The sequence below is a fragment of the Eucyclogobius newberryi genome, unplaced genomic scaffold (assembly GCF_026437365.1).
Source record: "Eucyclogobius newberryi isolate DKJ021-1_F unplaced genomic scaffold, fEucNew1.0.hap1 SCAF_22, whole genome shotgun sequence".
Taxonomy (NCBI): domain Eukaryota; kingdom Metazoa; phylum Chordata; class Actinopteri; order Gobiiformes; family Gobiidae; genus Eucyclogobius; species Eucyclogobius newberryi.
The window spans coordinates 23,313,478-23,456,151 of record NW_027315857.1 but is presented as its reverse complement, the minus strand read 5'-3'; the positions used below and the strand labels follow the sequence as shown (position 1 = coordinate 23,456,151).

General features: G+C 43.9%; 8 protein-coding genes across 10 annotated transcripts in view; 5 read left to right on the top strand and 3 right to left on the bottom strand.

Annotated features, from left to right (window-relative positions):
- The window catches only part of ndrg2 (NDRG family member 2), a 48,156-nt gene extending 16,670 nt beyond the window's left edge, over positions 1–31,486 (bottom strand). The window contains exons 1-5 of one of the 2 annotated variants that reach the window (XM_072458646.1): positions 31,291–31,486; positions 7,533–7,618; positions 4,273–4,314; positions 2,709–2,814; positions 750–870 (exon numbers count right to left, since the gene is read on the bottom strand). In XM_072458646.1, the coding sequence (XP_072314747.1) occupies positions 750–870; positions 2,709–2,814; positions 4,273–4,314; positions 7,533–7,607 (344 nt within the window). In that variant the 5' untranslated portion in view covers positions 7,608–7,618; positions 31,291–31,486. Of the gene's footprint in view, positions 1–749; positions 871–2,708; positions 2,815–4,272; positions 4,315–7,532; positions 7,641–31,290 lie in introns of those variants that run through there. The other variant, XM_072458645.1, reaches the window with a different exon arrangement.
- A 15,238-nt stretch (positions 31,487–46,724) lies between these two features.
- LOC140372115 (uncharacterized) lies at positions 46,725–57,242 on the top strand. Its single transcript, XM_072459400.1, has 6 exons — positions 46,725–46,928; positions 53,158–53,161; positions 55,368–55,766; positions 56,111–56,431; positions 56,657–56,742; positions 57,147–57,242. Exons 1-6 carry the CDS (start codon positions 46,725–46,727, stop codon positions 57,240–57,242), a joined length of 1,110 nt encoding a protein of 369 aa, XP_072315501.1.
- A 3,376-nt stretch (positions 57,243–60,618) lies between these two features.
- LOC140372114 (macrophage mannose receptor 1-like) lies at positions 60,619–64,568 on the top strand. Its single transcript, XM_072459399.1, has 5 exons — positions 60,619–60,655; positions 61,552–61,930; positions 62,169–62,545; positions 63,983–64,068; positions 64,473–64,568. The coding sequence occupies exons 1-5, from the start codon at positions 60,619–60,621 to the stop codon at positions 64,566–64,568; spliced, it is 975 nt and encodes a 324-aa protein (XP_072315500.1).
- A 2,326-nt stretch (positions 64,569–66,894) lies between these two features.
- LOC140371955 (heterogeneous nuclear ribonucleoprotein C) lies at positions 66,895–77,327 on the bottom strand. Of its 2 annotated transcripts, XM_072459196.1 has the most exons (10): positions 77,197–77,282; positions 75,995–76,028; positions 73,527–73,586; positions 72,956–73,221; positions 71,697–71,769; positions 71,030–71,080; positions 69,777–69,937; positions 68,287–68,394; positions 68,055–68,182; positions 66,895–67,386 (listed from the first exon to the last, which is right to left on the bottom strand). In XM_072459196.1, exons 3-10 carry the CDS (start codon positions 73,529–73,531, stop codon positions 67,303–67,305), a joined length of 876 nt encoding a protein of 291 aa, XP_072315297.1. In that variant the 5' UTR covers positions 73,532–73,586; positions 75,995–76,028; positions 77,197–77,282; the 3' UTR covers positions 66,895–67,302. The 2 variants fall into 2 exon arrangements, with proteins under 2 accessions (XP_072315297.1, XP_072315296.1); XM_072459195.1 differs by lacking the exon at positions 75,995–76,028 and having other exon boundaries at positions 77,197–77,327.
- Positions 77,328–84,531: 7,204 nt separating this feature from the next.
- LOC140371551 (GTPase IMAP family member 7-like) lies at positions 84,532–87,187 on the top strand. Its single transcript, XM_072458722.1, has 2 exons — positions 84,532–84,562; positions 86,361–87,187. The coding sequence occupies exons 1-2, from the start codon at positions 84,532–84,534 to the stop codon at positions 87,185–87,187; spliced, it is 858 nt and encodes a 285-aa protein (XP_072314823.1).
- A 2,195-nt stretch (positions 87,188–89,382) lies between these two features.
- LOC140371550 (GTPase IMAP family member 8-like) lies at positions 89,383–107,377 on the top strand. The gene is made up of 4 exons (XM_072458721.1): positions 89,383–90,270; positions 99,940–100,837; positions 106,348–106,391; positions 106,489–107,377. Exons 1-4 carry the CDS (start codon positions 89,502–89,504, stop codon positions 107,250–107,252), a joined length of 2,475 nt encoding a protein of 824 aa, XP_072314822.1. The 5' UTR covers positions 89,383–89,501; the 3' UTR covers positions 107,253–107,377.
- A 1,645-nt stretch (positions 107,378–109,022) lies between these two features.
- LOC140371549 (FH1/FH2 domain-containing protein 3) lies at positions 109,023–124,342 on the bottom strand. The gene is made up of 10 exons (XM_072458720.1): positions 124,334–124,342; positions 123,606–123,881; positions 119,745–119,885; positions 118,174–118,356; positions 117,296–117,415; positions 114,465–114,626; positions 112,916–113,163; positions 110,423–110,654; positions 109,257–109,365; positions 109,023–109,173 (listed from the first exon to the last, which is right to left on the bottom strand). Exons 1-10 carry the CDS (start codon positions 124,340–124,342, stop codon positions 109,145–109,147), a joined length of 1,509 nt encoding a protein of 502 aa, XP_072314821.1. The 3' UTR covers positions 109,023–109,144.
- An 8,489-nt stretch (positions 124,343–132,831) lies between these two features.
- The window catches only part of LOC140371923 (uncharacterized), a 19,055-nt gene continuing 9,212 nt past the window's right edge, over positions 132,832–142,674 (top strand). Inside the window, exons 1-6 of the mRNA XM_072459161.1 lie at positions 132,832–132,972; positions 134,169–134,284; positions 136,094–136,213; positions 137,898–137,972; positions 140,860–140,930; positions 142,549–142,674. The exon at positions 142,549–142,674 is cut by the window's right edge and continues 40 nt beyond it. Of these exons, the coding sequence (XP_072315262.1) occupies positions 134,216–134,284; positions 136,094–136,213; positions 137,898–137,972; positions 140,860–140,930; positions 142,549–142,674 (461 nt within the window). The 5' untranslated portion in view covers positions 132,832–132,972; positions 134,169–134,215. The remainder of the gene's footprint in view (positions 132,973–134,168; positions 134,285–136,093; positions 136,214–137,897; positions 137,973–140,859; positions 140,931–142,548) is intronic.

Below are 142,674 nucleotides of genomic sequence, written 5' to 3'. Positions count from 1 at the left end.
TATCAACCAGGAAGTACAATTACAAACTTTACAAAAATGGTACAAACTGGGGAAAAAATGGGCAAAACGTTTAGTCAAATCTGAAATATAATCGTGTTCACTGCGTTTTAGTCAAACGTTAATCTAAAATATAAACATATAGACTTTAAGCCGGAAGGGACCGCAAAACTCAGATAAAAATTGATTTATGTCATAAATATTGGTCGAATCCGTCTGAGGCACACATTTATGGACTAATAATCCCCACACAAGTCACTGATCTCACATGAAACAACAAACAGACTGGATTATTGCCTGTGACGGCGACTCAAGCTATGGTTAGCGGCTAATGCTAGCGACTTTGCGGAGTAACGGTTTATTCCAGAGTGCTTTTTATTCACATTCTCGAGTCGCGGAGCTTTGTTTTGACGACTCTACTGCTTCGTTTAGTCGAGTTGTGTCCAGCTTAAAACCCCGACGCTGTTCGCGCTCTCGTTTTGTCTCGTTTTGAAACGTGGTCTAGTCCGAGTTGTTCGTCAGACTCAAAATCCTTTTCAAAACTCACTGAAAACGTTCTTTTTTTTTGCCGTGACCTTTGTTATGAGTCGCATCTCCAGACGGACTTTCATTTAAGAGGAAATGAAGGCCCCGGGGGAGACGTGGCAGCGATGCCAGGCATTTCCGTCGAGGATTAGCGTTAGCTCGCGGTTATTGCGCGGCGTCTGGAGCTTGCGGGGGGGTGGGGGGTTGGACGCGGGCGGGGACCGTACCTGGCGGGGAGGACAGTGGCCCCGTCCTCTTGCCCCGGGACGTCCACGTGGATCAGCGTGAAGCTCTTGACGATCTCCTGCATCTCCTCGAACTGGAACAGGGTCGAGAAGCAGCTCTTGCCTGGAGAAAGAACCACACGTCAGAGGCTTTATCTGTGGGCGTGTACTGTGGGCTTGTACTGTGGGCGTGTACTGTGGGCGTGTACTGTGGGTGTGTACTGTGGGCGTGTACTGTTAGCGTGTACTGTTAGCGTGTACTGTGGGCGTGTACTGTAGGTGTGTACTGTGGGCGTGTACTGTGGGCGTGTACTGTGGGCGTGTACTGTAGGCGTGTACTGTGGGCGTGTACTGTGGGCGTGTACTGTGGGCGTGTACTGTGGGCGTGTACTGTGGGCGTGTACTGTTCGCGTGTACTGTGGGTTTGTACTGTGGGCGTGTACTGTGGGCGTGTACTGTGGGCGTGTACTGTTCGCGTGTACTGTTGGTTTGTACTGTGGGCGTGTACTGTTCGCGTGTACTGTTGGTTTGTACTGTGGGCGTGTACTGTGAGCGTGTACTGTTAGCGTGTACTGTGGGCGTGTACTGTTAGCATGTAATGTGGGCGTGTACTGTGGGCGTGTACTGTGGGCGTGTACTGTGGGCGTGTACTGTGAGCGTGTACTGTTAGCGTGTACTGTGGGCGTGTACTGTGGGCGTGTACTGTGGGCGTGTGCTGTGGGCGTGTACTGTGGGCGTGTACTGTGGGCGTGTGCTGTGGGCGTGTACTGTGGGCGTGTACTGTGGGCGTGTGCTGTGGGCGTGTGCTGTGGGCGTGTATTGTGGGCGTGTACTGTGGGCATGTACTGTGGGCGTGTACTGTGAGCGTGTACTGTTAGCGTGTACTGTGGGCGTGTACTGTGGGCGTGTACTGTGGGCGTGTACTGTGGGCGTGTACTGTGGGCGTGTGCTGTGGGCGTGTACTGTGGGCGTGTACTGTGGGCGTGTACTGTGGGCGTGTACTGTGGGCGTGTACTGTGGGCGTGTACTGTGGGCGTGTACTGTTAGCGTGTACTGTGGGCGTGTACTGTGGGCGTGTACTGTGGGCGTGTACTGTATATTCACGGTTTTATTCATCAAAAACCACGAGAAAACGCTGTATTTTTGAGACTGTAACAGGGTCAAACTGCTCATAATGATGAGGCTATTGTTGGACTAAACCAAGACTAAAAATGAAACTAAAGCAGGACTAAAAATTGACAAAAAATTTGACTAAATCAAGACTAAAATTAGACTAAACAAGGACTAAATTAGTATTAAAGGACTAAGGACTAAAAATAGTACTAAGTACCAAGTACCAAGTAAGTACCAAGACAACTTGGTACTAGTATTTGGTACCAAGTTGTCTTGGTACCAAATAGTGCCAAGACAAAAGTTTTTACTAAATCAGGACTAAAAAAATAGGACTAAATCAAGACTTAAATTGGACTAAACAAGGACTAAAAATAGGACTAAACAAATACTAAGTAAAGACTAGAAATACTAAATCAAGACTAAAAATACTAAATCAAGACTAAATTTAGACTCAACAGGGACTAAATTTGTATTAAATCAAGATTAAAATTAGAATAAACAAGGACTAAATTAGGATTAAATCAAGACTAAAAAGTAAATCAATAAAGAAAAAAATAGGACTGAATTAAAACTAAAAAGGGACTAAATAAGGACTAAAAATAGGACTAAACCAAGACTTAAAAGGGGACCGAATCAGGACAAATTTTTTTACTAAATAAGGACTAAAAATGGGACTAAATAAGGACTAAAAACGGCTGCATTCACTCTTGCATAAACTCCACATTACAATTAGGACTAAACTAAGACCAAACCCAGAGGTTCTCCTGTTTTTCTAATGACTTTGATGAGCCCAGTTCTAAACCTAAACCAGGACTAAAGTCTGGGCTAAATGCTCATGCTGGCGCTCACTGTCCAGTCCCACGTCGTGGCAGGTGAGAATGGCCGGTCGGCGAGAGCTTCGGGCTCCGTGAACCGTCACGTGAAGAACGCCGTGTGGAGTCTCCACGTTGTGCTCCTGAAACGACAGACCGACAACAGCGGGTTCAGAGTCAGTGGCATTTCACACCGGAAAACAAGACTAAAACAGGACTAAAACAAGACTAAAACAGGACTAAAGCAGGACTAAAACAGGACTAAAGCAGGTCTAAAGCAGGACTAAAACAAGACTAAAACAGGACTAAAACAGGACTAAAACAGGTCTAAAGCAGGTCTAAAACAGGACTAAAGCAGGTCTAAAGCAGGACTAAAACAGGTCTAAAGCAGGTCTAAAATAAGGCCTAAAACAAGACTAAAGAAGGACTAAAATAAGGCCTAAAACAGGACTAAAACAGGTCTAAAACAGGTCTAAAGCGGTTCTAAAGCAGGTCTAAAATAAGGCCTAAAACAAGACTAAAGCAGGATTACAACTAGAGCAGCACAACGTGATCGCAAAGGTATCGATCGGTCAAAAGTCTTCCATCCGACCGAAATGTACTGTATTCATACGAAAACGCCCGATTGTCCTTGCTATTTTTTCCTAGCCTTCTAATTTAGCTTTGATTTAATCTGTTTTTTGTCAACTTTAGGCTTCTGTTTGCAAACGTGTCACATTTCTGTCTAAATTCCCAGTCGCTCGGGGACGTCAGAGCGGCGCGTCAGCGGAGGCGGTCCTTAACGGGTAAAGATCCCGCAAAGTTATAATAAACCTGTGCCCTCGATCCCGAGAACAAAAAGGTGTCAGACAAAGACGTGTGATTGTATCGTGAGCGACGAGAGCGTCCGGGGCGGATGTCGCTGCGCATCGAACTGATCCGAACGCCTGAAAACGCTTTAGTGCACGCAGTCAAAAGGGGACGTATTGTGCGTAATGTGCGACAAAGTAATGATTGTGTTCGAGGGAAACTGTGAAACTCGCGTCTGCCTCGTCCTCGTCATCACGGAGACGTTATTGCTTTGCCTGGAATGTGAATGAAAAAAAACGCAATACTAAGGAATGCTTTGTATATATTGAAGTTTACCAGGAAATCAGTCTGACAGAAGCGTGATTATTGTTCAAATACTTGTGTTATAAAGGGTGTGGTCAGTAAGGGTTCTTCCCTCAGTGTTCTCTGCTAGGACTTGGGCGAGAACTTGGACAAGAACTAGAACTTGGACGAGAACTAGAACTTGGACTAGAACTTGAGGCAAGAACTTGAGGCGATAACTTGGGCGAGAACTTGGGTGAGAACTTGTACTAGAACTAGTACTAGAACTAGAACTTGAGGCGAGAACTTGAGGCGAGAACTTGAGGCGAGAACTTGGACTAGAACTTGGGCAACAAATGACTGCAAAATGAGCAAGAACTTGGACTAGAACGTGGGCCAGAACTTGAGACGTCGTCAACGGGCAAATGAAGCTCGCCGCGCTCTCGACGCTGGCAGAACTTCTTCAGAGCGGATCGATAAACCGTGTGGAACGGTTTTAAACCGTGTGGAACGGTTGCGGTGGCGTTTACCTGTCCTTGGTCCAGCAGGATCCTCGCGGCCAGTTCAGCGTCCTGTCAAAACACAAAGAACATTCATTTTTCTGGACTTATTTCCCGTGCGATTGGACGACGATGAAACACGAACGGAAGACCTGACTAACGGCTTTAATGTGGGGTCTCGTCACTATCATTACCACGGCGACTGTAAGGACGAGCGAGAGAGAGAGAGAGAGAGAGAGGGGGGGGGGGGGACAGCGTTTCTTTCACTGGCAGATGTTGTGTGGCTCTCGAGGAAAGGGAAGTAAAAAAAGGAAGGAGAGAAGTGGGGGAGCGACTTCATAAACGAGCGCAAAAGATAACGAGCTAAGAAGGGAAGGAAACGACCGGTCTGAAAAGGAGGAGGAGAGAAAGGGAAGAGGCGGCGAGAGGAGGGTCGAGCGGGGGGAGGAAAGAGGGCGAGGTGAGGAAGGAGAGGAGGAAGAGAGAGGAAGAGAGAGAAAAGAAATGGGTGGAAAGATGAAAAGTAAAGAAGTTGAAGAGAAAAGAGAGAAAGAAATGGGAGGAAAGAGGGAAAGGAAAGAAGTCAAGGAAAAAGAGGGTGAGAGGATGAGAGAGTGAGAGGAGAACTAGGCCGAGAAGATGAGGGGATGAGAGGATGAGCGAGTGAGAGGAGAAAGAGGATGAGAGGATGAGAGGGTGAGAGGATGAGAGGAGAAAGAGGATGAGAGGGTGAGGGTGAGAGGAGAAAGAGGATGAGAGGGTGAGAGGGTGAGAGGGTGAGAGGATGAGAGGAGAAAGAGGATGAGAGGGTGAGGGTGAGAGGAGAAAGAGGATGAGAGGGTGAGAGGGTGAGAGGATGAGAGGAGAAAGAGGATGAGAGGGTGAGAGGATGAGAGGATGAGATGGCGGGACAAGCACGGTTGTCAAAAGTATAAAAACTCCTAAACTAATCGATACTAAAACTAGTATTGAAACTAGTGTGAGTTTGGCTGCTGTCGCCCCTCGTGTCCAGCAGGTGTCAGTGTGAGTTTGGCTGCTGTCGCCCCTCGTGTCCAGCAGGTGTCAGTGTGAGTTTGGCTGCTGTCGTCCCTCGTGTCCAGCAGGTGTCAGTGTGAGTTTGGCTGCTGTCGTCCCTCGTGTCCAGCAGGTGTCAGTGTGAGTTTGGCTGCTGTCGCCCCTCGTGTCCAGCAGGTGTCAGTGTGAGTTTGGCTGCTGTCGCCCCTCGTGTCCAGCAGGTGTCAGTGTGAGTTTGGCTGCTGTCGCCCCTCGTGTCCAGCAGGTGTCAGTGTGAGTTTGGCTGCTGTCGCCCCTCGTGTCCAGCAGGTGTCAGTGTGAGTTTGGCTGCTGTCGCCCCTCGTGTCCAGCAGGTGTCAGTGTGAGTTTGGCTGCTGTCGCCCCTCGTGTCCAGCAGGTGTCAGTGTGAGTTTGGCTGCTGTCGCCCCTCGTGTCCAGCAGGTGTCAGTGTGAGTTTGGCTGCTGTCGCCCCTCGTGTCCAGCAGGTGTCAGTGTGAGTTTGGCTGCTGTCGCCCCTCGTGTCCAGCAGGTGTCAGTGTGAGTTTGGCTGCTGTCGCCCCTCGTGTCCAGCAGGTGTCAGTGTGAGTTTGGCTGCTGTCGCCCCTCGTGTCCAGCAGGTGTCAGTGTGAGTTTGGCTGCTGTCGCCCCTCGTGTCCAGCAGGTGTCAGTGTGAGTTTGGCTGCTGTCGCCCCTCGTGTCCAGCAGGTGTCAGTGTGAGTTTGGCTGCTGTCGCCCCTCGTGTCCAGCAGGTGTCAGTGTGAGTTTGGCTGCTGTCGCCCCTCGTGTCCAGCAGGTGTCAGTGTGAGTTTGGCTGCTGTCGCCTCTCGTGTCCAGCAGGTGTCAGTGTGAGTTTGGCTGCTGTCGCCCCTCGTGTCCAGCAGGTGTCAGGCGCGAGAGCCTCGGAGCTCAGACCTGGGATGACCTGCAGCCGCGGTTACGTAAAGATCTCACACGTCGGTCTGGCTCTTCTCACACGTTTACGACGCTGACGGGACGAGGTCTGGACGAGCTTCAGAAGCACAACTGCATTTCCTCTGTTTGTTTGGGACTAACGAGGGACTAAAGCAGGTCTAAAGCAGGACTAAAGCAGGACTAAAGCAGGTCTAAAGCAGGTCTAAAGCAGGACAAAAAGCAGGTCTAAAGCAGGACTAAAGCAGGACTAAAGCAGGACTAAAGCAGGTCTAAAGCAGGTCTAAAGCAGGTCTAAAGCAGGTCTAAAGCAGGTCTAAAGCAGGTCTAAAGCAGGTCTAAAGCAGGACTAAAGCAGGACTAAAGCAGGTCTAAAGCAGGTCTAAAGCAGGACAAAAAGCAGGTCTAAAGCAGGACTAAAGCAGGACTAAAGCAGGACTAAAGCACTAAAGCACTAAAGCAGGTCTAAAGCAGGTCCAAAGCAGGTCTAAAGCAGGACTAAAGCAGGTCTAAAGCAGGTCTAAAGCAGGTCTAAAGCAGGTCTAAAGCAGGTCTAAAGCAGGTCTAAAGCAGGTCTAAAGCAGGTCTAAAGCAGGACTAAAGCAGGACTAAAGCAGGTCTAAAGCAGGTCTAAAGCAGGACAAAAAGCAGGTCTAAAGCAGGACTAAAGCAGGACTAAAGCAGGACTAAAGCACTAAAGCACTAAAGCAGGTCTAAAGCAGGTCTAAAGCAGGACTAAAGCAGGACCAAAGCAGGTCTAAAGCAGGTCTAAAGCAGGTCTAAAGCAGGACTAAAGCAGGACCAAAGCAGGTCTAAAGCAGGTCTAAAGCAGGTCTAAAGCAGGACTAAAGCAGGTCTAAAGCAGGTCTAAAGCAGGTCTAAAGCAGGACTAAACCAGGTCTAAACCAGGACTAAAGCAGGACTAAAGCAGGTCTAAAGCAGGTCTAAAGCAGGACTAAAGCAGGTCTAAAGCAGGACTAAAGCAGGTCTAAAGCAGGACTAAAGCAGGTCTAAAGCAGGACTAAAGCAGGTCTAAAGCAGGACTAAAGCAGGTCTAAAGCAGGACTAAAGCAGGTCTAAAGCAGGACTAAAGCAGGACTAAAGCAGGTCTAAAGCAGGTCTAAAGCAGGTCTAAAGCAGGACTAAAGCAGGTCTAAAGCAGGTCTAAAGCAGGACTAAAGCAGGTAATATGTATGAGTAAATATTGTCCGAATATCTTAATGGGATTCATTTAGTTAATATGATCGTGAGCCGTGTATTGTCTATGTTTATTGTTTGTTTATTGTTTATTATTTATCGTGTATCGTACGGCGAGGAGCCCTGTGTTGTGTGGTTTGTGTCCAGAACCCGGCCAAAAGCGTTCTGACCTTGCTGCTGTCGGCTTGACCCGTGAGCAAAGGCTTGTCCTCCGTGATGGCAACTTCCTGCATCTCTGTCGCCATGGCGTCACTTCCTGTTTGAGAGAAAAACAACAACAACAACACTTTTAGCCCGAGGCAGTGGTGCGAAACAAACTGCATTAACTACAGCGCCGTGTCTCCTCTGGGCCCCTGAGCTCCGGGACCTCGCTGAAGTTAATTAACAAATCGAGCAGAGATAAAAGCCGCACGAAAGCGATGTTTGAAAAAATAATGTTTCAAAATGACTTTCTTTGCAGAAGCATTTAAGCTCCATCACAACAACTGCAAAATGTGTATTTTTCATCCAAATTATGACAACACGGAAGAAACTCTCAATAAAGCTGCTACTAATGAATATTTTCATACTAGTCAGCAATTATTTTTTTCAATTATTTCTATTGCACATTTATTTTTTGGATTATTTCTATTGCACATTTATTTTTGGGATTATTTTCTATTGCACATTGAGACTTTTAAAATTTAAAACCAAATAAATGTTGAAAATGTTAACTGAACGCGTCAGTTAAATTCAGCAGATTAATGATGAAAGTCAGAAATAGTTTATTCTTTGACATTTCGATTTAATAATGCTTAAGTCTTTGTATAAAATATATTTTCGGGTGTGTCTTAGTTCTTTTGGTCCAGAAAACGATTATTTCTTAAAGTACATATCGACTATATCACAGTGACAGCTAAAAAACAGAGGGAACAGCTAAACCGTGATCTGCTGCGCCGTTTCAGTGCAATATAAAGACCGTTATTACCGTTATGACCGCGTGTTTCGGAACGAGCGATAAACAATGACGATTAGCGTATTTCTGCATCGATCGTTCGCTATTATTCAGATTAGCCGGGGCAGCTCAAATTTCACGTTTACCCGAGCCAAGCACTGGTGTAGTTTAGAAAGTGCGATTCATTTGCTTTTCTTCGTTCATTCCCACGCCGTCCATCTCGAGTCCGTGTGCGAATGGCCCGGGCAGATATCGAGTCAATTACGCTGATGCATGAACTCCCCGAATCGTACGTTTTCCAGCGTCAGAGCTTCGCGGCCCGATTTGAGTTTCTTCGCCGAATTGATGCGTTCCGCTCTTTGTCAACGTTGGATGCAAAGTTAACCGGCTTTTTACATATTCAAACTTCACCCTGTGGTCGGCCCGAGGTGGATTTGCACAGTTTGCCGAATCTTTTGCATAAAACAGGTCACCCTAGTTTTTTCCGGAGCAATGCTAAAATAATGAATAACTAAAAAGTACACAACAGACAACAGGTCACGGGTGGATTATCACAGAAATAAGTCTGATTTACGACGTAACCACTTCACCAGAGAAAATGTCTGTTTACTAAGGTTGGTGTTTTTGCCGCCATGCTAATGCTAACCTAAAATTAATTGATTCATCAAATTCAAAATAGCTTGCTTGGCTTATTTTGTGTATAAAAACAGTCAACTGTCCTAAATTGTATCTTTATCAATTATTTAATGTCGTATTCAAGTTTTAAGTAAGGTTAGTGTTAACATTGAGGCACAAACAGCTACTTACTAGTATTGCTACTTGTTACTAATTACATCTGCTTCTACTTCTGCTTGGTGCGTGCTTGACCGCGGTCAGCGGCTTCATGGCCCCTCAGTGTTATTCTGCCCTCGGCCTCTGTCATGTTTGCGCGGACAACCAGCTAACGGCGCTAAAGCACGCTAGCCAATGCAGTGATGTGTCACTTCACTGTCCAGTCACACTCTCACGCCGACGACTCAAGCAAACAGCTCCTAGCAACAATAATAATACTAGTAATAATAATAATAATAATAATGGTAGGACAAGGCACATAACTCTGTGCAACTCTGCTATTGTTTTAATTATTTTTTCGTATATCTAAAAGAAGAAAATAAAAAAATTTATACCGAGAGCTGAGGACTGGACTTGTTTTATTCTTAAAATAATATCAACAAAGAAAAAAGAAAATGAAATGAATGAATAAAGAAATAAATGTGTATTTTTCTTTAGAAGACACAAGAGTTAATTGAATCACAAACAAAAAAGCAAATTCAAGAAAAATGCCAATTCTTTTTTTTAAAGGAAAATGTTTAAAAATACAAATCCAACTTCCCTCAACTTTGGCTAAATACAGTATGTACAGTAAGTGTGCAGCACTAATTTATTCCAACACGACCGCCCTTGTTAATTTACCCCTCAACAATGTTAAGCCGCACGCACTTTAGCCATTCCCCCTCACCTGCCCCGCCCTATTCACGTCATTTTCTGGCGGTGCCACGTTTTAATCGGCCCCCGCGCCATCGCTTTTCCACGTCTGAGCAGTTCCCTGTGTTTCGGCGGTCAGAGCGTGCGCACACCAACAAAGTGCAAGTGAATAAAAATGTCGAGCTTTGTTGACAAGTACACAGTCAGGTTCAGTAGAGGTGGCGTGGCTAGTTTAAAAGGTGCATTAGTTTTAAAACCTCAGAAAGAAACTGAAATGTCCAGTGGAATCTTCCAAACAAGGGTGTAAAACAGGGGTCAGTTTATATTGTAATTTTAGAGAAGCTCATGCATTCACAAAGACTCTCACCAATTTGTACCAAGGGGTTTTGGGGCGAGATTCCGCCAAGAAAATTTGAAGCAAACCTTAAAATCTCTGCATTCTGGTGCTTTTTGGTGCTATTTTTGCTGTTTTTTAATGTTCTTAGCTGCAGGCTTACTCCTAATACAGGCTCTTCCACATAAATGAGTATCTTTGATTAATAAGTAGAGGTTGCATGGCAAGTTTAAATGGGGCACCAGCCTTTTTTCCATTAGTTTGCTATGGGTCCGTTTTGCTTGCCTTTTCACAATAAGAAACTACAGCTACAACACAGAATTATACATTTTGTAACGGCCCTATGAAGCGTTTGGCTAATGTTAGCGGTACTCTGACTGAGCTGTAGCGTGATTCCGTTTCACTGCATGTTTGGTCTTGGATAAAATCATAACTACTGCCACATTTTGCCTACGCAGCCCATGATTACAGGACATAAAAGTGAGGTGAGTGATATTAACGCATTGGTGGTTAATTTTATGGTCCGTTCACGTTTTGTGTGATACTTGACATTTACAGTCACATTCCAGCGCATTCCTGGTGCATCGTACGGTTATTGCTTATGAAATAACGCTAAAAAACATTGAGCTAATGCTTTTTGTCAATATTACGTACCACAAGTATTACTATATAGCTCCAATTGCAAATTATGTTCAGATATATCTACCAATCCAGACTCGTACGGTCATATTTCACTCCAGACTTTACCGTCACTGTTACTACTCTGTGTGTACTTTGTGTTCAGCTACAACTCAGCGCCGCTCGTTTGTTTCCCCTTGCTTCAGCTGCCAGACGACAGTTGTTCTCTTCATCTGTCGCGCCGAACAGGCGTCCCATCTCCAACAACAAAACGCATTCCGCAATCGCTCCAAGAAACGCTCAGTCCAAAGCGTGAAAGAGTCAAACGCAAACGAGGGACGTGCGGCTGGAGCGGCGGCGAGTACAGGCGCAAAACTGCCTCCAAATCGGTTATTTAGCGCATTTTAGAAACAGAACGGTTTCCAAAGTGCGGCACAGACACAGAACAATAAAATGTGCTCGATCTTACTAGCTTTAAAACAGTAAAAAAGCAAAGCAAAACCATAAAACCGTATCAATATAGTCAGACAACTTTAAAATGACTCAATAGTTCCTTTTTTCCAACCGCGAAAAGGTAGAAGAGCTCCAACCAAAAACCTACGTCCACAGAACCGCACGGCCGGGCATAAACGTGGTGACAATAACACCATATAAAAAAAATGCATTTCCTTTGAGATTCACACCACGTCCAGGGCAACGTAGCTGTTAAAAGTGCGACATCAGCTGTGAAAAAGCATGAAGGTATTTCCCAAATGGCCCGAGAAGCCACTATTTCCATAACGGCTTAGAGTAATGAACCGTAGCTTGTTTCCTACGTCTCAGATGCCGTAAAACAAATAGAGCACTTTTTACAATCAGCTGCATATTATTAGACTATTTATCTAACATGACTAAATATATCTGCAGTTATATCGGCGATCGACACCACCAACCTGCTTTTGTATTGGCCTAATTTTTTATTTCTTTAATTTTTCATGCTTTGTTAAGGCTGTTACAAGTGTAGTTACAAAGTGCTGCACAATTTAGCTTTGTTTAATCGACCAGTTTATTTATTTATTTCATACTAACCAAGAATTGTCTTCAAAACTCTCGCAACGTTTTCCGCTCAAATCGCAGCGACAAACCCAAAAGCACAATCCGCCGTGTTTAATTGGCTCCCGCAACGAGACGACCTTCATTTAAAAAGAGCTACGTTTTTTGGCGTGGACTCTCTAAATGTTGTGTCTGTGGTTTCCAGAGCTACGGGGATGAATATGTGGTCCCGGAGCCAGCAGGCGAGACGCTGAGGGAGAAATAAGGAGTATATTGTTACCGCAAATGTCATAAATCTAACCAAGATTTAGGCACTTTGAGAGACAAAAATCAGACTTATTTTCAAGGACATTTTTGCCTAAAACAAGTGTATTTTTTTTAGATTTAAGAAGGTGTAATTTTGCAGAAAAATTATACAAAAAGAGCTGATTAAAAATGAAAAGGGTAAAAGTAGGGCTTGCGATACTAACAAAAATGTATATCTGGCTCTTTTTTCTAATATATTTTCAGACTATATTAAGTCGAGCCAACGGAAATGTGTTAAAACGTGTCTTTAAACGTGTTGGTCAAGGTTTAATTATCAGACAAATGTGAAATGTTTGTCAAATTAATCACAAAGGTGCAAGACATTTCACATTTGCCTGATAGTTAAACCTCAATATATACGTTTGAAGACATGTTTTACCTCATTTCTGTTGGATTGACATAATATTGTCTGAATATTGTTAACCGAATACTCCAAACATGTTTAAATGTTATCAATATCTCATACTAAAAGTTTGATTGCCATTGTCAGTGGTGAATGTGCCTTTAAAACAGGCCTTTTCAAGTTAGCTTTAAGGTTGGTTGAGGTGTAGCCTTTTTTTTTTTTTTCATGTTTGCCATTATAATTTTTTTATAATTATTTGTATTTCTTTTATTTAGTCAGTCATTATCATTATTATCATTATCATCATCAGGCAAATATAAAGAACAACATTATTACCTTTGGCTCGTCGGTTTGTGTCGGCCCAATAGACTGGAAACAACATAAATATTCTTACTTTTTCATAATTATATCCTGCAGATTGTCGGTTGAATCCTGGACTCCGTGACAGTCACATATGAGTTTAGTTTTACGTGTGCGCAGATGCTTCCCCCGCTTCCTCGCTGAGCTAAAACGGTGCGACGGTGGAACCTATGGAAATGGAACGTATGGAATAGACCCCTGTCGCCTGCTTCATAACGACCACGTTCGGCTCGGTCACGACGCGCCACAAAGTCTCTGCCGCCTTAAGGTCGAGTCGAAGCACGGATTTTGCATCGAGGTAACGAGCGAAAGGTTCATGCTAATGCTGTCAAATAAGTCACACGCAGCGAAACAGAGCTCGACGACGAAGTCACTCACACATTTAAAACACGCGTAGAGTCAAAGAGGCCACAACTGTTTAATCTATAAGAAAAACAACTCATATTTTATATTCTGTCGATGCTTTTTTTTTTTACTTTGTAACAACTTGATCAATGTTTAAAAAAATGTTTACAGATCGAAAATACACAAAACTCGCACTAAAACCAGGGCTGCAGCGATTAATTGGCACAATTGTTCACAAATTCGTTATCTGGACTATACAGACTCTAAAACACATACAAAAATGATCAATAATGCACTTTATTCATAAATATTCTCTCTCTGGAAGCCTTCAGTCGCCATATTTCAACCTTTATTTGGTCAATAATGTATTTAAAAAGTCTAAAGGTTCAATAGAAACAATTGCCTGTTTAGTCGACTATTAGAGTAATCGCTAAACCAGGACTTAAACTAGGACGAAAGACAAGTCTAAAGAATAAACTGCTCAAACCAGGGCCGAAAGGGTGCGAACGGGCGCTAACAAGTGCTAACAGGTGCGAGCGGGCGCTAACAGGTGCTGACGGGTCGTAAACTTTTCCGTACATGTTTCGCCCTCGACTTTTGGCATGCGCTTGAGAGAAAACCAACCCCTCGTCAGACCTCTGCAGACGTCACTCAAAGCCACTCGACCTTTCCGTGTTCGGGACAAACTGCGAGGCGACCGCTCTCGAAATACACTCGGAGACGGGTTTTACGGGACGAAAATGCCAATGCGGCTGGAGCAGAAATGGACGAGGAGAAGAGAAAGTACAGGACATTACCGAAGGCCATATTTAGCCTGAATTTGCATGTTTTTGGGCCTAAACTGGGCCTAAACTGGGTCTAAACTTTGGCCAGAGAGCGTTTTCATCAAATACGCTGATTTGATACACGTTCCACGTCATTTTCACAAAATTGCGGCTCAACTTCAGTCACAAGACTTCTTTTCTCAGCTCGTTTCGGCAATCGATTAATTGCGATTAACCGAGTCCCTTGTTGCAGCCTTGCCTGAAACTAAACCTGAAACTAAACCTGAAACTAGAAGAGAACCCAACCAGGTCCATCACAACCCAACCAGGTCAAACCCGGAACAAATCGAGAAGATCAAAGGCTCAGCCCACAATCCAGCCTCGTGCTTTCCAGTTTCTGTGCTTTCGCTAACGACATTAACCGTAACGCCGTCCTCTTTTGTCCTTTACAACGGTTCATGGTCGATCGTTCTTGGCGTGCGGCGATACGCGACTTCCATCGACTTCCAAGTGTCAGGAGTTCAGCGGAGCGAATGTCTTGGGTTCGCGCTAAAGTCCGACACGTTGGCGCTTTAGCCGACCTTCAAAGAGGGAAACTTTACCGACGCTAGAGCCGCACGATTTGGGAAAAAGTAAGTTCACATTTCAAATGTGTCGAGGAGAAAGACTGACACAGGCCTACCAGCTGCTAAACACGTTCATTTCAGATTTCAGGGCTTTAATCTGGCTGTTAATCGACCAATCGTGGCTCGTCGACCGTTAAAAGTCATATTTTGATCGCCGTAAATGTTAAACGACTTTTTCCCAACAAAGACCGTGACATTATCCAATCAAAATGTCCAAAAAGAATGCGATTCAAAATCCTTTGCCATTTGCCGATTGCGTCTGCTTTAGATTTAGAAGACATTTAGCACTAAACACACACATTATGCAATTAACGCTGACCCTTTAATTCGTGCGTCGGCGGTGGCTTTTCAGTGGCTTTTCAGTGGCTCATCAGTGGTTTTAGCCGTTGAAAGTAAATAAGCCGTAAGTCCATAAAGGATTCACGGATCGTCGGTTACACGGGCCCGTCACGGGAATCACTATGGCGACGCATCGGCCACTGAATAAAAGCTGGAGCTGTAAGTTTGGCGCCCAATAATGAGTTTATTCTTTTTTGTCTATATTTTCTTTCATTTTTCTTCTCTTTTTTTGTCTTTTCGACGCAGTGACAGGAAATGTTTGTATGACTTTTTGTTGATGTATTAAAAGGACAAATATGATGCATTATTTGTATCGTTATTAGCCTCTAAACGTGCCCTTGAGCAACTTAAGTTTGGCATTTTGAACAAAAATAAATGAATACAAAAATTAATCACATTTGGATCGCTGCTGTTTCGCCCGCGGCTATCTGAGCTTTGGCGACGATTAATCGGTTTCATCGATATCCGTGATTATTCAGGTCACGAAAACGAGAAAAAATGTATCTTTTGTTTTGTTGCGCGCCGATGATTGCGTGATGCTTTTTTGTCGCGACTTCCCAGGTCCTTCAATTAAATCGACAATTGAAATAACAGATTACGAGTCTATACGTTTGCTTACGATTGCGTTAATCGCTCTCTCCCGCTCTCCATCTCATCTCCCTCTCTCTGTGCACCTCTTTCTCCTCTCCCCCTCCTCTCTTTCCCTCATTAATCTCCTCATCACATTCTCTCCACTCTCTTTTTCTTCTCTCCCTCTTTCTCCTCTTTTTCACTTTCTCTCGCTCTCTTCTTCTCATTCTCTCCTCTTTCTCCTTCTCATTTCTCCTTTTCTCTCTCTCTCTCTCTCTCTCTCTCTCTCTCTCTCCTTCTCTCTCGCTCTCTCTCTCTCTCTCTCTCCACTGTGTCTCTCCAGTTTCCACCTCCCTCCCTCCCTCCCCCCAGTCTTCCTCCCTCTCCCGTTCCATTTTTATCTCCGTGCATCTCCCTCTCTTCCGTTACGGCCTGTTGCTAGGCGATACTGTGCCAGCGCCTCCAGAATGTACAGTACCGATCGCGTCTCGCTCGTACGTTCCAGGTCCAAACCCGACACTTCTTTCCTCTCGACTCGTCGCGGCCTGAAACCACGTGGACGCGTCGCCGTCGGTTACGCTTACATAACTCGGGAATGCTCCGCTCGTGTATCAAATGCGCCGCACAAAACTTGGAACGGCCTAGCGCATATTTCGACATCTCCGCTGAGGAAAACAAGCAGCGAAAGGGAAACGTGCACTTTCGTGTGGGAGGAAAACAAACGAATATAAAAGCTTCACTCGCAGCATAACGTGGACACAGTGGATGGAGTAGTAGTAGTAGTAGTAGTAGTAGTAGTAGTATTGTTGTTTCTCTGTTTTTGTTTTATATTCTAAAAAAATATAAAAAAAATTAAAGAATCATAACTTGATGTACATTTTGTCATTGAAAGTGGCAATAAATCCTGAAAACCATCACAAAATCTTTCATTAAAACAGTATTTAAATTGAGGGGTTTTGGTTGGGAAATAAATGCATCTTTCTAAAAATGTTTTGGATCAGCAAAATAGCAGAGCAGAGCGGCCCAGAGGCCCAGAGAAGCAGAGCGGCACAGAGAGGCACAGAGAGGCCCGGAGAGGCACAAAGCGGCACAGAGAGGCCCAGAGAGGCCCAGAGAGGCCCAGAGAGGCACAAAGCGGCACAGAGCGGCACAGAGAGGCCCAGAGCGGCACAGAGAGGCCCAGAGAGGCACAGAGAGGCCCAGAGAGGCACAAAGCGGCACAGAGCGGCACAGAGAGGCCCAGAGCGGCACAGAGCGGCACAGAGAGGCCCAGAGCAGCACAGAGAGGCCCAGAGCGGCCCAGAGCGGCACAGAGCGGCACAGAGAGGCCCAGAGCGGCACAGAGAGGCCCAGAGCGGCACAGAGAGGCCCGAGTGACCGACAGAAGGGCCATGACTTATTCATCGTTATGCTAAAGGCACAAAAATCTACAACAAAAAAACACACCACAACAAAAGAAGCAGGAAGTGAGAGTATTGTCTCGGATTAAAGCAGCACAAAGTAGGATTCCCAACGACGTGCATCACTCCACGGAGACGGGAAGTTAAAACCAAACCAGACAGTCAGTTTTTGCCAGAGGTGTTCATGGTTAAAACCCATCAACCGTCACTAAATGCCTGACCGAGCGAGGACGTTTTGCTGGTTAACAGGCGCGTCTCATTTGTCCCACGTCCCCTCAAATGTCTCTGAGTGAACGTTACCAACACGGACAACCTGAGTGACACTACAGCATTTATGGTTTAATAGACTAAAACGGCCTGGATTATGAAACCTTTACCCAGGAGCAGAATCTATTGATCTTTAACCTGTTCAAGCTAAGGTTAGCGGCTAACGTTAGCGGCTAACGTTAACATTAATTATTGAACATCAGTGGCCTCGGTGGGCGTCCCACAGTTGTTGATCAAACCGACTGAAAGTTAAAGAATCAAACAATAAAACAGTAATAATAGCAGAGAAGCAGATTAAACGATGTTCACAGGGATTAAGCCAATGGGGAACTGTCCCAGAGCGCCCCCCTGTGTCGGTGCTAGAAAGAGTACCCTGTCCTTAGACCCTGCTTCGGTTGCTCCAGAGTGCCCCCTGGGTTATTGACACCGGCTTATAGACAAGCCGGTGGTCAGCCATTGCCTGGAATGTCACAAGACAGGTCTGCGGAGAAGCAAGGCCCTTCACAGCAACAGGAAGTGTATGTTTTTCATGTATTTTAAGTTTAAAAACACCTGTAATATAGAGATTAATGTATTGAAGTTTATTTTATTGGTTGAGATCTTAAACAATGGGCCTTTAAGGGTGCCTTTAAGGGTGCCTTTGTGACTTCAGATGTAGGGTCCATCAACTAATTCTAATGGAGACGTTTTTGTTTTGCCGGGAATTTTTTTAATTGCTAACAAAACGGTCTGAAAAACATCAGTTCTTACTCTTGTGTGGACTCGCCTTCCCACAGATCTGACCTTATTCCACAGGCTTTAGCAGCGTCACCCGCTCGCCTCCGTCCACATAGATACATTTAAGGCCACAGCGTCAAACATCGGCGTCAAACAAGCGGCAATCCGTTCACCCGTAAAGTTACACGGTGCAGCTTTATGGGCTTTAGAGCGTCAAAAGCCGTGACACTTCGCCCGCCCGTATCATCGTACATTCTGTATTCCCGCCACGTCTTGAGCTCTCTAAACGCCGAGTCGCAGGCGTTTTCGGAACATCGGCGTAAACAAACTCGACCGCCAAAGTCGAGTTTGGATCGGGGGCGTTTCAGTTCGCCGTCCCATCGCGGCTCGCATTTCGAATGCCTGGACACTCGTGACGCCGCGGCCGGCCGAAAATAGCCCGAGTCCGGTCGAATTGAATGACACGTCTTGAGTCACACACACACGAGTCTTGGATATTTTAATGGCCTATTTTAAATTCGGGAGTTCTGTCCAATGTAACGTGGGCAGGGATTTCTCCACTGGCGGTAGACGAGTCGATCTGTCGCGTTTATTTGGACTCTCTTTCATTCAGAGCGGTGTTTCTCTGATTACACTGTGGAGGATTCGGATCGTAAAATTAGACACACTTACAACTCCTGAACTAAAAGGGAATGCGTTGTGTAAAAAGTGACTCGTGAGAGCGTTTTAAGTCCTAAACGCCGTTCCCTCGTCACTTCACGCAACGTCTGATCGATCGAGTCCAGCGCATCCGAGAAATCCTGTGCCGTCCTGCGTTCCAGTCATTTTCGGGTTTTCACCTACCCCCTATCCCCGCCCACTGCGCTGTACTTACTGCCGTTTATTCAAAAAGAATTCCGGCTCTTGTCCAGCCGCAGTGAATCTGTTCAGTTTTGTAACGTTTAGATTAATTGGTCGATGGGGTTTTTGTCGACCAAAATTTCAATTAACTATTTTGTTTGGATTGTAAATCATAAGGATTTCTACGGGACAACAGCAGAACGTAGACGTGTAGAATGAGCTGGCGGAAGATTTTGTGGTGACTCATGAATTTAGTCTGCCGTTTACATACAAATACACGGTTTCCTTGTGCGTATTTTGTATAAACAGTTGTTTTTGCATGAACTCCAGCGCGTTTGTGGCGTTGCGAGTGCGATTACGGTCAGATTGTCACGATACTCAAACGGTTTGGGAGCTTTTTCTAAAGAATCAGAATTGGAAAAAAGGTTTATTGTCATTGTCTGCAAAACAAAATTCACAAACAGGAACTTGCTTCGGTCTTAAGCTGCAACACACGACAATGAATAACAATTATAGCTAAATATATCAAATAAGGCATGCATAAAATTGACAAATAAAATGCAAATACAAACTTTCAAAGAAATTAGTCAACAAATCGATCACCGTATATCTTAAGTTCACTACAGCGCAAATTATTGAGCATTTTAAGCCATTTTGCATCAATAGTGTGGTTTACAATGAACAAAATATAAAATAATATTCTTATTGTTATAGTTTGACATGGCATGACTTTTCAAAAATAGCCAATTGGAGAATACAAACATACAAAAATGAGGATACACTTTGAAAATAGTCATTAGTCTTTGCATAATTGCTCTTTATATATTAATGAAGTGAGTGCATTTATAAATAACTAAAATAAATAAGAGGCAAGCTGCTTTGAATGTGTCAATTGCATTCATAAACATGGATATGGAAATGTAACAATAGGTGGATTAAGAGTTCGCCAAAAAGGAAAACCTGAATATTTTGGAGTTATTTTGACAAACCAAAGCTTTGAATTTGCTTCATTTGTCTTGTTTACCACCTTCTGCTCCACGTGTTGTCATTGTGCTCATGGGGAACACGTTTATTTCAACACGACCCATTTCCAGAGCTGGAAAACATTGGTAAATCTGATAAAAGCCCCTGTAAACCTCTCCATCTGCCTGGGCCGGCCTCTGTATTAGCGCTGAGCTGTGAAAACACACATCCGCGCTTGTTTTTAGCGCTTCCAAATCGACCTTGTGCGTCTCTTTTGTTTGCTCGTAAAACACGCGGAGCAAATACATGGTCGAACAGAGCGGAGATCCGTGCCGGCAGCTGATAGCGTATTGCATTAGCAGCTGTTAGCGTGTAGCATTAGCCGGCGCTACGTCACAGACCGCGCGCTCGGTTTTGAGCCGGGCACAGCTGCGGCGCCGTGAAGCTAATCCAAAAGAAGCTACGCTGGAGGAGGGATTCGACGTGACAGTTTATTACAAGAACCGGACATGAGTGATGACAACCAAGTCGGAAGAAATAAGCAACGAACGAAGCGACTGAAGCGACTGCAAAATCTCAGATAAAAACAAAAACAAAACTGTGGGCTGCCTATTTTTATATCATTTTGGAATATTTGAGAGCAGGGCTTGACAAATGCTGCATTATTGCGACTTTAGTTGGCTTTTGAACATGCTTTTTGTCCCCTTTAGGCCGTAGTTATTTTATTACTTGGTTTACGGATTTTTAAATGAAATATATTGAACAGGCGGGCGAAATATAAATATAAATATAATTTCAAAAGATTTTTTCTTCCGGGTTTGCCCAAAACAGACCACGGCGCGCAGGAGCGTGTAACAGTAGATTTATCGTGTTTTGGAGAAAATGTGGTAAACAAGTTTAAAATGTGTATTTGCGATATAAAGGCGGAGGAAACGGGCGGGCGGTACATTTTTTTTTTTTTTATAATAATCAATTTTATTTATATTGTATAAATCAATAATCCAAGTGCGGCGGATCCGTAAACCAAGTAATAAAATAACTACGGCCTTAGTATGAATATTTTCTAACTAACCCAAAATGAAGCTTTTAGGCAACGCGATTGCTATGCTAAGCTAATAGAGCCTTGAGTTTGTCATGAACACAGATTGATCGCAGAACTAGTCCAGCGATGGTTTATGGACGTAAAAACTGAGTGAACACTTGAAACTGAGTGATTTGTGAGGCTCAGAGAGTAAACGGGATCGATGAAACAAGCGTGACTGAAGCTAAATGCTATGCCAGGTATGTTTTTGACGCGGGAACAATGTTAACGATGGGTTAAAAGTAGGACAAAATCATGAATAAACCCTCGAAACAATGTGCGTCTCAGTTTGTGGAGGGGTTCTGAGGAAAGATGTTAGGAAATCAAAGCAAGTTTAAAGCTCGAATCGAACAAACAACTGATCCCACACACTGCACCGTCAAACCAGAATTGTAATATCGTATTGTAGATGATTTAAATGTCTGGAGTAAAGCGTTTTCCCCCGGATGCTTTTCAAAACAAACGGCGTCCCCGCGGCTTAATCTGCACCGTCCCCTTGATCGTCCTCGAGCTCGCCTCTTATAATTGCGATTATCTAATTATAGTTGTTTACTGGCCCAGTTGGCAGCACAAAAAGGCGTTTGTCAGCGCTTCATCGAGGACTATTTTAAACTATAGGCTACAAAGACTTAGAGACAGCAATTGCACAAGAATGTCTCGGACAAGCCACTTCTGAAGACTGAACGTGTGCGTTTGAATGTGTCCATAAACGATTAGCCATTTCAAGGTCGGCGTTTGAAAGGATGTGTCCTCTAGAGGCCGCATTGATTAGCACATGCAAAGGGACTAAATGCTAATGGAAGGCAAAGTCAAAAGGTTAAAAGGAAGAGGGACTGAAAAAGGAAGAGAAAAAAAACTATGGAAAGTTTTCTAAGCTAAATTCTGCACCGAAAATTTCAGCTTTTTCCTTATTTTTGTGCCAAGAGCCAAAGCTGAGCAATGAATTGGTATTGAAATTATACAGTATTTGTTGCTTGTTGTATTATCATAAAAAAGTAACTTTATTGAATCTTTAACCAGTCCTTTTGTTTAGTAGACGCAATAACTGCCATAGTCACTCCAGAAAAGCAGGTCGTGGCACCAGAATACCCAATTACAGTAAGAATAAATGTTTTTAAAGACATTTTTGAGCAACAGGTGTAATTGATTAAATGCAAGAGGAATTGGTTAAACGCCAAACCGTCAAACATCTCTATGGAGACGAGCAGGTAGCTGATTCTCCACCAGAAATGTTTCTTAAGCCATGTTTCAACTAGTTGGTTTTGTACCTGAAGAGGATGTTCCAAAAATGTACTCAAGGTCCTAAACCAGGGGTGGGCAAACTACTTGAACAACTTTCAATCCAGCCCGCCAAGCTTGTCCAAGTAGTAAATAGTAGTGAAAAAAATAAAAAAAAGTTGTTGTTTTTTTTTTTTCCTTTTTTGCCCTCAGGCATCTGTCTGCATGTGTATCCTTAATACATATGACGTGAACTCAATTAAATAATAGATTCAATAGCCTATATTTGACAGAAAACTTATATTTTATTTGATATTTCATTTTTGGGAATTTTTTTTTTCACACCAATGATGGCGGGCCGGCCCTCCGCTACTTGCCTGGATTCGAATATGGCCCTCGGAGGAAAATAATTGCCCACCCCTGTCCTAAACTCTTATTCCCTCTGATTGTCCCTTAAAGCTCGGACTATAATGCGCCCGATTCAAACTGAAGCTGTTTCTGAACCTTCGGCACAAACAAATACAGTACAAACTGGACTCTTTGTGAAGCTGAGACTCTGATGTCTGATCAAAGGCCAATTCATACTTCATAAGAAGCAAGACGTTTCTTTGTGCGCCTTTGTTGGGCAGTTCTCGCAGCTGGTTCTTGACACATAAACTGAGCAGAACTTTGTTCCACAGGGCTGTCCGTCAACTGGTCTCTGATTGGCTAAATGACATCAAGTGAGCTGTCTGTCATAATAATCTCCATAGTAACAGCATGGAAACAGTTGATGGGGATAACAGGGGCGGGGCTGCAGTGCTTCTTCTGAAGTATGAATGCCCGAGGGGCACAAACACATTTCTTGCTTTCTATGTTACAAGTACAAATATTACTCTAAATGCAAAAGAAAATCACATTTCAAATCCCACCAAGATTGTCTTTGGTAAATCTAAGTGAAGCTGGTGTTGGAGGCATTTTTGAGTTTTGACCAGTGACGGCTGGTGATGCAAAACATATTTGACATTACAGTGTTTTATTATTTGTTTTTATGTCCAAATGTGAATATTTTACATTGACTGTATAAATACACATTTACAATTGAATTAATGAAATAAACCCTAACCCTGGCATTAGTTACCCTGAACTAATATGAACTAATACTTAATCATCACAGACATTATTGCTTTATGGAAAGTTGTTCTTAAAGACATGTCATTTATAGCATTCTTTTATGGGTTTAACCGAAGCATCTATTTATGAGTAGAAGTTCAGCGATGCTTTCAGCGTTAGCATTATCCAGGTAATAAACTAAAAAAACACTCACACCTGGTGTGTTTGTAGTCACGGTAACGGAGCACACATGCTACACTGACACATCAGATTCTCATCGGCTCAGACTGATAAGAAACCACTTCATCACGAATACAGTTTTTATTCACAGCCAGCAAACATCGAGGAGCTCATTCTGTTTAGGACGAACCGTTGAACACAGACGTCACTGTCCCTGACGTCGCCATGATCACGTGTGAGGTGCGCCTGCAACTCTGTGTCTCCAGCGGCAACAGCAAAGCTCCTAAACATTAACGCTTGAATGTGCGAAGAACCAAATCGCCCCTTCTCTCGAAATTTGATCGGCCAAAGATTCCCATTGCTTTTCTATCCGGCTCAGGGGCCATTTTCAAGTGGACCATACTGGACCATTTAAGTGATCCAAAGCAGACCTGAGAGTTGTAGCTCTGGATTGCTTTGGGCTCCCGCTTGCGAAACAATTCTATATATATTAGATGTAAACAGAAAAGATTATAATTTCTCATCAAACACAGACTTCTGGATGAACCGCCATGACTCCAGTGACGCCATCTTTACATGTCGAGTCGCGAAGCTTAGCAGAACAAAGCTAGCACACGTCAACAACAGCTGTTTCTTGTTTATTACAACTGAAAGTATCATATTTCCAGTTCATGATGCATCGCTGTCCAAACCAAATGCATTATAATAAAGACGTTAAAATGAGGTGTAAAGACAAAAACATGACGATAAAAGTCATTTCTAGCTTTCGCCTCGTCTCAAACGTGCAATTACTAAATGTCTTTTTATGAATAGCTGAGATTGGCGTAATGTTTAAAAGGTATAACTCTAGTATTAAAATAGCCTGGCATTTCGTAAAATTGCCCCACCAATTATCACGCACGAGGATGGATGTCATTGACGTTTTGTGCATTAGCGTCGGAGGCTAGCGTGAATGTTCCGGGTGGATTCGGAGCAGAAGGTCAAACTGTCAGAGGTGATGTGACTGAGCGGGCCGATAATGGCGGCGAGCGTCAATAGCCTCCACCGCAGCGCTGCGCGGACGTTTAGGCCGGAAAAACACTTCACCGCAGCTCTGCACGTTAAAGAGGCGCTTGGATGACAACGGCAGCGCTGACTGTGCAGAGAGTCACAAGCGAACAGTCGAGAACAAGTGAAAAATGTAGTTAAGTTGAATTAATGGTAGAATTTTCTGTTTAAAGTCGTCTGCAGGAATATTCTCTTGTTTTGTCTAATTCTGACTTACTTTGGTGGTATAAAGCATGTGGTTAATATTTATCATAGTTTTACTTCCGTTAAGTTGCAGTTTGGTATATATGATATTTTGAAAAATAAAAGTGTAAAATGACAGGAAGTAGAGCTGAATCCCTCTGTGATGTCATCAGTGTGCGACACAGACACAGTTGACACACTTTTCTGACAGTTTGAACAATGGTTGGACTAAATAAAGGTGTTTTATGGTATTATTGTGTGTCGGATCAGAACTGTTGTGTCGTGTACGTGGAGTTTGGTTCTTGTTTACAGTCTGGTTGCTATGGTAACAGCCGTGGAATCACCTATGTCATATTTGTGCTCATGTCCAACCAGGGAGTACAATTATAAACTTTACAAACAGGGTCAAACTGGGGACAAACGGGCAAAATGTTTAGTCAAATCTGAAATATAACTGTGTCCACTGCGCTTTAGTGAAACGTGTACTCCAACCTGTCAAATAGACTTTAACTGCCGGATTGCAAAATGGCCGTAGGCGGTGTAGTTATAACGAACAGGCTCGAAACAGTCGGCTCCAGATGCTTTGGGCTTGGCTCGTCTCCCATGTGGTCTCTCCGTACATTCTCCATATGTTGTCACTTAATTATCTCCGCAGATTACTAGTTTGGCCCCAGCACAAAGAAAACAGGTTATTTTTGACGGTGTGACAAAGCATTCGAAAACCTCCCGGAGAGTTCCACGATCGCGTCACATTTAAAAATATGCCGCCGTCCCGCTGCGGCCGCGAAACGCCACCCGCGTAATAACCTGCTTCTACGGCCCAACTGCAACTGTCCGACCGCAAAAGGTTTAAATAAGTGGTTTGGCAAAAGCGCAGCCATTTTGACACTGACTTTTCTGCTGGAGGGTGCTAGACGATGCTAGATGCTGGCACCATCTCGCAACGATTAAACGTGTCGCATTGACTTGGAATTGAGGCAGAGATGGAGATAATTGAGATAGTCCATGTGTAAATGCAAAAACAAAAGCAAAAAAAGCTCTCGCCTCCCAATAAGGAGATCGTGGGTTCGATTCCCGGGCCAGACCAACATCACATGATCTCTCTGGGTGGAGTCTACATGTCCTGCCCCGCCTAAGGCCCAAAGTCACTGGGATGGAGTGACTGGAACAGGAACAAGCTGCAGAATATGAATGTAAATTGTTTTAAATAGCCCTCTTTCCTCTTGTTGTAGAACTGTTATTCTTTTTAAATATATTTTGTTTCTATTTTACTTACTCCACAGAAAAAAGCAAGTGCCCTTTACTTTGTGGCCAGATTTGGTAATTTTAGAAATAAAACGACATGAAAATTCTTGACCTTTACCCAGCTGTGTCTAACAACAAACGTACGACTACAAAACAAAAAGTATCGTTTACTATGTCAATGCGATGTAGGTGTTACGACATATTTGGTCGCGCGAGTCCAAATCTGCTGCAAGAGCTCGTGGGTGAAAACAGACGAAGCCAGAGAGAGGAACGACACTGCTGTAAATCGTAAATCGCCGGTACAGATGGCAGACCAATCAGAGGGCGCAAAAAATTAATCCACCAAAAATACAACAAAGCGGCGGCAGAAACTGCGCGCACTAAAACCATCTGACCCTGGTACACGGGCATTAAGGAAAATGAGAGAATTTAGCATTTGTCCTCAACAATAACCATCTGTGTTCTCGGATATGAAGTAAGCCTGTTCAAATACGATCATTCCTTCTACTAGAACCATAACCCAGCCCTAGCTACGCACTTTGGACTGCCACATTCAAGGACTAATAAAGTTTGTGATAATCCAAAAACAGTCCTCTATGACTACGAGTCCTCAGTATAGATGATTACTACTTATACTTTTCCTCCATCTTTGTAAACGTGTCAAAACATTCATACTCAAGATGCATATCGATGCTACGGGTGCGTTCAAAACAACAAAATCGAGTATAACTGCATTTATCCAGTTCTTTTCAGTTCCAATACCAACACTTGGGCTTTGAGCACCTGCTTTAAGTCTTTAACATTTGTATTTTACGTCTTTGTATTTTGCTGTGATTGTAGCACTCTTTTATGAAACCACAGCTTCTAGAGAAACATTTAGATTTACTAAATATTGACTGCAAACATTACATGCCAATGATGAAATGTGTCAATCGCATCACCAGAAAAAGGATAAAACATTCACGTAAAAGTAAGCATATAGATAGATAGGATAGATAGGATAGAAAGGATAGATAGGATAGAAAGGATAGATTTGATAGAAAGGATAGAGAGGATAAATAGAATGGATAGGATAGATAGGAGAGATAGAATGGATAGGTATTTACAAAAATATTAACATTAAAATTCAGACACTAAGAATAAAACAATCAAAACTCTTGAGGTAAAAAAGACATTTAGAAGAGGTGTGAATCCTCCGTGTTTTAACCTTTTCTTTTTGTCCAATGTGGTTTAATAAAAGGTGTAAACAAACCCGAGCGAGGTGTTCTCCGGAGACTTGACCGCTCGACTTTATCTGAACAGTGCGAGCGGCAGAATGTGACCAAAGATAATCTCAACAAGGTCAGTTCACGCAAGTCTATTTTTAATTTGTTTTTGTCCGATCATTTCAATCTCACAACGGTAATGTAACAGTGACCAAAAAAAGGGGCGTCGTATCATCACAAGTCTCACAATAATACAGCCAATTACAAGCTTTAAAGGGCCGTATGACAGGTTTTTATGTTTTACAAGTTTTACTTTATTTGGTGTATTTGTGCATTTTGTGTGTTATTATATTAGTCAACTTAAAACAAATTGTGATATTAGATGAGTTTTTGCCCAAATTCCCTATTGTGATGTCATTAATTACAACCAGGAAGGAAAACGTTAAACCTTAAAAATTTGCTATTTTGAGATTTTTGGTTTTCAACAAAATTTACTTTTTTGGAATAACATTTTTTAAAAATGTGTAAAATTGAATAAATATATTTATCTTGACTGCGTTTTAGTTCAATGAGCGGCCCGACCTGTCAGAGGCACTTTAAGACGCTGTAGGTGATTTTTACTGTTTTTAAAAAATGTGAAAAAACAGATCTAGTTCATTTTAAACTGTCAATATTCAATAATACAGTTAATTTGTAAAAAGTCTCAGTCTAGGAGCATTTAGTCATCATATTTCAACATTTACTTGGTCAAAAATGCGGTTTGGACGTCTGAATTTACAACAGAAATAAGTGTTTTGAGTCCAGTGGTTCCCAAAGTAGAAATGAGGTCCGATAACAAAACAAATGACTCAAGAATAAACACATAAAGCTCATTTTGAAAGACGGAAAACTTGAAATTATTCTCGAGTATTAACTCGAGTCGGTTGTATTGTTGTTTAGGGGGTCCTGAGACGGCTGTGCGGTTATTTTGGGGGTCCCGAGTCGGTCTTGTGGTTATTTTGGGGGTCCAAAAGGGAATCTTATTTACATCGTTTCACAGCTGGGATCGTGATGGGAAAATGCTAAACCAAAGTGATTTTTTCATTTTAGTATTAAACTGCACATACTTTGCTGTAGTTACCGTATTTTTACGAAATATAAGCCACACTGGAGTATAAGTCGCACCAGCCAAAAAATGCATAATAGAGACTAAAAAACATATATAGGTTGCACTGGAGAATGAAATGCAGTTGCAAGTGTGAAAATAACAAATAATGTCACATATAAGTCGCTCCAGAGTATAAGTATAAGTATAAATATATGTATAAGTCGCACCCGGCCAAAACTAAAAACAAAGGTGCAACTTATAGTCCGGAAAATACGGTATTTCAGCTGCGGTGCGGAGGTTTGATGAAAGTACTTCAATAAAACCACTTAGGACTCTCCAGAAGAAGACTACACAAGTCAAACGGGGGCGAGATCAGGAAAATACACATCCTTTTATTTGTTTTAAGCTTTTAAAAACGTACGGATGCATTAAACTATTATAAGCACGGGCCGAAGGGGGAGGCATCCTTTAAGGGGCAACACGGGCCGAAGGGGGAGGCATCCTTTAAGGGGCAACACGGGCCGAAGGGGGAGGCGTCCTTTAAGGGGCAACACGGGCCGAAGGGGGAGGCGTCCTTTAAGGGGGCAACACGGGCCGAAGGGGGAGGCGTCCTTTAAGGGGCAACACGGGCCGAAGGGGGCGGCGTCCTTTAAGGGGGCAACACAGGCCGAAGGGGGCGGCGTCCTTTAAGGGGGCAACACAGGCCGAAGGGGGCGGCGTCCTTTAAGGGGGCAACGTGACTTTAAAATGAGTAAGACCGGAAGAGACTACTAAGATTATGGAATACTGTAACCAAGGAAACGCAACATATGAACCCAAGACAGTTGAAATATAAATATAACATGAGCCTTTTCAATAGACGCATGGATGAAATGAGAGAGTTATTGATCATGTTTGTGCTGCAGACTTTAGTGACGCATCGAATCATAAAGAACCTGTTCTGCAGACATGACGCTGGGACGCAATAAACTGTCTAACTTCATCCCAGGGAGAGGAGGAAGAGGAGGAAGAGGGAGACGAGAGAGAGAGAGAGACGAGAGAGGGAGACGAGGGAGAGAGGAAGAAGAGGGAGAGAGAGACGAGGAAGAGGGAGACGAGAGAGAGAGGAAGAAGAGGGAGAGAGGAAGAAGAGGGAGAGAGAGACGAGGAAGAGGGAGACAAGAGAGAGAAAGATAAGAAAGAGGAAGATGAGGGAGACGAGGGAGAGGAAGAAGAGGAAGAGGAAGGAGAGAGAGAGACGAGGGAGAGAGAGACGAGAGGGAAACAAGAGGGAAACGACGGAGAGGAAGATGAGGGAGAGGAAGACGAGGGAAGACGAGGCTTTACAAAAATCAACTTTCTGAAATAAGTTCAATTTGATAAAAAACAGTCAGATAAAATAAAGTTCTTTGCATTTATGTTGATTTTTCGGGCAGTTTATAGAACAAAAAATCCTTAACGTTGCTTCTAAAACCCTCTGACTGAGACGCTTATCAAGGGGAATTATATCTAAATTATATCAATGCATTTCTAATCTGGACAAATACTCTGCTGCTCTTGTTTTGACGGAGGAAGAGTGGGAAAGTGTGTGTACGACTCAGTGGAGGAGCTCCAAATCACGTGTTTGGAGAGACTTTTGCTGGACGAATGTGTCACGTTTGTTCAGTGTCAAAATGCCCGTTACTCACAGGGAAATACAAACAGTTTTTGACATCGTCGTTCCATTGGAGTTTTGGAACTTTGCACTTGGGCCTACGAAACTCCTGCCATGGACACAGGGAGTGGATACCTTTGGAATGTGCTTATGTCCAGGAAAAAAGGCCATAAAAGAAATGGAAGACGCAAAATCCCTCTACAAAAACAATTAAAATAAATAACATTCGATCTTAATTTGGGAAAAGGACAAATTTGACCCACTCTGGACTCAAAGGGACTGTTTACATGTGTTTTAATGTGTTTTAATGTGTTTTAATGTGTTTTATTGTGTTTTAATGTGTTTTAATGTGTTTACATGTGTTTTAATGTGTTTTATTGTGTTTTAATGTGTTTTATTGTGTTTTATTGTGTTTTAATGTGTTTAAATGTGTTTTATTGTGTTTTAATGTGTTTAAATGTGTTGTTTATGTCTGTTCTTATTTTTTTTATTGGTGTTTCGTGCTCCGTTTGTTTTTGTGTTTGTTTATTTTGAAAAACATTTATTTTTTAAGTTTAAAAAATGTTTTAAAAAAATTTGTCACGCTTATTATTTTTCCGTTTTTGGGCTTATATCGTGACCTGAATAATCCCAGTTATTGATAAACCCGATGACCGCGACGTCCCTTGGTCCGCCTCAGACTGTAAACAGGACGCTGGACCAAAGTGAACCGGTGGAAACGCGGCGAGGGCGGTCAGCGATGTCGTGGGGGGTCCCGGCCACAAAGTCAAGTAGTACCCAAAGAGCACGAGATCCATCCAGGGCGTAATGGCATTTCTACTAATCAACTCGACCGACGAGAAAGTTCGGCGTAAACACTCGTGTCCTTGATCCTCGCCCCCAAAAACACCCCCCCCCCCCCCACGACCCCCGCTCATCCATCCTGGGACATCCATCCTCAACCCCAAAAACACTGCCTCTCCACCGCTTTTCCTTCCATTCTGTCGCGCGCGCGTTTTTGACCAAACCAATCGCGGGCCAGAGGGCGCGCGCCCCGGGGACACACCTCCATTTGACATTGACACACATTTTAAAACCCAGCCGCCCCCCCCCTCCTCCTCTCCACGCCACACGGGCCAATCCAAGCTACGACCTCAAAAATGCGCACCGCAATTATTTAGGGGGGGGTCCCTTTGCACAGGGGGGGTCCTTTGCACGCGACAAAGGAAGCGCTGCCCCCCTTCCCTTTCTTTTTTTTTTTTTTGCTGAAACATAAGATGCGCGGAGGGGAGGGGATGGGAGGAGGGGGGAAACGACGCAACCTCACAATATTCGGTGTCAATAAGTGGACCTATTTGTGGCACGAGCGCGCCGGGGTCACGCCGATGGTCACCCGCGCGCGCCGGGTCCGGGCAGAGACTGGAACAAAGAGCCGCTGGCGGTGGCACACGTGCGCGTCAATAACACACGCGCTCTCCCCGGGAACGGCGCGGATTCTGGGGGACGTGTCTGCTCTGGCGCGGCCGTCGGTGCGAAACGTCCCAAAAAAAAAATTAAATAATCAAAAATAAATAAATCCACAGCCAGTTTGCATTGTGCAGTTTCAAAAAAAAAAGAGAAAAGTAAAAAAAAAATAATAATAAAAAATACTTTGCGTGATTTATTCAAACGCAAACAACGTGCAGCAAATACGAATACAAACACACGTGACAGACAGAACTAGACGGTCTGTTCGGGATCAAAACATCAAACTTACCGTCGCGCGTGCTCGAAAAACCGTCTAAAAATGAAGTCCTTTTAACGTCCACGCAACAAAAAACAAACGGTCCTTTCCACGCAACGTTGCAACAGAAAATAAAAGAGAGAGAGAGAGATTGTGCACACGAGACGTTTCCTCGGTTCCGTTCCTCCTCCGCCTCCTTTCTCCGCGGTGTTCGGACGCGTTTCTCGTGGCTCGGTTCCTTCCTTCCTTTCTTTCTTTCCTTCTCCTCTCCTCCTCCCAGTCCTGCTCCGAAGAAGAGCTGCGCTTCCTCCTCTCGCCGCCAGGAGGACACGAAAGGGGGACAAACTATGGAGCGAAAATGGACCAAAATATTCACTTGTTGGTTCATAAACAAGATTTTTGTTTTTGCCGTTATCTAATTCTAAAAAAGCAAGATATTTAAACTTACATATATTTACGCCGACTACAGAAGAAGTTCCAAATGTATATCGCTTATTAGTACATACTGTTTTCCTACTCATCTGTAGTGTCTTACTCATCATCCCAACATTGATATATTCTCGTCAGTCAGTCGTGTTTTCCACTCTCATGACACGTGTTTACCTCGTCGTGCTGTTTGTCCCGCCTCTCGGACGTCCCTCGGAACCCTCTGACCGAGAGGACGGAGGGACGAGCGCGTCGTCCCGGGAAACGGCAGCTGCAGCAGCATCTGGTCCGGACTTACCCAAAGACCAGCAGATGGGCTCCGCTCCGGGATTAAGGGCTTTCCTCTGACGCAAGACGGCCCCGGAACCAAACCCGGACGAGGCTCGGTGCGTTTCGAGCCCTTTGCTTGTTAAATAAAGGCTAAATACAAAAAGTGGATATTTTTTGAAAGATTTTTTTGTTTGCAAGATTAATCCTGAATAAATAAATAAAAACATTGTGAATGCCGAGTAGAAAAGAGTGCAGACAAACCCAAGACAACGTTACACACAATGAATCATATACAAAAAAACATTTTAAAAAAGCTGTAATAATTAGCTTAGACTCTGAGAAAGATTTGATTGTTAGCTGGCCCTATTTACATAAAGTGCGAAACAAATTTCAAATAGGTGGATCAAAGTATTCACATATAACAGTCATTGGGAGTGAGGAGCGAGGCAGGGTTGTGCTTGGTCTCTTCTTTTCTTCGCTTTGTTAGCGACTGTTTGTTAGACAGTGAAAAACAAGTCGTGGTGTTGCAGTTGAAAGATCCATCCATCCATGCATCTTCTGCCGCTTTATCCGGGGCCGGGTCGCGGGGGCAGCAGTCTGAGCAGGGACTCCCAGACTTCCTTCTCCCCAGACACTTCCTCTAACTCCTCTGGGATCCCGAGGCGTTCCCAGGCCAGCCGAGAGACATAGTCTCTCCAGCGTGTCCTGGGTCTTCCCCGGGGCCTCTTCCCGGTGGGACATGCCTGAAACACCTCCCGAGGGAGGCGCCCAGGAGGCATCCGGAACAGATGCCCGAGCCACCTCAGCTGGCTCCTCTCGACGTGGAGGAGCAGCGGCTCTACTCCGAGATCCCCCCGTGTGGCCGAGCTCCTCACCTTATCTCTAAGGGAGCGCCCAGCCACACGGCGGAGGAAACTCATTTCGACCGCTTGTATCCGCGATCTTGTTCTTTCGGTCACTACCCAAAGCTCATGACCATAGGTGAGGTCAGAACGTAGACCGACCGGTAAATAGAGAGCTTTGCCTTTCGGCTCAGCTCCTTCTTCACCACAACGGTCTGATGCAGCGACTGCATCACTGCAGCCGCTGCACCGATCCGCCTGTCGATCTCACGCTCCATCCTTCCCTCACTCGTGAACAAGACCCCGAGATACTTGAACTCCTCCACTTGGGGCAAGGACACCCCACCCACCTGGAGAGGGCAAGCCACCTTTTTCCGGTCGAGAACCATGGCCTCGGATTTGGAGGTGCTGATTCTCATCCCAGCCGCTTCACACTCGGCTGCAAACCGTCCCAGTGCATGTTGCAGGTCCGGGTTTGATGGAGCCATCAGGACAACATCGTCTGCAAACAGCAGAGATGAGATCCTGTGGTCCCCAAACTGGACACCCTCCGACCCCCGACTGCGCCTAGAAATTCTGTCCATAAAAATTATGAACAGAACCGGTGAAAAAGGGCAGCCCTGGCGGAGTCCAACATGCACTGGGAACAGGTCTGACTTACTGCCGGCAATGCGAACACAGCTCCTGCTCCGGTCATACAGGGACCGGACAGCCCTGAGCAAAGGGCCCCGGACCCCGTACTCCCGGAGCACCCCCCAAAGGACACCCCGAGGGACACGGTCGAAAGCCTTCTCCAGATCCACAAAGCACATGTGGACTGGTTGGGCAAACTCCCATGAACCCTCGAGCACCCGATGGAGGGTATAGAGCTGGTCCAGTGTTCCACGACCGGGACGAAAACCACTCTGCTCCTCCTGAATCCGAGGTTTGACTATCGGTCGGATTCTCCTCTCCAGTACCTTGGAATAGACCTTACCTGGGAGGCTGAGGAGTGTGATCCCTCTGTAGTTGGAACACACCCTCCGGTCCCCCTTCTTGAACAGAGGGACCACCACCCCGGTCTGCCAGTCCAGAGGCACGGTCCCCGAACGCCACGCGATGTTGCAGAGACGTGTCAACCAAGACAGTCCTACAACATCCAGATACTTTAGGTACTCAGGGCGGATCTCATCCACCCCCGGAGCCCTGCCACCGAGGAGTTTGCGAACAACCTCAGTGACTTCAGCTTGGGTGATGGATGAGCCAGCCTCCGAGTCCCTGGTCTCTACTTCCTCTTCGGAAGACGTGACTGAGGGATTAAGGAGATCCTCAAAGTATTCCTTCCACCGTCCGACGACATCCCCAGTCGAGGTCAGCAGGCCTCCACCCGCACCGTAAACGGTGTTGGTGAGACACTGCTTCCCCCTCTTGAGGCGCCGGACGGTTTGCCAGAATTTCTTTGGTGCCGTCCTCCTCCATGGCCTCCCCGAACTCCTCCCAGGCCCGGGTTTTTGCCTCTGCGACAGCACGAGCCGCGGCTCGCTTGGCCTGCCGATACCCGTCGATGACCTCCGGAGACCTACAAGCCAGAGTGGCCTGATAGGCCTCCTTCTTCAGTCTGACGGCATCCCTTACTTCCGGTGTCCACCACCGGGTTCGGGGTTGCCGCCACGACAGGCACCGGAGACCTTGCAACCACAGCTCCGAGCAGCTGCATCAACAATGGAGGCGGAGAACATGGTCCACTCGGACTCAATGTCCCCAGCCTCCCCCGGGACATGGGAGAAGCTCTCCCGGAGGTGCGAGTTGAATACTGACAGAGGGCTCCACTAGACGTTCCCAACAGACCCTCACAATGCGCTTGGGTCTGCCAAGTCTGTCCGGCTTCCTCCTCCGCCAGCGGATCCAACTCACCACCAGGTGGTGATCGGTTGACAACTCTGCCCCTCTCTTCACCCGAGTGTCCAAGACACGCGGCCGGAGGTCTGATGACACGACAACAAAGTCGATCATTGACCTCCGGCCTAGGGTGTCCTGGTGCCATGTGCACTGATGGACACCCTTGTGCTTGAACATGGTGTTCGTTATGGACAATCCGTGGCTAGCACAGAAGTCCAATAACTGAACACCGCTCGGGTTCAGATCGGGGAAGCCGTTCTTCCCGATCACCCCTCTCCAGGTGTCACTGTCATTGCCCACGTGGGCGTTGAAGTCCCCCAGTAGAACAACGGAGTCCCCGGTCGGTGCACTGTCCAGTACCCCTCCCAAGGACTCCAAGAAGGCCGGGTACTCTGCACTGCTGTTCGGCCCGTAGGCCGCCACAACAGTGAGAGACCTGTCCCCCACCCGAAGGCGGAGGGACGCGACCCTCTCGTTCACCGGGGTAAACTCCAACACCTGGCGGCTGAGCTGAGGGGCTATAAGCAAGCCCTCACCAGCCCGCCGCCTCTCCCCGCGGGCAACACCAGAGAAGTGGAGCGTCCAGCCCCTCTCGAGGAGATGGGTTCCAGAGCCCAAACTGTGCGTGGAGGTGAGGCCGACTATATCTAGTCGGTATCGCTCAACCTCCCACACAAGCTCAGGCTCTTTCCCCCCCAGCGAGGTGACATTCCATGTCCCCAGAGTTAGTTTCTGTGTCTGGAGATCTGGTTGCCGAGGCCCCTGCCGTCGACTGCCGCCCAGATCTCTCTGCACCAGTTGAAAGATAAGATAAGATATTCCTTTATTGTCCCACATGGGGAAATTTCATTGTTGCAACGCAGTTAGATACAGAGGTAGATAGATAGATCACTTTTGTTTTTTAACTAAAGGTGTAGAAAGGCTATGTTTACATTTGCTATCATCTCATAATTCTGACCCTTGTATGTTTCTTTTATCTTGCATTTTTTACATTTCTCGCCACCACAAAAACCACTCGAGATAATGCTGTACTCTGCCCTTCACGTGACCTCTGCACCTGACCACCGGGTTCTTTCGGCAGACTTTACCATAATATTGACTTTCTTTGGTTTGATACGTTATAATGCTTCTCCCTCGTTATTTTAATCTCACTCGAAGTTGTGGTTTTGATTGATTCGTGCCGTGTGCTACTTTTGATTCTTTGAAAAATGAAGACTATAGCAATATTTCCCGAACTTTTTTCCCGACCCCTATTTTACCCAACGATACGTAGGCAACTTAAACAACCTTTTCCTAGCTGAGTAGCCACGGTTTTGTCAGGACGAATACAATGATTGGCTGGTTAGGGAAAGATATTAGACGCAGTTCGTGGAATATCTTCATGAAAAATCCACACAAATCCCCGAGGATGACACGCAGCAGGTTTAAAGACTGTTGCTGCCAGAGGTCCCGAGTCGGATTGACTATTTTGAAACGCGAGAAATACTTGGGACTCGACTTGGACAGTGACCTTGATATCAAATGTTAGTGTTACAATATTGTGGGGGGAAAACAGCAACAATTTAACAATACTTTACTGAGATAATGACAGCAAAACGACTTATTTTCTCGTTCTCATCGTCAAACGTGTCGCTATTCTTCAAGTTTGGGACCAGCTTTACGAAATGGAACTTTCTGAAGTGACTGTGACCTAAGGTTCTTTGGACTATGGATACAACTAAAAGGTTAAATAAATACGTTCTTCTCTGGTCTTCCTGCGATGAGGTCCTCCCACGCCGTTGCTTCGTTTTGCTTCTGATCTTTGTTTCTTTACTTGACCCGAACAATCGCCATTATCGATTCGCATCTGTACTCGGAACTTGACTTGATGCTTCTCCTTAAAAAAAAACAAAAAACACTTGGACCTTGACAGGAACAAACTGGAAGGACTTTTTAATCCTCCTTCACACACAAAAAAAGAGGTGTTTTTGGGAAGGATCCAAGCCCGATGCTCACGATTGTCCTTATTGGGTCTCAAACGGAGCTTCATCTTAAATCTGATGTGGACTTGCTTTGGTCCCGGTCTAGTTCTTGTTCATCCCTGATCTAGTCCAGGTTTAGTTTCGGGTTCGTCTGGTTTAGTCCCAATTTTGACGGAGTGACGTGCTAACGCAAAAAAGCACAATACCGTATTTTCCGGACTATAAGTCGCACTGGAGTATAAGTCGCGTTTTGGGGGAAATGTATTTGATAAAATCCAAGACCAAGAACAGACATTTCCTCTTGAAATGCAGTTTAAAATAATAACAGATGAGAGAACATGGTGAATAGGTGTACGTATGCTAATGCAAACACCTTCAGCTACATGACGTATGCTAACGCTAACACCTTCAGCTACATGAGGCACAGACAGAACTGTGGTAAGTGTCTGGTATGTTAGCGTAACATATGAACAGTTATTCAGATAACTATAGCATAAAGAACATGCTAACAAGTTTAGCAAAGCATCAGTTTTACCCCAAATCACTAAATCCACTGAATTCTTCTTCCTCTGTGTCACTTCTAAACAACTCCACAAACTCCAGAGGAAGAGGAAGTGCAGATTCTTCTTCTGCGTCGCTTAGAGCCTAGAGCGCCCTCTTGTGGTTGCCAGTGTGAAAATAAATAATATCACATATAAGTCGCTCTGGAGTATAAGTCGCACCCCGGACAAAACTATGAAAAACGTATAGTCCGGAAAATACGGTATATCTCAGTTGTACATTTAACATAAAAATCGGCACAATAGCATATGATTGGTGCTGATCTTGCATCCCCCTGTAATATCGAGTGTCCTTACCTGACATTTTCTGTTTTTCCGTCCTGCACTATGACACTTCTGCTCACGTAATCGAGTAGACTTTGTTTTGTAGCGCTGCCAAAAACTCAACAATGCCCACACACTCGAGGAAACAAAACCTTAGAGAAACACGAGGCACAGTCGACCTGGAAACCTTTATTTATTCTGTGTTTTAGGAAAATCTGGATCCAGGTTCTACAAAAGCAAAAATACGTCCGACAAAAACGCAGTGACATTTTAAACTGTCCATAGGGAAGGTCAGAATTTGCCTTGAAACGGTCAAAATGCAGATGTTTTGACCTGGTTTATGGGTCATATCTCTGAAATGCCCGGGCCCGTCCACATGAAACAAAACCTGGCACAAAGTGAAACGTCAATCTCAATGAACTAATGTTCCAAAGTACGATATTAAACCTATCGATCTCCGTGAAGACGAGAAGCGTGTTAGCGATAGTGAAGATATGTACGTTTAATGCTGCGAGATTGCAAAATTACTGCAAAATTTCACAAACTTGAAACTAGAAAAATACACTTGTTTTAGGCAAAAATGTCCTTTAAATACCGGCTTTTCTGGACAATAAGTCACACCTTTTTTCATAGTTTTGGCCGGGATGCAACTTATACTTATATTTATACTTATATACTTATACTCCGGAGAGACTTATATGTGATATTATTTGTTATTTTCACACTTGCAACCGCATTTCATACTCCAGTGCAACCTTTATATGTTTTTTCTTCTCTATTATGCATTTTTTGGCTGGTGCGACTTATACTCCGGAAAATACGGTAAGTGAAATGATCCGCCAGTGCAGTACCTGAATTTTACTTAAATTCACGTACCTCATATAGAATTCTTGAAATATGCTTGATAATCTTTCCCATTTAGCGGGTATTTAGTAGAAATGGCTTAAAATAAGAAAAGTTCGATTTTCTTTGTTTGTATGGATATAAGTGATTACATCTGGATTAGCGTGATGAAATTTGCAGAACTGTCACTCTAATGCGACAGTTCTGCAGGGTCCCGACAGTTCTGCAGGGTCCTGACAGTTCTGCAGGGTCCCGACCGTTCTGCAGGGGAGTAGTCCGAACGGAGTCTGGAGAGTCTTAAAAGTACTGCACTTTTTATAGTTTACACAAGTGAAAGTCTTACCTTTAGTCACCTACACGTGCCATGTGTTTTAGGAGTCCCGACTGATACTCGACACTGCTACACAATACATTCACCGCATACATACTTTAACAATGTTGAAATGTCAGTGTAAGTTTTGTCGAACCATAACAGTGATTTAATTAAGGATTACTTAAGATAAGATAAGATAAGATATTCCTTTATTGTCCCACATGGGGAAATTTCATTGGTGCAACGCAGGTAGATACAGAGGTAGATACAGAAGAACAGATCACTTATAGGAAGTCTGAAAAACACTTTCAGTAGAAGATCTCCTATAAATAAATAAAATAAAAACTCCCATAGACAAATAAATAAATAAATAAATACATAAATACCATTGCATGTGATCACGACAGTAATTGCACATGAATATGTTTCACGACAGCACATGGATTGCACATGAATTTCACAGTAATTGCACATGAATTCCAACAGCAATTGCACATATGACAGAATTGCACATCAGTATTAGGTTAGGTCAGTATTGCGAGTGTTCAGTACTAACAGTTTTTGTTATAAAGTCTGACAGCAACAGGAAGGAAAGACCTACGGAACCTTTCCTTCACACAGCGAGGGTGGATCAGTCTCTCACTGAAGCTGCTCTCCAGAGCAGAGAGAGTGTCCTGCAGGGGGTGACACTCATGGTCCAGCATAGATGTGAATCTAGCCAGGACCCTTCTGTCCCCCACCTCCTGCACCGAGTCCAGAGCACAGCCCAGGACGGAGCTGGACTTCTTGATGACTTTGTCCAGCCTCTTCCTCTCCCTCTCTGTGATGCTGCTGTTCCAGCAGGCCACACCGTACAGGAGGGCTGATGCCACCACAGAGTCGTAGAAGGTCTTCAGGAGTGGCCCTGTCACTCCAAAAGACCTGAGTCTCCTCAGGAGGTAGAGCCGACTCTGGCTCTTCCTGTACAGTGCGTCTGTGTTATGAGTCCAGTTCAGTTTGTGGTTCAGATGAACACCCAGGTACTTGTATGAGTTCACTCTCTCAATGTCCCGTCCCTGGATGTTCACTGGCGAGGGGGCAGTGGGGTGGCGTCTGCGGAAATCCACCACCATCTCCTTGGTCTTCCCCGCGTTGATGAGGAGGTGGTTCCGCTGACACCAGTCCACAAAGTCCTGCGCCAGTCCTCTGTACTCCACATCATCGTCGTCCGTGATGAGTCCGATGATGGCAGAGTCGTCAGAGAACTTCTGCAGGACACAGCTGTCCGTGTCATGTCTGAAGTCTGCAGTGTAAAGGGTGAAGAGAAAGGGCGCGAGGACAGTGCCCTGGGGCGCCCCCACACTGCAGGTCCGAGTGTCAGACACACAGTTCCGGGCTCTCACAAACTGGGGTCGGTCTGTGAGGTAGTCCAGGATCCACTCTGCCAGGTCATACTCCACACCAGCCGTCTCCAGCTTGTCCCTCAGGAGCAGCGGCTGGATGGTGTTGAAGGCGCTGGAGAGATCGAAGAACAGAATCCTCACAGAGCTGCCAGGCTTTTCCAGGTGAGAGAGAGAGCGGTGCAGCAGGGAGATGACGGCGTCCTCCACTCCGATGCCAGGCCGATATGCATACTGCAGCGGGTCCATGGCTGAGCTCACGGTGGAGCGGAGGTGGTCCAGGACCAGCCGCTCCAGTGTCTTCATCAGGTGGGACGTGAGAGCCACTGGCCTGAAGCTGTTGAGGTCTTTGGGGCGCGGTGTCTTAGGCACAGGTACCAGACAGGAGGTCTTCCAGACCTGTGGTACCACCCTCAGCTTCAGGCTCATGTTGAAGACATGCTCCACAACTCCACACAGTTCATCTGCGCAGGACTTAAGGAGCCTGGGGCTGATGCCATCAGGTCCTGCTGCCTTCCTCACTTTAATCCTCTTCAGCTCACTCCTCACCTGTGCTGCTGTGACAGTCAGTGGTTGGCAGGGGGACCGTGTGCTGGGGGGATGGGTGAGTCCAGGCGAAGTGGGGAGCTGATGGTCCGGGGCAGAGAAGTGAAGAGGAACAGATGCAGGGCATTGTCCAGCTGTGGAAGAGGGAGCATGCAGCTGTGCAGGGGGAGGGGCGGGTGACCGATCAAACCTCAAGAAGTGAGCATTTAAATCATTCACCCACTGTAGATCCACCTCTGTCTGGGCAGGGGGGATTTTGAAGCCCGAGATGGTTTTCAGGCTCCTCCACACTCCCTGAATGTTCTTTTGCTGCAGCTGCTCCTCCATCCTCCTCTTGTAGCCGGCCTCAGCCTGCCTGATCTTCCTCCTCAGCTCCTTCTGCACAGTCCTCAGCTCCTCCTTGTTCCCTGACCTGAAGGCTCTCTTCTTCTCCTTCAACAGAGCCTTCAGTTCACGGTTAATCCATGGCTTGTTGTTTGGAAAACACTGCACCGTCTGGGAGGGAACAATGTTCTCAAAACAGAAGTTGATGTAGTCCGTGATGCACTCTGTGATGGTGTTGATGTCCTCCCCATGTGGGTCATAAAGCTCAGTCCAGACAGTGGTGCTGAAGCAGTCCCTCAGAGCCTCCTCGCTCTCAGCAGACCACATCCTCACCTCACGGGACACCACAGGCTGCCTGCGCACGATGGGTTCATACACAGGCCTCAGATGTACAAGGTTGTGGTCCGAGCTGCCCAGGGGAGGGAGGGGGGAAGAGGAATAAGCCTCCTTGGTGTTGGCAAAAAACAAGTCCAATGTTCTATTCTCTCTGGTGGGGCAGGTAACATACTGGGTGTATGTTGGTAGAACAGAAGAGGGAGAAGCGTGGTTAAAGTCACCAGAGATGAGGAAGAGAGCCTGTGGATGCTGTGTTTGCAGCCTACAAGTGCAGGAGAGCAGTGCTTCACAAGCATCTTCAGCATTGGCAGACGGGGCCACATAGACTGCGATCAAAATCACATGTGAGAACTCCCGGGGCAGATAATATGGCCTCATGCCAATAGCCAATAGTTCAATATCCTTGTTACATAGCTGCTCCCTCACTGTGCAGTGTTCGGGTTTGGACCAGCTCGTGTTCACATACACCGCCAGACCTCCACCTCTTTTCTTCCCGGATTCTCTCGTTCTGTCCGCCCGCAGCAGATGAAAATTGTCCAATCCTACAATAGAGTCTGGCATTTCTGCTGTTAACCAGGTCTCTGTGAAAATCAAGACGCTGCTGTCCCTATAAATCCTCTGGGACCGCATGAGGCTCGCTATTTCCGTCATTTTATTTTGAAGGGACCTCACGTTACCCATGACTACGGCGGGAACCGACTTCCTGTTTTCTCCTCTCTTCTCTCGGAGTTTACGTCCAGCCCGTCTGCTTCGTTGCGTTTTCCTTAGGATGTCCGCCGGGATAACGTGACGATCTCCGGGTAAGACGACTGTTCTCCGCAGTTTCATGAGTTCCTCCTTTGTGTAAACGCGGTACGGCGCCGGCCGGGGGGCGGGGCCGAAGCCGGGGGGCTCAGAGCTCAGAGCCAAGACACATCGCGACGACACAACGAAAACACTCAATCCAGCCGAATAAAGTCAAAACAAGTTAATTTAAAGCGATTCCAGTGCGTGTCCCGATCGTTCGTGAAGTTCCTCTTTCATATAAACGTGTATGTAAACGTGTATATAAACGTGTACCGACGACACGCCGTACTTTAGCGCGGCCGGAGGGCGCGGGGGGGCTGGTGGGCTCGCTCGGAGCTAGCTCACGTCACAACAACACAACGAACGCAACGAAAAATGCTCAAATCCAGCCGAAAAAAGTCAAAAACAGTTGAATTAAAAAACTATTCCAGCGCGTGTCCCTATCGTACAGTAAAATAGAAAAAATATATTAACTATATTTACAAAATATAGGAGATAAAGCACAATAAGTGTGAGAAAGAAGAAAGAGCGTTTACACCGGGCTGCCAGCTGTACCAGCGCCTTATGACTTCAGTCTGTATGGATACTCTACATCAGGGGTGGGCAATTAAATATTCAAATCCAGGCAAGTTGCGGAGGGCCGGCTCATTGGTGTGAAAAAAAATAAATAAATAAAAAATATATATATATATATATATATATATATATATATATAAAATATCAAGTAAAATATCACTTTTCTCTAAAATATAGGCTATTTAATTCATTATTTTAATTAATTTCATGTCATCTTTATTAAGGATACAGACATAAAATAGAAACTAAAATCTTTCTAGGGGCCGGATTAAAACAGGTCGAGGGCCACAAATACCCAGGCAAATGGGCAAATATATATATATATATATATATATATATATATAAATATAAAATATTACTTGGCATCTTTGGCGGGCCGGATTATAAAGACAAATGTGGCCCACGGCCCGTAGTTTGCCCAGGTTTGCTTTACATGGTTGTCAGGTCGTGTTCACGTTTCTTTACTTCTCGTTTTCCGTGCAGATAAGCAGCCACTTCCAAATTCTTTCTATTCCAATAGTTGTGGTCGTCGTAGTCTCATCACCTCATCTGTGTCTGCTGCTTCAAATCCTGTATCTGTTTGTTTGTCATGGAGGGGGTGACCTCAGTCTGCTCTCTCTCTTCCTCTGTGCTGCAGCCCTGGTCGTTGTGTCTGTTATTCACTTTGTAGGATGCACCTTTTTCGTCCTCTCGGCCCGGTCGCAATTGTAGAAATTCTGTCAAATATCAGCTCGGTGTACTTGTTCTTACGCGATTCCGAGCTGATTTTGTCACAGAGGGGACTCTTTCAGAGCGCTTCCTCCACCAAAACCTTCTGAAAGCAGGCCGAGGCGCGGGGGCCCCTCTGAAAAGTCATTTATTGTGAGCTGCAGCACATCGAGAGATCACAAGGGTGGTCCGAGCGGAGTCTGGAGAGCCTTACACAAGCCCGCTGCCTTCTTATCAGGAAGTGAGAATCGTGAGCCAACCGTTCACTTGAGGGAGCGACAGTTCACGTCTGGGATGAGTTGATAACGCAACTGAAAGTCGTGAGCAAGCGAACGGAAGCAAGAACTTTCAGCGAGAACACGTCGTATGTTTGAATGTAGCGAGTAAAAGCTGTGATGGTTTCTCTGAGTCTCTGTGTTCGATTGTCAACTCGTACAAACAATGACACAGTAACCACTCAATCAAGTGCTAAAAACCTCAAATGAGCCAAAATGTGGCAAGGCAAGTTTATTCGTAGAGCACGATTCATACACAAGGTGATTCAAAGTGCTTCACACGACAGGAACCAAATGCATTCAAGTCAAATGTGGATACAATTAACCATTTCACTTCTAAATCAAGTCAAACAGTGAATTGTTGCTTTTGTCGACATTAGCTTCGTGTAGACGTTAAGTCACGTAAGTCATAAAACCTGTCTCTCCTTTTCTTCACGGAACCTTTGTATAGACCAGTTAACGATATTCCGATTATTCAATTAGTTGGCGATTATTTACATCATCGATTTGTCTCGATCATTGGATAAACTTGTCGCAGCCTTAGTTTGTAGATTCTCCCTTTCCAGTTAGACTCGACGTGAAGCTTTCCTGAACTGGCGAGATAATAACTAATGCTCGTCCGGTTACTTGAAGCCGCGTCGCCCCCCAGTGTCAGTCACGCGGCGGTGCAACCCGACAAAGCGCCCGCGAACGCCAAGGCGATCGAAAGTTCCGGTGCGGCTGTAGATCGTGGCGAAGGTCGTCGGTGATTACGCGAGTTCATCCGCGGCCGAATCGATTACATTCGATTCTGGCTCAGTTTGAGTTCCCCGATATGATTACACCTCAGTCAAGAAACGTTTTAAGGTCAAGGGGTCAAAACAATCTCCAACACTCGTTCAGATGGCCGTGATTGACGGGTGCGCTACAATCATACGACGCCGTAGAAAAAAGAATGCCATTGGGATTGTCGACGTGCTGATTATTACGCCCCGACAAATCAAACGGACTAAAACGACAGGCGCTGGTTTAAATCACGCAAACGCAGCTCGGACCAACGCCAAAGAAAGGTATTATACTATTAGAAGGATTGGGAATGGTCCAGGTAATAATTTAAATTAAATCATTAAAGGAATTCAAAAAATGGTGCAAAATCAGTTGCAGAACATTAGAGTGACAGTTCTGTAAATTTCAGAACGCCAACTAAGATTTAATCACTTAAATCTAGACCATTTCTACGAAATAGACGCTAAATAAGAAAGATTATCAAATAAAATTCACACACTGCAGTGGCAGATCATTTCACTTATTTCAATCTTAGACATTTTTGCCTAAAACAAGTGTATTTTTCTAGTTTTAAGAATGTGTAATTTTGCCATCAGTGTTTAAGAGCAATGGCATCTAAAGAGTTGTCAGGCATTCATGCAATTTGTAAATCTATTTGGAAGATTTTTTTGAGTTTTGGGTCTATGACAAACAGAAAAGTCCTGCTTAAGTGAAAAATAAAAATGCTATACAAAAAGAAACTGCTACAAAATGAATTAGGTAAGTTTATTTGTATCGCACACGACAGGAAAAGACGCTTTAAAATCGCAAATACAAACAGATACAAAAACATGTGTCGTCCTTGTACACGATTGGATGAGCCAATCAGGGGCGCGCGTGGTGTTGATTTGGTTCAGGATGACGGATGAGCTCATCAGTTTCCCGTGCGTCACTGAAATACTCGAACCTGATTGGACGGTTTGGCGTGAGTTCGACCCGGGACGCAGCAGATGGAGATGGTTCAGTAACGCTTTCTGTAAATACAATCTTTATTCAACCAGGATTAAAAAAAAGATTGCTGAGGTCCGGAGTCTCTACATGTCATTAAAATAAGGTATGAACTAAATAATGAGAAAAAATACATTAAAGATGAAAAGAAAACTCAAAAATACGTACATTTTAAGGGAAAGGGTATGTTTTTCAGTGAGGCCTGGCACCTGGGTCACAATTAAAACGGTTCCTCGCTGTTGCCGGGGTCACCGGTTTTGACCCTCATTTTGTCAAACAAGGCTGGTTTTAATGACCGCGTTTGACCCTGCGACCTTCTGCCCCCTGCAGGCGGCCTCCTGCTGCTGCGTCCAGCTCACGTCCTCAGGAGAGACGAGGCAGAAGACGATGTCCTTAAAGGCGATTGGGAGACGTGAAAGCTTATGAATTGTTGCTTTGTAATAAATAAATAGATAAATGAATGAATTAATAAACAAAACGCGCCGGTCTCACACACAGGCTGGACGGGATTCGAACCAAACCATCTCTTTCCATTCCCTTCCTTTCATTTAATCTAATTTCATTCCATTTATTTTAATACCCTTCAATTCAATACCATTTAATTCAATACCATTTAATTCAATACCATTTAATTCTATTTGTGACATTTTACTTTTTCTTTTCTTTTATACAGGGAACTCGCCCGGGATTGCTCTTCAGCTGGTCTACAGTCTGCAGCGCCCCTTGTGGTGACACCCGGGGATTGCACTTCGGGATGACGTCACAATGAAAGTCATAATTTCGAGAAACGAGCACTAAATAAAGCTGTGCAATAAGTGGTGACATCTGCTTTTGTCCATGAGAGGGCGCACTACCCACACAGAGATGCTGCCTGAGCACATGGACACATCAGCGAGACTGAACACTCTGCACGCCCTGAACACTCTGAACGCCCTGAACGCTCTGAACGCCCTGAACGCCCTGAACACTCTGAACCCCATGAACGCTCTGAACGCCCTGAACGCCCTGAACGCTCTGAACGCCCTGAACGCCCTGAACACTCTGAACCCCATGAACGCTCTGAACGCTCTGAACGCCCTGAACGCCCTGAACGCCCTGAACACTCTGAACCCCATGAACGCCCTGAACGCCCTGAACACCCTGAACGCCCTGAACACTCTGAACGCCCTGAACGCTCTGAACGCCCTGAACGCCCTGAACACTCTGAACCCCATGAACGCCCTGAACGCCCTGAACACCCTGAACGCCCTGAACACTCTGAACGCCCTGAACGCTCTGAACGCCCTGAACGCCCTGAACACTCTGAACCCCATGAACGCTCTGAACGCCCTGAACGCCCTGAACACTCTGAACCCCATGAACGCTCTGAACGCCCTGAACGCCCTGAACGCCCTGAACACTCTGAACCCCCTGAACTCTCTGAACCCCATGAACGCTCCGAACCCCATGAACGCTCTGAACCCCATGAACGCCCTGAACGCCCTGAACACTCTGAACCCCATGAACACTCTGAACCCCATGAACACTCTGAACCCCATGAACACTCTGAACCCCATGAACACTCCGAACCCCATGAACGCTCCGAACCCCATGAACTCTCTGAACCCCATGAACACTCGGAACCCCTTGACTGTTTTTTTTAACGGTTTCTATGTCAATTTCTATGTTTTTTTATAAATTGTTCTAATTATAAAAAAAATAAGCCCTAGTTCCAAATAAAGAGGACGTGAGGACAATGTTCGAGTTTGTTCCTGCAAATAAACACTGAAAGTCTCCATCAACTATTTTTTTAGTCTTGAAAATACAAGCCCATGAACTCTGAAGGACAACTGTTTTTACACGTTTTTCACTGAAATAAAAACATACAAAATGAAACAACAAAAACAACAACAACATCATTGCATCAATGGAATTTCCCCATGTGGGACAATAAAGGATTATCTTTACTTATCTTATACTTTCAGCACAGCCTATTTTGTGCCTAAAAGTTACATAATGGGGCTTTAAATACAGAAACCGTTCTGCCCGTGGGCAAAAGCATGTTTTGGTGCAGCGTCACCGTCGATAGCATCTGAACCCCGAGATGCGTGTTGTAGTGGTGCGCACAAGGCGGCTTGGTGCAGATTTGCGTCGCACCGGAGGGGGTCGTCCAGGGGGCGGGGCCCGGGCCGGTGACGTCACAGCCCTGACCTAGTTTAAAATGGCTTTGACGTCAGCTCTCTCACCTCCGTCTCTCCTCGTCCGCCCGGCCCCTCACACCACACTTCCCCTTTCTATTTCCATCTGCTAATCCTCATTTTGAATTATCCGTTTGCGTTTTTTTCCGCGACACGCGACACACAAACACGCACGCACACACACACACACACACACACACACGCACACGCACACGCACAAACACACGCACGCACATACACGTGCACACGCACACACACGCATACGCGCGCACACACACACAAACACGCGCACACATACACGCACGCACGCACACACACACACACGGACACACACGCGCGTACGCACACATTTCTATAGGATGTTGATGCCAAGCAGAAAACAGAGGGATGAGAGCAAGCGCTGACCCTGATTCGGTGGATTAAATGAATATTGGCAAGGAGGAAGCGGCCTCTATCTTTAGTGACATACAGTAACGATGACAGACGGTGCAGGTGAATCGGAAAGAATATCGAAATTTAGAGACATCAATTGAATACATTTTCAAATCGTAATACAGTCTTTCATCATGTGTCATGGATTCATATAAAATTGCACATATGTGAGACATAAATCTCCGCCAGGTTTAAGTTCCTTCATTTTGTCCATGTTCGATACAGAGAAAAAATGCACACAGAGGATTTTAGATTTTTTGGGAGTAAACTAGAGGTTGTACGAACTGAACTTTACATCTCTGTGGGAGAAAAAACACATTTGAAGTTCCACAAAAAGCTATGGATGCAACAATAATAAAAAAAAGTGAGTTCTTCTGTAAGTACAGTTTTTGAGGACTTTACTTCAGTCGTATTTTAGTGGAGGATGGGTGAGTATCACTGAGCACTTTTAATTTGACTTAATATTTGCAAAACAAATAGGAATGCTTTCTACTGCAGGTCATTCCTTACACCAGTGCAGATACAGGGGCAGAAGTAAAGTATCACAGTAAAAGTATGACATGCCCATTGAAAATTGTAAAAAAGTACTTCACACTGACATTGAGAACTATCAAAATGTCAAATGTTGTGACTTTTGGTCAAAGGAGGTAGATGAATCTAGACCTTAAATCAAACTATTTGAGTTGTCGTTTGATTAAGTTTGACCTCGTAAATAAATTGAGAGATTATTGATTTCACCAAAAGCAATTCCACAAAATGTTAACGTTCAGACCTCCAGGAGCACAGGCCGAGGTGGTATATATATATATATATATATATATATATATATATATATATATATATATATATATTTTGTTATGATCCCGGAGGCAAAAACCCAAAAGCAGTCCGGATAAGGCAAATGGGAATTTATTCAACAAAAGTTCAAAATCCAAAGGTAGGCAGAAAGGCTCCAAAAGTAAAAAAAAAAACAAAATTAAATCCAAATATCCAAAAAGCCAGAACTGAAAAGTACAAACTTCCTCAGGTAGGCCGATAAAGAGGGCCGGCGCAGGACAGAACAGGGCAGGGCAGGGCAGGGCAGGGCAGGAGTAGACGCAGGACAGACATCAAGTGACGAACAGACACAGAACAAAGGGGAGAGAGAACTTAAATACACTCAGAGAAGCAGGTGATTGGTGGGAAACAAACAAGTGGCAGGAGGAGACTGGGAAATCCAGGAAGTAACAGACAGCAGGTGAGGGGCGGAGACACAGAAACAACCATGGGAGCGCAAGACAGACACAAGGGGCACATGGGAAATAGAGTCTGCAGAGCGGATACTAACATATATAGCGAGGAAGAAGGACAAAAAAACAAAAAAACCTCTGCCCTATGATAAAAGCTGGAAAACCAGACCCAGAGACAGAACGCCCACTCTTAGTTTATAGTTGTGATGGGCGATACCATATTTTTTAGATTCGATACGATACCGATACTTTTTAGACCAATTGAATCATCGATATCGATACCAATACTTATATTTTCAAATTTGCATTAAACAAAAAATGTATGTAAAAACGAAATGTATCAAATACTTGAGCACAGCGTCTCAGATTAACTTTTAAATCATTTGGACCAGTTTACATTTCAGATGAGCTTTAGACATCTCAGATGAGCTTTGAAACATGAAACAATATCAACTGAAAAAATACTTTCAAACTAAATCAGAAAGAGAAAACATTGGAAAGTAAGAAAGAGATTGCTTGTGTTACTGATGTGAGACATTGTCTTGTCACAAATGCTGCAGCGTGCTGTTTGCCACTATTATTAGTTTGTCTTACGTTATCTTATTTTAATTTTATTTGTTTATTATTTTTTTATTTTACCCCCTCTATTCCTTATTAAGAATATGAGAGGTTCTGTCAATAGGAGTTTTGTTTAAGAGTTTTTCTATTAAGATTGTTTTTTTAAAGCTTCCTATAAGTTATCTGTTCTTTTACATCTGTATCTACTTGTGTTGCAACATGGAAAGGTCTCCATTGTGTGGACATTAAAAGGCTTATCTCATCTTATCTTATCTTCCTTGTCAATGGTTGAAAAATATGCCCATACCACGGCCCTTTTTCTTTCAGACATTTGAAGACGCAGCACATGCTCCTCTGTCTTGTGTTTATGATGGGTAGATAAAGTCCCGCTGGCCACTGGAGGGAGACACGTGCGTGCACCATGACCACAATCCATGGATTGGATGGAAGAGTCCATTCTGCTGTGTTTTCTGGCATAAACATGGGTGGTGTTGGTTTAATAACTTTGATTGTTGAGTTGTGGTTTTAAGTTTTAAAGCTATTAAATAATATCGATATTTTTGTCATGAGATTGATACCCAAAAAGTGACGACTGAATATCGATGTATCGATACCATAGGATCATTCCGCCCATCACTAGTTTATAGGGCTTGGGCTACAAAAGATGTGGAGGTTGTACTATTTAAATGGGGTACAGCAAGCTCACATTGCTGTGTTGAAACGTAGGTGGGATCAGGTTAGGGAAGATAATAGGCCAATGACAGCCGCAGGAAAGGGAGACACATTTTATGCAAGAGATGGAACAGGAGCGGAAGTAATCTATGTAGGAGGAAACACAGGAAGAGGTCATGGCAGAGGAGGAGACCTGAGATAAATCGGCGACGGGCTAGAGTCCTTGAATACCTGAGATACACCAAAATATTGAAAACTGTTCCAATTGTGTATGTGTGAATTTAAGAATGATTGAACACTTTTGAAGCGTTGGGTGGAAACCTAACGGTGTTAACACAAACTCATCGATTGTTGAAGTAGATTGAGAAACCATCTCATTAAGGCCTTAGGTGGAAGGAATTAGGACTCTAAAACCTTCTGCATTTCTAGGATAGAACCCTCAGTACATGGCCAGATCAGACAATATGTTTGACCTAGAAGCTTGCCACGTAGGAAATACACTACGGTTCATGAATTTTCTTCTTTAATTCCAACCACACTCTGTGATTAAACTCCTTTTTGGTTTCTCCAATTCGGACACATGATTGATAGCATGAGGCTTTAAAATTAGCAAAATGCATTGTTGTTTTAAGACTTGTGAGTAGACTTGAGCGTGAGACCACTGCTAAACCACCACCTCGGCCTGTGCTCCTGGAGGTCTGAACGTTAACATGGGTGGGTGGGGTTAACATGGGTGGGTGTGGTGGATACATTTAGTCTGACATAATCATTTTGTAATTATTTGTTTATTTGTATAATTTCTGAGTGTTATTTTCCTCAAGTTATTTGGTCTGACGCCGTAAATTACTTTTCTGAGATGTGACTTTTTGGCATTATTTGTACGAGGGACACACACAGTCTCTATCTGTTTTGAATCTGAACACTTCATTTGCGACAGAGCGGGCAAGAGCTCAGCGACGCAAGAGCATCTTACACTGGTGATCTACGCCCGGGGCTCATCCCCGGGTGATCACTTTAGGCGACTAAGGCTATCTGTCAAATTCCTAACTAATAGGGATATACCCTCCGAAGTCGAATGGATTCCATCCCTGCGTCTGAGCCCGGGCTTTCTGTACAGTTTCCTTCGATGCCACCCATTCTGGCCCCTGAAAAACACATGATGCTAGCAGCAGCTGGTTGCTTCACGTCTCTGACTACAGAACTTCCAATTACCAGAGGGTCACAGGTCCATTCAGTGGGCGTGTGATCGCTGACTGGAGCTCATGGTGCACTACAGGCTGGCGTTTAGCGCGTCTTTCCCTCCGAACTGTCACAATGACAACTTATGACATATGACAACTTGAGCAGGTAAAGGCGGAGGAAGTTTCAGCCATGACGCTAGCGGCTAGGCAAGCTCAAGCTGAGGCTAGAGAGCGAGGGGGGTTTAATCCACAAAAAAATTAAGAAAAATGAGCTGCTTCCGGATTGCTTGTGGAGCAATCAAACTTTCAATAGTGTATAGGAATCTAAAATAGTGTATATCATTTGTGGGTTAACGGTAAAAAGAAAGAGCAGCTCTCAAAACACGATACACTTACCAGGAAGTGACGTGGATTGAATCAATTAAATGGATTAATTTAAATACTCTGTAAGTATTCTTCAAAACAATAATAGTCAAGTGCAAAGTCCTAGAACTAGAAATAACTCATGTAAGAGTAAAAAGTATTAAGTAAGTATCCGTCTGATTATTTAAAGTTAATGAGCCTCATTCATGAATGTTTTATCATTTAATCTTCCACTTTAAGAAAATGCAGAGAGAACTCTGCTCCAGAGTTATTTACATAAACATGATGTAAACTTCCCTGGTTGGGCTCAGAAGAACATGTGACACTGCAGGAGCGAGTGAACCAGGAAGTAACACTTCTGTCAATCTTTTACAGCTTCAGCGGCGATTACAAACGTCCAAACACACACGAATACACAGGTCACCAACTTCTGGAAGTAAAGCTTTTATTCTGTTTGACTGGTCGTCGGGGGTGACAGGAGGGTGTTGAGTCGTGTGGGGTTTATAACAGTGACCACACACAGGCACTCGGGCTGGGACTGCTGACAAGTCTACTGTTCACTCTGCTCTTTAGAACCAGATTATATTATATCTAAGTGTATTATGTTGTAAAACAGGAGGATTTTTGATTTGGAGCAGGATTAAAGCTGACGTGTATTCTTTTTTAGAACTCAGCTTTACTTTCTCTTTTTATTGCGCAAACTGCAACTTGTCTAATATTTACCACAGGTGCTCTCCCTCCAAACATGGGCTAATATCTAGAAAAACGCCTGTCGAGTGTTCTGTAAGTACAGTTTTTAAGGACTTTACTTTGAGTCGTATTTTAGTGGAGGATGGGTGTGTATCAGTGAGCACATTTAATTTGTCTCAACAACATTTGCAAAACAAATAGAAAGCTTTCTACTGCACGTCATTCCTTACACTAGTGCAGATACAGGGGCAGAAATAAAGTATCACAGTAAAAGTATGACATGCCCATTGAAAATTGTAAAAAAGTACTTCACACAGATATTGAGAACTATTAAAATGTCAAATGTTGTGACTTTTGGTCAAAGGAGGAAGGAAAACTATTTTTACAGTCATCGTTTTGATTAAGTTTCATCTCATGAATAAATTGAGGAAATTATTGATTTCACCCAAAGCAATTAAAGTAATTCCACAAAATGTCAAAAAAATGAAAATATATATATATATTATTTTCTAAATGAGAGGCCACATATAACATATAACGTTGTTTATTTGTGCTGTAGACAAGTAAATCTAGAAACCTGTTAGTTCTTCAGCTGCTTGAATAAGAGGCAGATATTAATAAAAAAGTGGCTAGAAGCTTATGGGTTGTTGAGCTTCTCTCTCTTAACGTCCGGCACATTCAAATCCGACACAGAGCGGAGGCTGGTGCCCCGCCCATCACTGTGCAGCCTTAGCATTTGCCTGTTCAGACGGCCAATGGGCCACATGGGACTCACTTGAAAAACAAGATTAAACACATTTGAATGAATAAATAATGGTTCATATCTCTCTTGACTGGGTTTATCCACAAAGGTCAACGTTTTCACCCTCAGTAAACTTTACATGAGCCTCAAAAACCAAAGACCTGATTGTTGTGAAAGTGACCATGACCTATTTGACTGACTTTGTGGACTGGCCAGGACATCACTGGAGATGAACATATTGAAATACGCAAATGTAAAGAGCTAAATCAAAGACTTCGCGTGACTCCCTTGGAAACGAGACGTGGCTGTTCTTGCCTCTGGCGCCGTGAGGCTTATAAGTATTCAAAACCAGAATAAGAGCCGAGTGGATAAACCAGAGATCAGAGGCAGAAGCAGAGAGAGACCAGCTCCAGCCAGCTGCAACTCACAGGTACTTTAGTCCTGGTTTAGACCTGGTTTAGTCCTGGTTTAGACCTGGTTTAGACCTGGTTTAGACCTGGTTTAGTCCTGGTTTAGACCTGGTTTAGACCTGGTTTAGTCCTGGTTTAGACCTGGTTTAGTCCTGGTTTAGACCTGGTTTAGACCTGGTTTAGACCTGGTTTAGTCCTGGTTTAGACCTGGTTTAGTCCTGGTTTAGACCTGGTTTAGACCTGGTTTAGTCCTGGTTTAGTCCTGGTTTAGACCTGGTTTAGTCCTGGTTTAGACCTGGTTTAGTCCTGGTTTAGACCTGGTTTAGTCCTGGTTTAGACCTGGTTTAGTCCTGGTTTAGACCTGGTTTAGACCTGGTTTAGTCCTGGTTTAGTCCTGGTTTAGTCCTGGTTTAGACCTGGTTTAGTCCTGGTTTAGACCTGGTTTAGACCTGGTTTAGTCCTGGTTTAGTCCTGGTTTAGTCCTGGTTTAGACCTGGTTTAGTCCTGGTTTAGACCTGGTTTAGACCTGGTTTAGTCCTGGTTTAGTCCTGGTTTAGACCTGGTTTAGTCCTGGTTTAGACCTGGTTTAGTCCTGGTTTAGTCCTGGTTTAGTCCTGGTTTAGACCTGGTTTAGTCCTGGTTTAGTCCTGGTTTAGTCCTGGTTTAGTCCTGGTTTAGACCTGGTTTAGACCTGGTTTAGACCTGGTTTAGACCTGGTTGGTTTAGACCATGTTTTTTCTCTTTCAAAAGTTGCAAAAGTCAAAGTGTAAATAGATGATTCATGTCATTGTTCATTGTCATCATGTAAGAATAACAAGGTGTTTTATGAGCAAAAATGACCAAATTACACCTTTTCAGGATTTACATATGTGAGAAGAGCAAGATTTGAATTATGAATTTAGTTATATTTAAAACAGCATCAGAGGAGGAGGGAGAAGATAAGATAAGATAAGATATTCCTTTATTGTCCCACATGGGGAAATTTCATTGGTGCAACGCAGGTAGATACAGAGGTAGATCCAGAAGAACAGATCACTTATAGGAAGAGGAGTGTTGAGATCATTATATTGTTTGATGAATTTGTATTACACACACACACACACACACACACACACACACACTAAAACAGATCGGTCCGGCAAGTGTCGGATTACAGACACAGACTGATTGATAATTTTTTTTATTAAATGCAGAAAAAGATCTGAGTTCAGTTTTCATTTAAGAACAGCCACCACAGGAACCAAAAGAATCGGGAAGAGAGGAGAGCAAGAGAGGAGGGAGAGGAGGAGAGAGAGGTGGGGAGAAGAGGAGGTAGAGGAGGAGGAGAGCGAAGAGGAGGTAGAGGAGGAAGGTGTGGAGGGGGTAGAAGAGGAGGAGGAGAGAGGGTGAAGAGGAGAGAGAGGAAGAGGGGGAAGAGGAGGAGGGAGGAGAAAAGTCCTTTGTTCAAACGTCTTTAAATCTCTGGATGTGATTAAAATAAATGACGAAACCTTCAGGTTCAGAGTGTGACACTGTGTTTGTTTCCATGGTAACGAGAGCAAAGTGACCACACAATAAAAAGCATCGCACCTTTAATGTTTAATGCTCGTAATGCGTCATATTTTTTCTTCTTTGCAGCTCAAATCGCTCTCTCTGCGTCTGAAGACCTCGAGTACCACTTTATAAACGAGAACAAGACGTGGGATGAAGCTCAGACGTTCTGCAGAAAGTTCTACACAGACCTGGCAACAGTGAAGAACATGAAGGAGCTGAAGAGACTGACAGAACCAGACGGAGGAACAGACGGAGGAACAGACGGAGGAACAGACGGAGGAACAGACGGAGGAACAGACGGAGGAACAGACGGAGGAACAGAAGGAGGAACAGACGGAGGAACAGACGGAGGAACAGACGTGTGGATCGGACTTCATCAAACCAGCGACAACCCCAAAGATATAAACAAGAAATGGCACTGGTCTCAGCCTGAGGTCCAGTTCAATGAAGGAGAAGCTGAAGCTGAGTGGCACACAGAGTCAGGTGAACCTGATGATAAAGGAGGACATCAAAACTGTGTGGCAATTTGTAGCAGTAACAAATGGCATGATAAAACATGTGATGAGACATATCGTTTCATCTGCTACGACGGTGAGGAAACTGTTTTTGCTTTTGTTACAGTGTAAAATCAAATAAATCTTATTGTAAATCCTTTATTCCTTTGATGTGTCACTATTGTGTGGTCTGTTTGTACATGTCTATATTATACGTACATCGACTGTAGAGATGGGACACACGGATGTGTCTCACATCAGGAAATGAGAGTTAGGACAATATTTGCAGTAAAATCCACTGTATTATTTCTAAACAAATCTCTTGTTCTACAGAATCCTCCAACTCCACTGTCATGATCCAGGAGAGAAGAACCTGGTTAAAGGCTCAGCAGTTCTGCAGAGAACACCACACTGACCTGATGAGTGGACTGGACCAGCAAAGACAGTTCCATGACAAATATCCAACCCGTTCTGGCTCATATTGGATTGGTCTGTCCCGGGACACGTGGGCGTGGTCAGACAGAAGTAACTCCTCCTTCAGAAACTGGAACTCAGATGTAAATCCACTGAACAATAAATGTTCTGCTCTGAGAGCTCAGGGCCGATGGGAGAGCGACGACTGTGACCTGAAGAAACCCTTCATCTGTCATGGAGGTGAGTGTACAAGGAACAACCAACCCTCCCACACAGACTGAAGACCCTCCCACACAGACTGAAGACCCTCCCACACAGACTGAAGACCCTCCCACACAGACTGAAGACCCTCCCACACAGACTGAAGACCCTCCCACACAGACTGAAGACCCTCCCACACGGACTGACAACTGTATTGAACGGCTGATGAAGTTTTACCTCTGAAATTATTATTTTTTATTGCAGTTCTGAAGATTCATAAGACTTTGGTGAAAATAAGTCTGTCCTCAGCTGTAGATCTCAACTCACACAACGCTTCAGTCCTCAGACAGGTACGTGTAGTTATTTGTAGTTCTGTATTATTATATTTATGCAGAGCAATGGAATGGAACACATCCAGGAGCTTTAACGTTTGAGAGACTGAAACATGAAGTGTTAAACTAACACAAGAATCACATGTTTCAGAACATGTTTGTAGCTCTAAATGACACATTTACAATGCTTTAGGTGGTGATTTTGATCTGATTTTGATTTACTGCAGCGTCGTTCAAGTCGTTCTTAGAATCCTTTTTAGGGTTTTCTTTCTGTGCATCACAAAAGCCACTGGTTTAAAATTGTGCACAAATGAATAAATCTGTGTGTTTTCCTTTATTGGATCGTCTTTAGTTCCAGTGTCTGTGTTTATTGTTCTCATTTCTCAGTCTCAGAAAAATGAACTTCTCTCCTTTTTCTTCAGCTGGAAGACCACTTCAGAGCAAACAACCTCCACGTCAAACTGAGCTGGAAAAGAGGAAAAGACGGAAAGGTTTTCCAAAAACAAGACCAGGTGTGATTATATATCTATGATTTTGATCGAAAATACTAATAAGAGTAAAAGTACTATCATAGTACTGTCTACAAACTGAGTAATGTAGTATATATGTAGTACACATGTAATGTACCATAGTTTCAATAACGTGTTTTTAAGTTGTTTATGTTAGAATAGGTTTAATGTTTGAGTTTGTGTGCATCAACATAAAGAAGATGCTGCTGGTTTCACTGTATAATCTATAATATTTAGCTGGATAAAGTGACTTTGCAGGAAGCAAAAGAAATGTGACAGTGGAAGTCAATATTTTATCTGCAGTTGAGAGAACTAGTGGTTAATAAGTTATCTGTTCTTTGCTGGTGCTGGTTTAGTCCTGGTTTAGTCCTGGTTTAGACCTGGTTTAGACCTGGTTTAGTCCTGGTTTAGTCCTGGTTTAGTCCTGGTTTAGTCCTGGTTTAGTCCTGGTTTAGTCCTGGTTTAGACCTGGTTTAGACCTGGTTTAGACCTGGTTTAGTCCTGGTTTAGTCCTGGTTTAGTCCTGGTTTAGACCTGGTTTAGTCCTGGTTTAGTCCTGGTTTAGTCCTGGTTTAGTCCTGGTTTAATAATAATAATAATAATAATAACTTTTATTTATATAGCGCTTTTCAGTGACCCAAAGACGCTGAACATAATAAAAAAGGGGGGGTATTTACAGACAGGGGGGACAACACGTACAGAACACATTAATATACAGATAAAATGAACAAGACAGAAGAAGTAGAGAGAAAAAGATGGGGATGTAACAGGGGGTAGAAGTGTAGGCAATGGGGTAGAGGAGGCTAGGGGTAGGGGAGGTCATAGGCTTGGGTGAAGAGGTGTGTTTTTAGGCGGGATTTGAATGTTGTGAGTGAGGGAGAGTGGCGGACAGGTCGGGGGAGGGAGTTCCAGAGTCGGGGTGCTGTTCGGGAGAATGCTCTGTCGCCAAAAGTTTTGAGTCGGGATGTTGGTGCAGTCAGGGTGAGAGAGGAGGAGGATCGGAGAGCTCGGGTGGGGCGGTGGGGGATGAGGAGGTCAGACAGGTAGGGGGGGGCAAGGTGGTGAAGAGCTTTGAAGGTGAGGAGGAGTATTTTAAAGTTTATGCGCTGCTTGATGGGGAGCCAGTGGAGAGAGCGGAGAACGGGAGTGATGTGATCACGGGACCGGGTGTGGGTGAGGAGGCGGGCAGCGGAGTTTTGGACCATTTGGAGTCTGTGGAGGGAATGGGAGGAGATGCCAGTGAGGAGGGAGTTGCAGTAGTCGAGGCGGGAGGAGATGAAGGCATGATGAGGGATTCAGCAGCGGGGAGGGTGAGGCAGTGTCGGATTTTGGCGATGCGGCGGAGGTGGAAGTATGAGGTCTTGACGATGTGGCTGACATGGGGAGTGAAGGAGAGGGTGGGGTCCATGATGACACCGAGATTGCGTACCAGGGTAGAGGGGGTGATGGTCGAGGTGTCGATGCTGAGTGAAAAGGGACCAGTTTTATTGAGAGTGGTTTTGGTGCCAATGAGGAGGAGCTCTGTTTTGTCACTGTTCAGTTTGAGGAAGTTGAGAGTGAGCCATGATTTTATTGTAGAGATGCAGGTTTCGATGTGGCTGAGGGGAGGGTTTTGGGTGGATTTGATGGTGAGGTATATCTGGGTGTCGTCAGCGTAGCAGTGAAAGTCCAGGTTGAGTTGGCGGAGGATGTGACCAAGGGGGAAGATGTAGCAGATGAAGAGGAGGGGGCCGAGGACTGAGCCCTGGGGGAACCCCTGCGTTACTGGGGAGAGGGTGGATGAGTGACCGGAGAGGGAAATGAACTCTTGCCTGTTGGTGAGGTAGGATGTGAGCCAGTCAAGTGCAGAGCCCTCAACACCCAGTTGGCGCAGCCTTTGTAGGAGGATGGAATGGTTTATAGTGTCAAAGGCTGCGCTGAGGTCTAGTAGTAACAGGATGTTGAGGGCCCCGGAGTCTGCAGAGGTGAGGAGATCGTTGAGTACTTTGACCAGGGCTGTTTCAGTGCTGTGAAGTGGGCGGAAGCCAGATTGGAGGGGTTCATAGAGGTTGTTTGACTGGAGGTGGGTGTGAAGTTGGGCGGCGACGATGCGTTCCAGCGTTTTTGAGAGGAACGGCAGGTTGGAGATGGGGCGGTAGTTGGAGAGGTTGGCGGAGTCTAGGGTGGGTTTTTTGAGGATGGGGGTGATGGAGGCCAGTTTGTAGATGGAAGGAACATGGCCGAGGGATAAAGACTTGTTGAAGAGGGTGGTGAGATGGGGGATGAGAGCAGGGAGGCAGGCCTTGGTTAGAGTCGTTGGGAGGGGGTCGAGAGAGCAGGTGGTGGTTTTGGAAGCGGTGATGAGGTCTATGATATGAGAGGAGTTAACAGAGGAGAAGGTGGTGAGGGGAGGGAAGGGTGGGTGGTCAGGGAGAGGAGGGGGGGCAGGGGTGGTGATGGAGTTAATGGAGACGGCAGTCATGGAGCTGTTGATTTTGGAAATTTTGTCATTGAAGGCAAGGAGGAAAGAGTTGCAGAGGTCAGGGGAGGAGGGTGGAGTGGTGTCCGGTGGCTGGAGCAGCTTGTTGACGGTGGAGAACAGGGTGCGAGGGCTCCGGTGGGAGCTGTTGATGAGGGTGGAGAGGTGGTTTAGTCCTGGTTTAGTCCTGGTTTAGACCTGGTTTAGTCCTGGTTTAGTCCTGGTTTAGACCTGGTTTAGTCCTGGTTTAGTCCTGGTTTAGTCCTGGTTTAGACCTGGTTTAGTCCTGGTTTAGTCCTGGTTTAGACCTGGTTTAGTCCTGGTTTAGACCTGGTTTAGACCTGGTTTAGTCCTGGTTTAGTCCTGGTTTAGACCTGGTTTAGTCCTGGTTTAGACCTGGTTTAGTCCTGGTTTAGACCTGGTTTAGTCCTGGTTTAGACCTGGTTTAGACCTGGTTTAGTCCTGGTTTAGTCCTGGTTTAGTCCTGGTTTAGACCTGGTTTAGTCCTGGTTTAGACCTGGTTTAGACCTGGTTTAGTCCTGGTTTAGTCCTGGTTTAGTCCTGGTTTAGACCTGGTTTAGTCCTGGTTTAGACCTGGTTTAGACCTGGTTTAGTCCTGGTTTAGTCCTGGTTTAGACCTGGTTTAGTCCTGGTTTAGACCTGGTTTAGTCCTGGTTTAGACCTGGTTTAGTCCTGGTTTAGTCCTGGTTTAGTCCTGGTTTAGACCTGGTTTAGTCCTGGTTTAGTCCTGGTTTAGTCCTGGTTTAGTCCTGGTTTAGACCTGGTTTAGACCTGGTTTAGACCTGGTTTAGACCTGGTTTAGTCCTGGTTTAGACCTGGTTTAGACCTGGTTTAGACCTGGTTTAGACCTGGTTTAGACCTGGTTTAGTCCTGGTTTAGACCTGGTTCTTGTCTCTCCAGGTGAACATGGACCAGTCTTCGTGGCTCTTCGTGCTGCTGCTCAGTGAGTTTATCATTTCTGTTTTTATGTTTTTTCTCTTTCAAAAGTTGCAAAAGTCAAAGTGTAAATAGATGATTCATGTCATTGTTCATTGTCATCATGTAAGAATAACAAGGTGTTTTATGAGCAAAAATGACCAAATTACACCTTTTCAGGATTTACATATGTGAGAAGAGCAAGATTTGAATTATGAATTTAGTTATATTTAAAACAGCATCAGAGGAGGAGGGAGAAGATAAGATAAGATAAGATATTCCTTTATTGTCCCACATGGGGAAATTTCATTGGTGCAACGCAGGTAGATACAGAGGTAGATCCAGAAGAACAGATCACTTATAGGAAGAGGAGTGTTGAGATCATTATATTGTTTGATGAATTTGTATTACACACACACACACACACACACACACACACACTAAAACAGATCGGTCCGGCAAGTGTCGGATTACAGACACAGACTGATTGATAAATTTTTTTATTAAATACAGAAAAAGATCTGAGTTCAGTTTTCATTTAAGAACAGCCACCACAGGAACCAAAAGAATCGGGAAGAGAGGAGAGCAAGAGAGGAGGGAGAGGAGGAGAGAGAGGTGGGGAGAAGAGGAGGTAGAGGAGGAGGAGAGCGAAGAGGAGGTAGAGGAGGAAGGTGTGGAGGGGGTAGAAGAGGAGGAGGAGAGAGGGTGAAGAGGAGAGAGAGGAAGAGGGGGAAGAGGAGGAGGGAGGAGAAAAGTCCTGTAAATCTCTGGATGTGATTAAAATAAATGACGAAACCTTCAGGTTCAGAGTGTGACACTGTGTTTGTTTCCATGGTAACGAGAGCAAAGTGACCACACAATAAAAAGCATCTCACCTTTAATGTTTAATGCTCGTAATGCGTCATATCTTATTCTTCTTTGCAGGACAAATCGCTCTCTCAGCATTTCAAGACCTGATGTACCACTTTATAAACGAGAACAAGACGTGGGATGAAGCTCAGACGTTCTGCAGAAAGTTCTACACAGACCTGGCAACAGTGAAGAACATGAAGGAGCTGAAGGAGCTGGAGAGACTGACAGAACCAGACGGAGGAACAGACGGAGGAACAGACGGAGGAACAGACGTGTGGATCGGACTTCATCAAACCAGCGACAACCCCAAAGACAGAAACAGGAAATGGCTCTGGTCTCAGCCCGAGGTCCAGTTCAATGAAGCTGAAGCTGAAGCTGAGTGGGGGGAAGGGCAACCTAATGATGGTGGAGGAGCTCAAAACTGTGTGGCATTTCATGACAATAACAAATGGTTTGATGCAAAATGTGATGAGACAGCTTATTTCATCTGCTACAACGGTGAGGAAACTGTTTTACTTTTATTACACTGTAAAATCAAATAAATCTTATTGTAAATCCTTTATTCCTTTGATGTGTCACTATTGTGTGGTCTTTTTGTACATGTTTATATTATACATATATCGACTGTAGAGATGGGACACACGGATGTGTCTCACATCAGGAAATGAGAGTTAGGACAATATTTGCAGTAAAATCCACTGTATTATTTCTAAACAAATCTCTTGTTCTACAGAATCCTCCAGCTCCACTGTCATGATCCAGGAGAGAAGAACCTGGTTAAAGGCTCAGCAGTTCTGCAGAGAACACCACACTGACCTGATGAGTGGACTGGACCAGCAAAGACAGTTCCAAGACAAATATCCAACCCGTCCCTTGAACTCCAACTATTGGATTGGTCTGTCCCGGGACACGTGGGCGTGGTCAGACAGAAGTAACTCCTCCTTCAGAAACTGGAACTCAGATGTAAATCCACTGAACAATAAATGTTCTGCTCTGAGAGCTCAGGGCCGATGGGAGAGCGACGACTGTGACCTGAAGAAACCCTTCATCTGTCATGGAGGTGAGTGTACAAGGAACAACCCTCCCACACAGACTGAAGACCCTCCCACACAGACTGACCCCTCCCACACAGACTGAAGACCCTCCCACACAGACTGAAGACCCTCCCACACAGACTGAAGACCCTCCCACACGGACTGAAGACCCTCCCACACAGACTGAAGACCCTCCCACACAGACTGACCCCTCCCACACAGACTGAAGACCCTCCCACACGGACTGAAGACCCTCCCACACAGACTGACCCCTCCCACACAGACTGAAGACCCTCCCACACAGACTGAAGACCCTCCCACACAGACTGAAGACCCTCCCACACAGACTGACCCCTCCCATACAGACTGAAGACCCTCCCACACAGACTGAAGACCCTCCCACACAGACTGAAGACCCTCCCACACAGACTGAAGACCCTCCCACACGGACTGAAGACCCTCCCACACAGACTGAAGACCCTCCCACACAGACTGAAGACCCTCCCACACAGACTGAAGACCCTCCCACACAGACTGAAGACCCTCCCACACGGACTGAAGACCCTCCCACACAGACTGAAGACCCTCCCACACGGACTGAAGACCCTCCCACACGGACTGAAGACCCTCCCACACAGACTGAAGACCCTCCCACACAGACTGAAGACCCTCCCACACGGACTCTCCCACACGGACTGAAGACCCTCCCACACAGACTGAAGACCCTCCCACACGGACTGAAGACCCTCCCACACAGACTGAAGACCCTCCCACACAGACTGAAGACCCTCCCACACAGACTGAAGACCCTCCCACACAGACTGAAGACCCTCCCACACGGACTGAAGACCCTCCCACACGGACTGAAGACCCTCCCACACGGACTGAAGACCCTCCCACACGGACTGAAGACCCTCCCACACAGACTGAAGACCCTCCCACACAGACTGAAGACCCTCCCACACAGACTGACCCCTCCCACACAGACTGAAGACCCTCCCACACAGACTGAAGACCCTCCCACACAGACTGAAGACCCTCCCACACAGACTGAAGACCCTCCCACACGGACTGAAGACCCTCCCACACAGACTGAAGACCCTCCCACACAGACTGAAGACCCTCCCACACAGACTGAAGTCCCTCCCACACAGACTGAAGACCCTCCCACACAGACTGAAGACCCTCCCACACAGACCTAAGACCCTCCCACACAGACTGAAGACCCTCCCACACAGACTGAAGACCCTCCCACACAGACTGAAGACCCTCCCACACAGACTGAAGTCCCTCCCACACAGACTGAAGACCCTCCCACACAGACTGAAGACCCTCCCACACAGACTGAAGACCCTCCCACACAGACTGAAGACCCTCCCACACGGACTGAAGACCCTCCCACACGGACTGACAACTGTATTGAACGGCTGATGAAGTTTTACCTCTGAAATTATTATTTTTTATTGCAGTTCTGAAGATTCATAAGACTTTGGTGAGAATAAGTCTGTCCTCAGCTGTAGATCTCAACCCACACGACTCTTCAGTCCTCAAACAGGTACGTGTAGTTATTTGTAGTTATGTATTAGTATATTTATGCAGATCAATGGAATGGAACACATCCAGGAGCTTTAACGTTTGAGAGACTGAAACATGAAGTGTTAAACTAACACAAGAATCACATGTTTCAGAACATGTTTGTAGCTCTAAATGACACATTTACAATGCTTTAGGTGGTGATTTTGATCTGATTTTGATTTACTGCAGCGTCGTTCAAGTCGTTCTTAGAATCCTTTTTAGGGTTTTCTTTCTGTGCATCACAAAAGCCACTGGTTTAAAATTGTGCACAAATGAATAAATCTGTGTGTTTTCCTTTATTGGATCGTCTTTAGTTCCAGTGTCTGTGTTTATTGTTCTCATTTCTCAGTCTCAGAAAAATGAACTTCTCTCCTTTTTCTTCAGCTGGAAGACCACTTCAGAGCAAACAACCTCCACGTCAAACTGAGCTGGAAAAGAGGAAAAGACGGAAAGGTTTTCCAAAAACAAGACCAGGTGTGATTATATATCTATGATTTTGATCGAAAATACTAATAAGAGTAAAAGTACTATCATAGTACTGTCTACAAACTGAGTAATGTAGTATATATGTAGTACACATGTAATGTACCATAGTTTCAATAATGTGTTTTTAAGTTGTTTATGTTAGAATAGGTTTAATGTTTGAGTTTGTGTGCATCAACATAAAGAAGATGCTGCTGGTTTCACTGTATAATCTATAATATTTAGCTGGATAAAGTGACTTTGCAGGAAGCAAAAGAAATGTGACAGTGGAAGTCAATATTTTATCTGCAGTTGAGAGAACTAGTGGTTTGTCCACATAAAAATCCTTGGCCGAGATGTGATGACGAGGAAGTTCCGTCTGTGGGGCCTCTGCACCAGGGGCCGTGGTCGGCTGTGAGTGCTGGGGCCTGGCTCATGGCCCCCTGGTGGAGTTCTGGGGCCTTATCTCTCTTCTGGGCCCCTGGTGGAGGTTTGGGGTCTCATCTCTCGTCTTGGCCCCTGGTGGAGGTTTGGGCCTCACCTCTCCTCTAGGCCCCTGGTGGAGGTCTGGGGCCTCCTCTCTCCTCTAGGTCCCTGGTGGAGGTTTGGGGCCTCATCTCTCCTCTGGGCCCCTGGTAGAGGTCTGGGGCCTCATCTCTCCTCTGGGTCCCTGGTAGAGGTCTGGGGCCTTATCTCTCCTCTGGGTCCCTGGTAGAGGTATGGGGCCTCACCTCTCCTCTGGGCCCCTGGTGGAGGTTTGGGCCTCACCTCTCCTCTGGGCCCCTGGTGGAGGTTTGGGGCCTCACCTTTCCTCCAGGCCCCTGGTGGAGGTTTGGGGTCTCATCTCTCCTCTGGGCCCCTGGTGGAGGTTTGGGCCTCACCTCTCCTCTGGGCCCCTGGTGGAGGTTTGGGATCTCATCTCTCCTCTGGGCCCCTGGTGGAGGTTTGGGTCTCATCTCTCCTCTAGGCCCCTGGTGGAGGTCTGGGGCCTCATTTCTCCTCTGGGCCCCTGGTGGAGGTTTGGGTCTCACCTCTCCTCTGGGCCCCTGGTGGAGGTTTGGGGCCTCATCTCTCCTCTAGGCCCCTGGTGGAGGTCTGGGGCCTCATTTCTCCTCTGGGCCCCTGGTGGAGGTTTGGGGCCTCATCTCTCCTCTGGGCCCCTGGTGGAGGTTTGGGCCTCATCTCTCCTCTGGGCCCCTGGTGGAGGTTTGGGGCCACATTACTCCTCCAGGCCCCTGGTGGAAGTTTGGGGTCTCATCTCTCCTCTGGGCCCCTGGTGGAGGTCTGGGGTCTCATCTCTCCTCTGGGCCCCTGGTGGAGGTCTGGGGTCTCACCTCTCCTCTGGGCCCCTGGTGGAGGTCTGGGCCTCATCTCTCCTCTGGGCCCCTGGTGGAGGTCTGGGGTCTCACCTCTCCTCTGGGCCCCTGGTGGAGGTCTGGGCCTCATCTCTCCTCTGGGCCCCTGGTGGAGGTCTGGGGTCTCATCTCTCCTCTGGGTCCCTGGTGGAGGTCTGGGGTCTCACCTCTCCTCTTGGCCCCTGGTGGAGGTCTGGGGCCTCACGTCTCCTCTGGGCCCCTGGTGGAGGTCTGGGGCCTCATCTCTCCTCTGGGGCCTGTGTCCTGGTGCAGACTCCTCTGATGGTGCTTCCTCTCCTGGTCCATCTGTACTCAGGCTGGTGTGTGGTCATAATGTTTTGCTGTGTGGGTGAGAGGGTCGTGGAGAAGGTGGATGATGTGGGATTGTATTTCATGAACTGTAAAGCTCTTTGTGTCACATTGTTTTGCTTTATAAATAAAGTTTGATTCATTGATATTACAGATGCATAAATCTTCTTTGAAAATATATTAAATCAATATAGTCAGTCTATGGAACCGGATCCAGGATATCTGTCTTTTATACAGAGGGAGCTCAGTCGGGGCCCCACTTCCTCCACTGCACCCGGAGACAAACTCAGACAGAACCGTGCAATCACATGGTTTATTTCAGTGATGAATCATAAAAACACATGAGACGGAGGAATAAAGGACCTGCACTTGAACATAATTGTAAATATCAGAAAACTTTAGACATTATGCACTGCACGTGTTGAGGGTCCAATACTTGTTTTATTGGTTTTAGTTTATCAAAAATGCAATTGTTAAAAAAAATAAAAAGTCTTCACTTTAACAACTATAAAATAAAGAAATTCAAACATTGTCAAAGACCTAAATACTGTTTATGGTCTTTAAGGTCTGCATGATATAAAAATAGTTTAAGACGCTTAATAGTTGCTAAAGAGATAATCTAAAAATATATGATTCTCCTTATTTCCCGCCCCGAAAGTACAAAAAGTCGGAACACGTCAGAACTTAGAAACATATTTATTCATTTTGAACCAGTGCTTTTCATACAAACTCGACGACAGATAAACATTGACTCGCACTGACTTACGGTAAAACGAAACGAACAATTTAAAACAAAAATCCCGCCAAAGCGCATCTCCATCCGCCCGAGGAATGATCCACGCCGAGGTCGGTTTCATCGGCGACGTGGCTCGACCGTGAGAGCAGTTTTAGCATAACGCCGCCCTCTGCTGGTCGAGACACCGCACTACAGCGCTTCTCTGCATGCGCTCCGTTCACTTTCCAACGCGCCACCAACTGCGAGTTATTGAGGTAAAAGATTTCAAAATGTCGACTTCTTTCCAGGTTTGACCGCGCGCTTCGCCGTAAACATTGTTCTCTGCGCGGTTTACGCGGAGCGGAGGTTCCGCTCAGTCGCCGTTGGCGCTGTCGTCGCCGTCGTCTTCCCCTTCCTCGCGCTCCACGTCGTCCTCCTCGCCATCGTCGGCCTTCAACTGCAAAAGGTCAAATGTCAACAAAATAAACCAATAAATACACTACAAAAGTAACTTAGAAAATCTCTCTGACGGGGCGGGTCGAGGGGAGACGGGGGCGGGTCGAGGGGAGACGGGGCGGGTCGAGGGGAGACGGGGCGGGTCGAGGGGAGACGGGGCGGGTCGAGGGGAGACGGGGCGGGTCGAGGGGAGACGGGGGCGGGTCGAGGGGAGACGGGGGCTGGTCGAGGGGAGACGCGGCTGGTCGAGGGGAGACGCGGCTGGTCGAGGGGAGACGCGGCTGGTCGAGGGGAGACGCGGCTGGTCGAGGGGAGATGCGGCTGGTCGAGGGGAGATGCGGCTGGTCGAGGGGAGACTTGCCTTTAATTGAAATGACTGGGAAGCTGGAGCTACAACTGACCAATTTTGACCTGTTGAATAAAATAACCCAAATATAGTTTGCGGCTAACGGACTAGCTTGGTTGACGCAAATCCGGTAAATGACTCTCACTGGGAACGTTTTCTGCTCGGGATACGAATATTAAAACGCACGTCCAGGAGCAGCAACATCAGAGACGAGACTGAAGCCCGGACAGCTGAACGACCGCGAGAACCCCGCGCATTTCAGAACGTGTTGGTCGTCCCCGCACGAATAAGACGTCTCACTGCCCAGTCTGGATTCGCCTCACCTCGGGCTGCTCGTCCTCCAGCAGGTCGCCCTCCTCCTCGGAGTTCAGCTCGTGGTTCTGGTCCTCGCCCCGTTTGTAAGACGATGCCGGGGACACCTCACCGGGCTCGGCCGCCGAACTCCGAGCGTCTGGAACGAGAACGTCGCAGTTTCAACGGCGTCAAATGCTCAACCGCAAAACGAATTAAATGAGTCTCGCAAAGTTCAGAAAAAGATCGGGGTTCGGTTCTGACCCGACTTGGTGCTTTTCTCCATTCGCTCTAAACTCTCCAGCAGGAAGTCCACCTTGTGTTTGATCTGAGTCAGTTCCCGTTTCACCGTCTGCAGGTCGTCCACTCTCACTGAGGGAGAAATAGACGTCATCGTTATGTCAACACCACGTTGTATTTGAGAACTTTATTCCTTTTTCTGTTTTAAAGGAGACGTATTACGCTTTCCCCCCGGCACCAAGTATTGAGTTATAACATAAGCAGATCATCATTTTACATTTTGTTCACTGTAAACTGCGATATTTATCCAAAACGGCTTTTACTTCCTGTTCAAAACCGCAGAACTGAGAAGCCCCGCCTTTTTAAAGTGACAATTTCACCGTTACAAGCAACAGATTGTCATTTACCATATTTTCCGGACTATAAGTCGCACCTTTTTTCATAGTTTTGACCGGGATGAGACTTATGTGATATTTGTTATTTTCACGCGACATGTTTTTTCTTTAGGCTGCCCCAAATAAATTGTCAGTTTGCTGTAACCCGACCCACCATTTTTCAAGTGGGTAGGTAAATTCTTTTCTTTTAAGGCAAAAAAAAGATCCAAAACTAAGTGTATGTTTGGTGTAACCCGACCAAATTTTTCAAAGTGGGTAGGTAGGAAGTCAAAAAAATGTTTCTACTTTAAAAACATAAAAAAAATCCAAATTTGTATATAGAATTGAATGATAATTTGCTTATGAAATGATTATAATTTATCAAAAGAGATGCTACCGTAAAAGTTCAAAACAAAAAAAATTACTAAGTCCACCCAATAAACTATTTGTACAGGACAAATAATACAAAATTTTGGCCATTTTCATGTCGTAGAATCGTCGACGTCTCGGTCATCATATGACAAATTCTGCATATTTCAGCCACTGTCAAATCCCGTTTTTTCTATTCTGCCAGTGACATGCAGTGACCGCCAGGGGTCAGGCTTCAACAGACAATGACTTAAACGTTCTCCGCTTGTCAAGTTTCATTTTCATTTCTTTTTCGCTTTTTTTGAAAAAACGGTCGGTGAGTCGGCAAAATATAAGAAATAAAAGAATTTGGCATAATTTTCAAAAAATGCTGATATTTTAATTTCAGTCGGCTATAATTTTGACTGCTCGGTCGGGTTACGGCAAACAGACATTATTTTGCTCTTCATTATGCATGTTTTGGCTGGGGCGACTTATACACTTTGGAAATACGGTAAATGCTTTTTTTTAACCCAGTATGATCACTGGAATATTTTTGGGATTTTCTTTTTTTTTTTTTAACATAATCACACCGAGTACAGGGATGTGGGCGGGGATAGGGGGTATGTGAAAACACGCCGTGTCCGAACACTCGAGCCTCAGTTGAGGGACCAAACTCAAACATCCTGGAACAAAACTTTGAGTAAACTAATGAGAAACCGCTTTTCCGACACCGTAAAAAGCTGGCGAAAGTGGGTTTTGCGTAACACGTTTCCTTTAAAGAGCGCGTACTTGTCCGCGAGGTGCGAGGGCTCCCCCTGGTGGACGAGGAGAAGCTGTTGCGGTTCCTCCTGCTGCCTCCGCTCGCGCTGACTCGGGGCCGTTTGGTGGGCACCACGGGGCGGGCGAGGGGCAGAGAGGGCACGGGCAGGCGCGACGGGTACGTGTACATGCTGCCAAACACACCACATGAAGAGGAAATGAAACGCGGGAAAAATATAGCTTTGGTTCATGTTCGCACTGGTTTGTTGACAGTTGTTACTTTTTTTTTTTTTCTTTATCCAATCTGGTTTAGCTCACACATTACAATATATACAATTAAAATAATTAAGTGGTGATAAATAAGTAAAGTAGCAAAAATAGTAAAAGTACTCCTCAATTCGCCATTCTAGAGCAGAAATGTCAAAATTAGGTTAATCGAAAATTGTGATTATTCAGGTCACAATATAATAATTTTAGAAGCATTTGGACTTTGTTGTATTTATACCTGTCGTACATATAAATTATAGTTTAACTCCAATCGAGCAGGTATTTGAGAACATTTTTGAAAATCTTTTGAAAATGACAGGAAGTGACATCACACTCGTTCCAGACTAAGTTTAAGCATAATTTAAACAAATAAACAACTTTAAGGCTTTCGAACATACATTTTTACTTGTCCAAAAAGGTCCCAGTGTTTGCTGGGTAATTTCCTAGTGTGATGTCATCAATTACAAACAGGAAGTGAAATTATAAACCTAAAAGATTTGCTATTCTGTGATAAAATTTAGTAAAATTTAAAATATATTTATTTGAACTGCATTTTAGTTCAATGAGGCGTTTGACCTGTAGGGGGCGTTTAGTCTTTTTTGCTCAATTTATATTAGATCCAAATGTAGAGGCTGTTTTTGTCACATTTAACTTAATTTAGTCTTTCAGAAAGTTACATTTATTAAAGCCGGACACGACCTTGAATAGTAATATTTGAGTTCCATTTTTAGTCATGATTAAGTGGTGCGCTTTAGATCAGCCCAGTCCGACTTAAGGTGCACCGTGGAACTTTACTGGTGGCGGACCCGTCACCCGTGGGTTTAACCTAGAACGCTCCACGGTGACGCGTTCAAACTAATACGTCTTTTTAATCATCGTCATTTTCCTCCTCCACAATTGTATCAGTTATTTTATGAAGCAAGAGTAAATCTGAATTAAAAAAATATTACGTTTTTAAAGTTGCGTTTGCTAAGAATATGACACAAAACTGCTGCATTACGTCTTCGGAGACTTACCGATCGTAATAATCTCTTTGGAAGTCGTAGTCCAGATCAACTGAGGAGGAACTGTGGACAGAGCAAGAATATGAAGCTTAATTATGACTTAAAACAAACGAGGGGTCAAACAAACAGTACAAGAACATTTCCCAACGGTTTCCAAAGTCGACATTAAATACTTGATCCCTGTACTCGGATACTGTCGGCATCCGAGGGAACGCACGGCAACCGACTTCTGCGGGTGAAATTAGCCGTTCATTCAGCGTTAGCTGCGGGCTATATGCTAGCGCGACGCTAGCGCCTGCGTTTTCACGTCTACAAAACGGTTTACTTTTCTGAGGCAATTCCATGTCAACAACTCATTAAAAGTTAAATGTGACTGCTTGAATTGGTTGTGCTTAAAACGCGCACATAATTTGCCAGGAAACGCGTTCAAACGAGAAAAAGGTTTAGCGTTTTCACCCATGTCGGACCAAACCCCCGTTATGCGACGCGTTAGCGACTGTAGAACGATTTCAAACAACCTTTCTCCCCCACAATTATTCTAAATAAATGGCGTTCTCCAATCAGAAAGCAAGTATACGGCAGATTATGGACTCCCAGGCTCAGTTGGGATTGTAACGCAATTTCAAACCAGTAGAGGGTGTTCGGGTGTGACCGATTTCGCACGACACGCCCGTCTCACCTGTACATGTCCGATGCCGACCGCTTCCCTGTGGTCGGTCTGCGCGGCTTGGGTTCTCCGGCCAGGTTTATGTCTACGGAAAGAAAGAAAAAGACTAATAAAATGAGCGTTCCGACTGCTGCGAACTCTGAGGTCCATAATGTCACATGAGCGGCGGTTTCGTTCCCATAGTGACCATTCAAAATGCTCATCATCAGAACATTCTACGGAATAAAGACCCCAAACAAAGTGTTACCGAGATCAGATCCGATTATTAATCATTTTAAATCGTTGTCGTGTTTGTATCATTTGTGGCAAAGTACTGTGTGTAGTATATCTGGAGATAGGAGTATGTACGAGTACGTGTCCAGTAAAACCTAAATATCTGAATTTGTGCCGTAAGGGTCATAATCCATATTAAATAAACAAATGGTGCAAAATACAACAGTAAATGTGTTTTAACGCTCTGACGTCACTCACGTGGGTCTGAAAGGGTTTCATTTGTCAAAACAACCTCGATTTTACTTATTTTGTGATATTCTGTGATTAATCCCAGTTTCTCAATTGAAACCGTTCCACATCGCTTTAGACTCCTTTCTAGAATTTAGAATGTTTTTTGTTTGCAAATGTTAATAGTTAAAAGTGACACTCTCTTCATTTAAGACCAGGCTTAAAACGTTCCTCTTTCAAATTTCTCAGGCCAGTTAGGAACAGACATGTAAAGCTAGAGTTTCAGCTCTGCTGCCCTAGGAGCAACTCTGGGGGAAGTATGAGCTCTATCCTCTGACAAACACTTGCAAACTTTTCATTGCTGTTTTTCTCCTTGGTTCAGACACTGCTGATGCGGGCCTGTAGGTCCTCATCTGCCTGGAGGAACTCTCCATCTGCCTGGAGGAACTCTCCATCTGCCTGGAGGAACTCTCCATCTGCCTGGAGGAACTCTCCATCTGCCTGGAGGAACTCTCCATCTGCCTGGAGGAACTCTCCATCTGCCTGGAGGAACTCTCCATCTGCCTGGAGGAACTCTCCATCTGCCTGGAGGAACTCTCCATCTGCCTGGAGGAACTCTCCATCTGCCTGGAGGAACTCTCCATCTGCCTGGAGGAACTCTCCATCTGCCTGGAGGAACTCTCCATAAACAGCTCCTCATATGCCTCATCTGGAGGTTTCTACTTTCTCCCAAAGGGTTTTGTAGTTTTTCCTGCAGAAGGGCTGTCGACCCTTCGAGGAAACTGATGTTGTGATTTTGGGCGTTACAAAATTAAACTGAACCGTCTCACCTAGCACCTGTCCCACGATGACCCTCCCGTCTTCGCCCGTCACGGCCGCCCTGGCGTTCCGCTCGTGGACGTACTGCACGAAGGCGTAGCCCTTGTGCACGGAGCAGCCCACGATCTTGCCGTACTTGGTGAAGATGGCCTCCACGTCGGCCTTGGTGACGAGCAGCGTGTTCAGGTTCCCGATGAACACGCGCGAGTTCAGCGAGTGCGGGTCGTTCTTGTTGGTCACGTTGCTGGGCAAGGCGCCGGACGAGGACTTGGTTCGCCTGGGGGAAACGGGCGAAGGGGAAAGACGATGTTAGCAAAGCCTCTCACGGTTTACATCCGTTCCACTGACAACAATCACATCTTTGGAGTAATGAGACTGCAGTAAAAAACAACTAACATTACTTCTTAGTTCAGGAAGTACGTGTCTTTAATTTGAAACCGCCTCGATCTAAAATAAAAGTACGCACGCCGAGAAACGCTGTCCGGAAGTAACTGCACGGAAATGCCTCTCAAATGTGTATTCTGATGACGTATTTTGGGCTTTTCGTTACTGCGGCAGGAGAGGAAACTGGGGTTAACTCACTCCATGGGGTCCGTTTCGAAGGTCGACGGGATGATTCTGGCGGTGGGCGTCGGCCTCGAGCTGGAAGAAAAACAATCCCGCGTGACAAATTCAGCGTTCCACAAACTTACGAGGAAGAGGGAAGTCAATAGTCGACAGAATGAAAGCTTTACAGACACGTTTGACATTATGAAGGTGTTTGATGATTCGTACGGGGTTCACAGAGCTATAACCGCCATTACGTCACATGATCATCAATACTTTGCCCATCAAGAGTCATGATGAGGGATGTCACGAGCTCAAATGTTGGTGGAGCGATTGTTGTGGGAATAAACATCACGATTTAACAATTTGGTCGCGATTATTAACAATAAAAATCCGACATTTTCTTTCCTTCTTGTTTTCTTAACACATTGGCGCTGTTTAGTATGTGACCCGCTTTATGAAAAACATCCTGAATGATTAAGTTTGCTTTTGGGGGGAAAGGCTGAGCAGAAAATACAACTAAAATCTAAAATTGTCACAAAAAGTTATTTTTTTTGGTATTTACGATTATATTGTGACCTAAATAACCAGTCGTGAAAGTTAAAACGTTGTTGCACAAATGTAAAATGAGCCAAAATTAACCATAAAAGCCCAACAATATCACATTTCGCCCTCAATTTGTAGATTACACTGCATTATATGTTCTCTTTTATTATAGGTTTAATATTTGTTGTATGTTCTGCTTATTTATGTCATCTTTATATATTTCAATGACTGTTTCACTGCATCTCCAGTTAAACTCTGCAGGTCTAAAACGCACTAGAAATAATTTCAGATTCTACTTAACATTTTGCCCATTTGTCCCAAATTTATTCTTATATAATTTCGGATCTGTATAAAGTTGGATAGAAAATAAAATGTTTTATTGTTGTGTCACAGTTGTGAAATGTCTTGCCAAAACCACTAGGAGGCAGCATTAGTTCAACTGCCCTCAGACACTATTTTGAATCAGAAACGGGGCAAAAACTCATTTAAATCTCCTATTTTCAGAGAATATTTAAACACTTCAAATGTAAACGTATCATAAATGATCATTTCACAGTTCTCCTTTACATTTACTTGACATTGTACTTCTCTTGATTAGTTTTGGGATACTTTTACTCCTACGTAATTAAAAGTGTCATTTCTCTTCTCACTGCGAGTAAATCTATAAGTGACAAAACAAAATGATTTGATGCTTTAACGTTTGGGTTTCTTGCCCCTTGAAATACACAATTGATCACATTTGTGTGTCAATCATTTGAAAATATCAGATTACATTAAACTCAATTAAAACAAATGTGATGTTGCATACCGACAGTTACTTATGTTTTTACTCTTGTTGCAGGATTTCTTGGACCAAACCTTTGTATTGTTACTTTAGTACAAACATTTTGAAGCAGCATTTCAAACTTGAGTTATTTTTTAGCTGCTCTTCCACTTCAGCTTGAAAAACCCATGAGCTGCAATAAATAAGCAGTAAAATTATGTAATATTATGTTAATTATAGTCTGGTAAAAAAAAGGTCACAAGTTCAAATGTAACTTTAAATGATAAAAGCATGAGTTTGAATACACCAGTGAATGAGGATTCGCTTTTTAAGAATGGATGTCAAGATTAGACTTATTTAATTTAGAGAAAAGCGACACATTTCGAACCAAGTTTTTTTTTTTACGTTAACAAAATGTGAACTTTCCTTAAAAGAACCAAAATGTGTTTTAATCATGCTTTTTAAGTCAAATTAATCAGTGACATAAGATTGATTTCATAAAGCTGGACACATATTGAGTGTTTAGGTGACAAGAAAACAAGGAATGAACCTGTAGGATTTTATGGCCGTGATGTCATTAAACAATCGTTAAATCACGTTTATTCTCACAATTGCAACACTAAAACTTTAATCAACATCTCATCCACAGATTTTAAACATGTGAAAAGAGCTAATATTTTAACACTGTAGATGTTTAATTAATCTTTGACCACAGCAGCTTTTCATCTGCTTTATAATTTATTTAAGGAGGGTATGGAGTGGATGTTTGGTGAAAAAGATCCAGTTTTTTCAAGGTAAATTTAAATATATGGCATTTGTGTGGTTGTGCAATACTTTTTACTCGAGTTAAAAAAAAAAAAAAAAAAAAAAAAAAAAAAAAAAGTCATGCTCAAAAATCAGGTGCACCACAAAGTCATCCAGAAATGTCATGCACGATTTGAAAAGCAGCAACAAAATGACAAAAGTAAAAACTCAAATTTGAAAAAAAAAAAAATCTGGAAAAAGGGGCAAATTTCAGACTTTTTTTGGTGCGTAAAACTGAAGCGGCGACACATTTCACAAAGCAAAAAAATATGTCAAACGCTACGTCCACATTGGGGGAGGAGGGAAAAAAAATCACAGAGAAGTCGTTTTCCAAAAGTAAAAGTTTGTGTTTTTTTTCCTCTGGGGGTAAAAAGGCAAAATATCAACTTACGATTCGTCGGCGCTCAAAAAAGTGGCTTCAAAAACTACACAGAAAAACAAAAAAGGTAAAATTAGAAGCGGACAATTGAATTAAGGATCACTAGAGAAAAATGGTTAAAATGGGTCGACATCACTTTAATAAAACATAAATAACAGCTCGTATGTGAACGTTTGGAGTAAATGTGTCAGTTATCCATCAATTAAAGTTATGTTTTATGTCATTGTGATAACACAACCGGCAAAAAAGTGAATAATTTTAATGGACCACTTCTAGTTTTATCAATTAATGGGAAACAGACTTTTCCTGCAGAGTCAACACAGAATATTTGGTGGATATTTTGCACCTCCTTTATCTTGATTTTGTTGCCAATTACTTTGAAAAATACCAGAGTCTGTGCAGTGTGCATCTAAAATGAAGTTTTCTGGATAACTTTTCTTTAAGTGATTGTACTCTTGACTTTTAAGCTTTTCTAAACCTCTTGGATTCAGATTACGCGCAAAAACCACAAGGATGACTATTAAAATCCCCAACAATGACTATTACAATCCCCAAGGATGATGTGCAGCTCAGAGAGGATCACGTGACCAGCTCTGGGCCAGGTACTAAGCCACATTTAGGCCAGGTACATACAATGAATCAGATTACAGCCAAAGACAAAAAATATATAAATGTAACGGGGGCAAAATGTCTAAATTTGATCCTATTCAACCATTTTATGTTGGCGCAAAGCAATATGATTAAATGAGTATTAAAATCTGACTTATGAGAGTCAATGTAGCATAAAATAACATTTAAAAAATGGAAAAAGAGTGCTGATAATGTTGTGTGTAAAGGTAATCGTGTGTTTTGCGCACTGGTCCCGCACAAATGACCGCAAAACGTGCACGCAAAACAGCTTTGGAGAGGGGGGAAAAAAACCAAAAACTACGACCGTTATAAATGCAGAAAATGAAGGAGACAACGTGAAGGAGAACACGGCCTACAGAGAGCAAAAAACTACGATGGAAATACACGGGAGAGCTTGGAATCTCCAAACGAACGCAACAAAAGCAGCAGCAGCAGCAGCAGCAGCAGCAGCCATGGAGGAGGAGAACCGCACAAACTGGGGAGGAAAAACGCGTAAAAATGCCAACGAAACCCCGCCAAAAGAGGCTCAAGAGTCAGGAAAAATGAAAAACAGTGGGGGAAAAACCTCGAGGAAAAATACTCACCGGGCGCAAAGCGTAAAAATGGGCAAAAGTCGGCGGTGTTTTTTAGCGAGAGTGACGCGCGCGGGTCCGCATGGCGCAGAGGCTCGTCTCACCTTCGGCGGAGCGGGCACAAAATGGCGGCGGGGCTGAGGCGGAGGAAGATGACCCCGCCCACTACCGGAAACGCGCGCTCTGATTGGGCCGTGAGCGAGCGCGAGACTGTTCGCTCATTGGACGAACACGACGTCAGTGAAAAAAAAGGACGGAAATAATAATAAAATAACAAGTATGTGTTATTATTATTCTTATCATTCGCGATAGATACTATTAAATAATTTAGAGAGGGTTTCATGTTAAAAAGTGATATTAAAAAAATAAAAATCTTAACAAATTGTGACAGTTTTTACGCAATAACTGTACAGCACGTTATTTCATGATAATATGGGGAAAATAATGTGACAGTGTTCATTCCCGCCCACTTTTTAATTTGTTTTGAAATAGAGTATTGTATTGTATTTGTTATACAGTATACTGTATTCTGCTCCTCCTAATGTGAATGTGTTATACTGTTGTAATTATTGTGTTCACCCTATAGAGGGCGCACTTGTCCTGGTGTGCAGACTGTTAAGAAAGTTGTCGAGCAAATAATGTGCTGCATGAGTAAAGACAAAACTCTGAAATTGAGATGTTGTTCTTCTTTATTTCCGTCATGATGCAACACATTCACTCCTCATTGTATTTACAGTTTGACAGCCGGAAAACACAGAAAAGCAGAGAAAACGTCTCTCCCACGATCCGAATTCCGACCGGCGAAGGTGCTTTCGTGTTTGACTCAACAAAATGGTCAACTGAAAAATAATCGTGAGCATCAAAGGTAAGGTAGTTAAGCCACAGAAAAAGGTAAGTGGAAAAACAAAAATGTAAAAAACAGTGACATTTCAGACTGTTCAAGTGAAAAAGGATCAAATCATTGTCTAGTCAACAAATAAATATACATTTGATTATAATTATACATAGAAATCATTATTATCATTGTTATTCTTTTAGGCAGTTTTCACGATGGGCACGGCTTGTTCTAGTTGCCGTAAAAGTGCAGATCTTTCCTTCTCGTTCCATTCATTCTCTGTCTTGCTCATATAAATCACACTAAAAAAGCTGTGACAGAAAGAGCGAGCTCCAGAGTGATAATCACTGCAGCAGGTTAAGACTTGTACGTACAATGTAAATATGTCACCGGCAGAAACGTGTTTATAAAAGTACGTGTTATTGTCTCAAAGCTAAAGGCTAACATGCTTTAGCTTAAATATAAGGTACGTGTTATTGTCTCAAAGCTAAAGGCTAACATGCTTTAGCTTAAATATAAAGTACGTGTTATTGTCTCAAAGCTAAAGGCTAACATACTTTAGCTCAAATATAAAGTACGTGTTATTGTCTCAAAGCTAAAGGCTAACATGCATTAGCTTGAATATAAAGTACGTGTTATTGTACTTCCTCTGCTTCCGAAGAGTGCACGCGCTTTTTTGCTCGCTCCGCTTGCTATCGCTGTTTTCCTTATTTATTTTGCTTTTTAATCAGTTTTGTCTTCCAAACATTTTTGCTTTAGACTTTTTCAAGTAAACCAAGGATTTTAAGAACATTTTTCCAGTTTTAACGACATATCGAGACGCCAGCGACATGTCCGGGAGAAGAAGGGAGAAAGACTGTGAACGCTGTCGGAAATATCAACAAGAAATTAATGAGCTGAAAACACGGATATTTGTTTTGGAATCTGAAAAAGTTCTTCACGATACCATTCCTGTGTCAACCGACGGTAAGAAGAGCACAGTTTTTACAAGAAAAACTGCTACTTTCAACCTAAACTGCAGTGACTCTGTGTCGTTTCCAAAACTGTCTAAAAACCAGAAAGACCAGGCTGTTTCTTGGAACAAACTTGGAGCAAAGCCTAAACGATACAAAGATAACGTGAAGTCACCTAAAATACAGCTCACCAACAGATTTTTACCACTTTCAGAGATGGAATTAAATGAAAAAAGGAAAGATGACGTGGCCAAAATACAGCGAGGAGGATCTGTGCCAGGAGCCAAGGTCACAAAGATTGTTTTAGTTGGGGACGGCGCGATAAGTCACGTGACGCATGAAAAGATAAACACACATTCTTTTCCAAGCGCCACTGTTTCTGAGATAACGTCACTCCTTCCAAATATTATGGCAAAGCATGGAGGAGCTAAACAGCTGATTGTGCACGTGGGTGCAGTGGACATGCGGCGGGAACAGACTGAAGTTTTGAAAAAAGACTTCTTGAAGTTATTCCACGTGCTTGATAAAATGGAAATCAAAACATTCATAAGTGGACCTCTTCCAAACATCGACAGGAGGATAAACAAGTTTAGCCGGCTTCTTCAGCTGAACACATGGCTGTCCAAAGAGTGTTCCCCGAGAGGACTACACTACATTGAGAACTTCTATCTATTCTGGAAACGAGAGGACATGTTTAAGAGAAATGGCCCCCACCTATGCAGAGGTGGAGTGAGGGTGCTGACAGAGAACCTGCTCCACGCTCTGAGGCATTGGACGGGGCCTGGACAGGGTCCTGAGCAGATAGTTAGAGAAGAGAGGAATGAGAGAAGAATTCCTGCTCCATCAGCCAGAGACCGAGCCAATGTTTCAACATCAAAAGCACCACAACCTCAGCCTCCACCAAAGGATTCATCAGCAGCTGCTCCACCACCACCAGCAAAGGATTCAGCTCCAGCTGCTCCGCATTCACCTCCACCGCCTCCAGCAAAGGAACAATCTTCAAAGGCCTTGGACCCATCTGTGACAAGCCCAACAACATCCCTGTCATCGCCCCTGCCTTCACACCAGCCCTGGGTTCCCCCTGCAACATCTACTCCCACTAAAGATTCATCATTCTCCTTCTCATCTCCACTCTCACCCATGGGCCTTCCCAGCCATTTTGAAAGTCTGATCAAATCAGGCATTAAGATGGCTCCACTCACGCCCAATATAGCAAGGGCTATGTCTTCCCTGCACAAGCCGACTACACCAACAAAAGCCCCACCACCCATCCCCCCTCGCCTCTCACCTGGTCCCAAACTCTCCTTGGCTACAAAAGCCCCACCACCCATCCAACCTCGCCTTTCACCTGGTATCTCCCATAGCTATGATGCACTGGGTCTCAGCGTTGCCGGGACTTATTGTCACATTAAAAATCAAACCAACCCGGGGCCCTATGTAAAAAGAGCCCCCCCTAGTGCTATTTCTGTAGTCACATCATCACAGAGATGGAAAAACAAAATGCGAGTCAGGCCCAATCTAAGAAATGTGATTATATTCCCTGTGAAAAGATAAAGCCCAGTCTCACTGAAACTAGTCTGAAACTTGCTTTGCTAAATGTCAGATCCTTATGTAACAAATCTCTCTTAATTAATAATTTTATTTCTTCTTATAATCTTGATTTTATGTTTTTAACTGAAACATGGCTTGACAAAAACACAGGAAATGTAGTTCTGATAGAATCTGCTCCACCCAACTTTAAGTTTGAATCTGAAACACGAGAAAACAAAAAAGGGGGTGGAGTCTGTGCTGTCTTTAGAGATGAAATAATTACCCGCAGGTTGTCTTTTGGGGTGTTTTCATCATTTGAGTATGTATCCTTTAAAATGGAGCTAAAACGGTCTCCATCCATTCTCTTCATTGTTTTATACAAGCCTCCCCAGCACTGCCAAAGTTTTATTGATGATTTTACTGAGATGCTTTCAGTCATATGCACAGACTTTGATGGTTTGGTCATTACAGGTGATTTTCAATGTGCATGTTGATAATATTTGTGACAGAAACGCTAAAGAGCTTGATGCTGTCCTTGAAACCTTCAGTCTTACTCAGCATGTGAGAGGCCCCACCCACAGCAAAGGACACACTCTAGATCTCATAATTACAAAGGGGGTAAATATTTCAAATGTTAATGTGATCGATGTTGCTCTGTCTGATCATTTCTGTGTCTTCTTTGACCTGTCTGTTTCTCCCAAACCTCGGGTTGGTCCTGCAGTTGTTCAGAGGAGACACATAAGTGATGGCACAGGTGCACTGTTTATGGAAATGATAAACTTTGAAAATGTCTCATGTTCTAATGTAAATGATTTGTTGAACTCTGTTACATCTAGTGTTTTGAATGTTCTGGACACCATCGCCCCTATAAAGGCTAAAATGGTTAAAAATAAAAAGAAGGCGCCGTGGAGAAATGATGATTGGGTCAGGGCACAGAAAAGGGAGTGCCGCAGGGCCGAACGGAAATGGCGCAAGTCAAAGCTCCAGGTTCAAAAAGAGATTTACAAAGAAAAGCTGAACATGTACAACCTAATCTTATGTAGAACTAGGGAAAGATATTTTTCTGAAATAATTGGAAGCTGCAGTAACAACTCGCGTGTCCTGTTTGCCACAGTAAACAGATTAACAAACCTTCCAGCTCAGCTGCCATTAGAACTCATTTCCACATCCAAGTGTAATGAGTTTGCATTATTCTTTAATGACAAAGTTCAGGGCATTAAAAATGCTATAAATCCCACAATGCAAAAAATTACCCTAAAACCACCAAGACACTTAGAGCTAACTCACTTTGCACCAGTAACTGACAAAACTGTCCATGAGATCATCACCAGTCTGAGTTCATCTACATGCTGCCTTGATGTGTTACCCACCAAATTTCTAAAGTCTGTGCTGAACAGTTTGTTAGCACCATTCACTCACATAGTTAACATGTCGCTTCAATCTGGAACATTCCCAATGTTTTTGAAAACTGCGGTCATAAAGCCTCTCCTAAAGAAGAGCAGTCTTGATGCCGCAGTACTGAGTCATTACCGGCCCATCTCTAATCTACCATTTTGGGGCAAAGTCCTTGAAAAGGTTGTTTACCAACAGCTCACAGATTTCCTCTTAATAAACAACTCATTTGATGTTTTTCAGTCAGGTTTTAGACCTCATCACAGCACTGAGACTGCTCTTGTCAAGGTGACAAATGACATCCGCCTGAACACTGACACGGGCAAAGCCTCAGTCTTAATTCTGTTAGATCTGAGTGCTGCTTTTGACACTGTCGATCATGGGATCCTCTTACAGAGACTAGAGGACTGGGTGGGCATCACTGGCACTGCCCTAAACTGGTTAAGGTCCTATCTGGAAGACAGGAAGTACTTTGTTGAAATTGGTAGCTGTGTCTCAGACCACATGACCCTGACCTGTGGAGTGCCCCAAGGGTCAGTCCTGGGTCCCCTTCTGTTCAACCTCTACATGCTGCCGTTGGGTCAGTTGATACGCAGTGAAAGTGTCCTATCACAATTATGCAGACGACACTCAGATCTATGTTTCACTGTCGGCAGGTGACTATGGACCAGTAGATTCACTCTGTCACTGCATCCAACAGATCAGTGTGTGGATGCAAAACAACTTTCTCCAGCTGAACTCAGACAAGACTGAAATAATCGTTTTTGGCCCACAGAAACAAAGAGAAAGTGTTAGCGGTCACCTCCAGAGTCTCGCTCTAAAACCTACAAACCAAATTAGAAATCTGGGGGTAATAATGGACTCAGACTTGAACTTTAATAGCCACGTCAAATCAATAACATCAGCAGCTTTTTACCATCTAAAAAACATTGCCAAAATCAAAAATATACTGTCAAAACCAGATTTAGAGAGACTTATCCACGCGTTTGTCTTCAGTAGATTAGACTACTGTAACGGCCTGCTCACTGGTCTCTCCAAACGAGCTGTAAAACAGCTGCAGTACATCCAGAACGCTGCTGCTCGGGTCCTGACCAGAACCAGGAAGTATGAGCACATTAGTCCTGTTCTCAGGTCTCTACACTGGCTCCCTGTGGCTCAGAGAATAGACTTTAAAGCAGCTCTGCTTGTGTACAAGTCTCTCCATGGCCTAGCACCAAAGTACATCTTGGATATGTTAGTGCCATATGAACCATCTCGGACTCTGAGGACCTCAGGGACCGGCCTCCTGCTGGTGCCCAGAGTCAGGACAAAACATGGGGAATCTGCGTTTCAGTTTTATGCAGCTAAAATCTGGAACAGTCTTCCTGAAGATGTGAGACAGGCTTCTACTCTGACAATGTTCAAATCTAAGCTAAAAACAGTTTTGTTTAGCTGCGCATATGACTGAAAGGATTTTTTCTTTGCACTCTTCTCTTTTGTTTGTGATTTTATTAGTTTAGAAAATCAGTTGGATTGATAATTTTTAATTTAGTTAATTTTATTGTAGTTAATTTTTATCTTTGCACTCTTCTCTTTTGTTTGTGATTTTATTAGTTTAGAAAATCAGTTGGATTGATAATTTTTAATTTAGTTAATTTTATTGTATTTCTGTAATTTCTTTGTGATTTGAATGCATTTTTCCTGCTGTGTGAAGCACTTTGAATTGCCTTGTGTATGAAATGTGCTCTACAAATAAACTTGCCTTGCCTTGCCTTATTGTCTCAAAGCTAAAGGCTAACATGCATTAGCTTAAATATAAAGTACGTGTTATTGTCTCAAAGCTAAAGGCTAACATACTTTAGCTCAAATATAAAGTACGTGTTTTTGTCCCAAAGCTAAAGGCTAAAATACATTAGGGATCATCTCAAAATGGGTTGAAGCTGAAAAGACGTAATTTTTTTTGTCTCTCTCTGGACCCCCTCCCCCCCCAAAAGACGAAAGACTGGCTTCACATAAAATGTTAATGCGTTGATAAAACAATAGTAGCTTGATAGACCCTGCTCACCTCTAGTGAACATCTCTGAACATCCTTTGGTATGTTTATCAGTAGAAGTTAGGAGTTTTCCAAATAATGTCACCTGTTGCACATGTTTGTTTACTCAATCCACATGGCGCGGGGAGCGGGGCGGGTGCTCCCTCACACGGGCCACTGCGCGCCGTGATCACAACGCACCGTGTGCACGGGCCGCGGTGGGCCGCCTAATGTTGGCCTAATGCTCGTTGCTGAGAGTTTTTTAGCATTTCAAAACAATTACTGCCACAACGATGTAATGAAGCTTCAAAGCAACAAAAAGACGAAATGTAGGTTCACCCCCCCCCCCCCGACGAAAAATATTACATCTTTTCAGCTTCAACCCATTTTGAGATGATCCCTTAGCTTAAATATAAAACAGACAAACTTAAGTGTGGAGTGTTTTTGTATACACATTAGTTCAGTTTGTGCTGTTACTTAGTTTTATGAACATATACTGTCGATAGAACTAGAGCAAGTCGGGCAGGGTAAAGTCTGACACAAATCTACCCAGGGTGCACGGCGTTCAGATCACCGTTGATTGACACTGAGTCAGTCTTAAACTATCGAGAACCAGCATCAGAACCATGGGAAAACAGCCGCTTTATTCTCGCGAACGTATGAAATCACCACCAACCGACAATAAATAGCGTTAGCAGCCGATTACCTCTTGCTTTCCACATCTTCAAATGAACAAACGGCTCCGCACAGTGGCTGTAATTTAAAAATACAAAGTCATTCATACTTTTAGTGGCTTTGTGACAATAAATTATGTAAATATTCAATCATGTTCCACATGTTTGATTAAAGGATCTGAAATGTATTGTGTTAGCAAGACGCAGCAGTTAGCCTGTTAACTGTTTGTGCTAAATAAGCTAAGATAAGATAACCTTGAACCGACAGACATGCAGTTATAGTATTAAACTTTGCTCCTGAACCAATGAACAGTACAAAGCTGACTGCGAACAGTTAATGTAAGAAAGCACGAATCATACTGTGGATTCACATTTTATTTGAATGAAAACTCATGCATCTGATTCACACATTGTTGGCGCGCTTGTTTATGAAAGAAAGGGCAAGAATCAGAATAGTTAGAATCAGTCAAATGTTTAATCCCTGTCAGTACAATTCTAACACAGATAACAGAGTGCTTACCTTACTATCCCTAACGAATGTGTCGGCAACTTACTTGGAACAGTCCGGATGCACCCTTTCCCTGTGCACTTGAACAATTTATACCATTTTGATATAGCATGCAAAAAATGAGGTCACGCCTCATTGCTCCCCTCCTCAGCTTTTCTCCACTCGCCGCCGTTTTCACACGCAGATGTCCTTGAGGTCTGCAGTTCTCCTTATCAGAGAGTGTCTAAGAGGATCGATGGAATATGTGTTTGCGTGCGCGTGTATGGAGTTCTTCATAATAGATAAAAAAAATGTAGTTTAATACAGTCTTGTAAAATGAATATAGTTTGTAATACAGTATAGTAAAGTTAATATACAGTGAACCCTTGTTTATCGCGGGGGTTACGTTCCAAAACGAACCCGCAATAGGCGAAATCCGCGAAGTTGAAACCTTTATTTTTTTACAGTTATTATACAATGAAATACTCCATAAAACATTGAAGCTCAAACGCGCGCTCTCACCGGCCTCTCACCCAAGCATTTGTTTAACAAATAAAAGTACTGTACAAACGTTTGTACTGTACTCTCACCGGCGTGTCCCGCAGCTCACACGCGCCCTCTCACCGGCCTCTCACGCGCGCAAATAGCAATGTAAGAAGGTTAAAAGCTCTGAAAAGTCGATTTTGCATGTTATGGGACCTTTAATTTGCATTGGGGGCGGAGTTACCAAGGTTACCAACAACAACAACAAAAAGGCAAATGCTCAAATGCTGCTGTTTTAGAATATGATTGCACTCATTCTGCTGCTAAAAGTTCTAACTCCTGCATAATTATAAGTCATATAATTTACTAAAAAAAGTATCTGTATGCGATGCGTGATAAAATGATGAAAGTTAAGTGTTTGACTTAACAGTTTATGTGACTTTGGACAGTTCTGAATCTGCTGAAGCTCTTGGGAACAGTCAGAAGACTAGCAATGGCTTCCTAAAGTGGAAGTTAGAGTAAAAGGTTCACACACGAGGCCCATGTCAGGTCATGTTTCCTCGTTTTTTTTTGCCCAATTTGCTTGATTAGGTTCCACAACATTTTCTTTAGAATTGACTAACGTTAACTGTCTTCTGAATATCACCAAATGAAACCAAGTGTGGCACATAAACTGGTATTCTAAAGTATATGTTTGGTAGCTGTATTCCTTCTGTATTAGATCTAGTCTGTGTTAACACTACAACATTTACATTTCCTGCTCTATGTATCAGACAGTTTGAATATTGATTATGTTTGTATATCATTCCAGAAACAAAAGGAAGAAGGATCGTGCTTCTGGGTAAAACTGGGTCTGCCAAAAGCAGCCTGGCCAACACTATTATGGGAGAAGAAGACTGGTTCAAAGTGAGCCCTTTACCAAATTCAGAGACAAAGAACTGTCACTCTAAAATGAAACTGATGAATGGAAAATACATCAAACTGATCGACACTCCAGGAGTTTTTGACACGGATCCAAAAAGCTCCGACTTCAGTCCTGAGATCCTCAAGTGTATGAAGGAGTGTTCTCCAGGAGCTCACGCTTTCCTGCTGGTGCTCAAAGTGGAGAAGTTCACACAACAGGAGCAGGCTGTGGTCGATCTGATCCTCAAATATTTCTCCAAAGAGGCTCTGAGTTACACCACGGTGGTCTTCACTCACGGAGATGATCTTCAAAGCATGAAGATCAGAGATTGGGTGAATCAGAATGAGGCTCTGAGGTCCCTGGTGCAGAGATGTGAAGGCCGCTGTCACGTCTTTGATAATAAACACTGGAAGAACCAGGTCCAGGTCACAGAGCTGCTCAGGACCATCGAGGAGACTGTGGAGAAGAACAGAGGAAGATGCTACACCAATGAGGTGTTACAAAATGTCAAGAGTTATAAATGGGTTTGTGTTCCTGTTGGTTTTGTATTGGGAGTTTTTCTCGGAGGATTTGTTGTCAGTTCTGGGCCAGTTGGAATTGGTTTAGGAGCTTTGATGGGAGCAGCTGCTGGAGCATCTTTACCTTCTGTTGAAAACTATGTGGAGGATTTGTTTAAACAGTTTAAAAAAACAGGTGCCAGCACCGCAGATGGTTCTTTGTGTAGGTTCTTATAACTTAAGGACATTTCCATGTCCATCTCGACACGAAACTTAACTCTCGCCTTAGAAACCAGCAAGGCCGCGTACGGGTCAGATCTGTGGAGAGGCGAGTCTGTTCTACGCAAGAATGTTGTTGACGTTTGAGCAATAGAAACACCTGTAATAAAATATAGATGCGTTTGTGTTAGATTTAAGGAGGTATAGAACATCAGAAAACGTAGTGACAATAATGTGTTATTTCTTGATTTATTCTTTTATCTGTTTGGATATTTACTGTTTGATTTTTGAACGTGTCATGTTGAAAACTGAATTTAAATGAAATATAATGTGTTTGTTTGATTCTATTTAACCCTGAGAATTCACCTTTCAATCATAAATATATCTGTATAAATCATAAAACGTGTACAAACAAATGTCTTGTATTGTACATTTCTGCCACAGGAAATAAAAGTTCTGTTCATCTGACCATGTTCTGTTCATTTGTCCAACACTCGCGATTCAGAAAACGTACAAAGTGAAGCCACGTTTCACATCGATCCGAGCGTTCACGACCGCGTTCAGGTGTTTGAGTTTCAGCATGAAAGGAGAGTGTGACCTCGTGCAGGACCACATGACGCTGAACGTTATCTGAGAGGAGCGGCTTTGGTTCAGCAACCTACTGGTTCAGCAACCTACCCCTAAAAAATAAGAACTCCCTTCACCAAATTGTGAGCTGGGCTAGTAGGCTGATTGGAGAGCCACAGCTGAACCCAGAATCCCTCCTCACTAGACAGCTACAGAGGCTCGTTGGGTCCATCTTAGAAGACGGATCCCATCCACTAAATGCTGAATTGCAGCTTCTTCCATCAGGCGCAGATACATAATGCCTCTGTGAGAGAGATACAGGGGCAGTTTTGTTCCCTCAGCTGTTAAAATACTAAATAGCCAGACTGCACAGCCCTCTTAACCTATTTATCTATTTATTCTTTTTTGTATCTATGATGGCTTTTACTCTGTATTTTATCCGCTGTATTCTGACACTAATACTGTTTGTACACTTGTTATCCATGTCTCTGTGTCTGGAGCACTAGTCGTCTCTGTTGTGTCACGGCCCGTTTTCTGTCAATGTCATTCATGTTGTCCATGTGTGTGTGAGCAGCCCACTCTTTTTACTCTTTTTACCTGCAACCAAATCTACCCTCGGGTACAAACAAAGTTACCTTACCTTACCTTTAACTACGATGATTTTGTGACATTTTTGGACACTTTTTGCGTTTAATTTTACCAGACATTTTTCCGTATTTCAGATGGATTTTTGACATGATCCAAACGGTCGACTGTCCGTTAATCCCCTTTTTACAAATGTAACATAACCTTCCAGAGTCTTGGTTCTTCTTAGGTCCAAGTCCTGTTCGGATTTGGTCAAAAAGTTGCTTCTTTTTTCTTACTTTTTCTTTCCACATTCGCCCATATCTTGGGTTTCTCGGTCATGTCAGTGTGAGCAGTAAAAACGCCGACACAACTCCGTTCTTTATGGTCAGATTAAAACAAAACTCAGAGCTTCAGACAGAGCAGTTAGCTTAGGTTAGCTTTGCCCCCGAAGGAATGATGATATTTGTATATTTGTTAAACCAACATCTGCGTCGTAAACAGATGGAAATATTAGCCTTCTCCTACAATCCGATGTCTGTCCATTGAAATGCTCCGTTTCCAACCAAATACATAAATAAACTGTTGTCGTAGTGGAAATAGACTTTGTACTATTTATGTTGTTCTGTTTTATAAAGAGAAATTTATGAGAAACGAAAAGCTTGTATTTTTCATTTTTGATGCTTTTGTTGCTCTAAAAATCAATTAAAACAAAGATGGTGTCTTTTCTGTGAGTGCGTTTGCATCTCCACGGACCTGACTCGTACTCGCCTCTTCCTGCTTTTTTTCATTGAAAAGTTCCTTTGGCTAAAATATGGCATGTAATGTGTCTATTTGTACAGAGAGAAGTGGTTTTAACTTTCTCTTTCCATGGAGCTTCAGACAGCTACATACTGAGCCTTAAACTTTTGTGAACATGGATATTAATAGCATATTTCTGGTGTGAGTAACATTAATTCAAAAAGGAGGGAGGGAGAGAACTCAGAAGGTTTCCCAGAAGTCATGTGATCATTTGACAGAAAACCCCCTCCCACTTTGACAAAAGTGAAAGTAAAAACTCGACATTTCACACACAAAACTGTGGCCTGAAAACTGAACATGGAGCGTGAGTAGAAAACGTGCATCTGTGATTAGTCATGTGTTCTATTGTGCAGCAGATTTACCTTATATTCAATGTTTTGCTTCTTTAGAAAATGGACCGATGAGGATTGTTCTACTGGGAAAAACTGGAGCAGGCAAAAGCAGCTTGGCAAATGTCATTTATGGAGAGGAAGGAAAGTTTAAGGAGAGCGCTTCTGCAAATTCTGAGACCAAAGAATGTTGTGCCAAAGACAAAAGCATAAACGGACGACTCATCCGTCTGATCGACACTCCGGGTTTATTTGATACTGATCTGAACAGCACCGAGCTGTGTCCAGACATACTCCGGTGTATCGAGGAGTGCGCCCCGGGGCCTCACGCTTTCCTGCTGGTGCTCAAAGTGGAGAGGTTCACTCCACATGAGCAGGAAGTGGTCCAGGCGATACTCAAACATTTCTCTGACGAGGCTCTGAAATACACCACTGTGGTCTTCACTCACGGAGAGCAGCTGGACAAAGGACAGAAGATCAAAGACTGGGTTTATGAGAATGAAGCTCTGAGGTCCCTGGTGCTGAAATGTGGAGGCCGCTGTCATGTCTTTGATAATAAACACTGGAACAACAGCCAGGACTCGTACAGGAACAACCAGGTCCAGGTCACAGAGCTGCTCAGGACCATCGAGGAGACTGTCAGAGAGAAGAACTGGAAACATTACACCAATTCCTTTCTGGAATTTGTGATACACAACATGAAGATGATTAAATTAAGTCTTAGATATACAGCCAGAGTCCTGCTGGGGGCGCTACTCGGTGTAGAGGAATTTGCTAAAGGTTTGTTTGAATTCAAACCATCTTCAGAGGAAGAGACCAGCGTTTCTTACCATGCACAAGGTATTTACACATTTACTGGATTCAGTTTTTAGTCCTCAGTGTTTCTAAACGTGGTGGATACTACTGGTGGTGTGGCGCCCTCTGCTGGTGTGTCAGGTGCTCTGCAGTTCAAGTATTTGCTCCATTTAGTGTGTCATTTGTCCACAGTTTTCCATCTAGTGCACAATTTGTGAAAAAGTCTCACAACTTTTAGACTGGTGTCATGGGTTGTGGGAAAAGATCAAGACTTTGGGTCATTACCATAAGACGTGGTTGTGTTTCCAGTTTTAGACCTGGTTTAGATCTGGTGGTAGATCTAAAGTGGTACTTGATATCCCTGGCCTAGTGTTTAAAGTTGTCATTGCAACAATAAAAAGAAAAATAAATTATGTTTTCTTTCTTTCTTTCTTTTTCAGAAATGACAACACTGAGGATTATTTTACTGGGAAAAAGTGGATCAGGAAAAAGCAGTTTGGCCAATACTATATTTGGAGACAGAGACATATTTGAGGTGAATCATTCTGCACATTCATCAACGACCTGTGAGTCCTCAACCAGAAGAGTCAATGGGAGAAACATCCAACTGATCGACCCTCCAGGATTATTTCACACGGATCCAAGAAGCCACGACTTGAGTCCTGAAATCCTCAAGTGTTTTACAGAGTGTGCTCCAGGACCTCACGCTTTTCTGCTGGTGCTCAAAGTGGAGAGGTTCACACAACACGACCAGGCTGTGGTCGGCCAAATCCTCAAATATTTCTCCAAAGAGGCTCTTCGAAACATCACTGTGGTCTTCACTCGCGGAGATTACCTTCCTTACAGTATGAAGATTGAAGATTGGGTGAATCTGAATAAAGCTCTGAGGTCCCTGGTGCTGAAATGTGGAGGCCGCTGTCATGTCTTTGATAATAAATACTGGAACAACAGCCAGGACTCGTACAGGAACAACCAGAACCAGGTCACAGAGCTGCTCAGGACCATCGAGGAGACGGTGGAGAAGAACGAAGGAAGATGCTACATCAATGAGAACCTGCAGGCCGTTCAACAAGGAAAAATACAATCCACACAATCCAACATTGTATTTTCAAATAAGAAATAAGTCTCTAGTAAAAGCAGAGCACAGTTTCTAAATGACAAAGAGCGTACATCTGTCCCACGACTCTCACCTAATCTGCTCCTGCCCATCATCACGACGTCTAATAAAACTCATCTAATTCTTCTTTGTTCTTGTCTTAAATCTCTCCAGGGTGAAACGACCTCAAACCATGTTTAAATGTGGGCCGCAAAATGGACCAATACAAACTGTGTGACTTAGACAGACTTTAGAGAAATATCATCCGTGTGACCATTTAAGAACAGCCTCTGCACAATCATGTTGTTCATTTGTGTGTAAATGATGGTGTTGGTTATTGTTAATAAATGTGTTCAGCCCGACTTCAGGGAGGCGTGACCCTTTCTTTCTTTGAAATTGAAATATTGAGCATTATTTTATTTTTATTATTTTAACCCTAACCCTAACCAGAAACATTCACAAGAGGGAAAAGCAGTGGGGCCAGTACTAGCAGACAGAGGTGCTCATCGTCTTCACAGACCTGTCAGTCCAGAACCAGAAGAGTCCATGGGAGAAACATCCAACTGACCCACACTCCCTTTTCTACTTGCGCTTAAAGTAGGAATGAAGCTTGGTATAATTAAGAATGAAGCTCTAAGTTCTCTGGTGCAGAAATGTGGAGTTGGCTGTCGTGTGTTTGATATAAAACAGAGGAACAACCAGGCCCAGGTCACAGAGCTGCTCAGGACCATCGAGGGACTGTGAAGAAGAAAAGAGGAAGATGTGACACCGATGAGACACTGCAACGGCTGAAAGAAAAACTAACACATAAATGAAGTGCATTAGAGCAGCAGGAAAACTGACCAAGAGATCAAATTAAATACCCAAATCTACAATCTTTCTCTCAGTTGGATTTTTGGTCTTTAGTGGTTTTATCTCCAATGAATCTGATCGAGACAAGATATTTTTCACTTTGCATGTTCTTTGTAAGTGATTTAGGCTCTGAAAGTATGGAATATTTATTGAACACATTGACTAAGGGAAATATATATATATATTTGTTTTAAGTGTCTTTGAGAATATGAGCTTAACTGTTTGATTCTTGATTGTCTAACAGAAGTTCAGAAATAAATAAAAATAGAATACAACTTAAAGATCCCATATTGTTGTGGAATTTCTGCAAACAATGACCAAATAAAGTCGACCAAGATGAAGCAGAAACAGAGTTTGTCCCTCTCAAAAATGAGATTTATTTACATGCACAGTGGATAAATTATCTTTCCCTGACAGAGCCTACTGTCCTTACCTCACATAGCACTTACAGGGTACATCCTTTTAAAGGCGGTGAAAAAACATCTGACACGTACGCAGATAATCACGATCAAATCAGCTCCAAAAGAGATAGAACAGCCATCATGCATGTGACGATTCGAGCTATCTCATTCAGAGGTCAATCGGAGGTGTTTTGACACATAGTCAAGTCCTGATGCATTAAATGACCTGATCCTGGCTGATACAGAGGCGCCGGACAATACCGATCAGGAAAGAATATTCTTAAATCATCTGCACACAGGAAAACAATACAGATATTAATTTGCATGACATGTCATGGCCTAAAAAAACATCTAAATGACATGACATGACCTATTTTACCATTACAATACCCCTCTTCTTATTATCTTAAACCCATGTTTATTATAAATCATATCAACAGTCAATTACCCATAAAAATTTAACCAATGAGTATCTCATCCTCACATTACCGCAAAATTAGACTAATCAGAATAGAAACCAATTAACATTAATAATAAAGATTAATAATGGGAAAATTAGTATGACTAATACAATTAATTGTAATACTGAGTAATAATAATTAGTAATAAAACTGAACAATAAAAAATATCAAATATATTATCAATAAAAATGATCAATAAAAATGTTTAATAAAATGATTAGTACAAATTATTCATTTAATGATTAATAAAATAATTAATACAATTCCTCAAGCTCCCCTGTCCTTAGACCCTCCTTCTCGGCCAGGAAAAACTACAAAAAATCTTCGGGATAAAGTAGAAAACCTGGAGGAGGAAAAAACTACGAAACCTCTTTGGAATAAAGTAGAAACCTGGAGGAGTTCCACAGTGAATGAGGGATCCGACTCCTTCGGACGGACAGGCGGATGCTGACTTCTGGTAAATATTGCTCGATTAATATCATCAAATAAAGATTTTAGTCTATATCTAGTCTTAAATTAAATCAGTACATTTTAGATTGTTTAAAATAAATAAATAAAATTGTTAAATTTGCCAAAGTTGATATTACCAAACGATGCAGAAGAACGTGGAGCTTTAAACCGCGCTAGGTTTTGGCAACGTGCCACGTGCTCGGAGCACTCGATCAGTGGGCCCGGGTGCCTTTTGAACTTTACGACCTGCTTGGACCCCGACTTTCTCGAACTTGAGATCGTTGCAATTCAAAGGTCCCACGACGTCCTCAGTGGTTGCCCCTTGTGTCTGACCCCCAAGTGGGCCGACACCCGCATTGTCATTGATCTCCGCAGGTGAGTTGAAGATGGCTCGGCAGTGAGATGCCTGAATCCAGGGGCCCCGTTCTGCGACTTTCACTGCAGTGTGAGTGATAAGGAGAACTTGGAACGGGCCCAGCCAACATTTCGATCTCCAGTGTTTGCGCCTCGGCTCTCGGACCAGGATCCAGTCCCTGGTTTGAAGTTGTGAAGGACAGCTTCTGCTGCCTTTGGGAGAGCGGCTTTTACCTGTACAGAAATTGAGGACAACAGGAGATCCAATTCTTTACAGTACGCTAGAGTCATCGCACAGGGAGGAATCGGGCAGATCTCGTGGCGGAGGTGGGCCTAAGCCTATGTTAGGTGGGCGAGCAAACAGAATTTCAAATGGACTCATGATACATCTTGCCTGTACCCGCATTCTCATGTACATCAACGCCAATGGCAGTGCCTTAACCCAGGAGACTCCAGTTTGTTCACATATTTTGGTCAGTTTTGTTTTTAGTGTCTTGTTGCATCGTTCTGCAAGGCCACAAGAATCTGGGTGATAAGAAGTATGTTTTCGGAGATCAATGCCCAGAAATTGACCCACCTCCTCTACCACTTTTGTTACAAAATGGCTGCCATTGTCACTTGAAATGTTTTCAGGAACGCCCCAGCGTGGTACAATCTCTGTGATCAGAGCTTCAACTACTGCGTTGCTGGAGGCGTGTTTACAAGGAAACGCCTCGACATAATTTGACCAGATGTCAGCAAACACTAAACAGAATTTTTTGCCTTCTGATGGATTAAGCTCAATGAAATCCATGTGCATATGCCCAAACGGTCTTTCTGGCGGTGGGTGTGCTGCCTGTGGGATTTGTTTTGCTCTACCTAAATTGTTCACCTTTTGTGAATCAATTCTGTCCCACGGCCGTCACCATCCCCCCCTTTGATGCATGGTCACGTCCATGTGAGATCAGCGCAATCTGCCTGAAAAAATGTTTAGGTAAGCAGGTTTTTTTTATTAGGCCCAACCCAAATGCTATCACACTTTTCAGCCCGACTTCAGGGAGGCGTGACCCTTTCTTTCTTTCTTTCTTTCTTTGGAAATGAACAATGAATCTGATCGAGACAAGATATTATTCACTTTACATGTTCTTTGTTTTTTTAAGCATCTTTGGGAATCTGAGAAAATACAAAGGTCAAAACTGTTTGAGTCTTGACTGTCAAAAGATCAAGTTTATCTAGAATTTCTCTTACAGGAAAAAAAAAAAAAAAAGAATAAAAATTAAGCAATTTCCCTTTTCTGTTTGAGAGTCTGCCATCTGCTGGTCTCCATGGAGAACTAGAGCTATTTTATTTCATTATCTGGGTCAAAAATTGCTCGGAAAAACACCACCATAAAAGTGACAGAGTGAAAGTTTTAAGTATAAAGTAAATATGAAAATGTTGTGACTTGTTTACGGTACAGGAAATAAACTGTGATGAACTGGTAAAAAAGAAGATATAAGAAGATAACACATGAACAAGATTTAGACAGATCAGACTCCAAATACATTCAATCATCGTTTATATGAAGTGAAATGTAGAACTTTTAACAGTTCAGTTCATGATGAAGTTTAGTTTCTCTTGGAACTGACGATTGCACATAATCTTTAATTACCGTCTTTTCCAGACTATAAGCCGCACCTTTTTACATAGTTTTGGCCGGGTGCGACTTATACTCCGGAGATACTTATTTCTGTTATTTTTCGTTATTTTCACACTGGAAACCGCATTTCATAAGCCAACCACAAGAGGGCTCTAAAGCGCCGCTCTAATCGGGAAGTTGTTGTTTTAGTTGTTTAACACACAGGAGTTTGTGATAAATTGTGCTGAGTAACACGAGCAGTAATATAAGTACAAGTCAAATCAGAACTAGTCAAAACAACGTTGAGGCTGCTTCACACTTTCACAAACACTGCACCAGAATGGACTAACTCGAGGTTAATCCTGGAACTACACCAGGACTGGACCAGGACTAAACCAGGACTAGAACAGGACTGGACCAGGACTAAACCAGGACTAGAACAGGACTAAACCAGGACTAAACCAGGGCTGGACCAGGACTAAACCAGGACTAGAACAGGACCAAACCAGGACTAACCAGGACTGGACCAGGACTAAACCAGGACTAGAACAGGACTAAACCAGGACTAAACCAGGACTGGACCAGGACTGGACCAGGACTAAGCCAGGACTAAGCCAGGACTAAACCAGGACTAAGCCAGGACTAAGCCAGGACTAAACCAGGACTAAGCCAGGACTAAACCAGGACTAGAACAGGACTAGAACAGGACTAGAACAGGACTAAACCAAAGTCTTCAACACGATGATGTATGACCGCAGCTTTCTCCTCAGTGGACAACTGTAAACTCTGTTGATGCATGTGCTTTTGCCGTGCCTTTTGTCGGTTGTTGAACCACAGACCGCGGGCACTGCTGTAACGAAGTGACACCGAGGAAGGAATGGATTTAGTGATTTGGGGTAAAACTGATGCTTTGGTAAACTTGTTAGCATGTTCTTTATGCTATAGTTATCTGAATAACTGTTCATATGTTACGTTAACATACCAGACACTTACCACAGTTCTGTCTGTGCCTCATGTAGCTGAAGGTGTTAGCGTTAGCATACGTCATGTAGCTGAAGGTGTTAGCGTTAGCATACGTCATGTAGCTGAAGGTGTTAGCGTTAGCATACGTCATGTAGCTGAAGGTGTTAGCGTTAGCATGCGTCATGTAGCTGAAGGTGTTAGCGTTAGCATACATCATGTAGCTGAAGGTGTTAGCGTTAGCATACGTACACCTATTCACCATGTTGTTGTGCTCCAGTGTTGATGCTTCAGACTTGGCCTAACCCACTCTTTCTTCAGTATCGATGGCTCATGCTTTGTGTAACTCTATCTTGTCGATGGAACCGACTGATCGTGGATCTGTCAGTCCGATGTGGCTAATGAGCCGTCTGTGCGTAATGTAGCTGAAGGTGTTACGTTAGCATAGGTGTATTACGTTGTTTGTTCTCAAATGCGTTATTGTTTTAAATGGCATTTAAAGATGTTCTTGGCCCCTTTATCTAATAAATGTCCCCCAAACTCCGGAGCGACTTATAGTTCGGAAAATACGGTCCTGCTTCAGTAACTGTGCTGCAGGCCTCTCTTTACCTAATTCAGTCTAATTTAGTCCGATACATTTTCTGTAAATCATGTTTCTGACACAGTCATTTTATACTGTCATATTTTTAGCAGTTGATTTGAGGTAAATAACTGCATGTCAGAGTGGCAGACAGAAAAGCTCTGACTGAAGTGAGAGACTGATGATGATGTAAAGGACCAGAATAATGGAATTGTATAAACACATTTGAGCAACGTGTCATTTACAACCAAAGACTGGTTAAAAGCAGTGTTTAATTATCTTCTTAAAATGCAAGAACATTGGCATTTGTGCTGGTGGAGCTTTAGTTTAGTCTTTATTTGAAGGGACAATGTTCAGAGACATTAGGCTCATAATAAACACAAAGGTTAATATCTTAAGGGTTTTAAATGTTGAATAACTCTAACATGTGACTGGTTCTGTGAATGACATGGCATCTGGTTTGACAACATCCAAAACCATCACAACATTAAACCAACAGTAAGTCACGTCAAGACTTAAAACTGGTTTGGAAAGTCCAGTATGTTCCTGATCATTTAGTGACAGTTCACTGACAGGTTTTTGTTTCTTGTCACGCACTGTTTTTGTTTTCACCAGAAATGATAAATTCAGAGACAAAATAATAAAGTTTTCATCTAATCTCTGAAAGAAATGCTGTTGTTAAGAGTATGATTTGTTGAAGTCTAAAGGAGTCTTCCTTTGATGGATTGTACTTTAATTTAACCTTCTGCTGCTGAAAAGGAGCTTCCGCTCACTCTAACTAAATATTTCAGCTTCACGTTGAAGGACTTCATCCTCCCAGAGAAGAACAGCCTGATTTGTCAGGATCAGGGTTGAGTTTAGAAACAGATCATTTGGTTTGGATTAGGAAATATGGACAAGTTTGAAAACTTGTGCTGGAAATAAAGAAAGTGTCTTTATTTCAATCGTTTTTACAATTCTGTGTTTGATAAAGTCTGAATCTTGAACTTGATTAAACTTCCGTGCACCTGAAGGACGTGTTCTGTCATCAGAGGCCACGCCCTTCAACCATAAAAGGAGGAACGTGAGACTCGTCTGAAGCACTTCTGGAGACTCGTCTGAAGCACTTCTGGAGACTCGTCTGAAGCACTTCTGGAGACTCGTCTGAAGCACTTCTGGAGACTCGTCTGAAGCACTTCTGGAGACTCGTCTGAAGCACTTCTGGAGACTCGTCTGAAGCACTTCTGGAGACTCGTCTGAAGCACTTCTGGAGACTCGTCTGAAGCACTTCTGGAGACTCGTCTGAAGCACTTCTGGAGACTCGTCTGAAGCACTTCTGGAGACTCGTCTGAAGCACTTCTGGAGACTCGTCTGAAGCACTTCTGGAGACTCGTCTGAAGCACTTCTGGAGACTCGTCTGAAGCACTTCTGAAGACTCGTCTGAAGCACTTCTGGAGACTCGTCTGAAGCACTTCTGGAGACTCGTCTGAAGCACTTCTGGAGACTCGTCTGAAGCACTTCTGGAGACTCGTCTGAAGCACTTCTGGAGACTCGTCTGAAGCACTTCTGGAGACTCGTCTGAAGCACTTCTGAAGATTCGTCTGAAGCACTTCTGGAGACTCGTCTGAAGCACTTCTGAAGATTCGTCTGAAGCACTTCTGGAGACTCGTCTGAAGCACTTCTGAAGATTCGTCTGAAGCACTTCTGGAGACTCGTCTGAAGCACTTCTGGAGACTCGTCTGACACCATGGACGGTAAGATGAGACTAGATTAGATTGACTCTGACTTCCAATAGAAATAGTGTTGTAAGAATATTCTGAAAATGTATTTAGTGACACAATAGACAACTGAATACTTAAAATGTATTTTATAAAGTTTCAAATAAGAGTACTTTTATTGTGTTTGAAAGTAACTGAACAAAACAAACATATCAGACTAATTTCAGTTACTCTTTCATCTGGTGCTTTCAGTTACAGTTACTTTTCTAAACTCAGAGAAAAACCTTACATTATTTGAAGAAACAATTCAGGCTTCAAACTGAATTAAAGATAAAAAGAGAAAACGCAGCTCCTACAGTGAGAGTGAGTTTTCCTTCTCTAATTTATGATAAACTAAACTTTCTTATAAATAATTGCACAACAAAAGGTGAAACAAAAAGCAGTTTTAATCCTGTTGTGTTCACACTATAATGTAAATATTCAGAATGCAGTGTTCTGATTGGACCACAGAATATGTTACAAACACTTTTATTGCAGATATTGAGTACAGTATTCTGTAACTAAATACATTTTTAAAGTTTTCTTTATTATTGAGAACAAGCAGTGAAAATGTGTACTCAAAGTATAGAAAAATGTAAAAGTCTCACTCTCTCATAATGAATTATACTTAAAACTGAGTTTAGTCATTTTCAATCACGAGCTGCAGATTCTTTAGCTCTGACCAATCAGACGCTGAGGTGCTGTTGTTGTGTGTTTGTAGTTTTAGAACGAAGCAGAAACATTTGTGTTTAAGACACTTTAAATGTGACACAAAAAGATAAAACATAATTATTGTTTTTCTTGTGACAATAAGGACCTGCACCTGTCAAAAGTCTGATAAAACTGCCCCTGTCAAAAGTCTGTTCACTAGTAAGGACCACAACCCCAGCTACGATGCAAAGTGTTTATTAGAATACGAGAAACATGAACAACACAAATGTACAGAAATGGATGCCGTTTTATCTCCATATAAAACATACTGTGGTTTTTAGCTTAAATTATACTAACTTTTTTGTTCAATGACGTCACATTATTGTAATGACAAAGACACAAACATGTGATTTAAATATAAGCAGAACATTTAGACTGTAGTTTTACCACGGCTCATTTCAGTGGATATTGATGATTCTGATGCTCTTTCTTGAGCCTGACATTATTCTCTGCTTCTCTGTTTCTCTCTATGTGCAGCCTTGATGTGTTTTCTAAATATTATCTCTATAATTTCAGGGAAAGAGATAAAGATTATTCTTCTGGGAAAAACTGGATCAGGCAAGAGCAGCCTGGGGAACACTATACTTGGAAAAGAAATATTCAAAGTAGACAATTCCCCAAATTCTGTGTCCACTGAGTGTACGTCCCACTCAATAAAGAGAAATGGTAAAACCATTCGTGTGTTTGACACTCCAGGTGTTTCTGACACAGACACAAACAAATCTGATCTGAGTGAAAAGTTTTACAATTGTGTAAAAGACTGTGCTCCAGGACCTCACGCTTTTCTGCTGGTGCTCAAAGTGAGTGACAGATACACAAAGAAGGAGGAGGAGGCAGTGAAAGAAACACTCAAGTATTTATCTGCAGAGGCTCTTAAATACACCACAGTGGTCTTCACTCGTGGAGATCAGCTGGATGAAGGACAGAAGATTGAAGACTGGGTTTATGAGAATGAAGCTCTGAGGTCCCTGCTGCAGGAATGTGGAGGCCGCTGTCATGTCTTTGATAATAAATACTGGAAGAACAGCCAGGGCTCGTACAGGAACAACCAGGTCCAGGTCACAGAGCTGCTCAGGACCATCGAGGAGACTGTGGAGAAGAACGGAGGAAGATGCTACACCACTGGCTTCTGGCAATATCTCAAACACATGAAAATCAAAGGTGTGCCGCTAAAATACCTGTTGGCGGCTCTAGTGGCTGGAGTAGGAGCTGCTGCTGTTGCTGCACTTGTTTTTGAAGCGGGAACAGCTTCTACAGTGGTGACAGGACTAAGAGTGGGAGCAGGAGTGGGAGTAGGAGTGTTATATGTACTGTCACCAGATGAAGTGGGGAGGGGGCCTCAGGTGCAGCGAGAGCAGTGGGGGAGGCGGCCTCAGGTGCAGCGAGAGCAGTGGGGGAGGCGGCTTCAGATGCAGTGAATAAAGCAGCAAAGTTAGCGTCAGCTGCAGTGGAAAATGTGCCTTCTTGCATGAGCACGAAAAATAAATCAAAAACATATTGAAAAGTATATGAAGAGAAATAGCCTGATCATATTTAGTGACCAAACTGACTTTATGTGATTCACTTATTGCTGTAATAATGGGTTTAATAATTGAATCTGGGGCAGTGGGAGGAGCTGGGCCAGGACGGATAGAAACTTATGTTTCAGTTTCACCCTGAGCTAGATTGACTGTTTTTAGAATTCATGTAACATTCTGCTTACATTTAACACACTTTTGAAAAATTATGTCTGTGTTCATAAATATCCTTTTGTTTGAAGTTACAGTTTTTGGTATAATAAGTACTCTTTTTTACAAATGACTCACTGTCTTAACAATCGAATAAACAACAATATATTGATACAATTGTTGTAAATGAATGTTAAAATTAATCTGTGAATTATAATATCACACTTTGTACCACACTATTATATAAAATATATACCTGTCATGTAAATGTGTGATTTTATGTACAATGGCAATAATAAAAAAAAATGTAAAAATGAATCTGTCATATTTCAGCTTATTTGAATTAACAGCATGAGAGATGTTAAAATTGTGATTATAAAATATATACACATAATATAATTATGTTCAGTTTTCACTTGACTTGTCTTTTATATCACTTTCATTATGTGCTAATATATAATAATATAATGCTGTTGCATACTGAGGATTAAGTATTACTTAAATAACAATGTGTTTTATGGGGTCTTCTCTACATCATTAATTAAGTTGTGATTAAAACATTGCAATATTAAAATCAAATTATTCCTATAAAGTCCAACATTTCAACAGCAGTTGTAAAATAAAGTTACTTTCAGCTTTCAAAATCACAACATTCTTGGAGCCGGATAACAAATTAGATTTGTATTAATTATAAATTAATGCACATTGTGTATTTTCCTATTGCCTTTAAGAGGTATTTAAAATCATCTGCTTCTTCACAAGTTCACATTTGACTGTGAATTGTAAAATGCAGCTGCCACTCACTCAGAGAAGGACAATGTCTCACCAACAGGACAAAAGTGTCTTTGAGCTGCATTAGAAATAAAACGGGTGAATTATTTAACAATTTGACAAAAATAGCAGATCATCACAGGGATGAGCTCACGATTCCATTTGTATCACCTAAGCCAGAATGATAACTTATTGTACTTTCATATTTGTGTCAATAAAACCAACATGAACTCTGAGTTCCCAGAATTGAGCTTCTGAAATACATTTGCACCTTTTGTTCTTTCATTGTTCATAAAAGCAACACGCTCCAGCCTTCAGTTATAAATAAGTCTGAGTGTTCATAAAGGAATGTGGGTGTGAGCACTTTTAATGAATACAAATACAACAACACTCCTCTAAAGAAGGACTAAAAGCAAAAGTCAAGACCAATGTTTTTGTGCTTCTACAGTAATTTATGCAAACAGTTATAAACTGTAAACAGCACAAATGAAAGAATAAACCACAATAAAAAGACTGAACATGTTTATTTGTTGAGATGACATGAGGAGGATGAGGACTGTAAGAACCTAAAGGAGGAGAGTGATGACTCAGCATGAGGCTCTATCTCTGACCAGTGCCAGTCCAAAACCAGAAGAATCAATGGGAGAAAGATTCATCTGATTGTTTGACCCTTGACCTCAACACGCTGCTGCTTGTGCTCAAAGTGGACTATTCAATTTATTTTTTTACCGCCCAAAATCACAATAGCAGCTGCCCCAGGGGGCGACAGTGAAAAACGGATTAAAACATTTTCATAGGGACTTGGCAATGTCCCACAGTCCCCTGTCCTTAGACCCTCCTCTTCAAGAAAAAACGACAAAACCTGTATAAAAAGTATGAACCTGGAGGAGTTCCAGAGTGAAGGAGAGATCTGACTCCCTTAGACGGACGCCAGAGAGACAGTGGAGCTGGAGCCACTCAGGAGGAGAACCAGTTCTTCGGGAGGAGAACCAGTTTTTCAGGCAGATGAAGAACCGTTCATATGGTTGCAGATTGCAAGTGAAATTAAATATTAAATATTGTTTGATAGAATAAGTAGTGTTTAACAGAGGATAGTGCTCGAGCTGCGATACTTGTCCCAGCACAGTTGCTCCTTGGACAGCCGAGCTGAAACTGCAGGTTTCAGGACTGTAATTTTGTCTATACAAGACTGAAATCTTAGAAGAGGCTCTGAATTTGACCACTTTACAGAAGAGTTGAAAAGTGAGTTAATTAAATCAAAACTCTGCCCCTCGTACTGAAACAACCAATGGTAAATATCTGACTTCATTCACTGAAATTACAAAAATATTTTAATAATTTATGAACTGCGCAGGAAAGCTCCAGACGTCCGGGAAAATTGAGGCGGAGCAGGTTTCCAGGGCGTCGAAATGATGATAGGTTTGTTTGTTTTTATAACCACAAGCACGTAATCTAACATGTTGTACCTTTGACAATGTGCTAAAGGACATTAAATATGTTGAAAATAAATCAAGTTTATTGTTTTCATTTTAAAATGTTGGTTGTGTTTCTCATAATTAAATCAGGTGGTGGTGTCTGCGTTCATAGAATAACTGTTCTATACTAAAGTAAGTCTGTTGCTTTCAATGTTTGTGTCACTGTGTATCTGTCATTGTTCTAAAGCTGCCCAGAAAAGAGCCTAATGAATAAAAATGGATTATTATCATTAAAAAAATAGTGATGATGATTATGTGTCTAATTCATTCTCTCCAAATTCTGTTGTAGCCACAGCTGCCACAGACTGACTCAGAATGACGTCATCTTTATTAAGGATACAAGCGCAGACAGATTTTACAGACAGTTAAAAAATAGAAAATTAAATCTTTCTAGGGGCCGGATTAAAACATGTCGAAGAAAAAAAAAAACATTGGATTTGAAATATTACTTGGGCCGGATTATAAAGACAGACGGGCCGTATGTGGGCCGCGGGCCGTAGTTTGTCGAGTCTTCCATGTGAGTTGAACGTTGCACATTGACTTCACAAATATGATCCTGGAGTTCAACAGTGACATTACTTCCCTGCGTCTTGCTTAAGCCGTGACAGTAACAGTCCCACCAGGACATGAACCCACTGGAAAAGTCCCACAATGCACCTCTAAGTTATCTTAAGTTCATGGCTACACCCTACAGCCTTTGATCCTTACAGCCTTTGATCCTTACAGCCTTTGATCCTTACAGCCTTTGATCCTTACAGCCTTTGATCATTAACCTTTATGGACATTGTGCACTTATAATTATCAGTTCGTTCTTGTGCCGCGTTTAGTTTTCTTTTCACTTTCAAAATGACTGACTGCCACGCCCGGTCCAACCGGCTCAAAAACAACATGAGAAAGAAAATGTTTTGAACTTGCTGTAGCTGTTGCCAATGTGACGTAGATAAATAGATGAGAATAAATGTGGAGTGATTTATTGATTCATTTGGCAGGGGACTACTTTGTGATCTGGGTGGTGGAGTTTGTGTGTTTTGTCTTTGGTTGTGTGTTTATGGAGGAGGAGTCACTTTTATAAAGTCAGTTCTTTGGAAAATGCCACACTTGTGCAGCTCGTGGCTGAGTGGATAGCACATGTGCCTGCTGTGTGGTACAGGCCGCAGAGTCGTGAGTTTCATTCCAGCTCTGACCATTTGAATGTCTGTATTATTAAGAAGGGAGTGTCTGCAGAGCCGCCGAAACTAACATGTTATCTTTGTGTCGGCCACGGTTAAGGTTAAGGTTAAGGTTAGGGTTAAGGTTAGGGTTAGGGTTAGGGTTAAGGTTAGGGTTAGGGTTAGGGTTAAGGTTAGGGTTAGGGTTAGGGTTAGGGTTAGGGTTAGGGTTAGGGTTAAGGTTAGGGTTAGGGTTAAGGTTAGGGTTAGGGTTAAGGTTAGGGTTAAGGTTAGGGTTAGGGTTAGGGTTAGGGTTAGGGTTAGGGTTAAGGTTAGGGTTAAGGTTAGGGTTAAGGTTAGGGTTAGGGTTAAGGTTAGGTTTAAGGTTAGGGTTAGGGTTAAGGTTAGGGTTAAGGTTAAGGTTAGGGTTAGGGTTAGGATTAAGGTTAAGGTTAGGGTTAGGGTTAGGGTTAAGGTTAGGGTTAAGGTTAGGGTTAGGGTTAGGGTTAGGGTTAAGGTTAGGTTTAAGGTTAGGGTTAGGGTTAAGGTTAAGGTTAGGGTTAAGGCTAGGGTTAGGATTAAGGTTAGGGTTAGGGTTAAGGTTAGGGTTAAGGGTTAGGGTTAGGGTTAGGGTTAAGGTTAGGGTTAAGGTTAAGGTTAAGGTTAGGGTTAGAGTTAAGGTTAGGGTTAAGGTTAGGGTTAGGGTTAAGGTTAGGGTTAAGGTTATGGTTAAGGTTAGGGTTAGGGTTAAGGTTAGCCATGAGGCTATAAGGGAAATGCCGCGGTCCCTGAAACTGCGCGTCTATTTGACCGCGCCGCAGCTCTCCAGCCACGGCCTATTAAGAAATACACTTAATGTGAATTTACACAGTTGTAAAAATGAATGCTAAGCAGCTTTGAGTTTGGAGATGGAGCACCAGATACTGACCCATTTCAACACTGTTGAAATGTCAGACTTTAGAAACAAAGACACACATGGAAGCCTGGAGGCCAGGGGCCCAATGGAGGAGGAAGGAGAGCACACACTACAACAGAACATGGTTGGATCTGGTAGGCCACTGGTTCAAGACCCTCACACCAACCAAGACCCTCTCACATTGAGAGTTCTGACAGTCACAACTGTCTAAAAGTGAACACTTTTCATTATCAAGATTTTAAATTTCCACAGGAATTTTCAAAGTGAAAGTTCATCACAGGCAGGATTTGAAACCACAGCTTTAAGGTCACTGGTCATAACCTCCAGACCACAGATTCACAGGTCTGTTATTTGACTCTAGGCTGTGGAAACAACACAAAGTGAGAAACTAAAGCGGGATTCGAACCCACAACTTCAAAACGCAGACTTTAGAGCCACTGTTCTTAAAGGCATCTCAAATGTTGCAAATCTCCAAAAGAACGATTGTAATATGATTCATTTTTCATTATGTCTCCCACCTTCCACCACACGTGCTGCCAGTTCTACACTGAACCCTCCTCTACACTGACACATGAGAGTCATTGTGCTGCAGGACCATTTTTCAGCCTGGGCTCAGAAAATACACAAATAATCTGTAAATACTGAACTACTGACATTTTGTTGTCTGTGAACATCGGTGACGATTTATTGATCATAAACATGGCTGATAATACACACACAATCAAACCAGTAAACAAGATGGTTTAGGTAAACAAGGCCTGATTCGGCCCCTGGGCCTTATGTTGATCAGCCCTGGCCTAAACTTGATTACCCTGAACTTGAATCTTCCACGTTGTGCTGTTTTTTTGGACTTTGTATTACTTGTTGGAAACCACGCCCTCAGACTCTTGACGCAAACAGCAATAAAACATTTATTACATTTGATCTACATCAGTGAATAAAAGGAGAACTTTCTTTCTCGTGACACAAGACAACACTAACACCATGAGCGGTGAGTTAAAGGAAACTTTACTTACTTAAATGAAATCATCCTTTTCTACTTGAAATGGCAGATTATTGATTGCATCTTTGCTTTAATTTTGTTCTAGATAACAACACAAGAACGATTGTGCTTCTGGGTAAAACTGGCGCAGGGAAAAGCAGCCTGGCCAACACTATATTTGGCAAAAAAGACAAGTTCAAAGCCGGTGATTCACCAACGTCAGTGACAAAGGGATATGTTTCTTACACAACAAAGATTAATGGAAACAAAATGCATCTGTTTGACACTCCAGGATATTTCGACACCGACCCAAACAGTGCTGAGGACAGTCCTGAAATGCTCAAGTGGGTGGATGATTGTTCACAAGGGGTCCACGCTTTTCTGCTCGTGCTTAAAGTGGGGCGCTACACAACGCACGAACAGGATGTAGTCAAACTTATGCTGAAATATTTCTCTGAAGAGGCTCTGAAATACACCGTCTTAGTTTTCACTCACGGTGATGAGCTTGACAAAGGCAAAACGATTACGGAGTGGGCCAGTGAAAGTGAAGCTCTGAAGGGTCTGATGGAGAGATGTGGAGGCCGCTGTCATGTGTTCGATAATACACACTGGAACAAAGGACTGAAAACCCGCAACAAGAAACACACCAAAGAGCTGTTCAAGACCATTGACATGATGGTGGAGAGGAACGGAGATTGCTACAAACCAGGCGTATTTACTGAGTCTTCTTCAGAGTCATGTCCCACTGAAGGATGGGTGGAAACCTGCTATAAATGGGTTTTGAAAGAGGCTATTCCAGGGGGTGTCATATTGGCAGCTTTTCTGGGCACAGTGCTACTGGTTAAGTCAGGTTTGGGTGCTGGTCACTAAGGTGGCAGAGTGCACCAAAGAGAACGGCAAGGCTTTGGTTGAGCCTTTGGGGTGGTTTTCGAAACTGTGGGCCTCTCCAACTGAAGCTGTGAAAGAGGTGACCAGCTTCATGACGGAGCTGGAGGATCTGTTCCAACAAGTGAAAAAAACATCTGCAGCGACTGGCACTGATCTGACGACTGGCACTGATCTGACGACTGGCACTGATCTGACGACTAGTTCGTGCACAATCCAGTGATGAGTTTGATTGCAATCATGTTGAAATGCACTATTCTACCATGTGTTCGTATATTACCTATAGCTTTAGCCTGATGTGCTGATGTGTTTTGGGTTTGGCTTGAACTGTGACGCGTAACCAAAGCTTTTACTTCCCTCCTGTCGCTGGCTCCAAACACAAACACCACATTTAGACCTTCACCTTTAGCTGACGGGACACAAACCCGTGGCTTGATTGGTCTATTTAGTTGATTTTCGCCATTTCACTTCAGCCTCAGAAGCATCTGCAGGTCGTTCTGCTGCGTCGTTTTCTTAAAACAGAGTAAGGAAATGTAAAGTGGTCTGTGCGTTCTGTTTTGTTGGTGAAAAGTGAAGTTTAAATAAGAGACGGCCCATGTCCTGTGTTTACAGCCTGATGACAACTCAATAAAGCCACAAGAGGGCGCTCCAGGGTAACAAACGCCATCACTCTTTCTGTAGGACAAGTTTTGAACTAAACATTCATAAATATACTAAGCAGATTTTAAAACATTGTATTTTCATACTCACAATATTTTAACAGACTGTAAAAGCATTGTTTGACTTTTCAAACACTGTATTAAAGGCGCAATGGACGATTTTTCGGCGATTTGAGAACGCAGGTGGAAGTGCACATGCCCCTCCCCCGTGTGGACTGATACAACACACACGTGCGTTTGTTTATTAGCGCGACGGAGCGCATCGCATCTCTCGTCTCCCTTAGATTTCCGTCTTCTTCTGCGTCAGCTCGAACTGTCTTTCTCCGTCTTCATTTTGCCCGTACACTGAGGGAACTATATTATGATAGATCAATGCGCTTAGACACGTGGAAATGTGGGACGATCCGCATGCGGCTGCAGGTGAGCGGTAGGTGCGTTTTATGATTGATACGTGGCAGGACTAATCGACAGTCCACGCCACGAGGAAATGAGACTTAGATTTGTGCCAAAAAAATCGTACATTCAACCTTTAATATTCAATTCATATTTTTACTTGATTGTATGTTAGAAATACATTTGTTCACATAAGTCAAATGCAAAAAAACAAACAAAAAAACATAAATTCAGTGTCAAATGAAAGCTTTGGTAGTAAAAACACTTATTACACAAATTATATACAAATTATATTAAATGTCTTTTTTGTTAAATTGAGTAACACTTGACAACTGAATAAACACAACAATGTACAATGTGTTTATGTAAATTCAAATTCTGCATGATTATAATCACATTTTTCATGTATGTCAAAGTTTTTTTTAATAAGATACAATTTTGACCACTCACAAATCTGTAAAACAATAAATAATTGATGAAAATGAATGTGTCCTTCTTGTGTAGACGTGTGAATAACTCATTACCAGCAGCTGCATTTACATGGAGATCATCTTCATATCAAACACACTTAACTAACTTACTAAAGAACCTGTTTAGATTTCAATGTGCAGCTTTAGTTTTAATTTATCGTGACAATTATTTTGCCCCTGCTAACTCTGCAAAGATATTTAGTAATGATAGATTATATAAGTATCATCGCCGGGCCTTCAATTCAATGCCAATGATTCCATCTTCCGAATCGCTGTCTTTAGATGTTTAATGTTAATTTTGTGTAAATACAATGTAATAAATAAAATATTCAAAAGCGAGTCAATATTTTTGGAGTCACCACTGGAATTTTCTTGAGAATGCACCTAGAAAGTGAACACACTTTGGGTTAGTCTTGTTATGAAATACAATAATAATCCATATTCATATTCTCGGTCCAGATATTGACCTGGTCCGTTGGTTTTTTTGTGCCTGTTCCGAGGCAGAGTCACGTCCAGTCGGTACAAAGATTCTGTCGTTTTTAAGATCTCCTCCAATTTACTCTGCTCCTCAGAGTCCTATTGAGAAGCAAACAAAAAACAATCATATTAACGGTAAAGTTTTCAATGAATGGGGATGAACAAAAGACCCACTGTGTCACTTTTTTTAATGTTTGATACGATATTGGATATTTGACCTATTCCACATATTCACTCACACAGATGATGACCCACATTAGATGCTTGATTGTGTTCGATTGAGTTTTCGGCAAATGTTCCGTGCTATCTTTAGGGACAGTCAACAAATTACACTACTTCTTTGTTTTTTAATTTTGAAAATAATTTGTTAAATAAATATACATGTTTTACCTATTCACCCCAAAACGAATCCAGAATAATTCTATGTAATGAGAATTCATTGGTTCGGCAATTGATTTCTTTCTGAATATGCATTTTAATTTTTTTGTAAACATATATTCTGGCAAATTCTGGGTTTTTGTTCCATAACTTTCGGGCCTTGTCATCCATATTAGTTTTGGGTGAATAGGTCACAAAGCCTAAAAGTTATTGAAGAAAAATATAAAAAAAATGTAAATGCATACTCAAAATTAAATTGCTGTACCTAATAATCCTTATTACTTAAAATTATTCTAGATTAATTTGGGGGTGAATAGGTTTCAAAGCATAAAATGTATTGGAGAAAAAACACAAATATAAAATGTATAATTTGTATTCAAATACAATAATTACATGTATATTTCTTTAACAAATGCATTCTTCAGCATTAATAAAACAAACAAACTGTTTTTGATTTTATCCACGCACTTGGGTAGTTTGTTGACTGTCCCTAAAGACAGCATGGAACATTTGCCAAAAACTCAAGCGAACACACGTATCAAGCAACTAATGTGGCTCTATCATGTAGTGTCTGTTTGGGCGAATATGTGGAATATGTGGAATATGTGGAATATGTGGAATATGTGGAATATGTGGAATATGTGGAATATCCAAACAGCTTCACCCCGGTCCTGGCACTTTAAGCTTCTGCAGAATTCCAAATGACATCATAACATTCTACAAGTGTCATTTCGTCAGTAAAAAGCAAATGGGATTCAAAATGACCCAGAACATTGACCTGGTTGGTTGATGGAGGCTGGTTCCTCCTCTGCCTCAGTGGGGTGCTGCTCCGGGGGCTGCCTGTACCCCTCTCCTCTCTCCCCCGTTCTCTCTCCCCCTGCTGGAGGATGGTCTGACGCATGGCTCTGTACTCCAACGAGAAGTCACTGATCGTTTTGCAGAAATCCTCCGCTCTCGTGTCCCGAACCATGGATCGAGAGTAGCCCAGGAACAACAGGAACGAGTGAAACCTACAGATACACGAGGAGGAAGGACATTCACACTCAAAGACCCTCTAAAAGGTGAACGTATAATGATGTTAACCTGATATGTGGTACAATCGGGCCCAGTCCCACTGAAACTAGTCTGAAACTTGCTGTGCTAAATGTCAGATCCTTATGTAACAAATCACTCTTAATTAAAAAATTTATTTCTTCTTATAATCTTGATTTTATGTTTTTAACAGTTTTTTTAACTGAAACATGGCTCGACAAAAACACAGGAAATGTAGTTCTGATAGAATCTGCCCCACTAAACGTTAAAGGTCCCATAACATGCAAAATCAACTTTTCAGAGCTTTTAACCTTCTTACATTGCTATTTGTGCTTCATATATGTACCCAGAGTGTTTTTTTGATTGATTCGGTGCAAGACCGCGTCATAACCACAGGCACGCGTCATCATCCCCCCTTTTATATATATATATATATATATATATATATATATATATATATATATATATATATATATATATATATATATATATATCTGTTCTGCGCACGCTGTAGAATAAACACCAGATTTATTCAGTCTCAAAGTAGACTCTTTCTCACTCAATAGCGCGGAGCGGCGCACCGCGGAGCTAACAGCGCACAGCTGTGGGGCACACAAGCTCTGAGACTACGTCACGGGTGGGCGGGGCACACACGCGCTCTGAGACTACGTCACGGGTTGGGCGAAATAATGTAGTGTTTTCAAGTATGTATCCTTAAAAATGGATCTAAAAAAGTCTATCCATTCTCTTCATTGTTTTATACAAGCCTCTCCAGCACGGCCAACGTTTTATTGATGATTTTACTGAGATGTTTCAGTCGTATGCACAGACTTTGATGGTTTGGTCATTACAGGTGATTTCAATGCGCATGTTGATAATATTTGTGACAGAAACGCGAAAAAGCTTGATGCTGTCCTTGAAACCTTAAGTCTTACTCAGCATGTGAGAGGCCCCACCCACAGCAGAGTGGTTCCACCCACAGCAGAGAGGCCCAACCCACAGCAGAGAGGCCCCACCCACAACAGAGTGGCCCCACCCACAGCAGAGAGGCCCCACCCACAGCAGAGAGGCCCCACCCACAGCAGAGTGGCCCCACCCACAGCAGAGGGCAGACTCTAGATCTCATAATTACAAAGGGGGTAAATATTTCAAATGTCAATGTGGTCGATGTTGCTCTGTCTGATCATTTCTGTGTCTTCTTTGACCTGTCTGTTTCTCCCAAACCACCGACTGGTCCTGCAGCTGTTCAGAGGCTGGTCCTGCAGTTGTTCAGAGGAGACACATAAGTGATGGCACAGGTGCACTGTTTATGGAAATGATAAACTTTGAAAATGTCTCATGTTCTAATGTAAATGATTTGTGGAACTCTGTTACATCTTGTGTTTTGAATGTTCTGGACACCATCGCCCCTATAAAGGCTAAAATTGTTAAAAATAGGCAGAAGGAGCCATGGAGAAATGATGATTGGTCAGGGCACAGAAAAGGGAGTGCCGCAGGGCCGAACGGAAATGGTCAAAGCTCCAGGTTCAAAAAGAGATTTACAGAGAGAAGCTGAACATGTACAACCTCACTCTTCTCTTTTATGTCTTAAAACTGTTTTGTGATTGCCGACATGTCTTTGTGATTTTAATGCATTTTTTTCCTGTTGCGTGAAGCACTTTGACTTGCCTTGCGTACAAATTGTGCTCTATAAATAAACTTGCCTTGCCCACAAAGGAGAGGTTTATGTCCACGAGGAAGGAGGACCAAGAGGACAAGAGGACCAAGCACTGGACCTTGAGGGATCCCTTGTTATATGGGGAGCAGTGAAGGAGGAACGGTTGATGCAGAAATATTGTCGGGTATGTACAAGATATCTTTACACAAGATAAAATTGCCACAAGATTTTCCGCTCGCTCCGAAAAAGAGCTTGTGAGGTTCTCCCCATGTGTGTGCACTTGTGTGGGCTAAGACACAGATTAAACTAGCTTACATGTCTTAAGAAGCTGTAGTTCCAAAAGCAATGCAAAAATAGAACATTAGATTATAATTGGGAGGCCCAAATTGTAGACTGATCAGCACCAATTATTATTATAAATTATTTCAAAATCTCATCTTGTCTTGTGAACGGTAGACCCAAACTCTCGTCACATTGGTGTATCGTCCCACCCGAGAACCATTCAGTTCCCCCTCTATTTCTGTACATTTGTGGTTGATTTTATTTGTTGTGCCGTTGTTGAACCTCATCCCGGACATTCACCTGTTGATGACCCGGCGGTGCACAGCTCTCAGGACCTTCAGCCTCTCCTCACACTCTTTCAGGAACCTGGGCAGCCTCCGTCGCATCGTCCCGTCTGAGGAGAGCTCGCCGTGGCTTCTCCGTTTCTCTCCTTTCCATTCTTTTCTCCTCTTCTCATCCGCCTTATCCAGGGTCCTCAGCTGCTCCCATGATGCTTTGCACAGGGCCTCCAGCTGACAGAGGTTGGACTGGACCAGCGAATAGTCACACTTTTGGAATGAGAAAATATATATATAACGTATTTTCTTGGGGTGCGACTTATACTCCAGAGCGACTTATATGTGATATTATTTGTTATTTTCACACTGACAACCACAAGAGGGCGCTCTAGGCTCTAAGCGACGCAGAAGAAGAATCTGCACTTCCTCTTCCTCTGGAGTTTGTGGAGTTGTTTAGAAGATAAGATAAGATAAGATAATCCTTTATTGTCCCACATGGGGAAATTTCATTGATGCAACGCAGGAAGATACAGAGGTAGACACAGAAGAAAAGAACAGATCACTTATAGGAAGTTTGAAAAACACTCTCAGTAGAAGATCTCCTATGAACAAAAACTCCCATAGACAAAACCTCCCATTTCCCAACAAGGGATGGGGGGGAAAAATAATAAAGATAAAAATAAATAATAAATAAATACCATTGCATGTGATCACGACAGTAATTGCACATGAATTGCACAGTAAGAAGTGACACAGAGGAAGAAGAATTCAATGGATTTAGTGATTTGGGGTAAAACTGACGCTTTGCTAAACTTGTTAGCATGTTCTTTATGCTATAGTTATCTGAATAACTGTTCATATGTTACGTTAACATACCAGACACTTACCACAGTTCTGTCTGTGCCTCATGTAGCTGAAGGTGTTAGCGTTAGCATACGTCATGTAGCTGAAGGTGTTAGCGTTAGCATACGTCATGTAGCTGAAGGTGTTAGCGTTAGCATACGTCATGTAGCTGAAGGTGTTAGCGTTAGCATACGTCATGTAGCTGAAGGTGTTAGCGTTAGCATACGTCATGTAGCTGAAGGTGTTAGCGTTAGCATACGTCATGTAGCTGAAGGTGTTAGCGTTAGCATACGTGCACCTATTCACCATGTTCTCTCATCTGTTATTATTTTAACCTTTTCTTGGTCTTGGATTTTATCAAATAAATTTCCCCCAAAAATGTGACTTATTCTCCAGTGAGACTTATATATGTTTTTTCTTTTCTTTTGTGCATTTTTTGGCTGGTGCGACTTATAGTCCAGAAAATACAATATATATATATATATTTTTACATTTGTATCAAAGTAGGGTTTTATTTTCTGATAATAAATATACTTTATTAAGACGGTACAATTCCTGTTCCAACTTTTATTTCATTACAGGTGTTTACTGCCCCAAAATACCCTCAAACGTAGGTCAGTTGTCATACGGAGGAACATTGTACTCGAAGCAATAACGTCTCCATGAAGACAATGTTACGCAGTGAAACTCTCCAAACATTTACACAGGATGGAGCCCTGAACACTGACCTTTCCGGCTCTGGTCACGGCGGCGATGTCGCTGTAGAGGTCCGAGGATTGTGGGTAAATCTGTATGAGGAGGGCGCAGACGTGATGGAGGAGGGGCCGGCGGGAGTGAGTGTCTCGGACCTGAGAGAGTTTCCCCAGGTAAGTGAGCTCGAAGCCCCGCGCCTGGAGGACAAGGCGCGGTCAGGGTCATGTTTGAATTAACGACAATTTACGAAACAAATCATCCATGAATTATTCCCACACATCAGAATGTATTTCCATTTGAAATATGGCACATACAATCCTGCTATATATTTGATACAATATTAAATGTAATGGAAAGTTGGTTGAATTGATAACTGCAGATTACTCTAACTAATATAATATAGTGATACACAAATAGCAACAAAAACAAACCTAACACACTTGCATATATATATATTTTTTTTACTTGCATGTTACTCCTTTTAGTGAGTAATATGCAAGATATTCCTTTATTTGTCCACACATCGGGACATTTTGGTGTTGCAACGCAGCAGATACAGAGGAAAAGGACAGATCACTTATAGGAAGTTTAAAAAACACTCTTAATAGAAGAACTCTTATAAACAAAACTCTTCTAAAGAAAACTATAGACAAAACCTCTCATATCTTAATAAGGAATGGAGGGGGGGAAGATAAAATAAAATAAAAATAGCTTGCATAGGACAAAATAATACTAATAATAATGGCAAGGTAAACACTCTTATTTACATCAGTTATTTGTGACATTATTACACATGGTTAGGTCAGTATTGTGGCACCATCTTGTGGTCAAAGACATGCATAAAGTACAAAAATTTAAAACTGACCTAAATAAATATAAAGTGTTGCCTTTTCCAATCTAATAATGTTATGTTGATTTAACATGTTAATTATCATGATTATGATTATCACCATTATCACCATTATCACCATTAAAAATGATCTATTTTTTATTTTTTGGGGGTTTGATTAAATACATCGCTTTATTAGGCCGACATTTAGGGTCAACCTGTATGTTTTGGATGAAGTTAAAATAAATAATCGGTCATGTATAGGGCCGTACACGAGCCCCCACAGTAAATCTACAGTAAATCTACAGTAAATCTACAGTACATTCTTTTCCTTCTTTTTCAACTGTTTTTGACTTTTTTCGGCTGGATTTGAGCGTTTTTCGTTGCGTTCGTTGTGTTGTTGTGACGTGAGCTAGCTCCGAGCGAGCCCACCAGCCCCCCCCCCGCGCCCTCCGGCCGCGCTAAAGTACGGCGTGTCGTCGGTACACGTTTATATACACGTTTATATGAAAGAGGAACTTCACGAACGATCGGGACACGCACTGGAATCGCTTTAAATTAACTTGTTTTGACTTTATTCGGCTGGATTGAGTGTTTTCGTCGTGTCGTTGCGATGTGTCTTGGCTCCGCCCCCCGGCTCCGGCTCCGCCCCCGGCTCCGGCCCCGCCCCCCGGCTCCGGCCCCGCCCCGCCCCCCGGCTCCGGCCCCGCCCCCCGGCCGGCGCCGTACCGCGTTTCCACAAAGGAGGAACTCATGAAACTGCGGAGAACAGTCGTCTTACCCGGAGATCGTCACGTTATCCCGGCGCAATACTGACCTAACCTAATACTGATGTGCAATTCTGTCGTATGTGCAATTACTGTGAAATTCATGTGCAATCTATGTGCTGTCGTGACACATATTCATGTGCAATTACTGTCGGGATCACGTCGGTGTAATCCCTCATTCGTCCAGGCGTGTTCCATTGTAGAAAAAGCTTCAGTTGTAGTCATCTGGACTCAGTTTGAAAAAATAGACGTTTCGACTCTCATCCAAGAGTCATTGTCAATAAAAGAATTTAGGTCGAGAACTCCGATATTAATACTGTTCTGTGGTAAGACCCGCCCATTGGGAGGAGCCTTCCTGAAGTAGAAAGAGTTGTTTGTTTCAACAGAAACTCCCCTTTGTATCTACCGAGCCTATTCAGAATCTTAATGGGCTATTAGAATCCTCTTTGTCTTTGTGAGACCCTGGCTCAACCACCCTGAGTACCTGATTAGCATCTGAATGTCCTCTACCTTTCCAGGGGTTCAGAATCCCATTATAAATAACAGGAAGATTAAATCTTAGCCCTCCATTTCTGTTTAAAGAAGGTCTTTCTTTTTTAACAAAAATAGCTTCCTTGACTCCTCTTTCAAACCATCTTTTCTCCTGCTTAAAACCTTCACCTCACCGTCTTCAAACGAGTGATTAGAGGCTTCAAGATGGAGATGCACGGCGCTCTGAGGTCCTGAACTTGTATTTCTTCTGTGCTGATAGAGCCTCTTGTGTAGAGGCTGTTTCGTCTCACCTATGTACCGTTCTTTACAACTTTCTTCACTGCATTGGATCGAATAAACTACATTGCTCTGTTTTTGAGTCGGCAACTTGTCCTTTGGGTGAACCAGTTTTTGTCTTAAAGTGTTTCCTGGTTTAAAATAAACAGGGACTTCGTGTTGTCTAAAAATTCTCTGCAGTTTTTCCGACAGGCCAGACACATAAGGGATAGAAACACCCTTCCTTCTCTGTTCAGTTTCCCTTTTGTCCTGCTTCTTGGTTCTCTTCACTCGGGATCACATGCAATGGTATTTATTTATTTATTTGTCTATGGGAGTTTTTATTTATTTATAGGAGATCTTCTATTGAGAGTGTTTTTCAGACTTCCTATAAGTGATCTGTTCTTCTGGATCTACCTCTGTATCTACCTGCGTTGCACCAATGAAATTTCCCCATGTGGGACAATAAAGGAATATCTTATCTTATCTTATCTTATCTTTCCGGTCAAAGTTTTCCACTCACTTTGCAGCCGTTGAGGAAGTTCCCGATGGCTAAGACGGTGGCCAGGATCCATCTGAAGGTGCGGCTGCTGGAGAGCTGCTCCATGGCCAGTTTCAAGTGGAAAAGAGGCTCCGCAATCTCCTGTTTACAGAAAATAAATGACATAAATGTTTGTTTTTTTGTTTCATCAGACCAAATCGAACACGAACAGTATTATATATATATTTTTAAAACAGCAACTTGTTCAATATGTTGTGGTTGAAAGGGATCAGTTGAACAGCAGCTCAACCAAACTGTACACACACTTTACATCAAGGATTATATTTGTAGATATTTTGGTTTATCGGTTGATGCCACTTTATGTCGTGTATCTTTTTGTCGATCAGTTAGATTAAGCTTCTGATTTATTTCATTTCTTTTCTTTTCTTAGACCAGGTTCTTGAGTTAGACCCCATTTTTTCCTTAATTCTTTTTTAATTTAATTCTGTAGGAACAACTGACACGCGCCTCCTACCGCCATTTTATCTACTATAAATGCTGTTTTGGCTCCAAATAACATGGCAAAACATCAGTTTATGACTTCGTGGTTCATTTTTATTAAGAGACGTATCATCGAGTAAGAATACTTCAAAATAACTCAAGTAGTGGTCCAGGAATAAGTAAGACTCATCGTAAGTGTCTTTCAGTATTTGAAGTTGCAGCGCCGGGTTAAAACCGTTTATCATCGTCGACATGACACATTTGTAACTTGTAGTTACACTCACACTAGAAAACGTAACAAAACTGTTCCGCTTCACTGTAGGAGTAAACGTACGGCGTCCGGAACTACTCTAGAACCTAAAAGCAGAATGAATCGGGTTCAGGAGCGTTACCCGGAGAGACACCGGCTTCAGACTTACTCGTTCCATGGTGTCGTAGTCGAGAGCGAAGGCCCAGAGCTGGAGCCTGGTGCTGAGGTGAGGCAGCTCCCCCAGAGTCAGGAGGCACTGTTCAGCCGGAGCCAGGGGGCCCCGGGGGGCCCGGGCCTGGGCCTCCTTTATCAGACCCAGCTCCTCGTCTGTGGGGAGGATGCTCTGGAGACGCTGTGGCAGGAGATGAGGTCGTTATGGTCCTGGTTTAGTCCGGGTTCAGTCCTGGTCTAGTCCGGGTTCAGTCCTGGTCTAGTCCGGGTTCAGTCCTGGTCTAGTCCAGGTTCAGTCCTGGTCTAGTCCGGGTTCAGTCCTGGTCTAGTCCGGGTTCAGTCCTGGTCTAGTCCGGGTTCAGTCCAGGTCTAGTCCCGGTTCAGTCCTGGTCTAGTCCGGGTTCAGTCCTGGTCTAGTCCGGGTTCAGTCCAGGTCTAGTCCCGGTTCAGTCCTGGTCTAGTCCGGGTTCAGTCCAGGTCTAGTCCGGGTTCAGTCCTGGTCTAGTCCAGGTTCAGTCCTGGTCTAGTCCGGGTTCAGTCCTGGTCTAGTCCAGGTTCAGTCCTGGTCTAGTTCGGGTTCAGTCCAGGTCCGGGTTCAGTCCTGGTCTAGTCCGGGTTCAGTCCTGGTCTGGTCCAGGTTCAGTCCTGGTCTAGTCCAGGTTCAGTCCTGGTCTAGTCCGGGTTCAGTCCTGGTCTAGTCCGGGTTCAGTCCAGGTCCGGGTTCAGTCCTGGTCTAGTCCGGGTTCAGTCCTGGTCTAGTCCGGGTTCAGTCCAGGTCTAGTCCCGGTTCAGTCCTGGTCTAGTCCGGGTTCAGTCCTGGTCTAGTCCGGGTTCAGTCCAGGTCTAGTCCCGGTTCAGTCCTGGTCTAGTCCGGGTTCAGTCCAGGTCTAGTCCCGGTTCAGTCCTGGTCTAGTCCGGGTTCAGTCCAGGTCTAGTCCCGGTTCAGTCCTGGTCTAGTCCGGGTTCAGTCCTGGTCTAGTCCAGGTTCAGTCCTGGTCTAGTCCGGGTTCAGTCCTGGTCTAGTCCAGGTTCAGTCCTGGTCTAGTTCGGGTTCAGTCCTGGTCTAGTCCAGGTTCAGTCCTGGTCTAGTCTTGATGATGATTTAATGTTGCTTTGAGGATTTAACATTTGAAAATCTATAATAAAAAGTTGTATTAAAAAAAAAATCTTATTTTTATAGGATTTTTGGACATTATTATTTTTATTTCAATGACATGCAAACTGCAGAATCCGATCAGAGGGACCATGATCTGGAAGACATTTTATTTGTCCGATTTAACCATTGACATGTCATTTTTTTTATCATTTTCAAAACTTTTCAAAAATAAATTCCAAAAATGTTATGAACGAATGTTTTTACACTTTTGTCGGCCATTTTTACATTTGTTTGATACTTAAACCTCAACGTATTCATCTAAAGACACGTTTCTGTTGGATTCATATCATAGTGTCTAGTATTGTTGTCAGGACACACCTCTTATCACTCAAACCACATTTATACAACGGCAACGTGGGCGACGCCTTTTGCCCAAGGACACAATGACAATCGGCACACGTCCTCTCGGTCACCTGTAAGTCCTCTCGGTCCAGGACGCTGTTGTCCATGCTGTAGATGGCGGGCGGCAGGAGGCGGGGCGGAGGCAGACCGCTCAGAGCGATGGTGACGATGTTTGAGCGCTTCATCCCCAGAACGGACACGCACGGCTGCTTCTGGCAAAGGAACAGAACAAAGCACAGTCACGAGTCTTGGCGTTGGGGCGGGGCCAGTGCAGCACTCGAGGACCAGATCTGAAGCTGGATGAACTCTCTCTACACTAGATGAACCTCCCTCTCTCCTCCTGATGGTCTTGGACCGTCTGAAGCGAGTACGACCATAAGAGTTGGATCTTTCCTTCACTCTGCTCTTTTCACCGAGGTCTCTGCTGAGAAGGAGGGTCTAAGGGACAGGGGACATGGGGGTATTTGTCTAAGGACAGGGGACATGGGGGTATTTGTCTAAGGGACAGGGGACATGGGGGTATTTGTCTAAGGACAGGGGACATGGGGGTATTTGTCTAAGGACAGGGGACATGGGGGTATTTGTCTAAGGGACAGGGGACATGGGGGTATTTGTCTAAGGACAGGGGACATGGGGGTATTTGTCTAAGGACAGGGGACATGGGGGTATTTTTCTAAGGACAGGGGACATGGGGGTATTTGTCTAAGGACAGGGGACATGGGGGTATTTGTCTAAGGACAGGGGACATGGGGGTATTTGTCTAAGGACAGGGGACATGGGGGTATTTGTCTAAGGACAGGGGACATGGGGGTATTTGTCTAAGGACAGGGGACATGGGGGTATTTGTCTAAGGACAGGGGACATGGGGGTATTTGTCTGAGGACAGGGGACATGGGGGTATTTGTCTAAGGACAGGGGACATGGGGGTATTTGTCTAAGGACAGGGGACATGGGGGTATTTGTCTAAGGACAGGGGACATGGGGGTATTTGTCTAAGGACAGGGGACATGGGGGTATTTGTCTAAGGACAGGGGACATGGGGGTATTTGTCTAAGGACAGGGGACATGGGGGTATTTGTCTAAGGACAGGGGACATGGGGGTATTTGTCTAAGGACAGGGGACATGGGGGTATTTGTCTAAGGACAGGGGACATGGGGGTATTTGTCTAAGGACAGGGGACATGGGGGTATTTGTCTAAGGACAGGGGACATGGGGGTATTTGTCTAAGAACAGGGGACATGGGGGTATTTGTCTAAGGACAGGGGACATGGGGGTATTTGTCTAAGGACAGGGGACATGGGGACAGTTGTGACTCGCCACGGGAAAAACCGCCACAAGACCAAACAGAGATAAAGCCAAAATACACGATTTTTTTTTCTTCAAATGTGTGATTTTCGTTGTTTTGCAGAATGTGAAAGTTGAAGTTGTGATAAGCCCCTGTGTGCTTCAGACAACACTATTGCTTGTCTTAAACGTTTACATTAAGCTGTTAAAAATGTGTAGTTTTGGGGTCTTTTTCCAGAGCTCCTCAGGGGGCGTCACCTTTTTCTAGCCAGCGCATGTTGATCTTTTTCCACCAATCAGCTGCGAACCACATGGCAACAGCTGCATGTCCTCTGTGTCCTCCTCTCAGAGACATTATTCATTCCTCCAGACTGTCTCCAGAGCTTACCCTGGACTGCATTGCAACAGAACTGAGGTACTTTTACTCTAAAGTATCGCTTTAACGCTGTGTTTTAAGGTGGTTTCGTGACTTTTGCCTCGAGCACCGGAGCAGAGACACAACAATGCTAAGCTAACACGCTGCTTCAGTGCACTTTACGTTATAAATACGGGCTTGAATTTCATGTGACTACTTGCTGAATAAATACCATCACGTACTCTCTTGAAACTAGCTGTTTTGGGACGGTGTAATGTCTGTATCTTCATGTTTTTTACTGTTTTTTACTGTAGCCCGCGTTAGCCGCTTTAGCTCGTTTCAAACTTCTTTGTTTCACTTTTCAGAAGAGGCGCTCACAGCTTCTATGCAGAAGTCCATTACATTACAGCTTCGACTTTGCACAGCAGGTTCTATTTATTACACATCATTTACTTCACTTCCCTTTATTAAATGTACAATAAAGTGCAAATGCAGAATAGCAATATAGACACGCAATAATGTCACATTCATGTGCATATAACTGATGTAAATAGAGTGTTTATTTTACCATTATTATTAGTATTATTTTGTCTTACAGTAGCTGTTTTTATTTTATTTTATCTTTATTTCCCCTCCATTCCTTATTGAGAAATGAGAGGTTCTGTCTAAAGCAGATTTTGTTTATAAGAGTTCTTCTATTCATAGTGTTTTTTAACTTCCTGTAAGTTCTCTGTCCTTTTCCTCTGTATCTTCCTGCGTTGCAACAATGAAATTTCTCCATGTGTGGACAATAAAGGAATATCTTATCTTATCAAATGTCACATGTCTCCATCTCATTCCTTCCCTCGCTCCCTCTGTCTTCTACAGATACACTTTCCCTCAAACGATGCTGGGACACAGGATATAGGGACATTTGTCTAAGGACACACGGGATGCTGGGACATTTTTCCAGGGACACGGGATATAGGGACATTTGTCTAAGGACACACGGGATGCTGGGACATTTTTCCAGGGACACGGGATATAGGGACATTTGTCTAAGGACACACAGGATGCTGGGACATTTTTCCAGGGACACGGGATATAGGGACATTTGTCTAAGGACACACAGGATATAGGGACATTTGTCTAAGGACACACAGGATATAGGGACATTTGTCTAAGGACACACAGGATGCTGGGACATTTTTCCAGGGACACAGGATATAGGGACATTTGTCTAAGGACACACAGGATGCTGGGACATTTGTCTAAGGACACACAGGATGCTGGGACATTTGTCTAAGGACACACAGGATGCTGGGACATTTGTCTAAGGACACACAGGATGCTGGGACATTTTTCCAGGGACACAGGATATAGGGACATTTGTCTAAGGACACACAGGATATAGGGACATTTGTCTAAGGACACACAGGATGCTGGGACATTTGTCTAAGGACACACAGGATGCTGGGACATTTGTCTAAGGACACACAGGATGCTGGGACATTTGTCTAAGGACACACAGGATATAGGGACATTTGTCTAAGGACACACAGGATGCTGGGACATTGATGAATCTGCTGTTGTGATTTTGGGCGTCACACAAATAAATTGAATTTTTAGTGTTGCAAAAATCTATTCATCAAAGTGAAATTGAAGCTCACATATTTCAGCTTTATGAAGTGACCCAGATAAATCCAGACGGGAAACTTCCATCACACAAACATGACAAGAAATACTGTCGTTATTGTGAGTTGCTTTAGGACATCAAAACAGTGAATGTTTGGATTGGTTCATGGCAGAAACGCTTTCACAGATAATCACCTGGACACAGTTTTGGACATTTTGACCGTCCAGAAGTCATTTTCAGTCTGATGGAAGCGGTTTGAGCGGCTGCTGCACATGTTCAGCAGGTGAAGGTCATTTTAGTCAATACAATACAATCTTCCTTCAGTCTACAATAGCCTCATACGCTTTAGAAAAATGAATTTGAGCTCAGGAGTTAATACATTTGAGCTGCTTGAAACAGTTTCATCCGACTGACAATGACTTCCAGAAGGCTGAAACGTCTTGACGTCAGAAACTGTTCCGGAGTCTCGTCTGTGTTAGAATTGTACTGACGGGGACTAAACATTTGATCCATTTGAACTCTTTTGACTCTTGCCCTTTTCTTTCATAAACGAGCGCGCCAACAGCACGTGCAAGAATGCTACACATGTGATTTATGTACGTGATTTTCGCCCGTGCGTACACTTTTAGTCATAATTACACGTAAAGTTTAATAAATGAGACCCCCGACACCCTTACCTTCTGCGCAGAGGTCAGACTGAAGCTGGCCCCTCCCCCTTTGCTCTCAAACAGGTACTCCAGTCGGTGGGCGTCGACCTGAACGGGCTCCAGCGCCGCCCAGATGGTCTGCGCCCCGAACCGGGTCAGCCTGGGCAGGACGGGCAAACTCTGCAGCTCCCGCCAGTGCAGCCTCAGCGTGTGGCCCTTCTCCGAGGACGGGACGGAGTCGGGGGGGGGCAGGGGAGGAGGCGGCGGGGGAGGGGGAAGTCCGGAGACGCCTCTGGAAGTGTCGCTCTGGGAAAAACGGACGATTTTGAATTGGTTGAATGACTTGAATTGGGAACTTTCTTTCAGTCGTTTGGACCCGTTTGAATGAATTACGTTGTCTTGAGTTTAGAGCTTTTTAAAATGAATTTACAACCGAAATTCACCACAAAATATGAATTAAAGAGGCTGTATCCAACTTTATTTCAGTTTAATAAAGTACAAATATATTGTAAAAGCAGTTTTTAGGGTTAAAATGAGACTTCTGTACATCGTCTGCATCTTAATATACAGGCAGTGCGAGGTTAGCATGCTAGTTGTTGTTAGCTTTAGTGTGAAGGCTTCTAAGAGTTGTGAAAAGCACTTATAAACTCATCTGGGCAAATATTTAGTAAGTGAGCGATACACGAGGACCGATGCAAAGAGTTTAAAATGAACTAGTTTTGTTTTCTTTAGTTTTTAAGACAGTAAAACTCAGGCACGGCTAGCATCGTTAGCTAAACATGTAGTTTAGACTTTGACATTGTTCTGAAATGTGCTTCTTGCGTCAGTTATTTCTTCCCTCAGATGTTATTGCTCTGGACGAGTTTATGATCTGACTTTCTGTTTTTCAAATCAATAATCCGCAAATTCTGCTGTTAAAAAACTAAACTGAATTGAACTATTAACAGAATCCTGCATTTAAAATAATAAATCAAATTTTCTATCAAAAATAAAATGCAATACTTGTCTAGGGCATAACATGATTCATTTTATTTACTTAAGTAGATTCTTCTTCTTACTTCAAAGACAATTATATTTATACATATATAGTTTTGCTTATTACTTTGATATTTAATTTAGAAAAAAATATATATTGATGTACTAGTCATATCAGTAAATACCATGAGATTTACCATCCATCCATCCATCCATCTTCTGCCGCTTTATCCGGGGCCGGGTCGCGGGGGCAGCAGTCTGAGCAGGGACTCCCAGACTTCCTTCTCCCCAGACACTTCCTCTAACTCCTCCGGGGGGATCCCGAGGCGTTCCCAGGCCAGCCGAGAGACATAGTCTCTCCAGCGTGTCCTGGGTCTTCCCCGGGGCCTCTTCCCGGTGGGACATGCCTGAAACACCTCCCGAGGGAGGCGCCCAGGAGGCATCCGGAACAGATGCCCGAGCCACCTCAGCTGGCTCCTCTCGACGTGGAGGAGCAGCGGCTCTACTCCGAGCTCCCCCCGTGTGGCCGAGCTCCTCACCTTATCTCTAAGGGAGCGCCCAGCCACCCGGCGGAGGAAACTCATTTCGACCGCTTGTATCCGCGATCTTGTTCTTTCGGTCACTACCCAAAGCTCATGACCATAGGTGAGGGTAGGAACGTAGACCGACCGGTAAATAGAGAGCTTTGCCTTTCGGCTCAGCTCCCTCTTTACCACAACGGTCCGATGCAGCGACTGCATCACTGCAGCCGCTGCACCGATCCGCCTGTCGATCTCACGCTCCATCCTTCCCTCACTCGTGAACAAGACCCCGAGATACTTGAACTCCTCCACTTGGGGCAAGGACACCCCACCCACCTGGAGAGGGCAAGCCACCTTTTTCCGGTCGAGAACCATGGCCTCGGATTTGGAGGTGCTGATTCTCATCCCAGCCGCTTCACACTCGGCTGCAAACCGTCCCAGTGCATGTTGCAGGTCCGGGTTTGATGGAGCCATCAGGACAACATCGTCTGCAAACAGCAGAGATGAGATCCTGTGGTCCCCAAACCGGACCCCCTCCGACCCCTGACTGCGCCTAGAAATTCTGTCCATAAAAATTATGAACAGAACCGGTGACACAGGGCAGCCCTGGCGGAGTCCAACATGCACTGGGAACAGGTCTGACTTACTGCCGGCAATGCGAACACAGCTCCTGCTCCGGTCATACAGGGACCGGACAGCCCTGAGCAAAGGGCCCCGGACCCCGTACTCCCGGAGCACCCCCCAAAGGACACCCCGAGGGACACGGTCAAAAGCCTTCTCCAGATCCACAAAGCACATGTGGACTGGTTGGGCAAACTCCCATGAACCCTCGAGCACCCGATGGAGGGTATAGAGCTGGTCCAGTGTTCCACGACCGGGACGAAAACCACTCTGCTCCTCCTGAATCCGAGGTTCGACTATCGGTCGGATTCTCCTCTCCAGTACCTTGGAATAGACCTTACCCGGGAGGCTGAGGAGTGTGATCCCTCTGTAGTTGGAACACACCCTCCGGTCCCCCTTCTTGAACAGAGGGACCACCACCCCGGTCTGCCAGTCCAGAGGCACGGTCCCCGAACGCCACGCGATGTTGCAGAGACGTGTCAACCAAGACAGTCCTACAACATCCAGATACTTTAGGTACTCAGGGCGGATCTCATCCACCCCCGGAGCCCTGCCACCGAGGAGTTTGCGGACAACCTCAGTGACTTCAGCTTGGGTGATGGATGAGCCAGCCTCCGAGTCCCCGATCTCTACTTCCTCTTCAGAAGACGTGACTGAGGGATTAAGGAGATCCTCAAAGTATTCCTTCCACCGTCCGACGACATCCCCAGTCGAGGTCAGCAGGCCTCCACCCGCACCGTAAACGGTGTTTGTGAGACACTGCTTCCCCTTCCTGAGGCGCCGGACGGTTTGCCAGAATTTCTTTGGTGCCGACCGATAGTCCTCCTCCATGGCCTCCCCGAACTCCTCCCAGGCCCGGGTTTTTGCCTCTGCGACAGCACGAGCCGCGGCTCGCTTGGCCTGCCGATACCCGTCGATGACCTCCGGAGACCTACAAGCCAGAGTGGCCTGATAGGCCTCCTTCTTTAGTCTGACGGCATCCCTTACTTCCGGTGTCCACCACCGGGTTCGGGGGTTGCCGCCACGACAGGCACCGGAGACCTTGCGACCACAGCTCCGAGCAGCCGCATCAACAATGGAGGCGGAGAACATGGTCCACTCGGACTCAATGTCCCCAGCCTCCCCCGGGACATGGGAGAAGCTCTCCCGGAGGTGCGAGTTGAATACCCTACTGACAGAGGGCTCCACTAGACGTTCCCAACAGACCCTCACAATGCGCTTGGGTCTGCCAAGTCTGTCCGGCTTCCTCCTCCGCCAGCGGATCCAACTCACCACCAGGTGGTGATCGGTTGACAACTCTGCCCCTCTCTTCACCCGAGTGTCCAAGACACGCGGCCGGAGGTCTGATGACACGACAACAAAGTCGATCATTGACCTCCGGCCTAGGGTGTCCTGGTGCCATGTGCACTGATGGACACCCTTGTGCTTGAACATGGTGTTCGTTATGGACAATCCGTGGCTAGCACAGAAGTCCAATAACTGAACACCGCTCGGGTTCAGATCGGGGAAGCCGTTCTTCCCGATCACCCCTCTCCAGGTGTCACTGTCATTGCCCACGTGGGCGTTGAAGTCCCCCAGTAGAACAACGGAGTCCCCGGTCGGTGCACTGTCCAGTACCCCTCCCAAGGACTCCAAGAAGGCCGGGTACTCTGCACTGCTGTTCGGCCCGTAGGCCGCCACAACAGTGAGAGACCTGTCCCCCACCCGAAGGCGGAGGGACGCGACCCTCTCGTTCACCGGGGTAAACTCCAACACGTGGCATGAGATTTACCCACGAGGTAAAAAATAAATAAATGGAATAAATGGAATAAATGAAATAAATGGAATAAATGAAATAAATGAAATGGACAAACTAACTTTCAAATTGTCTCAAAGGCAAATCAACTTCAGTTTAGGACACTAATAAACGTGACAATTTTTAAAAAACATTTAAAACAACTCTAATATTGTTCAGGTCACTTTTCTGGCAGAGAATCCTCCATCTGCTTCTCTTATTCCTTTGTCTGGAATGTTTCACTTATTTATCTTTTGGATTTTTAAAAAAAAATCCATTTTAACTGAAAAAAATAAAAAAAAAATTTGAGTTGAAATGGATAAAAAAAATTTTTGACTGACCGACGCACTGACCGACACACTGACGACGCACAGACCGACGCACTAACCGACCTTCTGACCAACGAACTGACCGACGCACTAACCGACCTTCTGACCAACGAACTGACTGACGCACTGACCGACCTTCTGACCGACCTTCTGACCGACGCACTGACCGACGCACTGACCGACCTTCTGACCGACGCACTGACCGACGCACTGACCGACGCACTGACCGACGCACTGACCGACCTTCTGACCGACGCACTGACCGACGCACTGACCGACGCACTGACCGACGCACTGACCGACCTTGTGACCGACGCACTGACCGACCTTCTGACCGACCTTCTGACCGACGCACTGACCGACCTTCTGACCGACGCACTGACCGACCTTGTGACCGACGCACTGACCGACGCACTGACCGACCTTGTGACCGACGCACTGACCGACCTTCTGACCGACCTTCTGACCGACGCACTGACCGACCTTCTGACCGACGCACTGACCGACCTTGTGACCGACGCACTGACCGACGCACTGACCGACCTTGTGACCGACGCACTGACCGACGCACTGACCGACCTTGTGACCGACGCACTGACCGACCTTCTGACCGACGCACTGACCGACGCACTGACCGACCCACTGACCGACAAGGCGCAGCCCTCGTCCTCGGTGTCGTCCTCATCGTCCCAGAGGTCAGTGAAGTCCAGAGCGTTCAGGCGAAGACGCACGGACGGTCTGAGGAAATCCCAGCTCAGGTTCCAGTCGTTGGTTTGGTCCAAGCCTTTCATCGCCCTCGATCTCGGAGACGAGTCGTGCAACAGAACGCGAGCCGTGGTTTTCAGGATTTGGGCGAAGAAACGACAAAGTTCTTGAGTTTTAAATATTTTGAACCGTTAAAATACTTTCCACGTCACAAACTGGCGAAGCGGCCGAGCCAAAAATCACACTTTTCTCCAGTTTTCTTCACAAAAATGCAAATTGACAAAATTTTTGCAGCTTTTTTCTCACTTTCTTTTGTCTTTTTATGGTCAAAAGAAAAGCAGTCGTCGCTGGAACATGGTCGAAAATGTCAAAATGTCCTTCAAATGTTCACCCTTTTGTTTTCAACTTTCACATTCTAATTTTAAGTCTCAATTCTCTATTGGCGTTCGTAAAGTGGAATCCTTCCATCGCACGATTGGGTTTCTCCGTGTTATTTCAAAATCTGCATGAAAATCCAGCGATCGTCTGAAAAATGTAGGGAAAAAAAAAAGAAGTGATGATTGCTTCGCTCCTTTTCTTCAGCCGCCACAAAAATGCATCTCTCACACGTCCAAAACACCGAACCTGTGATTGTCCCGCTCCTGTGACTCTTTTGTCTTCTTTCTGGGTCAAGAGCCGTCGTCGTGAAGCTCCCGACCTCACATTGTGGGAGACAGAGCGGTTAGAAGTTTGTTGAATTGTCGTGTGTGTGTGTGTGTTTGTGTGTGTGTGTTTGTGTGTGTGTGTGTGTGTTTGTGTGTGTGTGTTTGTGTGTGTGTGTGTGTGTTTGTGTGTGTGTGTTTGTGTGTGTGTGTGTGTGTGTTGTGTGTGTGTGTGTGTGTGTGTTTGTGTGTGTGTGTTTGTGTGTGTGTGTTTGTGTGTGTGTGTGTGTGTGTGTGTTTGTGTGTGTTTGTGTGTGTGTGTTTGTGTGTGTGTGTTTGTGTGTGTGTGTTTGTGTGTGTGTGTGTGTGTTTGTGTGTGTGTGTGTGTTTGTGTGTGTGTGTTTGTGTGTGTGTGTGTTTGTGTGTGTGTGTGTGTGTTTGTGTGTGTGTGTGTGTGTGTGTGTGTGTTTGTGTGTGTGTGTGTGTGTGTGTGTGTGTTTGTGTGTGTGTGTGTCGATGGCGGCCGCGCCCTTTCCTTCATCCCCCTTATCAAAGTAACATCTCTGTTTGGATTGAGACTTGTGTAAACAGAGGCAAATCTGTGTCTGAAAATCTGAAGCGTCTGCCATTCTTTAACACATTTAAAGACGAGCGGACGTGCTGGGGTGGGACGTGCTCGGGTGGGACGTGCTGTGGTGGGACGTGTTGGGGCGGGACGTGCTGGGGTGGGCTGTGCTGGGGCGGGACGTGCTCGGGTGGGACGTGCTGTGGTGGGACGTGCTGGGGCGGGACGTGCTGGGGTGGGATGTGCTGTGGCGGGACGTGCTGTGGCGGGAGGTGCCGGGGTGGGACGTGCCGGGGTGGGACGTGCCGTGGCGGGACGTGCCGTGGCGGGACGTGCCGTGGCGGGACGTGCCGTGGCGGGACGTGCCGCGGCGGGACGTGCCGTGGCGGGACGTGCCGGGCTGGGCCGAGCTGTGGCGGGACGTGCTGTGGCGGGACGTGCCGGGGCGGGACGTGCTGTGGCGGGACGTGCCGGGGCGGGCGTGCTGGGGTGGGACGTGCTGTGGCGGGACGTGCCGGGGCGGGACGTGCCGGGGTGGGACGTGCTGGGGTGGGACGTGCTGTGGCAGGACGTGCTGTGGCAGGACGTGCTGTGGCGGGACGTGCTGTGGCGGGACGTGCTGTGGCGGGAGGTGCCGGGGTGGGACGTGCCGGGGTGGGACGTGCCGTGGCGGGACGTGCCGTGGCGGGACGTGCCGTGGCGGGACGTGCCGCGGCGGGACGTGCCGTGGCGGGACGTGCCGGGCTGGGCCGAGCTGTGGCGGGACGTGCTGTGGCGGGACGTGCCGGGGCGGGACGTGCTGTGGCGGGACGTGCCGGGGCGGGCGTGCTGGGGTGGGACGTGCTGTGGCGGGACGTGCCGGGGCGGGACGTGCCGGGGCGGGACGTGCTGGGGTGGGACGTGCTGTGGCAGGACGTGCTGTGGCGGGACGTGCTGTGGCGGGACGTGCTGTGGCGGGACGTGCTGTGGTGGGACGTGCCGGGGCGGGACGTGCTGGGGTGGGACATGCTGTGGTGGGACGTGCCGGGGCGGGACGTGCTGGGGTGGGACGTGCTGTGGTGGGATGTGCCGGGGCGGGACGTGCCGGGGTGGGACGTGCTGTGGCGGGACGTGCTGGGGTGGGACGTGCTGTGGCAGGACGTGCTGTGGCGGGACGTGCTGTGGCGGGACGTGCTGTGGCGGGACGTGCTGTGGCGGGACGTGCTGTGGTGGGACGTGCCGGGGCGGGACGTGCCGGGGCGGGACGTGCTGTGGCGGGACGTGCTGTGGTGGGACGTGCCGGGGCGGGACTTGCCGGGGCGGGACGTGCTGGGGTGGGACGTGCCGGAGTGGGCCATATATGTATATATATATATATATATATATATATATATATATATATATATATATATTTAACTCTTTACCTATTGAGTATAAAGAAGCTGTTTTATACATATTTTGGAACGATCACTATAAAATCGTTAATAAAAGACTGAAATTTGGTATAAAATATCAGAAGTAGCTATACTTTTGTACTAAACATCTAATTATCTAATGTTACAATGTGAGTTTTTGAGTTTGGGGAATTTAAAGTCACATCGATGATATAAGAAAGTCTTTACACAATGTTGAGCCTTGTGTTGCACGTTCTCCCCATGTCTGCACGAGCACAATAACCTCATCTTTATTTAATTATAGCTTGAAACCAAGAAAGAGACTAAAACTCGTGCAGCGTTGTTGGAAGTCTCCTGGACGCGGGTCATTGAGCGACGGTCAGCGCTCGGCCCCGCCCTCGGCCCCGCCCTCGGCCCCTCTGTAATGACTCTTATCAGGCGTCAGACGCCCCTCGGGACGGGTCAGACGGGCTCGGTTTGAAAGCTGTGAGACGGAAGCACGTCCTGTGTCTCTAATGGTCAAACAGGATCAGAGCGGCTTCAGTGTGCGACGTGAAGTTAGTGTATTGTGTGTCATTGTGTGTGACTGTGTGTGATTGTGTGTGATTGTGTGTGACTGTGTGTGATTGTGTGTGATTGTGTGTGACTGTGTGTCATTGTGTGTGACTGTGTGTGACTGTGTGTGATTGTGTGTGACTGTGTGTCATTGTGTGTGACTGTGTGTGACTGTGTGTGATTGTGTGTGACTGAGTGTGATTGTGTGTGACTGTGTGTGATTGTGTGTCATTGTGTGTGACTGTGTGTGACTGTGTGACTGTGTGTCATTGTGTGTGATTGTGTGTCATTGTGTGTGACTGTGTGTGACTGTGTGTCATTGTGTGTGACTGTGTGTGACTGTGTGACTGTGTGTCATTGTGTGTGATTGTGTGTCATTGTGTGTGACTGTGTGTGACTGTGTGTCATTGTGTGTGACTGTGTGTGATTGTGTGTGACTGAGTGTGATTGTGTGTGACTGTGTGTGATTGTGTGTGATTGTGTGTCATTTTGTGTGACTGTGTGTGACTGTGTGTGACTGTGTGTGATTGTGTGTGACTGTGTGTGACTGTGTGTGATTGTGTGTGATTGTGTGTGACTGTGTGTCATTGTGTGTGACTGTGTGTGATTGTGTGTGACTGTGTGTGACTGTGTGTGACTGTGTGTGATTGTGTGTGACTGTGTGTGACTGTGTGTGACTGTGTGTGATTGTGTGTGACTGTGTGTGACTGTGTGTCATTGTGTGTGATTGTTGTTATTAAACAAATTGAATCATATTTTCTCACCATTTCCAAAAGTTTAAACCAAAAAGCCATTTCTACTTATGAAAATTGTGTGTCTGTATGTAAATGTTTTTGATGTATAAAATGTAATTGTAAATGTAATATGCCCCGCCCCCTGGCATTCCTTTAACTGTTTGTTATCTGTCAATGTTTTGTTATAAAGAATTTTGACAATTAAAAAAAAACAAAAAAAGAAATGTTTTATAGAACTTCCTGTCCCCGTTTTATTTTGACGCGCCAGACCGGAGGTGTGTGTTCCATTCCACTGTCACTGTCATATAAAGAATTTTGACAATTAAAAAAAAGTATAAAAAAATAACATGTTTTATTGAACTTCCTGTCCCAGTTTTATTTTGACGCGCCAGACCGGAAGTGTGTGTTCCATTCCGCTGTCATCGCTCCGTGGACGCGCGTCTCGTCTGGCCGCGCGCGCTCCCGTCACCTCGGGTCCCGCCGCCGCCGCCGCGATGCCCCACATCCACCGCGACCACCGCAACGATGTCCCCCCGCGCGCCTCACGCCGCCCCCGCGACGCCTTCCACGCACGTGCCGCGCGTTCGGACCGGATGCGTTTGAGGTACGTGCCAAAAAAACAACAACAACAAAAACAACAACAAAAACGGAGGACTTCGCATCGCTCCGGACGCGAACCAGCGGCGTTCACGCGTTTATGCTCACGTAATGTCACAAGTTGCGTCCGGCTGTCGCGGGCTTACGTAACGCGGCCGGTGGTGCGGACGTACGCGTAACGGACGGACGGTTAGAAGCCAGTTTGTGTCGTTAGATCGGGTTGTTGTGGCGGGACGTGAAACGGAAACGCGTTATGACAGAAAATGTAACGTGAAAAACAAAACGGATTGTAACAAAATAAATAAACGTTGTTGTTGGAGTTGATTTGACGTGAAACGGCTCCGGTTTTGTCCCGGTTCGTGTCCCGTTCAGCGCGGGGACAATTCACTGACCGAACTGGGACTATAATCGACTGTCAGAAGTAATCGTAGTCGTATTTTGATCATCGTAGTCGTTCTTTGGATTAAACACACTCTAAAACACCGCGAAAAGACCTTTTATAACAAACACGACATTATTAAATCAAAGTGTCAAAAAAGGATAAACCATTTCAGATTTTCACCATTTATACGCTTTATTTCTACATATTGTCTATGTCTATATTTGTTCAATCACGATACAAAATATATCAAAAAAATCTGAATTAACAATATTTTTTAATAAATTACTATATAATAATAATAATAATAATAATATAATATATAATACAAATAATAATTGTTTTTTGCAGCCCTATTATTAGCCTGGCAAGTATCACAATTTGACACATATTCCTTTGTTATTTGTGGCTAAAGTACGATCCCGACCAGCGGTGCGCAATATATTGTAAATATATATATAGGTAGATATATCGCTATTGCAACAAACTTAATACTATAATACAGATGTCGTCCTTCTGAAAGTTATTTAAAAAAAGCTGATTCTTGTCATTTATACTGTGGGAAAAGTGTATATTTTTCTACACTGGAATCCTCCTGGACAAATGAGGGATTACGCCGTCATTTATAGTATAATATTATTTAGTCTTAATAGCCTTGTCCTTATCAAATATCAATGCATCGTTACACAAATTATAATATATGCAAATGATCTGATTCAAACGTTTGCACAGATGTATTTGTGGATACAATAATGTGCCGGCGTTTATGTAAAACCAAGCAAAAACGCGCTAAAAAAAAGCTCTTCCCTTTGTTTCTGTTGCAGGTGTGCGAGCGCGTGAGAGGTCAAGGGTCACGGAGAGGTCAGGGGTCATGCTGAGGCGGGGATCGGAGCCGCGCGGCCCGTTCTCCTCCGGCGACGCGTCCGACAACGACTACGAGGTGAGACGACTACCGATAACTCGTCGTGAACATCGTCCGCGGTCCGCCGGGCCTTCCCTGGACGTGTCCCGACAGAGCTAGCCTGAAGGTGTAAACGTGACCCAGCTAGCTTTACCGTCTTCACCCACTCTACTCTGAGCTCGTCCAAGGAAACTTTCTTCCATCTTCCTACCAGGCTTTTAGGTAGAAACCCGTCTTCCCGTATTCCGGACGGGGTATTTGAAAATGTGGACGGGTATTTTCCAGTGCAGGGACGGCCATTTTGTTAATACATCGTAGAAAAAAAGGGAATATTATCATTAAATCGGGCCGGGAAGCGTTTGACGATAGTCCGCCATCACAGCTGACTGTTTACAAGTGAAAATTTGCATGCTGCACGCTGATTGGTCGATGAAATTTGTGTGCTTGGCCGTGATTGGCTGCCGAGCCGTGGTCCGGAGAATGCCGAAGCTACTCGTTTTTTCGCCCAGTCGGACCCCGTTTCAAATCCCATCGAAAAGCCTGATTCCTACTTATATCTGCCTGACGTTTACCTCTTCAAGAACCAGTACTTTGACTACTACCTTAGCTGTAACTTTGGTCGTAGAAAAGAGTATTTTTTTATGCCGTTACAAGTGTTTTTTTTTGCCAATTTTATCTTCAGTTACTGGCGGTTACAAGCGGAAGAAACCAATTTATCGACCGACTCGCTTTTCTGGCTGAAAATGCTGTTCTTAGTGAAGGGTTTGCGAGCGTTGGGAACAAATTAGACAGATTTGAATACAGACTTCCTGCTTTGCATAGGGGCGTATGCCGGGTATGCAAACCTCTCTCGGCGTTGTACCACAACAGTGTCGGATTTACTTGCCAAGCTGTAAAAACAGAGAAACAATGAAACGATTCCTTTTTTTAAATGCCTTAAACGCCTTGACACGCCTTTGATATGAATCGTTACTGTCATTTAAGATGTTTGAATTAAATATACAAATATATACATTCTCGATAACAGGGATTTCTTTGTGTTTTGATGCAAAGGATCATGGTCTATGTAGTTTACTCTTGTTTCTTTAGCTGCAGCAAACCACTGCGTTTAAGGAAAAGATGATTATAATCCGATATATCGCGACACGTCAAGGTGTTAGCGTTGTTTCTGAGACTTGTCGCCGTACGTTTGGAGAATGTCAAATTGTGAGAGTGAATCCAAAAGCTGCGGGAAAAAAATCATCTGTGGGGATTGTAAGATATGAAAATCGCCGCTCTTTTGATAGTTTTAGTCTTTTTCCTTTTCCTGTGGTTGGACTAGTTTAGATGTAGAGACCTATTTTATTCAATATCTGCACCAATGAGGCCACTTCAATGTGAAGCGCTCACTTCTGAGGAAAGAAAACTGTTAAAATATTTCAAACATTTAAAAAATCCGACCTAACGACCTGGATTTTTTTTTCAATGTTACTGGAAACACACTATATCTATTGTGTTTTTGGCCTTACCTTCACGGCAAGATGGTCGACGAAAGACAAGGCATCAGTCAATCGACAAAAAGAGGACGCGGCGCTGGCAAAGTCTCAAAAAGCAAAGAATCTTGTAAAAAAAAAGCAAAGGAGCGCACAAAGGGAAGTGTCGAGCGAGTGTCGTCGTACGTAAGGCCAGATTAATAAAAAACGTGTTAGAGTTAGACACCATCGACCTGTTAATCAACCGAACGACCAAAAGACTACGTTATTACTTCATAGAAATAGAAAGGCTGAAGACTGGAGATTCGGCGGTGGCAGACACTCCACAGAGCAGCTTTACATATGTGGCCCCAATGTATGTCTCTGGTTGTTTCAGTTGGGGGCCGGCTGTGGAGGGTCGGAGGGGCCCTGCGTGTGCGACCTCGGCCCCTGCACACTGTATTCAGAGGCCCACACGCCCGCTCCGCCGAGGCCCTGGAGGAACGCCGGAGGAAAGGTTTGTCCCACCTCAAAGGTCCTAGTTTTTGTCCTCTTTTTGTACAGTTTAGTGCTGGTTTAGGGCCGATTCAGTCCAGGTTCAGACCGAGTTCTGATCTGGTTTAATCCTGGTTTAGACCTGGTTTAGACCTGGTTTAGACCTGGTTTAGACCTGGTTTAGACCTGGTTTAGACCTGGTTTAGACCTGGTTTCGTCCTTGGTTGGACCTTGTTTAGTCCTGGTTTAGACCTGGTTTAGTCCTGGTTTAGACCTGGTTCAGACCTGGTTTAGACCTGGTTCAGTCCTGGTTTAGACCTGGTTTAGACCTGGTTTAGTCCTGGTTAGACCTGGTTTAGTCCTGGTCTAGTTCTGGTTTAGACCTGGTTTGGACCTGGTTTAGTCCTGGTTTAGACCTGGTTTGGACCTGGTTTAGTCCTGGTTTAGTCCTGGTTAGGCCTGGTTTGGACCTGGTTTAGTCCTGGTTTAGACCTGGTTTGGACCTGGTTTGGACCTGGTTTAGACCTGGTTTAGTCCTGGTTTAGACCTGGTTTGGACCTGGTTTGGACCTGGTTTAGACCTGGTTTAGACCTGGTTTAGTCCTGGTTTAGTCCTGGTTAGGCCTGGTTTGGACCTGGTTTAGTCCTGGTTTAGACCTGGTTTGGACCTGGTTTGGACCTGGTTTAGACCTGGTTTAGACCTGGTTTAGTCCTGGTTTAGACCTGGTTTAGACCTGGTTTAGTTCTGGTTTAGTTCTGGTTTAGACCTGGTTTAGACCTGGTTTAGTCCTGGTTTAGACCTGGTTTAGTCCTGGTTCAGACCTGGTTTAGACCTGGTTTAGTCCTAGTTTAGTCCTGGTTTAGACCTGGTTTAGTCCTGGTTTAGTCCTGGTTTAGACCTGGTTCAGACCTGGTTTAGACCTGGTTTAGACCTGTTTTAGTCCTAGTTTAGTCCTGGTCCAGACCTGGTTTAGACCTGGTTTAGTCCTGGTTTAGACCTGGTTTAGTCCTTGTTCAGATCTTGTTCAGTCCTGGTTTAGACCTGGTTTAGTCTTGGTTTAGTCTTGGTTTAGTCCTGGTTTAGTCCTGGTTTAGACCTGGTTTAGCCCTGGTTTAGTCCTGGTTTAGACGTGGTTTAGCCCTGGTTTAGACCTGGTTTAGACCTGGTTTAGACCTGGTTTAGCCCTGGTTTAGTCCTGGTTTAGTCCTAGTTTACTCCTGGTTTACTCCTGGTTTACTCCTGGTTTAGTCCTGGTTTAGTCCTGGTTTAGACCTGGTTTAGACCTGCTTCAGACCTGCTTCAGACCTGGTTTAGACCTGGTTTAGACATGGTTTAGCCCTGGTTTAGACCTGGTTTAGTCCTGGTTTAGCCCTGGTTTAGCCCTGGTTTAGTCCTGGTTTAGACGTGGTTTAGCCCTGGTTTAGACCTGGTTCAGACCTGGTTTAGACCTGGTTCAATCCTGGTTTAGACCTGGTTTAGACCTGGTTTAGACCTTGTTTGGACCTGATTTAGTCCTGGTTCAGACCTGGTTTAGACCTGGTTTAGTCTTGGTTTAGTCCTGGTTTAGACCTGGTTCAGACCTGGTTTAGACCTTGTTTAGACCTGGTTTAGACCTGGTTTAGCCCTGGTTTAGCCCTGGTTTAGCCCTGGTTTAGACTCTGGGGCGGAGTCTGTTTTGCATGTCATTAAAGTCTTTGCATGTCCAGGAGACTCTGCTGTGCCAACACTGTGGAAAGAACAGAGCGGCTGTGACCAGGTTCTCAGAGGGATACGGAACAGAGGTAAAGGAAAACTACGCAGCTAAACACCAGGCATTTTACTTTCTCACAGCTGTTGTCGTTACCTGCGCCTGAACCCGAGTCACATACAATTGACTTTTATTCTTCAATATTGTTGAGTTTTGACGGTGAAACAAACCCGTTTTTAAAAGGTAGCACACAGGTAAGATCATTTATTACTTATATCGTAAATACTTTTAACATTATTTTGCTAATCGATTATTCTTTCTATGAATTTGATCCAAAAAGACCAGTGAATATGAGATTTTTACCAAATTTGACCCAGATAAAGCTGAAGTGAAGTATTTTCATCAAAATCTCAAATCAATCATTATGTTTTTTGTATTTTCGTGGCCGATACCGATTGTTCCAGAGAAATACATGACTGATGTTTTTTTTTTTTTTTTTTTTTCAATTAACGACAATAAAATAAAATAGAATAAAAATAACATAACAAAAAAAAATCACAAAACCCACTGAAAACCCCGCCCCCACCTCATATTCACACACAAAAACTCAAAAACTAAACTTAATAAATAACTAAATAGCATAGATGAAACATAAAAAGTAAAACAACACCAGTATGTGTATTTCCAATGTGTTTTAGAGGGCCATGTATTTATTTTCCAAACTTAATTACTTTCTGGCTGATGTTTTTTGGCAAGATTTAGGCCCGATTTTGATCATTTTGTTTGAAAAATAAATGTAAAGTAGTGAGTAAATATATATATGTATATAACGTGAATGTATTTGGAAGGACAAATGATCAAATTTGGGGGGAAATTTGAAATACTAAATCTGATGGAGCCGTGTTTTGTACAGATGTATTTAAAAGCAGCTCGCGGGGTCAAACCAGGAAGTAAAAGGAAAGTTGTGACGCCGCACTCACAAACTCTTCACTGTAAAGAATTAGGACGCTTACATTTTTCTTAGCTGATGTTTTTGGGCGAGATTTAGGCCCAATTTGAATCATTTTGACTGAAAAATACATCTACTACTCAAGAAAGTAAGAGAGTAACTATATTATAAAAGTACATATGTATTTAACGTGAATGTAATTAGAAAGACAAATGACAACATCTGTCAAAAAAAATTGAAAAACTAAATCTGATGGAGCCGTGTGTTGTACAGATGTATTTAAAAGCAGCTCGCGGGGTCAAAATCAGACCGCAGTGTGCTGTCGACCGCAAACCAGGAAGTAAAAGGAAAGTTGTGACGCCGCACTCACAAACTCTTCACTGTAAAGAATTAAGACGCTCGCAATGTGTTTGGACCGCAGCAAACTGTTTAAAAGGAATTGTTCTGTTTTTACCGTTTTTAAGAAGGTAAAAAGCGGGTGCAGCATCTTTAATGTTGTCGACATAAACGTTTGTCACTCACAGAGGGAAGAGGAAACAACACTGCACAATATATATATATATATATATATAACTCACATACGATTCAAAAAGTGTTCTAGTTGCAGTCATTTTTTACTCAAGTACAAGTATACAAGAGCAAATACATGACTCGAGTATAAGTAATTGTATGACGACATAGATTTTTAAGTAACATTTTTCAAGTACCTGTTAAAAAAATATGCTCTAAAACGACTAAAACGTTTTAAATTGCAGATATTCGTGTAACTAAATCATTTTTAGCTGCTCGTTTATATATATTTCTGTTCGCTAAAATTTTGCACGTTAACGCAAACTCTGAACGTGCTAAAAATAACCCCTGAAGTGCTCTCGAACTAAACTTTTGAACTTTTGTGCTCTGTTAAAAGGAAGTGGAAAGCGTATAATTTAAGTATAAGTGCAGTAATCGCAGTAAGCCCAGCACCAACTCAAAGTAACTGTGTACAATTAGGACTGTTGGATTATGAATAAATGACTTAAAATTAAATATATGCAACAAAAAAAAGATATTGATGGGTTTCATCTACTGTTGAGTGACATTTTGAATTTTTCCCATTCAAAAGACTATTATTTACTTTTAATTTGTTCATTGCTAATTTTTTTCATCGTTTTTCACAGTTTTTCATAATTTTTCATAATTTTTCATCATTTTTCATCATTCTGGAACCCGGTCAAGCTCATTTACCCGACACGTTTACGTCAACTGTTGTTATGGAAATGAACTATCCACCTCTGCTCTCATCATCCGTTGACCTCATTTATTTTTAAGCGCCGTACCGGCCCTTTTAAGAGCGCTCTCCGGCCTCATAACGCACAGGCCCATTACATTGCCTCTGGTCTATTTGTGGATTAGCGGGGCACCTTAATACGAGACCCCTATGAAATGATCCGAGCGTGTCTTAAAGGGACGACGGCGACGGCCCAATGAATAATACCTCGTTTGAGTCATATCTGTATGTGTGACAAAACAGGCTGGTATTATTAGCAAAGGTGATACATGTGTGGCTAAATCAGTAGGATTATGATACAGCAATAGCATTGGCACATGTTTGACACTAGAACAGCTAATCGTGATTCACAGGGGGCTATTTTGGATAAATACAGCATGACATTTTGAGTAATTATACTAATAGTTATGCTACTGCCCTAATACAATGATTAATACAGGAATTCAAATGTATTTCTAGTGTTGTTACTGCCTTATTTTATGTTTGTGCACAGCCAGGACAAGTACAGTATATTGGTGCGAAACAGGAGTGGCATCTGGCTTAAATTCCATGAAAATACACACAAATGTCAAGGCAAGGCGAGTTCAATTGTAGGTCACAATTTGTGCACAAAGTAAGAACAGGAAAAGAACAAACAAATGTAAATGATCTTTAGGAATGTAAATAATCTGATGGATAAACTTGATTCATTTTACTGTTATCTTGTGTTTGGCATTGTATTTGTTATTCTGTTATAGTCATATTTGTGTGTGTTTTCTTTTGCAGGAGGAGTATGGCCTGTCAGATCCGCAGGGCGACAGCGACGCAGATGCGGATATAGAGGACACAGACAGCAGGTTAAGCACAAAGTATTGTATTTAGAAGATAACTTGAACAATTATTAATTAAAACATGATGGTGGAAAATACATTTTGATGTACTGGTAAAAATAATGTATGTGAAAATGTGTAAACATGAGTTAAACATGAATTTTCCAATAGAAAAGAAAAACATTTTGGGGGTATAATACATAATAATACATGTATCTCACAAAATGTGCGTCCAAAAGGCTAACACGATCAGAAAACGTGAAAAAACTGGCTCTTTACTGTTTTACGCATGTGAATAGTGAGCTCCCCGTCTGGCTTATTCCTAAAACCCACCCACTGTTCGAAAGCTTGGCTCATTGACTAGAAAAATATGACAATGAAAAAGTACGACGTCACTTCTTTAGCGTGATAGCACAGGTAATAGACCAACTGCGCAGATCTCGAAAGGTGACGCTTGGTTTGTCCAAAAAGCTGTGCCAGACGAACCCGTGAACGGAAAACTGGCGGATGATGGTCTCATTCTGTAGCTGAACGTGTGAGGAAAACAAACGCACCCAGCAGTATTTTCCATCTGGAGCCAGTGTTTTGTTATGTACAGAGAGAAGTTTCGTATTTTTTCACCTAAGAAAACGCTGTTTACTGGACTATTTCTGCAAATGGGAAAAATACAAGTGGATGTTGTTTTTTTGGGGATTATTACGGACAGAATGAGTACAGCTACAGATTGATTGAACCCCGTTGAAGAAATGTGTTATGAAAAGTAGATTTTTATCACAAGCTTATTGGTAATTGCTTATTGGGGCATATTATTCAAAGCAAATCAATGACACATTTGTTTTGTTGAGAAAAGTATGTAAGGCTTGCTGGTATTGACAATGAAAATAAGAGTGATGATAAAATAGTACGTCTAAAGTCCGGTTTTAGCATGGTAAGGCGTAAACAATGGGCACATCTAACTTTTGTGCACAGGGCAAAATAGTTTGGTGTTAAAGGGATGATTTTTTTAAATACACTATACCCAACTTACCCAAGTCGTTTTTTTCCTCATACATTTTTATTGTAAAAGCTGCTCTTAGGCTCAAAATAAGACTGCTGTGTGCTGTCTGCATGGATACAGTTTGCATCCAAGGGAAGAGCTACTGAAGTGCCTCTGTGGAGGAAGCAATCCATTAATTTTAATATAGAAGAGCTGCTTTATCACCCAATGTTCAACAACCACAAGGGCAAATAAGATAAGATAAGATAATTTCAGCGTTGCAACACAAAGCAGGCACAGAAGTAAACAACAAAGAACAGATAACTTATAATAGAAAAGCTCTAATGCTCTTGGACTTATATTATACACTAAATACAGACCTGAAGACACAAAGACGAATAAAGTGGCCCAATGGCCCAAATACATATAAATATTCATGAATGCTAACGGTAGCTTTGGGCTCAATGCTACCGCGGTGACTCGACATTAATTAGCTTAAAATACACTTAATTCGACCAGAAATCATCTTAAAAATGGAAAAAGTAGTGGTTCCTTTTTAATCAACAGAGAGTTTTCTCCCACACCAGACCACGGCTCCCAATGTCATTATCATGTGTTGTCCACTATATCTATAAAGTATTTCATCTTGCTGTGTTCTGATTGGTGCAGACTGCAGGAGCCCGGGTCTTTGCAGCGAATCAGCTCTCGGCGTCGGAAGCGGCCGAGGATCGCGCGTCAGGACACAACTGAAAGCGAAGATGACGGAGGCCACAGCCATCGTACCCACCGCTGGAA

What these genes read in the sequence shown, in the direction of transcription:
- LOC140372115 (XM_072459400.1), top strand. Translation starts at nt 46,725, where the DNA reads ATGAACGCTCCGAACCCCATGAACGCTCTGAACCCCATGAACGCCCTG. An exon ending in TGAGTGGCACACAGAGTCAG is followed by an intron (nt 55,767 to 56,110) that starts GTGAACCTGATG and finishes CTTGTTCTACAG; the next exon opens with AATCCTCCAACTCCACTGTC. An exon ending in ACGCTTCAGTCCTCAGACAG is followed by an intron (nt 56,743 to 57,146) that starts GTACGTGTAGTT and finishes CTTTTTCTTCAG; the next exon opens with CTGGAAGACCACTTCAGAGC.
- LOC140372114 (XM_072459399.1), top strand. Translation starts at nt 60,619, where the DNA reads ATGGACCAGTCTTCGTGGCTCTTCGTGCTGCTGCTCA. An exon ending in TTTCATGACAATAACAAATG is followed by an intron (nt 61,931 to 62,168) that starts GTTTGATGCAAA and finishes CAATATTTGCAG; the next exon opens with TAAAATCCACTGTATTATTT. An exon ending in ACTCTTCAGTCCTCAAACAG is followed by an intron (nt 64,069 to 64,472) that starts GTACGTGTAGTT and finishes CTTTTTCTTCAG; the next exon opens with CTGGAAGACCACTTCAGAGC.
- LOC140371955 (XM_072459195.1), bottom strand. An exon ending in CATCGTGGGACAGGTGCTAG is followed by an intron (nt 71,770 to 72,955) that starts GTGAGACGGTTC and finishes TTCTTTCCGTAG; the next exon opens with ACATAAACCTGGCCGGAGAA. An exon ending in CCCTCGCACCTCGCGGACAA is followed by an intron (nt 68,395 to 69,776) that starts GTACGCGCTCTT and finishes TTTCTCCCTCAG; the next exon opens with TGAGAGTGGACGACCTGCAG.
- LOC140371551 (XM_072458722.1), top strand. Translation starts at nt 84,532, where the DNA reads ATGGGAAAACAGCCGCTTTATTCTCGCGAAC. An exon ending in GCCGCTTTATTCTCGCGAAC is followed by an intron (nt 84,563 to 86,360) that starts GTATGAAATCAC and finishes ATATCATTCCAG; the next exon opens with AAACAAAAGGAAGAAGGATC.
- LOC140371550 (XM_072458721.1), top strand. Translation starts at nt 89,502, where the DNA reads ATGAGGATTGTTCTACTGGGAAAAACTGGAGCAGGCAAAAGCAGCTTG. An exon ending in CGTTTCTTACCATGCACAAG is followed by an intron (nt 90,271 to 99,939) that starts GTATTTACACAT and finishes CTATAATTTCAG; the next exon opens with GGAAAGAGATAAAGATTATT. An exon ending in CAACACTAACACCATGAGCG is followed by an intron (nt 106,392 to 106,488) that starts GTGAGTTAAAGG and finishes ATTTTGTTCTAG; the next exon opens with ATAACAACACAAGAACGATT.
- LOC140371549 (XM_072458720.1), bottom strand. An exon ending in TGGACCGAGAGGACTTACAG is followed by an intron (nt 118,357 to 119,744) that starts GTGACCGAGAGG and finishes CTCCTGCCACAG; the next exon opens with CGTCTCCAGAGCATCCTCCC. An exon ending in CAAAAAAACCAACGGACCAG is followed by an intron (nt 109,174 to 109,256) that starts GTCAATATCTGG and finishes TTCACTTTCTAG; the next exon opens with GTGCATTCTCAAGAAAATTC.